Source organism: Salvia hispanica, chromosome 3 (assembly GCF_029641045.1).
Source record: "Salvia hispanica isolate PSC_SH4W2 chromosome 3, Shi_PSC_v1, whole genome shotgun sequence".
Classification (NCBI taxonomy): Eukaryota; Viridiplantae; Streptophyta; class Magnoliopsida; order Lamiales; family Lamiaceae; genus Salvia; species Salvia hispanica.
In genome coordinates this window covers 30010845-30131870 of record NC_142694.1, presented here as the reverse complement: position 1 = coordinate 30131870, position 121026 = coordinate 30010845, and the positions used below count along the sequence as shown (strand labels likewise).

At 34.8% G+C, this 121026-nt stretch overlaps 14 protein-coding genes and 2 pseudogenes across 20 annotated transcripts; 9 read left to right on the top strand and 7 right to left on the bottom strand.

The window, feature by feature from the left end:
* The first annotated feature begins 8210 nt into the window (after positions 1 to 8210).
* On the top strand, positions 8211 to 9059 carry LOC125209570 (fatty acid desaturase 4, chloroplastic). The gene has a single exon (XM_048109166.2). It carries the CDS (start codon positions 8332 to 8334, stop codon positions 8902 to 8904), a length of 573 nt encoding a protein of 190 aa, XP_047965123.2. The 5' UTR covers positions 8211 to 8331; the 3' UTR covers positions 8905 to 9059.
* Positions 9060 to 18048: 8989 nt separating this feature from the next.
* Positions 18049 to 20844, top strand: LOC125214188 (uncharacterized). The gene is made up of 7 exons (XM_048115096.2): positions 18049 to 18472; positions 18835 to 18975; positions 19055 to 19420; positions 19560 to 19805; positions 19985 to 20077; positions 20201 to 20401; positions 20491 to 20844. The coding sequence occupies exons 1-7, from the start codon at positions 18164 to 18166 to the stop codon at positions 20704 to 20706; spliced, it is 1572 nt and encodes a 523-aa protein (XP_047971053.1). The 5' UTR covers positions 18049 to 18163; the 3' UTR covers positions 20707 to 20844.
* A 40-nt stretch (positions 20845 to 20884) lies between these two features.
* On the bottom strand, positions 20885 to 23345 carry LOC125214189 (protein FATTY ACID EXPORT 5-like). Of its 2 annotated transcripts, XM_048115098.2 has the most exons (4): positions 23198 to 23345; positions 22857 to 23093; positions 21758 to 21845; positions 20885 to 21205 (listed from the first exon to the last, which is right to left on the bottom strand). In XM_048115098.2, exons 2-4 carry the CDS (start codon positions 23053 to 23055, stop codon positions 21133 to 21135), a joined length of 360 nt encoding a protein of 119 aa, XP_047971055.1. In that variant the 5' UTR covers positions 23056 to 23093; positions 23198 to 23345; the 3' UTR covers positions 20885 to 21132. The 2 variants fall into 2 exon arrangements, with proteins under 2 accessions (XP_047971055.1, XP_047971054.1); XM_048115097.2 differs by having other exon boundaries at positions 22857 to 23324.
* Positions 23346 to 23992: 647 nt separating this feature from the next.
* On the bottom strand, positions 23993 to 26619 carry LOC125216601 (purple acid phosphatase 18-like). The gene is made up of 5 exons (XM_048118352.2): positions 26356 to 26619; positions 25228 to 25896; positions 24935 to 25123; positions 24766 to 24854; positions 23993 to 24385 (listed from the first exon to the last, which is right to left on the bottom strand). Exons 1-5 carry the CDS (start codon positions 26482 to 26484, stop codon positions 24163 to 24165), a joined length of 1299 nt encoding a protein of 432 aa, XP_047974309.1. The 5' UTR covers positions 26485 to 26619; the 3' UTR covers positions 23993 to 24162.
* Positions 26620 to 27795: 1176 nt separating this feature from the next.
* LOC125216602 (polyadenylate-binding protein RBP45-like) lies at positions 27796 to 31972 on the bottom strand. Of its 2 annotated transcripts, XM_048118353.2 has the most exons (7): positions 31612 to 31971; positions 30889 to 31360; positions 29113 to 29168; positions 28900 to 29030; positions 28725 to 28821; positions 28499 to 28648; positions 27796 to 28140 (listed from the first exon to the last, which is right to left on the bottom strand). In XM_048118353.2, exons 1-7 carry the CDS (start codon positions 31891 to 31893, stop codon positions 28138 to 28140), a joined length of 1191 nt encoding a protein of 396 aa, XP_047974310.1. In that variant the 5' UTR covers positions 31894 to 31971; the 3' UTR covers positions 27796 to 28137. The 2 variants fall into 2 exon arrangements, with proteins under 2 accessions (XP_047974310.1, XP_088924498.1); XM_089068372.1 differs by lacking the exon at positions 27796 to 28140 and having other exon boundaries at positions 28460 to 28648; positions 31612 to 31972.
* Positions 31973 to 39516: 7544 nt separating this feature from the next.
* LOC125217042 (P-loop containing nucleoside triphosphate hydrolases superfamily protein) lies at positions 39517 to 43911 on the top strand. Its single transcript, XM_048118866.2, has 2 exons — positions 39517 to 39745; positions 42192 to 43911. Exons 1-2 carry the CDS (start codon positions 39715 to 39717, stop codon positions 43724 to 43726), a joined length of 1566 nt encoding a protein of 521 aa, XP_047974823.1. The 5' UTR covers positions 39517 to 39714; the 3' UTR covers positions 43727 to 43911.
* An 877-nt stretch (positions 43912 to 44788) lies between these two features.
* LOC125208955 (uncharacterized) lies at positions 44789 to 47768 on the bottom strand. The gene is made up of 3 exons (XM_048108499.2): positions 47607 to 47768; positions 45225 to 46304; positions 44789 to 45139 (listed from the first exon to the last, which is right to left on the bottom strand). The coding sequence occupies exons 2-3, from the start codon at positions 46245 to 46247 to the stop codon at positions 45020 to 45022; spliced, it is 1143 nt and encodes a 380-aa protein (XP_047964456.1). The 5' UTR covers positions 46248 to 46304; positions 47607 to 47768; the 3' UTR covers positions 44789 to 45019.
* Positions 47769 to 59515: 11747 nt separating this feature from the next.
* On the top strand, positions 59516 to 62830 carry LOC125212925 (uncharacterized). 3 transcript variants are annotated; one of them, XM_048113225.2, is made up of 3 exons: positions 59516 to 60045; positions 60466 to 60591; positions 60740 to 62830. In XM_048113225.2, exons 1-3 carry the CDS (start codon positions 59713 to 59715, stop codon positions 62345 to 62347), a joined length of 2067 nt encoding a protein of 688 aa, XP_047969182.1. In that variant the 5' UTR covers positions 59516 to 59712; the 3' UTR covers positions 62348 to 62830. The 3 variants fall into 3 exon arrangements, with proteins under 3 accessions (XP_047969182.1, XP_047969181.1, XP_047969183.1); XM_048113224.2 differs by having other exon boundaries at positions 59517 to 60057; positions 60740 to 62664; XM_048113226.2 differs by having other exon boundaries at positions 59518 to 60057; positions 60791 to 62664.
* A 195-nt stretch (positions 62831 to 63025) lies between these two features.
* On the bottom strand, positions 63026 to 65323 carry LOC125212926 (reactive Intermediate Deaminase A, chloroplastic-like). Of its 2 annotated transcripts, none has more exons than XM_048113228.2 (6): positions 65094 to 65323; positions 64790 to 64881; positions 64469 to 64513; positions 63738 to 63811; positions 63566 to 63615; positions 63026 to 63355 (listed from the first exon to the last, which is right to left on the bottom strand). In XM_048113228.2, exons 1-6 carry the CDS (start codon positions 65272 to 65274, stop codon positions 63258 to 63260), a joined length of 540 nt encoding a protein of 179 aa, XP_047969185.1. In that variant the 5' UTR covers positions 65275 to 65323; the 3' UTR covers positions 63026 to 63257. The 2 variants fall into 2 exon arrangements, with proteins under 2 accessions (XP_047969185.1, XP_047969184.1); XM_048113227.2 differs by having other exon boundaries at positions 64790 to 64905; positions 65094 to 65321.
* An 8225-nt stretch (positions 65324 to 73548) lies between these two features.
* On the top strand, positions 73549 to 76410 carry LOC125209571 (NEP1-interacting protein-like 1). The gene is made up of 5 exons (XM_048109167.2): positions 73549 to 73657; positions 73740 to 73891; positions 75076 to 75159; positions 75617 to 75781; positions 76285 to 76410. The coding sequence occupies exons 1-5, from the start codon at positions 73549 to 73551 to the stop codon at positions 76408 to 76410; spliced, it is 636 nt and encodes a 211-aa protein (XP_047965124.2).
* A 208-nt stretch (positions 76411 to 76618) lies between these two features.
* On the bottom strand, positions 76619 to 81767 carry LOC125211477 (NADH:ubiquinone oxidoreductase, 17.2kDa subunit). Of its 2 annotated transcripts, XM_048111293.2 has the most exons (10): positions 81650 to 81767; positions 81441 to 81571; positions 80935 to 80991; positions 80430 to 80482; positions 79670 to 79721; positions 78897 to 78953; positions 78736 to 78795; positions 77165 to 77186; positions 77034 to 77078; positions 76619 to 76936 (listed from the first exon to the last, which is right to left on the bottom strand). In XM_048111293.2, the coding sequence occupies exons 2-10, from the start codon at positions 81550 to 81552 to the stop codon at positions 76873 to 76875; spliced, it is 522 nt and encodes a 173-aa protein (XP_047967250.1). In that variant the 5' UTR covers positions 81553 to 81571; positions 81650 to 81767; the 3' UTR covers positions 76619 to 76872. The 2 variants fall into 2 exon arrangements, with proteins under 2 accessions (XP_047967250.1, XP_088923310.1); XM_089067184.1 differs by having other exon boundaries at positions 81441 to 81766.
* Positions 81768 to 86309: 4542 nt separating this feature from the next.
* LOC125209574 (DNA (cytosine-5)-methyltransferase DRM2 pseudogene) lies at positions 86310 to 87804 on the top strand (annotated as a pseudogene).
* A 6893-nt stretch (positions 87805 to 94697) lies between these two features.
* Positions 94698 to 99631, top strand: LOC125215767 (putative beta-1,3-galactosyltransferase 2). Its single transcript, XM_089068845.1, has 11 exons — positions 94698 to 95020; positions 95981 to 96077; positions 96216 to 96280; positions 96578 to 96789; positions 96889 to 96952; positions 97070 to 97142; positions 97296 to 97416; positions 98387 to 98474; positions 98592 to 98717; positions 98790 to 98899; positions 99029 to 99631. The coding sequence occupies exons 1-11, from the start codon at positions 94908 to 94910 to the stop codon at positions 99175 to 99177; spliced, it is 1218 nt and encodes a 405-aa protein (XP_088924971.1). The 5' UTR covers positions 94698 to 94907; the 3' UTR covers positions 99178 to 99631.
* Positions 99632 to 104972: 5341 nt separating this feature from the next.
* On the top strand, positions 104973 to 106484 carry LOC125211709 (CASP-like protein 2D1). Its single transcript, XM_048111613.2, has 3 exons — positions 104973 to 105252; positions 105331 to 105442; positions 106161 to 106484. The coding sequence occupies exons 1-3, from the start codon at positions 105104 to 105106 to the stop codon at positions 106422 to 106424; spliced, it is 525 nt and encodes a 174-aa protein (XP_047967570.1). The 5' UTR covers positions 104973 to 105103; the 3' UTR covers positions 106425 to 106484.
* Positions 106485 to 108783: 2299 nt separating this feature from the next.
* On the top strand, positions 108784 to 110600 carry LOC125216872 (autophagy-related protein 8C-like). Its single transcript, XM_048118650.2, has 6 exons — positions 108784 to 108866; positions 108989 to 109053; positions 109693 to 109748; positions 109848 to 109900; positions 110122 to 110240; positions 110331 to 110600. Exons 2-6 carry the CDS (start codon positions 109017 to 109019, stop codon positions 110423 to 110425), a joined length of 360 nt encoding a protein of 119 aa, XP_047974607.1. The 5' UTR covers positions 108784 to 108866; positions 108989 to 109016; the 3' UTR covers positions 110426 to 110600.
* A 424-nt stretch (positions 110601 to 111024) lies between these two features.
* LOC125209575 (uncharacterized) overlaps positions 111025 to 121026 on the bottom strand; it is a 10213-nt pseudogene continuing 211 nt past the window's right edge.

The window sequence follows — 121026 nt, the reverse complement described above, 5'->3', positions numbered from 1 at the left end:
TCTCTCACTCATCTTCCTCCTTGTCGTAAATCTGTCCATGAGGTACGTTCGGATGCACTCTAGCATCGCGTACAATGGCTTCTCTCGAGCGAACAGTAACACCTTGTTATAGCATTTGGAAATGTTATTAACAAGGATGTCACACTTTGCATCGAACCCAAAGAATGCTTGACATAATGACAAAAGTGAAGAAGAGAAAGAGTGGGATGACAACAATGATAAAGCTGGGAACTTGAGATTCGGGTCAATTGCAATGAAGACTTTATTGACCTAATCCGTCATCAAGGAGTGTTGCATGGAAAGAGACTGAGATTGAAGAAGAATGACAAAATTCGGTGTGTCGCGCACTGTAGAGGGGTGATTAGGAGCAAGAAGAATCCTACATCTCCATGGTCCGTGCAGATTGCTTATAGGGATACCCTTGGTTTTTGGCAGGTTTCCAGCCTCCGCAGTCAACACAAATGTGACGGGCCGTCATTTAAGCATGGATGTGCAAAGTCCCGATATCTAAGCAAAAAATACAAAGAAGATATCTAGATATTCCCTGGTATGACTGTGGGGCAGTTCATCGAGAAGGTCCACTCTAATATGAAGATAACCATTTCTTCAGCAAAAGCAAAGCGGGCTATGCAGCAAGCACAAAAGCTTATTGAGGTGGACTTGGTGTGCCAATACAAGAGGCTGCACGACTACAGGGCTGAGATTTTAAGGAGCAACCCGGGAAGCACTGTTGTGTTATCGACTTACCGTCTAAGTGATGGCACTGACAAGTTCAAAGCCATCTACATTGCCTACGCAACATGCAAGACATCGTTCAAACTTCATTGTCATCGCTTGGTAGGACTAGATGGGTGCCATCTTAAAGGTCAAGGCAATGGAATCCTTCTGACATCCATCGGGCTCGACCCGAATGATCAATTTTTTCCTATCGCCCATGCTGTCGTACGCATTAAAAACACAGAGACTTGGACATGGTTTCTAGGGCTTTTGGTGATGGATTTGGAAATCACCGACTCAAGCAGATGGACGTTCATCTCGGATAAATAGGTGACATAAAATCTCTTTTTCTTTTGCAATCATATTAGTTCCTGGATCTGATTTCTTTGTGATGGTGAACTGATGTGTTTTATTTTCTAATCAAATGTGTCTAATATGATTGCATTTCTGAATGTTATAACAAGGTGTTACTGTTTGTTCAAGAGAAGCCATTGTACGCGATGCTAGAGTGCATCCGAATGTACCTCATGGACAGATTTACGACAAGGAGGAAGATGTGTGGGAGAATGGAGGATTCCTTTGGCCCGAAAATCCGTAAGAAGCTCGAGAAGGCGAAGGCCAAGATAGGTGAATGCATGGTCAGGGAGGCTGGGGAGTGGATCTACCAAGTGAACACAGCTCGGGATGAGCAGTTCGTGGTTGACCTGCGGAAACGAAGTTGCAGATGCCGGCGATAGATGTTGATAGGATTACCTTGTCCACATGCGATTGCCGCGATAGGGACGACGACAGAGAACGTCGACAACTTCGTACCACCCGAGATATTCCAAGGAAACCTTCCAACAGGTGTATGCACCCATCATCTATCCTGTGCAAGGTCCACAACTATGGACGAGGACTGCTCAGCCGGATGTCGTACCACCCGAGCTGACCAAGCTGCCGAGACGCCCAAAGGGAGCGAGACAGAAGACCGTGCAAGAAGCCAAAGAAATTAACAAAAAGAAAGCTCGGGCAGCCTAAATTGTGCAAGTTAGAGAAGATGTTGAGGGACGCATGACTATGTCTCGGAAAGGGTTAATGTCGGACTACAAATGCCGACTTTGTGTTGTCGTCGCCCACAACAAAAGAAGCTTTCCCGAGCATTAGCCAACAGCAGGTACCAGCAACCCGGGATCCACGACATGTCTAGTTAGAATTTGCAACATATTTCCCAACCTTTAATATAGATTTGTCAGCCTATATTTCATTGTCTAATTGTTTTTTACAAAAGCAAGGAAGAAGCACAAACGAGCCGATGAAAAGCAAAAATGTGTATTGTGTCGCCAACCCGGTCACAATAGGGCACGATGTCCAAGTGCCATAGCTGACATGTTTGTCGATCTAGCCTCATCCTCGGTGTTGGGTGACAACCAAGGCAGACTGTGAAGAAGACATAAACTTTAGCGTAGTTCTAGTTTTTTGGGTACGGACAGTGCCCATTGGTCCTGAACATTCGTGAATTGTGTAACTTTTTGGTTTTGGTAGTGCCCATTGGTTTGTGGGGATCATAAACTGTTAGCTTATTGTGTTTTGGTTTGGGCAGTGCATATTGGTCCTGAACATATTCATGATTGTGTAACTTTTTGGTGTAGGCAGTGCCTTTTGATTTGTGGGAATTCATAGTCTTTTGTGGAAATTCATGAATCGTATGGTGCATTTCATTTTGACAGTCTTGTACATTTCATTTATGATTATGGTTGTACATTAATATCATTGAATCATTTAGACAACATGAATTTGGTTGATGGTATTTATGATTTGTACCACCATATTCAAGCTATTGAAACCATTGAATTGTTTGTGTTTCATTTATGATTCATTTCTTTGGTTTCTGTCCCATTTATGAATGGTTGTTGTCCCCATTTAATTCCAAAGGAATTCAACTATTTATAGCACAAACATATTTAGAATGAAGCACAACAATCACACCCATCTCTAGTTCCCATTCGAAATGCATAACTCCAATAATCTTTCGAAGGCAGACGTTAAAAAGATAATAGAAAAGTTTAGAAAACCGGGCGACATCGACCGGCGTTTGAGTAAACATTTGGAAACCGTCGTGGCATGGACTACAGTAATGAAGCCTGAACTTAGACGAGAGAAAGGGAAGGTCGATCATCAACTCCAAATCGAGATCAATCTATTGGAGGAGATTTGTGATGCATCTATTCAATGATAAGTTTTTTTTTTTTTTTGTAAATTGTAGCTTCCATTTCAAAGAAAGCACATTTCAAATTTCAGAGTACATAGCATTTCAGATTTCTGCCAAAATCCATATATTACTTCACTCCACATTCATGTCAAAGACTGCCAAATACATACCTTACCGCCAAAAAATCCATACATTACTTCACTCCACATTCAAAATACATACCTTACTGTCAAGAAATTCAAACAGTGCTAAATCCATTGATGCCAAATAAAGCTTTTACATCATGATTCGACTCCACATTAATGCCAAAATACAAGCCAACATCACAATAACAAAGAAACTAAATCCATACTTCACAACACTAGCTAATTTCTGTATGGCTCGATTATTGTCATCGATCGATGCCAAAATCAAACCTAAACTGTCCCCATCCGTCTCGGCCAGCTCGGCAATGATTCCACACCATCGTCTTCTCCAATTGGTTCGATTGGTGAGCACCACTTGAAAAAAGTGCACTCTTTTTTCCCACAAACAAAGTAGAGCTTCCCCCTTGTAGGTTTGCCATGGCTTTTGACGATATGAAGGGAAGCAAGTTGACTGCAATTGCTACACTCGTACCGGAATCGAAGGTCATGTTGACCGCTGCCACTCTTGCCAGACCCTTTGCTAAAAATCGAACGCTCCATAACTAGGGTTTGGGAGGAAGAAGATGAAAGATGAGAGGAAGGAAGAAGATGAAATGAAAGGAAGAAAACGCGATGTGAGGAAGCCCTAATCTATTATTTAAATCTAATTTTAAATGAGTATTTACTAAAGTAATTAGGGAGTAAAAATCAGAATTAAAAGTTTATTTTAGTTAAAATCGGAATTAAATCTTTTGACCATTAGTTTTAATGGAAATGTTGACGGATGACCAATTGTGATCCGAATTGAATGATGGGGTTTGGTGCCCCTTGCACATCGGAAGACTTGTACAAAACAAATAAATCAGACGTAGGATCTATTTGACCGATTATGCGATTAATCAATTCACATGTTAAACAGATAATTGCATGCTAGAAAGCAAATAATTCATGCTCAAAGAAAGTAAATCCTAAAACATGAATTCTACGATTTAGATTTAACGATTTGATTCTCCAAAGAATCGTCGATTACCCGCGCCTTCTCCACGATGATCTTCAATACTAGACCACGGATCTTATCTCTGGTTCCCGAACTGTATCTCGATATCAGGGTGCGCTGATCTCATCAAAATACTAGGACTCGAATAAAGAAGACATAAGAAATCCTTCTCCAATTAGGAGAGAAATTCGAACTCCTCTAGGTAGAGGGAGACGAAAAATATGAGTAATAATGAATGATTTTTGTCTCCTTTATTCTTCTATTTATATTAAGTTCCTTTTGGGCCCAGACAGGGATCTATGGAAGGTTTTGGATTTGGGCTCCCCCAATTAGCTTTTTACTAATTAAATTGAACCCACAATTTAATATAAGCTTATATTGGAATATTACGAGCAGCCACTACAGAAGTAATATTGAACTCTCCCCATCCAAATCCGAAATTACAAGTAATACGGGTTTCCACTTTGTTTATTATTTATTTCCCGCGCTTAAGATATAAATGTCCATTAATTAATTAATGTCTGCTATGGACTTAATTAATTAATATCTTATTAATTCCAAGAGTGGACTTAGCAAGAAACATTTATTTATTATTCATAGAGTAATAAAACTCTATCTGGCCAGTTTTTCGAATAATAAAACCTTGTTCGAGCTCCTCTTGAGGACATTATCAAACGAGACTCACCTCGCGCACGATATAACATAATAGCAATCCTAGCACCGCTAAATATTAATCACCACTACCCAATATATCAGGATTATTGGGTTGCGAAAAACCCGCACCATTTGATAAGTCAAAGTAGTGTATAATCAATACCGTATGCTCAATGCTAACATATGTTGATTAAGAAATAGTATTTTATCAAGACCTAGTCTTTCAGTAGATAGCATAAAGACACGTCTTGCTGTTAGATCCGTTCAGTGCTATACCACACCAATGTCATCTTATTTCAGTAAGGCTTAGAAATATGCGGACTGACATTGCAACCTTTCACGATAGGTAGCCAAAGCCTGTCTAGGTTGTGAAATTCTTCTTTTTCTTTTGCAAAGCATTGCATAGATCTGACCGTGTTACCTTAAAGTGGACGACGCCCACAACCGGTCTACTAAGCAAAAGACTTAGACTTTGTTTACTTATTATGCATTTAAATGTTTGTAAAACATCTTATAAATGCACAAGCAAACACAATGTAATAATAATAGTGATTCTATCCGTGCGAGACTGCTCGAATAATATTGAATCGGGTTAAAAGTGGATTGTAGAGTTTTGCGTATACAAGCAAGATTCTATTCGCGCGAAACTTGCTCGAAACATGTTTTTCAGTATACCAAACCTAACAATGTGCAGGACCAAAAAAAAAAAAAGATAAAGTTTAGGACCAAAAACGTAAAATGGTCATATGTTTAGGACCAATTTTGGTCTTTACTCATGAATAATGTATATGGGTAATGAGTTGGATACAACTTTTTCGTAAATGAAAATGCCCATGGTACAAATAAAAATAAAAAATGTACATATTTTTATGGGACGAACGGAGTATAATTTCCTAGTTGTTTTCCTATTCCCAATTTCCGCTTCTAGTTGAGAAGGGCCAAAAGTCAAGGAAGATGCAGCTTTTAAGAACTCGCCATCCATTATGCTATCTTCACCCAAATGTAATCTAATGATGATTTTTCTAAAGACTAGGGATGTCAATGTAGCCCGTAACCCGTGGGCTGACCCGAATAGCCGGCCAAATTTATAGGGTTAGGGCCGGAAATTTCTAGCCCGATAAAATCAAAACCCGATTAGCTCGCACCCGATTAACCCGCAACCCGTTAGGACCAGACCCAAAAACCCGATGGGTTGACCCGAAAACCCGATAGAATTTCTATTATTCTATTTTTTTACTCCTAATTCGACACTTCATTAATTAATTTTAAAATAACTTTGAATTTTATAATTAAATGTACAAATTTTTATATATTGAATTTTTATTAAATAATAATTGATAAATAAATTAAAAACTTCAAATTAACTACAAAAATATTTAAATTTCTAAAACATGCATTAAAATTCCACGAAATATCCACGAAATATCTCAAATATTAGTATTTGATCATGTTTATGATTGAGTTTAAGCATATATCTCAAATATATCATAATTAAATGTTCTACATTGTACTCCCTCCGTCCCAGATAATTCGACCCAGTATTCCATTTCGGGCCGTCCCACATAATTTGTCTCACTTCTCTTTTATCATTTTTGGTAGTGGACCCCATATTCCACGAACTCATTCCTAGCCACATTTTATTATAAAACTAATACTTTAAAAGTAAGACCCACATCCCACCAACTTTTTCAACTCACTTTCCATTAGATTTCTTAAAACCCGTGCCGGGTCAAAGTGTCCCAAATTATCTGGGACGGAGGGAATATGAATATTAGTAATTTTAATCATTAATTATTGGATTGATCGCATGTTAATATTATCGGTAGCAACCCGATTAACCCGTTGGGCTAGCCCGAAACCCGTTGAACTTTTATAATCCGAAAGAAATCACAACCCGATTAGCCCGCACCCGATTGACCCGCAACCCGAGTAGGGTTGACCCGAAACCCGACGAGCCGGACCGATTGACATACCTACTAAAAACATTCAACTTTTCACGAGTTATGTCTTTCTGCCCTTCACCCTTAGTTACCTTTTTCTAATGGACTTGTGGTAGAAACCATTTGAGTATCTAAGTTGTAGGGCTCTTTTGAATATTTCATCTCTTCAAGATTTTCCCTCAATTTTTGGACAATCATTGTTGGATATTCCCTCTTCTCTGGCATAAGCCAAGAATTCACGCCACTTCTCTTGTGGTTAAAAGATTTACCACGAGTTTATGAAATGTCGCGTTTAAGGAGGCCAAAATGAGACGTTTTGCTAAGCCATTATCCTTACCCCACTTGACATATGCATCTTGAACAACATCAGATGAGTGATCCTCGGGAAAAGGAGGCGTGGGTTTCGTGAACATTAGGTTTTCAGCAATGAGAACCATATTCAATCATTCTATTTCAGTCATCATAATTAAAGGAGGGTTGATGTTTTGTGGCTTCGCGTTAAGGCTGAATTATTCCAAAGTTCATATTGTAGTTTTATACGTTAAGGACATTTGTCTTAGCCATTAGTTGAGCTAAAACTAGTTATTGAACTAACAGTCTAGTTTGAACCTCGGATCATTGGCCATCATTTTGTATCATAAGAAAATGTAATAGCTCATCGGGTATGACTGAGTTATCTCTATGATCGGATAGTTTAGTCCCTTTAGTAAGCTCTAGTTCTATTGTATTATGTTACTTAATTACTTCTCCTCTACTCGCTAGCTTTCCCTCAGATATGTCGGACTATCAGTTCTACGCATTTTAATATATATTTAACTAATAGTACATTAATAAAAAAAAGAGAATTTTTTTTCGTTAGGCGAGAGTGAACAATGGAGTTTGATCAATTGACATTTCTATTGCAAGAGATGACGGTCTAAACACACTTTGGTTTCCCAAAGTGACAGAGAAAAATTTCGTCCAAATATGCCCAAAACGTTAAGTCTTTATAATTTATTCCTTACAAAACTAAACATTATGCGTTTAGATTAAACAAAAAAAAAAGAATTACTAAAATATAGCCGTCTAGAAAACCTATTACAAAGGATTGCTACCCAAAAAGGAATAAGGATTATTTAAGTGAGTCAACATTAGCCCAATTATTATAAGAATACAATTCAACTTAAAAACTGAATTTGTATACAAACAACATTCATATAGTTAGATAATTGATTTGGATATCTATACGAACACTTTTACGGGTACAGAAACGCAATCGGCCATTATATTAAATACAATTAACTAGTATTTTTCTCCATACGTGCCAACTGTTTTTGACCTTAACAAATTTGCAAAACCACATATATATTGCATAAAATGAAAACACGATGACGTGAACCAAATAAGCACTTATTATATTTTGCTTTGCTTCTCCGATCACATTTATTCCATATAATACTACGTGGTCTTGCCATCTCTCTAATTTACACTGTCATTACTTTTTCATCACAAAACCTCAATCTTTTGTTCATCTTTCCACGGCTTCTCCTTATAAATTCCATCTCCAAACCATCAATTCTCATCTCTCTCTTTAACATGGAGCAAACCCTAAATCAACACAATATCTTGGCTCAACATGCATGCTTCGCCGCTGGCTGCGCCGCCGTGCTATTCTCCATAGGAAAATCCCTACTACTGACCGTCGCCGCACAGGCATGGCTGGGGTCCATGCTTGCCACGGTGGCGGCCTACTTGTTAGCGGACTTGGGCACCGGCATCTACCATTGGGCCATTGACAACTATGGAGGCCCACAAACTCCGATATTCGGCCCACAAATCGTGGGCTTCCAAGGCCACCACCACCGGCCCATGGAAATCACTAAAATGGACGTTGTCTACAACGTCCATATCACTGCGGCCGCTGTCGCGGCCGTGGCCACCCCAATATATTGGCTATGCAGCGACCCGGTTTTGCTGTCGTTTATTGGGGCGTTTGGAGGGTTTGTGATGTTCAGCCAGCAGTTCCACGCGTGGTCCCACACACCAAAGGGGAGGCTGCCGCGGGTGGTAGCGGCGCTCCAGGACGCCGGGTTTATCTTGAGGCGGGCCGAGCACGCTGCGCACCACCGCCCTCCGTTCAGCACCAATTACTGCATTGTTAGCGGCGTGTGGAATAGGGCTCTGGATAGGTCCAACTTCTTTGTGGCGCTTGAGGTGGCGGTGGCGGCGCTTTTCGGCCACGAGCCGCGGTCGTGGAGCGAAGCCCGCACGGATTGGTGGGAGAAATCAGGGATCAATTAGTTATATAATTGTTTGCTCGTAAATGATTTGATTAATTAATTCATTGTGAATAATAATATTGTGGGATAATATTATTAGTACTTGCTACATGGAAATTTCATGATTGTATAATTCTAAAATATGTTACTACTACTTTATATATATGCTTTCAAATGCAAAATGCTCTACTAGTTGCAAAATATAAATCCGCATGAGCCACGAGAACACTATGAAATCGGCCGCCTGCCACTCTTTTAATTTGTAGGCGTCATATTTGGGAGGTTCCTTCTCCCCTTTGAGATGGTCGATCTTTTCCTGGCTCCTCACGGCTTCTAGCATTAGTCGTGACCAAACAGTGAAGTTTTTTCTGTCAAGCTTAAATCCGATTTAAACTCGTTGGATTTGGCCATATTTTTTTATGATATTTGATGCTCACTTGATCTTGGCTTTGATTTCAAGCTCAGGATAGTACGGTAGGGGTTGTTTGTTGCCATATTTTGGCCGAAAGGTTGAGCAGGGTTTTGAACGATGATGAGATTGCTCTGAAATCTTGAGAAGAAAATTGTTTGATTTTATGATTCAGGTCGAAAAGATTAGGTCTAGGATTGAATTGCCGTGATACCATGTTAAATATTGAGTCTGATCAAAGTGATTATTTCATTGATAGGTTTCTTCTTTATAATGAAGGAATGAGAATGTACATAGGAAAAAATAATTATACAAAAATAGATATAAAAAATAATGTCTAGATAATATTCTTCCAAGAACATATTATTTTCATATGATTTTCTTCCTTGTTACATTTCCTAAAACTCCCAACTCCTCCTAGTCGAGGAATGAGGATATAGCGTTAAGAATTTGTAATCGTGATAAATGCAATTTTTTTAATTAAAACAAACTATGATGAATACACATAATCGCAAAGCCCATAAAAAATGTGGTCCAATTGATTGCAGATTCCACTTTTGGGTAATGGGCTGCTGCTCTCTTTCATCAACGGCCCCGCCAAAATTAGTGATATTGAGAATAGATTAACTATAATGCATTTACATCTTGGTTTTTACAATTGTGTTTTATCTTATAACTAGTTTAGCCCTCCCGTCCATAATTATATTCCCTCCGGTCCATGTAAAATTAACTCAAATTAATACAGTATATAACTATACTAATAAAAAAAAATAAGATTTATACTAGTAGTAATTGATTCTTATAACAATTCCAGAGATAGAAAAAGTAGTAATATATTCTTAAATTAATAATCACACTAAACAAGAAATGACATTATTAACTGTGAATTAAATAATAAAAAAAAAAAGATATAAACGTGGTCTCTGTTCCCTAGATCATACAGTAATTATAGTTCCTCTATTCCTTCTTACCCTTCTCTCCTCCCTCTCACCAACATCTTCTTCATAAAACCCAAATACATCATAGGTGAATCTGGGAGGATAGCAACGGCCAAGTCTTTCGCTATGCTTGGCCTATGCTATCTCTGTCCCTAACTTTATCAATTTATGCATTAAAATATGTGTCAATTCTAACTGATATATATCAATGAGACAGATGAAATATAATATTCTCTACGTTCCATGTTAATTTAGTCATTTTTCTATTTTAGGAACTTCCAATAAAATAGTCAATTCTATTTTTAGCAAAAAGTAATCCTCTCACCCACTTTATTATCTCTCTATTTCTCTTACTTTATTCTCCATCCACTTAACACAATATTCTTAAACTGTACCGAAAAAAAATATCTCTATTAAAAATGAACGAAGGGATACATATTCATAAAAATCAAATAAATATGTCTATTACATATCAAATGGAAGATTTTTATAGTTATTTAGAAAAATTAGTCATTGAAATGACAAATTAGTTATCAAACAACGTAGATAAATAGACAATAATGCATTTGGATCCATCCCACAAAGCCAGCCTTAATCAAATTGCAAGTTAATTGAGTTATAATTTTATCTAACCAATTTTTTTTTAATCCTAAGTTTCTAAATTGAACTGGCTATTCGGATATCTCGCGGACTAGTCTTACGTCCCTACGACACACATTACTATTGCTGGAATATATGAATATCATATCTAATTAACTGCTCATATTAATTTCAGGCACACATTTCTAGCGCATGAGCTATGGTATTCGGAACAAGAATTCTAATTAACAGCTTATACTATTTATAGGCCACATTAATTGTAACAGCCTGTATGAATTATGATAACAGCTTCAACCATATTTTAAAATCCCAACCCCAAAGAAGTAATAAAATAATTTTAGTAGTATCTTAAAATTCATCTCATTTGTTTTTTTAATGGTAAATGTTTATTTTTTGGGTTTACTTAATTAAATATTAATTTTATTGATAAATTCACTAAATAAATTTGATAAATAAAATTAATTTTTAATTTAATTTAATTAATTATATAATTTAACTAAATCATCTCATTTGCTTAATATACTATGAAATTTAATATTATAGTTGAGCTAACATTAATTATTGCATAATGTAGAAATCATAAAAATAAAAGACACAATACAAATATGTAATATAAAAAACAGAAAACAAATAGTTAAATTACAACACTATGTTTATGTAATTCTGAAATGTTTAATGTACCTTAATTTAAGTTTAAATGTTATTGTGGTAGGGAGTGGTTAAATTATACTCCCTCCGTCTAAAATAAAAATAGTTCCATTTGGGAACAACATGAGTTTTAATGAGAAATTAGTAAAGCAAAAGAGATGTGAGAAAAAAAAAAGATAAAGTAAGAGAGATATAAAGAAAAAATAGGTAAAGTATGGGAGAGGGGATAAAAAATGAATAAAGTACAAGAGAGAAACTTTTTATTTATAGAAATGAGACTATTTTTTTGCGGAATCTTAAAATGGCAAAATGAGACTATTTTTCGTCGACGGGGGGAGTATCTTAAAATTAGGAAGAAGTTATCTATTGAACAAAACATATAAGTTGTTGACATCCATATCAAATGCCATTTAATATCAATTGCTACATAAAACATACTCCTCCGTCTTTCGTTATTTGAGTCATTTCTTTTTTGTACTCGTTTTCGGAAGAAGATACTCTGCAATAAATAGTTAAAGTGAATAGTGATAAAGTAAGAGAGATAATAATGTAGAGGAAAGTTATTGTCAATATTCTTTTACTTATTTTATTCTTTCTCTCCACTCTAATTATTTATCATAATTTTTTTAAAATGAGTGTAAAAAAAATACTCAGATGATAGAGGGAATACTAGTTAGGGCAATTAATATGGTTTATGCTGCAAACTAATACAACAAACTAACAAAATCCAATCTTTGGTACTATTTCGGCCACCTCGTATTTTCGCCAACACATACACCAATCTTTGTATTTTCTTGAAAAATGCATTTCTTTCTTAGAAGCAACGCCAACGTGTATCCTAAATCAGCACATTTCCATTTTGAATTTCAGTGTCTCTCTCATATTGTACATATAAAGAAAGATACAACACACAATTGGCTTTAAGTGCGCATCAAAATAATGTTAAGTTTTGGACGACGTGTAGGGTACACACTGACAAGTTATCCTTTCTTTGAATTGAGGAATATAACCTACTTTTGATACACACATCTTTCGAACAAACTATGTAGGATTGGATCAAATAAAGTACTTTAAAATGATATAGTATTAAATACGTATAAAGTAGTTCTTGATGCTAAATATCTATCGTAAATTCGTCACTTTGTCAAATGAAAACCCATGATCCTTAGTTTAAAATATAAAAGTTATATTTTTTATTGATCATTTATAACTATAAAATAAGTTTTTAATGAATCTGGGTTATAATACTTGAATAAAATGGTTGAAGCTATATTTCAAAAAATAACCGTAACAAAAGAACTGCTGGAAATTTTTTATTTCGTGATTTGGTACGGACGCGATAATAGGATTTAAGTTATCGATTTTTTATATACCCTCCATTTCAGTCTAAGTGACTTATTTTTTTAAATATTTTGTGTAAATAATACACAAGACTACTACTACATTTATCCATTTCCTTGAAAATGCTCAAAGTTGATCAAAACAAAACGAGACTTAAACTAAATATTTTACATCTTCTCCTCATAAAAGATAAATATGGTAGATTCACTATTTTATAAAAATGTATACTTATCTTTTTATAAAGGTAAATGTGAAATATGTACTCCATATATTATTTTTTACCACTTTTTCTTGGAGATATTGTAAAAGCATTTTCAAGGGAAAGATAAATTAAGAATGTATATTTCTCATTTAACTTCTCAAAAAGATAATTACACCTTCTTAAAAAAATAATGGAATTTAAGGACAGAAGGTAAATTAAAAGGACCATTTTCATTGGAGTATGAAATTCTATGTAAAAAGGTAAATATAGTAGTCATTTCTACTTATCTCTCCATTTACCTTTCCCTTGGAGATTCTCTAAGATGAACAAAAGAAAACGAGATTTAAAATAAATATTTACATCTTCTCCGCAAAAGGTAAATATTGTACTGTAGTTTTTTTTGTAGGGATATTGGTCCTTAAAACCACAAACTTTGGTCAAATTCTGGTTGTTTCCACAAACATTAAAATTGATCTAAAATATCATAAACTTTACATTTTGTTTGTTATTTCCCAACCTGACCTAAATAAAATATTTTATGCTAAAACTTATTCTTTGTGGGCAACCCTAAAACATATATTTTAGATCACTTTTCAAGTCCGTACCATGTAAAAAAGTCATGTAGAAAGTCACGTTGATTTAGTAGTATCAAGTAGGAAAAATGTCATGTATGTTAGTCGGATATAATGATTGACCCGCCGTGGAAAATAACAAACAAAATGTAAATTTATGATATTTTAGAATAATAAAATTCGTGAAAATACCAAAATTTTGCCAAAGTTCGTGATTTTAGGGACAAATATTACATTTTTATTTTTCAATTTAGCTTCCCCTTGAATTTACCACTTTTTGAGATGGTCTATATATTCAGAAATTTTGATTCAAGGGTGCAATAGTTGCAGATATTTAGAGCTTTAAAATTTGACACTTTTATTAATGGTGAATATTTTATATAGATAGCTTGTGAATTGTGAATATCTTATATAGTTGTTAGTTGTAAATACCTAATATTTGTTAGTTGTAAATACCTAATATGAGTATAAATATAGAAATACACAATAAATAAAATTTTTGAAAGAGAAAAAAAATATTTGGAAAAATTTACAATATAAGAAAAATAAAAAAGGAAAAATATAATGCAAAAGATAAAATATTTGGAAGTGGTAAATATTTAGAAATTCTATATGAATATAGATATAATACAACTCACATAATTTATTTGCTAAAGATTTGATTTTTAATAAATAAACAGGGAAGTAACAAAAAGAAAAACAAACTTGTGTCTGTTGAGATTTGAACTTAAGTCTCTACCTTAAATAAACTACCACACAACCACTGCACCACAACCACCATATTGATATTGTTGTCTCAATATATGATTAAGGAGTCAATGTTTGAGTATATGTCTTTTCTAATATTTCATTTATCTCATATAAATAGGTTAATTGAAGATGACATGAATTTTAATATATTATTAATAAAATAAAATAAAATGAGAGAAAAGTAATTAAAACAATAAAACAAATGATAGGACGTGTAAATGAAAAAGTAAAAGAGAAGAATGAAGGATAAGTGGTTAAAAGTTTAAGCCACAACACCCCCTCGTGCTGTGCCACAAAATGCAGAAGTTTTCTAATTAAACGGCAATAAACATTTAGTATTCAATTCATTCGACCACCCCTACCCCCACCCCTATCCGGCTATCCCTACAGTGTACCCCCTACCCCAAGTTTTCTATTAATCCATTTACAATTTGTTACATATATAAACGCATGAATATCTAAGAATCAAACTCGACCGGTCCATCTTTATTAACAAAACGATGGTATATTAATGTTGAAAATATGCCTAACGATGAAGTAAACGTGCAATTATACATAATAAGTGCTGACGTGTTTTATCATGTGCTCAATCATCTCTTTTTCATACAGTATAATTGAATCTTGATTTCATTCTAATTGCTTAAAATAAAATATACATGCATCATCACTAAGACGTGTTCGCTTCAACACAAAAACTCTCCACCTTCGATATCTATAGAGAATGATTAAATGGATATATGCGCGCGAACGGTGTGAATACCTGAGCAAAGAAATCATCTATTTATTTTAAATAATGAGTAATTAAACTACAAAAGTGGTATATATAGGAAGCATACTTGAGATACTTCGTGAAAATAAATTACATATTAGCTATCTGAACAATATTCATTTGAGATACTTTTTATTATTTTTGGACATTTTTTACTATTTCTTTAGTTTTTTACATTAAAGGATATTTAATTAATATATTTAAAGTATTTGTTTCTCTCTTTATTTTACAAAAACGCGAGATTATAACCCTCAATTTATATGTTGTGCATAAAAAATGAAAACTAGATTAAGGTTATTTGGCAATTGCAGCCCACAACAAAACATATGTAACACCCCCACTTGGCTCCTTACCAATTAGATATATACTTGTATCTATTGCATTATTATTTATCGTTATAGAAAAAATTATTATTATAATTTAAAAGTAACAATATATATTTTGATACTTTATATATATTTTTAAATCAAATAAATATTTCCTATAAAAAATAGGATAAAATATTATCTATAATATAAAACAACCATAAAAATGTCATAAATTCGATAAATATAATTTAAATAAATATCAAGTAATTAGGAAAGTTTTAATATATTAAAAATGAATTAACATCGCTTTGAGAAAATATAAATATGTATTGATTTATTTGCTTCAAATTTAATTTTTAACGACATAAAACAAAATTTATTAATTTACACAATTCTATAACTATATTTACGAAAATTATAATATACTGATAAAATTTAACAAATAACATTATATAAATTATATTTTATTTACTTACTAGAAATTTAGTCCTTAAAAAAATTACGAAAAAGGAAAATAATAAATACTCTCTCCGTTCCAATTAAGTTAAATCAAAACTTTTGAGCACGAAGATTAAGAATTATATTGAAAAGTATAAGAGATGAATATAGTAGGAAAGATGTAAAGAGAGTAAGTAAATGATGCAATAAAGCAAGAGTGATTGGATGTTTTATATTTTATAGAAAAAATAAATGACTCGGCTTAATTAAGACATCCTAAAAGCAAATACGACTCGACTTAAACTGAATGGAGGGATATTTAATCCATAGTGATATGTTGTCTCATTCTTATTGCACTAAACTACTACTGCAAGGTAAAACATAGTACTACTATATAATTATCAAAGACTCAACCTCAACACTTTATAGCTAAATTTATAATACTTGATTTTTAAAATTTGATTAATGCAAATTAAAAATTAAATAGTTAAATAAAGAATAAAATTAAAACTAATAGGTAACATAAATATATTATTTTGTTTATTGAAAATAATTGGAAAATAAATATATATACAATTATGCATTTATAATGACCTTATACATATTTATCTTCTCTTTATATAAATAAGTATTTTTGACTAAACATGGAAAATACCTACTACAATTGCGTAAATAGGCCCTCGTGTCATTATAATGTGATTAATGAAAGTTATTTGATCAAGGGGAATTGGCACCTAAAATTTTACGAAATTAAAAAAAATTAAGAACTTTAACCTTGACATATAATATGAATATCACAAAATTAAATAGTTATTGAATTTTTTCAGTAGTAACGGAATCCGACTACTTTAAAATGACATGGATAACCAGATATTTGTTATATTGACTTTATAATCTAATCACTCTTATTTTTCAGTAGTAATGTAATGTTTTCGTCGGAGTGGTGTATCTAATGTGATGTGATGATAAATGAGATGTAGTAAAATTCTATCGTTGGTGAAAAAACCAACAACTGTTTATGTTATTATTTTTATGGTATATTTCTATAAATAAGTGAGCAAATCAGGATATATAACATCAAAGACAGGTAAAATAGAACTAATTAAGAAATGTAAAATCATTATTATTTTTCATCGATATTCTTATAATTTTTTTAAATAGATATAGTTTAAATTTAGTCCCTATACTTTGCTATTTGTACATTTTCGATGCATGTATTTAAAAAAAATATTCGCGAGTAGTGATAGAGCTTGGATTTTCGACATTGAGGGGTGGTACTCCCTCCGTTCCAATTAAGTTGAATTAAAATTTTTGGGCACGGATTAAGAAATTTGGTTGAAAAGTAGAAGAGAGAAATAAAATAGGAAAGATAAAAGAGAGAGTAAAGTAGATAATCGAATAAAGTAAAAGTGATTGAATATTTTATATTTTTATCAAAAAAAGAATATGACTCAACTTAGTTGAGACGAAGAGAGTTTTTTTTTTTTTTTATTGATACCGACAAAAGTAGATATGGTATGAGCATTAGAAATTTAGAATAGTCCCTAGAATTAGAGATAAATAATGAGGAACAAATATTAAAAAAATGAGTATTAGAAAACAGAAATGCATATGGTTATTACATATTATCTTAAAGTTTTTTTCAAAGTGGGCATCATCAACAGTCTATATATGTTCATATTGTTCATTACACAGATTTCTATTGTTATGTTCATATTCAAAATAATTTATAAGGCTTGTTACATCCAAACAACAGATGAAATTTTCATTATTATCTGATAAAGTAAGAAAGAAGAAGTGATATGAAAGATTTTATTTTCATTGGCAGATAATTGCCCATCCTATTATGAAATAGAAAAAGGGATCAAATGAAAGATTCTAATTTTATTATTAGCGATAAGTGTTTAGATTAAGGGTTGTATTTACATTATTAGTGGATAATTATCCATCCTAGTGTGAGAAAGAAGAATAGATTCAATTTTAATTAGCGGATAAATGCCCATTTTAGTGGGAGAAAGAGAGAATCCATAAAAAGGGGAGAGAGAATAAAGGATGATTATTTCAAATAGACTAAAATACTTTCTCCAATCCGTCGTAACTTGTAAAATTTGCATTTTTGTTTAATTTGAATTGCAAAAAATAAGAATTTAAATCATAAAATCGAATTATATACATAACAGACAATTTGCATTTGCAGAGGTTTCTTCACACTTGATCAACCTCTCTATAAATTGAAGAGAAATCCCACAAACAAGAATTCGTATTCATCAAACAAGATTCTACCAACTCTCCGCCATTTCTAAGCCATGAACAAAATCGCCACAATTCTGATTCTGATTCTCTCGGCGATTTTCACAATTTCCTCAGTTGAAGCCTTGCAAGCGCCGTTTCACCCCGCCGATGTATTGCCGTTGCTCCCTCGCCAGGTCTCGAAGCCTATTCTCAACGCCCTCAACAGCGCCGCCGACCTGATGCCGTCTTTCGTCGGAGCCGCCACCTCCGCCAACGCCTCCGATTTGCAATGGAAAGGAGCTTGCTTCTACGACTCCACTGCTTGGCTGGAGTTCCACAACCGTAACAACACTCGATTTGGGGGCGGCACTCTTCACCTCAAGGTCATTCTCTTCTCTTCTCCCCTAATTTGATCATTTCTTTTGTTTTAAAAATGATACCAAAATAGATGAATTTTTGAAATGTTGGTTTCCCTATTGGCATAGTGTTTTAGATTGTTTCTATTATTACTATTGAGTTTCAATAAATTTGGCTATTGATTAAAGTGTGTGTTGGTGTTAAGGGATGATTTCCCTTAACAAGATTCCGGAGCCAGCGATCAGTACAGAATTGAAATAAATATATGAAAATAAAATAAGGATAATTGTATTTCTCGATTTTGAGACATGCTCGAATCAATTGGATAATTTGAATAGGAGAGTGATGCTATGTGTAGTTTACCGTGCTCATCTGAATCAATTTTCAGTTGAACAAGCCGCATAGCTTGACATGTATGGATCTCTACGTGTTTGCAACGCCCTTTCGTGTAACGTGGGATTACTACATGTTGGCCCGCGAGCATACTCTTGAGTTCAAAGAGTGGGAATCCGAAGCTGAATATGAATACGTGAGTTGAAACTCTTTACATATTTTGCAGCTGATATTTCTCCATATCACAATTGTAACTCAACTTCTGTGACAATCAGGTTAAAACTAGGGGGGTTTCGATTTTTCTGATGCAAGCAGGGATGCTAGGGACTTTCCAGGCTCTGTGGGAGGTGTTCCCTTTGTTCACGAATACCGAATGGGGCGAAAACTCTAACATAGCGTTTCTTAAGAAACACATGGGTGCTTCCTTTGTGGAACGTCCCCAACCGTGGGTCACCAACATCACTGTTGATGAGATACAATCCGGAGATTTCCTTGCAATATCCAAAATCCGAGGGCGATGGGGCGGTTTTGAGACTTTAGAGAAGTGGGTGACCGGAGCTTATGCTGGTCACTCTGCTGTCTGCTTAAGAGACTCCAAAGGGAAGCTATGGGTTGCAGAATCAGGCCATGAAAATGAAAAGGTGATTTCACTCTTTTCTGTACATTCAGTCACAGGCACAGCCAATTCGGAAATACTATAACGCATTAACATGTTCGTTACGAGAGTTACAATTATTGTGGATCGCATGAGTACCATTTTGATTCGAGGCTGTTTTGTAGGGAGAAGATGTCATAGCTATTTTACCATGGGATGAATGGTGGGAGTTTGAGTTAACAAAGGACGAGTCAAATCCACACATAGCATTGCTCCCTTTGCATCCTGAAGTCCGGGCCAGGTTTGACGTAGATGCTGCATGGAAGTATGCTAAGAGCATGTCGGGGAGACCATATGGTTACCATAACCTGATATTTAGCTGGATCGACACTACTAGCGATAACTATCCAACACCCCTCGATGCTCATCTGGTACTGTATTTCTTTTTTCTTTTTTCTTTTTTCTAGTTCTTAAATCTTAAAACTGTGTCACTTTTTATATTTCTTCTCCTGTTATCGGTCTGCCATGTTCGTTGCAAGCATGAAGCATGCATGGCCACAATGTCTTTCGATTTTCTGTTCTTCTGTTTTAATTTGTGGGTTGTTTACAGGTGGCTTCTGTTATGACTGTTTGGAACCAAATGCAGCCTGCTTATGCTGCTAAAATGTGGAACGAAGCATTGAACAAACGACTTGGAACGCAGGTTTCGTTTACTGTCTCATCGACCTATTACTTACCAGATTTCTTATAAACATGTGGTTGTTGCTGAAGAAACACAAACAATATGATGTTTAGAAAAGTGATATAATTAGTTTCAATCCTGCAGAACTTTACTCTTAGTGAAATTCTTGTTGAAGTGGAGAAGCGCAAGTCATCGTTCGGTCAACTGTTGGCCATCCCTGAGCAAGATAATTGGGTCTACGAAGATGGGAGGTCGACATCATGCGTCGCTTTTGTGTTTGAGATGTACAAGGAAGCAGGGGTGTTTGGCAAACTTGCAAGCTCTACGCAGGCCACTGAGTTCACGGTGAGTAAAGCAAGTCATGTCGAAAGTATAAACTAGCAATTATCTGTATGAATGTAACTCTCAGAATCAACTGGTGTGGAATATTTCAGATAAAGGATGCCTACTCCCTCAAGATCTTCGAAAGCAATTCAAGCCGTTTACCAACGTGGTGCAACAATGGGGACTCTGTGAAACTTCCCTTCTGCCAGATTAGAGGGAAATATCGGATGGAACTACCCGGCTACAACACCATGGATCCGTATCCACACATGAACGAAAGGTGTCCATCGTTGCCCCCTAATTATGACAGACCATCGGGTTGCTGAGGAGTCGTTGTGTTTTCGGGTTACTCTTGCACTACTTCTTGTGTCCTAATGCATAACCACATTGTCTATGTATATGTATGTATGTATGTACATGAAATATACAAGTGTTATTGAGAAATCTTGAGTTTGTTATTGCAATCTGGTTGTCCTTGGAAATGAATATTGAATGGTGACAAGATAGTAGAACTCTTTAGATTTATATAAAAGTTGACAAATACATACTTATTCTGATAAAATTATGAATCAATCACACATACAATACATTTGACATACTAGAACAAGAAAATGAAGTAACATGACATGTCGGCTAATCTTTGAGATGTGTAGTAACATAAATTTGTTAACATCTAAGGAATAAGTTGGAACAGTAACCTTTCTGCATTGTAACTCTAATCGGCAAGGCAGCATGGTGTTTTCTTGTCTCCATTATTCGGTCTTTGGTGGAAAATGATTTCCTCCAGTCGCAATCTTGTACAGGTAGAATACAGCCATCACGACACTGCACACATCACACAAAGCATCCATAACATAAAAATGACAGAAACCACAAAAAACCAACATTAGCAGTTATAGTGCTCACATAACACTCCTCACTCTATATGAACAATAATAAACAAACCTTCTCCGTCGAGATTAGAAGGAGAAGAATGCTATTAATAAATCAATAAGCTCACTTTTCAAAATTTTAACTCGAGGGGGGTAAAGAAAACTTAACTGAGGTTAGTACAGTTACAAATGATGGATATGTAATGTTTTAGTTTAACAAGAATTTCAATGTAGAATAGCTTTATGTTTTGATGTTTTTTTAATGCCTACGGTAAGGAAGACAGAATGCCACAGATATAAGCAAGTGACCTACAACAAATATACAGCCAACAAATATCTTAATTAAAGATTTAAGCAAGATAAAACAATCATAAGGAGTTGCCCTCCCATAAATACATGTAGTTTCAGCAAACTCAGAACCGATGCAACTAGTTAGGAATGAACCCGTTTTGGAACATTTTGATCAGAAATTATCACGTTATGGAATGTCTCAACTGATTCTTACCTGATCCCAGCAACGATACCAGCTGGCATGATTTTTTGGGTTTGCATGTAACGTTGACCCATGATGTATGATAGTGTAGCAGCAATAGCTGTTGGAGACAAAGGCAGGCCAAGTAATTAATCATCCATAGGGGGAAAAAGTAATTATTACTCCCTCCGTCCCTTAAAAATAAGAACTATATCCATTTTAGTCCGTCCATTAAAATTATGCACTTTCAAGGAAACGTTTTTCTCTCCAATGAGGTGGGACTCATTCTCCACTAACAATACTTCAATCACTTTTTCTTTCTATCTATCTCTTACTCTCATGCCCTTTCAAAAGTTCTTATTTTTAAGGACGGAGGGAGCATTAGAAAAGGATGACCGAATCTACGAGTCTAAAGATATCAAGTGGCGATTACAGCATAAAGAACATAACTAATAAGGATCATCTTTGGTACTACATTCTAACTGAAAAAGAAGTGAAAACAGAAAACAAGATAAAAAAACTGGCATGTCATAATATGAAGTTGACAAGTTAACAATGAAGGAATCCACTGTTGAAATCATTATGATGAATTAGCATCTTCTAAATCGACATCTATACAAGAACTAGATTGGGTACCAATCATACCCTCATGAACACATGTTTAGAGTTTAGACGTTTAGACTTCTAGATTCGTTCATACAGAATAGTCTCCCATCTTTCTTACCGATCCATTCTGATTCACAAGATATATCACAGATGCATATTACATCCATAGAAATGCATGAACATGAAAATTCAAGTCTTGTGGTGCAAAATCATCTCTTGATCAATTCAAGCAAAGTGATTCATAACATGAGTCTATCTTATAATTTCTTTAACCGAGTTATAAATTCATTCCAATTACAATTAATCCACTAATAATTGTTTAATCCAGTTATGAATTTGATCTAATCCAGAAAAGTCATACACAATCAATTCATAAAGTCTCTAGCTTGCCCATCCTATCTCTAAAAATCACCACATTGAACTATTAAACACAGATCCAAATTAAGAGATCAACAAAAGAATTAAATTCTTAACCACGAAAAGGGCATAGACAACAATCCATCAAATTCATAACAGCAAAACATACCCGTTTCAAGAATCAAAGCAAGGTAAGAATTTTTGCGCTTGTGAAATGCTTGGAGACTGAGATAACCGGCGAGGACGAGCAGCAATCCAGTGCCGACGCCGCCGCCGAGAGAGGCGACGCTGCCTTTCTTGAGGAAGCCGATCGCGCCGCCGCAAACCAAGAGGAGCCCATATGGGATCGTGAAGCAAAAGTCATGCATTTTTAGAGCTGGATCCTCGGCAAGATTGGATTTTTATTCTGGGAAATCAAGGAAACAATTCAGCGCTGTAGAATTGAGGGGTTTTGCGTGGAGAATTTTGACGAGGAATTGATAAAGAGGAATTGTTCAGGTAAAGAACTACCAACTCCGTTGACTGTGTATAATCTTTTTTTTATTTCTATTTTGATCGAAGTGGGTATGTTGTGTTGTCGTTGAATTAGTTGCCTTTTCCGATTAGGGGTGAATTCCAAGCAATGGAATAACCTTCAAAGTGATTCTCGGAGGTGGATGGATTGTCTTAAAAAATATAAAATCATTAGTATTTGGTGAACTTTTAATATTTTTCATAGAGTTTTAGCCAAAGTAATCCCATTCTTTGAATAATGATCTTAAAAATTACAAGGATCATAATTAATGCAAATATCCTAAGATAAGTCATTCTATTTCTAGGAGACTAAATTATCAAATTTTCAGTTACAGTCATTCCACAAATGATTGTTGCGTTGCCGCGAATTTCTGATGCGTTTTCTAGAGGGATTTGTTAGTATAGGTTTCGAATTAGACTCTTGGAATTTGTACTAAAACTTCCTCCGTCCATCTTTTTAAGAACTATTTTAACTTAATATGAATTTTAAAAAATTATTTGACTTTGTGTAGAAAAGTAAATAAAAAAAGAATATGGATTGTGAGACTATTTATTATTTTTATACAGAACTGTGAGTGTAAAAAGTTAGTGAAATAACCAAAGTATCAAAATAATTCTTTTAAACAATGGACAAAGAGGAGTACTATATTATGATCATTCCCTCTTAAAATTAAGAGTAATATCATTAAACCAAAATGCACGTCAATGTTTTAAAATCAGATCGTGAATGAATCGCTAAAGCTATTGATTCATGGTTCAACTTGTATAACTGATCGAGCCATCTAACCGGACTATAGAAAATATAAAATACTTATATAATCATCAGATAGTATGTTCCACAAGCTCAAATTCCTAAATTTCGCATAAAGGAGATCATAGATATATACTAGTAGTGGTATATATGATAATTGGGCTCCACGCCTTATACAATTGCTCAAGTATTTACAGTGACAGGCTCAATCCTATGGCTCCAACAGCATTTTCCTCAGCTCGTGGTCAGCGTTCTCGTTGAGACACCCCGACCCAAATAGAGAAGTTAGCCACACTTGATCCGACCTCACTGCTTCATCGTCATCATTCCTGTGCCAGCTCCAATACGCATGACTCGAGTTCACTATCCTCAGCTCACCATGACCAAAGCTTGCTTCACGGAAAATGGACCACTCCGGTTGGGGATCCATGTACCTGCGTATTATATCATCAGTGATCATGTGATGATCCCTTTTGTGTACCATTTCACATTTGGGGAAGATGTGGTCGAAACCAAAAAAACGCAACCATACACATAGAACAAGCTTCAGACTAAACCACAATATGCAAGCCTGTGTTTAAGTTTAAGAATAATATCAACTAACACATACACAAACAGTTCTATATAATAGTCTTCCTCAACAGCTGCAATGACATAAATATTATAGCAAAAACTAGTGTACATCTAGATGCACGGTGCATCCACTCCAAATATAGGCTTTAGCAATCCTCAATTAGGGTTTATTGATCACAATTAGAACTTATTAGGAAGATACACCAAAGTGTTCCTCAGATTTAGTTAGGGGTGATCTTACTTGTTTGCTAAACCTTCCCTGTTTCCACCATCACCAATCGTTATGTGGACAGCACCGCAGGGATCTGATCTTCCGTTGTACACACGGTTCTGTTTTTGCCATAGCCAAAGCGATATATGAGAGCTCAGTAAGTAACAGAAAGGAAACAAGGTTTACAATGAAATCTCACCGTGCGCTCATAGGCATGTACATGGCCAGCCAACACCAGATCCACACCAGCAGCACGAAGCAACGGTTCCATGGCTGCCTTCATGTCATCGCCCTCACCCTGATGAGCCTCATTACTGTTGTACCAAGGGACATGAAAAAGCACAAGAAGCCACGGTGTTCTTTTCCGGTCTACCTTCGAAAGGTCACCCTGCAAAAACAACAATCAACAAGATGGACACCCGAACAAGACTCAACAGACGATAAAACTGATTGCATATACTAGATACAAGAAAACAAGCCTCTCGAACTAACCTTCAGCCAAGAATATTGATCAGAGAACTTGTCATAGTCTGTATACGAGCCAAGCATGACGACATGAGCTCCAGCCACTTCAAATGAATAAAACAGGTTCGAAGCAGATCCACTCTCTTGATAGGGCATTTTCCATCTCGAGTTGTATGATTTGAAACTATCCTCCAACATCGGTATGTACTCCTTCTCGTGATTTCCCTGAGTCACCATCCACGGTCTTGCGCTAGCAAGCGGCTGCACCAGTTCCCCAAATGTATCCCACCTGCGCTGCATATAATCCGCATATGAAAGGTCTCCAGGAATCATATGCACGTCGTATTTGCACTGGTTTATGTGATCCAGAGTCGACTTGGTCCACTCGGTCTGACCTAAATCACCCGCCACAGCAAACGTGACCGGGAACCAGGATGGCGGAGTTTTGAGCTGAAATTCTGGACCTTCCCCTCCACATCGGTAGTAATACAGACTGTTGTGTTCCAACGGACCAATGACCGTGTGGTGTATCTTTCCAGAGCTATAGAGAAAATAACTATAGCTAGTGCTCTCACCTTTAGAGGTGAAGCTATAATTTTTCGAAGATGTTCCATACTCAACCACCGAAGGAGAATGCTTAGAGGTAGTGGTCCACGAAACACGCATATGCTTCTCCCCGGCTAAGGAGATATGAACCTAAAGAGCCATTCAGGAAACATCAATACAAGTGTTCCGATACGAAAGCAAGGAAACGCACGGAACCGGTTCCCAATGCATTGCCAAAAAACAGGGATTCCTCACTAATACATTGCAGGAAACATGGCCTAATCCATTTAGCCCTAATTAGTATGCTGACAAAAAGATGAGCTCTAGACTCAAATACACTGAATTTTAATAAAAAATCTACTCAATCCGTTAAGAGCAGAGCAAGAAAAATGCAATCTTGAGATTGAATTCTGATTGTCAACCAAGGAAAAGGTAGTGTGTGTAAATACTAAATAGACCAATAGCAGTAAAGAACCTACTCTCTTATCTCTTACATTAATTATCCAGAAATCCATTTTATCTTGGAACACAAAATCAAATACAGCATCGAAAACCCAAGAAGAGAAATTCATGGATTGAAAATTGAGGTGAATGAGAAGAGAAATGAACCTGCTGAGGCTCGGAAGAGCTTTTTTTGGTCCATGGAAATGAGAGAGTTGCGCGCGGCGGAGGCCTGACATAATCAGCTGTGGCGGCGCAAGAGAGTAGCGTAATCAGCAAAACTACATTCAATTCCATGATAGAATTATCCTTGTCCTTGTGAGTGAATCTGCGATCATCTACAGAGAAGGTTTTGTGAACATAGGATACTACTTTTTCCAAGTTTGGCCTAATGTGAGTTACTATTTGTTTTGACTTGTCGAGCTATTAGAGGAATCACTCATCAAAGAGAAGAGCAGATTATACGTGTAATTAATAATCAGGTCTACCAATTTCATTCATTTTTCCGTTTTAACTTTAAATGATGAAGTTAGTATCTTCGCATTTACGTTTTTCTCTTTATTCATCTATCGATTTTCGATTATAGTGGTTTCAATTTTCAAATCTAAATATACTCACGTTTGTCACAAGTGTTCTCTCGTGTTTTTCTTCTAATATTAGAAAAACAAAATTATTTTCCAATTTAGGAATAACTGTCACTTGTGGTATCAGAAAGTTTTGTCGGAAATATGAAGATCATGTCCACTTAAAATTATAGAATCAATTTTGAAGAGGTATATTTATTTCTACATAGAAAAGATAAATGAATACTCCTTCCATTTTCAAAAAATAAAAAACTTTGAAAACAGCACGGATTCTAATACAAAATTGATAAAATAAAAGAAATGATCAGAAAAAATGAGTAAATTAGGAGAGGGGGAGAGAAAAGTAATAGAGTGTATACTAATGGGCTGCGGAATCCATTTTCCAAAACATAGAGTTTGTATTTTCAGAAAACGAATAGAGCATTATTTTTATTTACCTTTTTCAGTTTCTTATTCCCTTGAAATTCACTATTAATTAAAAATAATAATATTTGTCATTTTAAGAAATTTTATTTTTACAAAATACATATTTATCATTTTAAGGAGGAGATGGGAATTATACTTCACAATTTCTCTACCTTTATAGAGATGGTTTTAGTTCGAAAATTTTACTTTTTCCAAACAAGCATTTCTTGTTCTTTTCATGGATAAATAAATTTAAAATTTATATTTAAAGCACGCTTTACAAAGAATCAGGCATTAACCTCTCTCTATCATTTGATCAACTCACACAAATATTTCTAGTCGTTCAGCAACAGAAAAAGCCATGTGTTTTCATGATTAAATTCATATACGTGGCCACTTATATGTTAAACAGATGCGCATTAACATTATATTCCCATTTCGGCCCATTAAAAAATAAAATAAATATCATGTACATGGATTAAAGGAATAAAACACAAATACATTAAAAGACACAGCTTATAAATTTATCAAAAGCACCCCAAAAAAAAAAACAAAGGAGATTGTGATTTTATAATGGCAATTAGATCATGATATGTAAACAAAATCGGAGCTGAATAACTGAATAATAATCACCCAAATGTTAGTTTAACGAATAACATTACAAGAATTTGCAGCAGCATGTTCATGTCAGCAATTTAGCAGAAACAAAACATCACATCACATCTCAAAACTAAGGCATGCAATCCATATGCAACCAATTCATCCCAACATAAGCAAAGAGCTACAATTATACATGTAGTTTACTAAGAAAACCACCAAACCAGAGGTGGGAGAAAAGACGTAAAACAAAACCGAAATACAGTAGCACAATATATTATTAGATATAAGTCCGATCCGACTTGGCAATATCATATAATAAGACACACTCAGCAAGGCAAAAGCTCCAACTGTTCTCCAGCAATCACTGCAACAATGAAAAATGCAAATATCAAATATTATACAATCAAAAATCTATAGAGCTGGTTGTCAACAGTTCATGATCAGTTTTGCTGGCATTAAAATGAAGCAAACCAGCTAATACTCAAGTTAAATGTATTCTATATGAACCCAAGTAACTAGAAAGAGATTCAAATATGGGTTGCGAAGTAGGAAAAAAGTTCTTCAAGGGAAGTAGGAAAAATGTTCTTCAGTCAAGAGAAAGACATAATATCCCATATATCATACAAGAATTGTTATGGCAAGCAAATAAGTCAGCCATATAAAGTTGATATTGAAAGTAGGTAAATCTGATAGTAGCTTTACAACACATAGGGAATCAATACCTGTTGTGGTTGTTGATAGTTTGCATATCCAGGATAGCCTCCGTAATACATGTTTGGGTCTTGTGGTGGCGCAAATCCACCTTGCACCTCATGCCCCTGTGTATATCCGTAGTAAGCTCCCCCACCCCACTGATTTTGATCTTGCTGAGTCTGAAAAAATTAACAACAAAATCAGAAACCCTATTCAAATAAAGAAGCAGTAAGTCAACATTTTTAGATGCTTGACCTGCTTGTTTGAAGGACTGCGTCCCCATGAAAGACGGATATTCTGCCCTCCTAGTAGAGTACCATTTAAGTTTGATAAAGCTAGCTCAGCACATGACCTGGCACAAAACATTTACAAGAAGCAGATCAGTAGGAAGTTGGACCATGATAGATAACTGCAGGAAGTATCATGATACCTATCAGAAAACTGAACAAATCCACAACGCTTTCCAACTGGTATTTTTACATGTACCACGTCACCATACTGGGAGAATACTTGTCTCAAATGGTCATCGGTCACGTTGGGATCTAGACCACCAACAAATATCTACATTTTCAAGGTGACAAGTGAGTTGAAGGTCGTAAGAAAAACATCATGTAAACAGGGGGGGGGGGGGGAGGTTACGCACTGTTGTATTATTGGGATCACTTTCGCCCTGGGATCCTTGAGGATTTTGATATGAAGCTGCAAGGATAAACAATTGTAAAGATTGGAGCCATAAAATGCTATATAAAATAATCACTGTCAATAATAAGAGATAAATCAATCAAAGCACAGAATAATGGCACACATTGATTGATCCTTCTTAAGATTTTTTCTGAATTGATCCTTCCATCGCTTACTTTCTAAGTAAATTCTGATACCAGAATAATAATATTTACCTCCTTTCTGCTCCAAGCATCTTACATAAAGGTTCAAATATTGTCACTTCACATTAACAAACTAGACAAAACAACTTATATTATGAGAGTTAATATAATTTGTATCCCATAGTTCTGTTTATGCAATTTTCCAGCAGAAATGTAAATACCAATCAGGTTCTAATCACTCTTAAGTCCAACTGACTCTAAGGTAAAAAATTTACCATGAAGGCATGCATATAAGGTATCTTGAGCCTTTATTAAAAATGTTACATCTAGATTCTGAGTCAAAGGTTGCACCCTAATATACACAATTTTCATAACTCCTCCATAGTCCATACCACCTATAACTTTACTATCAACAACATGAAAAGCACGTCAGAATTTAGTTTCCTCCAACAGTCATTACTATACTAGGCTGTCAGGTCTACTGAAACTGAAAGGTATAAATATAATATCAAATGTGTTATGACCAACTTGAAAGTCAAGATGCAAATGTAAAGAAAATCAAAGCATTATAAAGTTTCCATAATTTCAAAAGTCAAAACTCAAAACATTACTTAAGCTAGAGTCAACAATACATATCCATATAAACAAGGGATTTCAGGTAAAACTATAGCAATCAAAACAAAGGCACAAATAAGATCAAATCCAACATAGAGCTCTGTGACTGCACAATTACAGTTGAAGCCAGGTCAGAAAAAGATGAAGTAGGAGTGTCTGAATTACAGCTCCAAATACATCAAAGTCTCCAAGTCATCTAACAGCTATATAGCAGTTGAACAAACAGCTTCTGATAGTATGTTAACAGAAGAGAATCTTATTATTTGACTTAACCAGCATTGAATCCATTCACAATAAGCTGGTAAGAGTAAATGGCCTATAAATATGGTGTTCTGTATATACATCGACATCTTTATTTCTCATTAAACTTAAACTACAAAAGGAGGAAAAATAGGTATACTAAAAAATTAAAAGGAAGGAAGGCACGGACATTGTTGACTGAAAAAGAGGGACTGTATTAAAAGGTAAGCTATGTGCGAGAAATGGTACCCAATTGACTGCTACTTAAAGGGAAAACTTTTGAAAGTAAAGAAATCTGTAGCAAACGAAATGCCACAATCGAATGAAGGAAGCTTATGACATAAACAAATTCAACTGACCTAAACAGAGGCCACGCATTATACGGGAATCATTTCAGCTGAAACCAGTCCCAGGCCCCCGTAAATGAGAGCCTCTCTTTTCCCTGCTTCGAGACAACATGAGTTTTATAAGTCTTTTTGTGTTTTATATAATTATATTATTCCAAGGCTAGTAAAGTACTGGAAGGAAATGCTAGCGAATCTTTGTTTTTATAACTACAAGACCGTTCAAATCTAAAACTCCATAATAGAACTCTACAAGAAAAAACTGGCAAATTGAATTATCTATAGTTCACAAACAACCTGTATAATTGCATACATATACAAGAGATATAGCAAATATTGTTAAGCCAATTTTGACAAAAAAAATAATTGATGATGGGAAAAAAGTTATCTGCATACCGTTCTGAGTTGGTGCATTCATAGGTTTTTTGTTAGCAGCAGGACCAATCCTCATGGGCCTAGTTGAACAGAGAACACCATTCATTTCACTCATAGCACGCTGTTGCTCTCTCTCATCCCCAAACTTAACAAATCCATAACCCTTTGAGCGTCCAGTTAACCTATCTATAACAACTTTAGCACCCTTAACAGATTGGTACACAGCCTTGAATGTTTCCTGCAGGACATAATCTGTCACATCACCCGCCAGATCTCCCACAAAAATTGTGTACTCGGGAGAGTCATCTGCACGCTTATCTCCCGCACCAAGACTAGCCCAGTTCAGTCGGAAGCTCTGTTCAGAATTAGGCATCAGCGCACCGTTATATCCTTGCAGGATAGTTTCAGCAGCAGTATGAGTCCTAAATTCCAGGAAGCCATACCCCTCAGATTGCCCTGTTTGCTTGTTGCGAATCACCTTAGCGGATACTAGCTGCAAACAACAGGCAATTAGATGAGATTTACAAGGATTTAAAAATCATTCATGCCTGAAAAACATGATTGCCTTTGATTCGCAACAAAAATTAAGTGCATCCCCCAACCATATATACACACATAAAAACAAAAAGGGGAAGCAAAAACGCAAAAGTAGTACTCCATCTACCTTTTGCTAGAAAAAAGTATCTAACGAAAAAATCCTAGCAACAACGAATCGATAGGATCTGAAAAAAAGTAAAAGTCTACCTCGCCAGTGCTGTAGAAGCACGAAGAGAGATAGGCCTCGTCCATCCAGTACTGAAGGTCACCAATCCATAGAGATCGAACCTCATCGGCGGCGCCACCAGCAGCGGAGTTGGTTGGCGGCGCACCGTAGTGTTGTTGTTGTTGCTGCTGCTGGTGCTGAGGCCAGAAGTGAGGCGGCTGCGGTTGCGGCTGCTGCGGCATCGTCATCCACTGCTGCTGAGGGGGCTGCTGCTGATCCATCCCCATAGGTGGTGGTGCCATTCCTCCTGGCTGCTGCATCATTCTCGGCTGGAGCTAAACCCTAATTCAAACCTCGGGAAATTTGGGGATTTGAAAGGAGGTCTTCAACTACGATACGGATAAATAAATACGATAGGGTTTCGTGTTTTATGAAGGAATTAATCGGTGATTTAACTGAAGTCGTCGTTCTATATCCCAACGCTTTCATGATAATAAACTTTTCTTATCCTTTTCTTTTTCGCACGGTATAAAATTTCAATAATTATGTGTACTTCGTTGGTTTTATAAGGATAAAAATTCTTTCATTTATTTCCTAAAAATAAAAACTCTTTCTTTTTTAGTTGTATCCTAAAAGTTGAAACACTCCAATTTAGGCAAAAATTCTTCCTATAAGATTGAATCTATTTTCTACTAATATATTTTAGCTTTCTATTTTTCTCTTACTTTACTAATTTTACATTAAAATTTATGTTGTTTCAAAAGTTCTTATTTTTAGGAATAATAAGGTCCAAAAATAGTCCTAAATATATGATGATTTTATGATTTTGATCGTAAACTTGAATTATTGCATCTCACACATTTGAACTCGGGTCGAACTCAATCCAAAATGGACAGCGACGTAAAAAACAAACAGTCAACGGCTGATAAGCTGGTTTTGACCCAATTAAATATTTTGATTATATTTTTTAATTATTTCGAAAATAAAAATTACTCCCTCCACCCCTCTGTAGCCGAGCCGTATTCCTTTTTTGTTGTCCCACTGTAACTGAATCATTTCCTATTTTGGCAAAAAAACACCAACTTTTCTTCTTTCTTACTTTAGTCTCCCTTACTTTATTATCTATTCATCTCTCTACCTTTCCCCCCTACTTTATTCTCGCTTAACTTAACTCATTTTTAACACAATTTCTTAAATCTCGTGCCGAAAAGAAATGTCTCTGCTACAGAGGGATGGAGGGAGTATTACTCTTAAAAAAGAAAGAAATATACTTAGACTAAAGAATGAAGAAGGATTTGTGATTGTCCGCTCCAAACCCGCGGAACGATCTGAGGGCGTCGAGAAAGGCACCACAAGTGTAGAATCCACAGTCGGAGCCGCATTGGCCATCCCACTAAAGAAAGCATCTGTCACAACCTCCTAAACTTTGACTTCATTGGTGGTGCACGGTCCAAGCTAGCAGCCTGACCCACAGTAAGTTGCATCGGTTCCACAGAAGCCATATTGGCTGCGGCACTAGTTGGCTGCACAACCACGGTTCTGGGCAGAAGCTCAGTTTGAGGCGGCAAGGGCGTGGTGGGCGAAAATAATGAACACATGCTTCATTTTTGTTTAAAGAAATATGGTGGGTTGATGTGGATGAACAAGAGAATGGTTGATTGATATTTATAATGTTTCATCAGAATTTAAATTCGATTTTGTAGAAAATCAAGTAGTAATTGATTAAGAATAATAATTTTTATTTTTGAAATAATTAAAAATGTAATCAAAATGCTTAATTGAGAGTCAAAATTAGCTTAACAGATACCGTTTTTTTTTTTCACGGTGCTGTCCATTTTAGACTCACTCCGGGCAGAGTTCAAATGTGTGATATGCAATAATTCAAACGTAACGTCTAAGACCAAATCGTAAAATATTTATATATTTAGGACCACACTTGGACCTTACTCTTTTAGGAAACGAAGGGAGTAATATTTTTATGTTGTTTATAACAACATGATTATTAACTTTTGTATCCTATATGATTGGAGATATCATATTAGTAAAATAGTAGTAAATGCAAAAACCTGCAATCTTGACCTATTTCTCATCCATCAAAAATAAGATCTAATCATCCTAATTTGGTCTCTAGTTCGGCACTAGGAAGTGGATTTGTGAATAATGAGACATTGTGTATACATATTCAAATTCCTAGATATCTATTCAAATTAGGGCTGACAAATCGTGCGGTCGCTATCGGGTCAATCTAATATCGACCCAATCTTATCGGGTCCCAACCCAACCCAAATCATCGTGTTCTTATCGGGTTCAACCCAAACAGATTCGTGTCGGATTCCTGCGGATTCGTGTCATCCAAACAAATATCGGCCGTGTCGAATTTGTGTGGATTTCGTGTCATCCAAAAAATATTGGTCATCTTTTAATGATAGTAAGTTACTAAGCAATATACACGTTATACGATAATGACCGACATATGATATTAAATAATTAAAATTTTTAATTACACGATAAAATAAGGTATTACAAAATTAAAATAATTAATTTAAATAATAATTAAATCCAAATAATAAAATTAAAGTATATTAAAATTAAATCTAACAAATAAAGTTAAAATAATTAAAATAATTATTTTTTAATAAAATTTAAGCATGCAGTAATATTTTTTTATCATAAAAAATAATTAATAATAGTATTAATCATATTTTTACTAACAAAATTAAAATTATAATATTTTTTAAGTAATAAAAATAATTAAAATTAAATTTTAATACATTATTTTAATTAATAAAAATAATCAGAATAAAAATAAATTTCTTAACGGACAACCCAACCCGACCCGCATCCGACCCAACCCAAAATTTTTGGGTTCTTATTGGGTCGACCCTATAAGGACCCAAATCTTAAACGTGCGTGTTCGTGTTAGGTTAAATTCGTGCAGATTCGTGTCGGATTATCGTGTCGAATCAAAAATTGCCAGCCCTAATTTAAATAATTACAAAGAAGGAAATATTAAAGAGATATATTTAAACTAAAGGTGAATTGTTAATAATATTTATTAGTATTATTATTATGGTGCAAAAGTTGAAACTTGTAGATTATAATTAAAGCTAAAAAATCAACAAATATTACTAGAAATAAAAGAGCCAATACATTTATACAAAACGACAGCGTCTTCTGTGTTTTGCAAAACTCATTGCCCCGCATAATCTCTGTTTTCTTCCTTCCAAATTTCCTGCCTGAAGTCGCAAACACACAGTGTCAGTCGCCGTTTCCCTCAACAATATCGTTCCTGCTCTACACCGTATTTCGACGCGGCTCGCCACTACCGGTATGTTTCTTCTAACTATGTTACTTCATTTTTCTCTTGATCATCGTGAAGATTTTAGTTGCTATTTTTGTCCTATTTGAATTCTTGACCTAAATAGAAGAGCACTAGTTTAAAATTGGAGAAAAATAATGAAATTCGAAACTTTATAAGTGCAATCTCCTTTTAATGCAGTATAAATTTATTGTCGTGGCACAGATTGTGTAATACCCTGAGAAATCGATTTTTAAGTAAAAATGCACGTTCATACTATTCGGTTATTTTCAAGTCAGACGTCTTCAACAAACATGGACTAGATATGTGCCATATTATTGTTAAACTTGCTCTATGTTGGGCTTATTCGGTGAAAGGGGCTGCTCTTCATGAACTCAAGCCAGAGTTCTACACTCATGGATTGTGGTCCGATGAAATAACTTATCCAACATCTACCCAAGTGTATGACGACGAACATTTTAATGAAAGAGTTGTTAAGCAAGTATGTCTATCAGTTTATATCTAAATTAGTAAGAATTTTTTTTTTATAGAAATTTTTTTCTAACAAATTTTAAATGTTTTCAGTTGTTTACACACCATTGTTTACACACCACGAGGAAATTATCTTATGAATGTTTCCAAACTTGAAAGCTCCAAAAGATCCTTAAGCCGCATATGTACATTTTAGGAAGGAATACATGAAGCACGGTGTCATAAATCGTTTCGATGGGCCCATGTATTTATAGTACACCCTAGCTTTAAGGGAGGCAATACATAAATGTAAGTCTGTAAACTTTTTTGGATTCATATTTTTCTTTATATGTGCATTTATACCAATTAAAATTCTATTATGTTTAAGAGATAAGGTTGGAGTACCGATGAAGATATCTCAAATGGCGTCATGGATAAGTCGTTCAATGAAGGGATGCACGTTGTTTGGTAAAAAAAATTGGTCTACAAGTTGATGTGGAGATACATGTTGGCAATGAAAAGATACTGAATGCGAATGTAACACCCTTCGCTCGGTTAGTTTTAACCGAATAAGTGTGTCACATTCTGGTTCGATCTATCAACAAAAACCTACTTATTTCACTGGCAAAACTTTTTTTTTTCCAAACATTCAACGCACCACACTATTATATAGATAGTTAAACCTGTCTAAGGTACTACTATACATAACAAAAGTAACATTAGCCTGTTTTGATATATATATACAACCCCACCACCAAAAATAAGGTTATAATTTTATATTTGCAACCTAACTATTTATAATTGAAAAAAATAATGCTTTAAAATTTCTTAAAGCACGGATTTTTATTAACATAATAATAGATATGTAAATTAGCCTGTTTTGATATATATATATATATACAACCCCACCACCAAAAAGAAGGTTATAATTTATATTATGTTAATAAAAATTGGAGAAAAATAATGAAATTCGGAACTTTAGTTTTTATTAACATAATAATAGATATATGAATTAGAAACTTCAATTTCACTACAAAATATATTTAAATTTCTAAAACATGCTTTAAAATTTCTTAATGTTTATGTCTTATTTTGCATAAATCTCAAATATTAGTATTTGATCATGTTTATGTTTGAGTTTAAGTATATATCTCAAATTTATCATAATTAAATATTTTACATTTTATAAATATAACTAATTTTCACCATTATTTATTGGATTAATTTTATCGGTAGCAACCTGATTAGCCCGCTGGGCTAGCCCGAAACCCGAGCTTTTAGGGTTAGGGTTGAACTTTTATAACCCGAAAAAATCACAGCCCGATTGACCCGTATCCCGAATAGGGTTGGCCCGAAACCCGATGGGCTGGCCCGATTGACATCCCTATCTAGCGGTGTGTAGTGGTATTTATAGTACCTTTGGATCTTACGGATCCAATCTGGGGTATTCTCTCCGTCGAAACGTGGTGGTTCAAGGCGTGGTAGGGCTTGGGGCTTGATACCCAGCGGTGCCTGCGTGACCAACGGTGGAAACGACCAACACCATTGAGGCGCCGCGACTGGCTGCTGGTCGGCGGCCGAGTATGCCACGGCAGATGTGGAGGTGAGTGCTCGTCAAGGCTGTCCGGAACCTCCTCGGTCAGTGTATGCTGTCCAAACTTGGCTAGAAATTCGCCGTGAGCAGCGACTAGACGATGTAAGTCCATGAGCATCTCACTGATTAGTTGTGATTCCATAGTTTTTCGAGAATCTTGAGAAAGTGGGGCGTTAGATGATTGGAGTATGGCTTCAGATTATGAGGATTTTGGCGTGAGATTTTTTGAGAGAATTTGGAAGTTTAGTGATGGAGAAAGAGTAAATCAATGGAAGCACCAGTTGATGGACCCTTGATATATCGAACTAGAGCACCAACGATTTGTAGTGACACGAAGAACAAGATAAACCCCAGTTGAGGTGCTAGGGGGCGATTTCCGCCAGAACCGGGGAATGAGAATAAGTTTATACTTTATTTCTCAATGAATTAAAATATTATAGAACTCTATTATTTATAAAATTCTAAACCCTAAAACATATCTTGCTATACAAGCAAAATAAATAAATAAAAAAGCTTACAAAAGATATGCAAAATCTAATCAAATACTATTAAAAGATACGTTGGAGATTGAGAGAGATTTGGGCACGATCTTGAGCATGATTTAGATGCTCGAGGGCCCTATCAGAAACCTACATGGGGAAAGTTGTACTTTGTTTCTGAGATAATAGAATGTAGGTTTTAAATTGGTGTCAGCCGATCGATGAAGATAGCATCGTGACTTCATCACAGTCAGTGCTTCGATATCAAAGTGAGTCTTGTTTTCGTCAATCAAGGAGAATAATAGAGCAATAGAGAAATGAGTAAAGGTTGTAATGTATGATGTTTGTATTTTTGTTGTTATAGTGTTTCTTTGTATGTTAAAGTTGCGTATTGTTATTAAATGATATACGAACGATTTGGATTGCAAATGTGAAATTACGAGAAGTATTTTACATATTTGTACATATTATTCATGGATTTTTGAAGCAAGAATTTCAACATTCATTCTTTTGCACACCAACTATTTGAACAATATTCCCAAATGAAATTTAATTATCTCGCTTCATCATGGTCATGCATCTTTTCTTCCAAAATTTTAACAAATTGTTAGAGCATCCACAATAGCGGACTTAAACCGTTAGCCGATCACTAGTCTGCTATTGCGCGGACACCGATCGACTAGCCGATCACTAGTCCGCTATTGCACGGACACCGATCGACTAGCCGAATTTTTTATTTGTATTTTTTTTATTTATACTCTATATTTACAACTCATTGCACTTCATTTTTTTAATATTTGATAAACATCAACAATTAAAATGAATTAATCGTATTTGTCAATTTATTTGCTTGGCTAGGGCGTCGGCGAATCTTAGTGCTAGCCCATTACTGGGCTGTGGGAAGTCCTAATGACGTGGCAAGGGTGGCAAGCTGTGGGAAGTCCTAGTGACATGGTAGATGGTGTTTTTGGTTAGTCCTAGTGCTAGGCTATTGGCTAGTCCGTGCTATTGTGGATGATCTTATATCAATTCAGTAAAAAGTGACTTAGTTACGTTTAATTGTTAGTTTTTGACGAATCCATCAAAAAATGACAAAAATCGAATCAAATTGATAAACGAAGATACCAAATATAACATTCTATACTATATTTATAAAACGGTCATATGCTTACGACTAATTTTGTACTTTAGTCAATAAAACAATAAGGAGTGTTTGGTTTATATGTTTGCATTTCTTAAGAAAATGTTTTGAGCATGAAATTGTAAATTTTAATCTTAAAGTTATACTAACAGCATCTCTTGTTTGGTTTTACATTTTTCATTTCTTGTTTTTTAATATTTGCTGTTTGGTATCCATGATGCTACAAAGTGAGATAGGGAAATGACATTTTTACCCACTTATTTTTTGTATTTATAATAATATCCTCCAATGACCTAATACATTCTAATTAGAACATTTCACCCTATTTTCTCACAAAAGCCGACCCACCTTGTAAATTAAGCAGTTGACCTCTTCATCACAACAACGCACCACGTTTTATCAGAAGGAGGTAAGCTCGATACAGATTTTTACTCGCAAATACTCAATAATGTTGTCGTATTAATGTTTGATTTGTTCGTACTTCTTTTTCCCGAACGGCTTGTTGTATTTGGTTTCTAAAACCATAAACTTAGGTTAAAGTTTGATATTTCTCACGAACTTTAAAATTGATATTGAATACCATAAACTTTGCACCTTGTTTGGTATTTTTCACGGCATGTCTATCACCATATTTGACTAACTTACTAGGCTTTTTTTTTTATCACAATTAAATCAATATGGTTTTCTACATGCTCTTTTTTATCCTATTTGTTATGAATTTAAAAAGTGGTTTAAAATATTAAAATGTATCGCAACTGCCCACGTAAAATAAGATTTTAATGAAAATATCTTATTTAGGTCAGTTTAAAAAATACCGACTAAATGACAAAGTTTGTGATATTTTAGATCAATTTTAAAGCTCGTGAAAAATATCAAATTTTGGCAAAAATTATGTGATTTTTGGGACTAATTTCCCAACAATAGAAATTGAAATACAATTGATAAAAAGAAGCTCTCAATCTCTTTAACACATACACGCTTCGCGATTCACACACGCAGCCCTTTCTCCAGCGACCACCGCGCCTCCGGCAGCTCATTTCCGGCGCCGTCTTTCCCGTTTTCCGGTGACATTAGGCTAGTTTCGCCTTCTCTTGTGTAAAGCCTTCAATCTTCCGATTCCAAATTTGAGCTTCAAGGCCACTGAAAATCGAGTAAATCTCAATGACTACTGATCACAATCAAGCCCCATCAGGTTCTCATCCCCTTTTCACTTTTCTGCAAATCAAATTTTCTTCCGAATTCGACCTTTTTTTAATTATTACTGTAAATTATCTAGATTGAAAGGAAGTCTATGTCGCAATATTGGGATTGAACCCACGGGTTATTTACTTGTCTATAACTCCATGGATGCAGTATACCTCCTCCATTAAACCTAGCATAGCAAGTTAAGTTATGTCCCACTATCGTCTAACGATTGAGCTGCATATTTTAAATGGACAAATTTTAGGAATGAGTTATTAGCAGACTTTGCCTTTTTCCTGGCCTCTTGGGGAAAACGAAATTAGAGAGTTCAATAGCAGATTAGCCATGTCAAAATGAGTAAAATTGAAGCTATCTAGCAGAGTGAGGATCTTTAGATAGACATGTATGTGGTAGATGTCAATCAGCTAGTTGAAAAGGGATATTAATGAGATTGCATAAGCAAATGAGGGATATACATATAAGATATTATCGACTGCTTTTCTCAAAACCAAACCTCTTAAAATTTATCTGTTATATCAATGTCATTGTTCTGATTTTAACATGTAATTAAGACCCCCCTACACCTTCCTACTCCTACTGTTAAAAACATAAATCTTTGTTTCAAAATTAGGCAGCTAGGCACTAGGAAAAGCTTAACCACTTCCCCTTTGGCCTTATGTGGTCCATGCTTCATAATTCTAGGAAAAGCCAGATCTCCATTATGAAACTATCTAGGATGAAAAGAATTGAACATTGATTAGGATTTAATGCACTGGTTGTTTACTTGTCTATAATCTCGTGAGTTGCTTTGTTGCAAATGTTATCTTTCACCATATACTTCTGGCCTTTGAAATGATTGTTCCGAATGTTCTAATTTATTTATTTTAATACATTTCTGCTGTTTTAGTGTTGAGAAAAAAATCTGAACTAGTTTGTTTGTGACTGGGAAATACGTTTGTCTTATTTATGATTGACAGAATATTTAAGCTTCCTGAAAATCTTGATGGTGTGATGACATTAGTTTGCCAAATTATTAGGCATGGATTAATTTCAACTTTGGCCCATATGGTTTTGATATCATGAACATGTTTCCATCCATATCTGCATTCTGCCTTCTCACGGCCACGTCTTTGATCGACTAATTCATCAATGACAATGCCTGAGTTGTTGGCAATTGGCTCCAACTTCCCTTTATAAGGTTTCTCCATCATCTTGTGACAATTTCCATTATGTGTGCAAAGATGTTGTCTCCCAAGCAACATGTTGAATTTTGTTACTGATTATCAGATGGATACTCGCCTTCTTGAGCGAGTTTGACATTTTTACTTGTGAGAAATTACAACCTATATAAGTGATTTTCTTATTGGGGAGAATAATTTAAGTCTAAAATACAATTCTTATTTTTTTCTAACTTCGTGCATCAATTCCATTGATGCACTATACCTCCTCCATTGAACCTACCGTAGCAAGTTAAGCATGTCCCACTATCGTGTAACAATTGATTTGCATATTTAATATTTTCAACCAAAAATATAGTAGTAATGAGTTATTAGCAAGACTTTACCTTTTTCGCAGCCTCGGGCAAAAAATATTAGAGAGTTCAATAGCGGACTAGCCATGTCAAAATGAGTAAATTTAAGCTATCTAGCTGAGTAAGGATCTTTAGATAGACGTGTATGTGGTATATGGCAGTCAGCTAGTTGAAAAAGGATATTAATGAGATTGTACAAGCAAAGGAGGGATAAACGTGTAGGATATGTATCGACTCTTTTTCTCAAAACCAAACCTCTCATTTATATCTGTGTTATTGTTCTGATATTTACTCGTAATGAGGACCCCCTACACCTTCCTATTGATAAAACATAAATCTTTGTTTCAAAAATTGTGCGGCTAGGCTTCCCCGAAGTCATAATGATGAACCCGCCATGATGGTTTTATAGTCATAAGTCACTATTTTAAAAATATATTCTGGTAGTTCTTGCCTTTCCAATTTTATGTTTACGCTTAATAGTGTTTTCATTGTAAACAAAAAATATTTCTGCATCCCTTCCTACTTTTTATGCACGATACCAAAGTTATTCTGTTCAACTTTTGAATGCCAAGCGCTGACATATTTCCCACTGTGATTTAGACAGCCTATAGTGTAAAAGTAAGTTACTTTTTGTTTATGACATGTGATCCTTTTAGATCTGCTTCATCAAGATAATTTCCTCAAGGAGCAAAACAGTAGAAGGATTCTTATAAATGCTTCTTGATTTATGCTCTCAAGTCTCAACTTGAATAGCCAATATTATTTTGCAAAAAGTCATAATCTAAAGATGCTCATCGCTGATATATAAATCATGTAGCCTTCATATCTCGGCTTCTTTACGTTTTTCTTTTGGGTTTGTGAGCATCAGGTGCTTAGTGAATCCTGAGTTTATTGGCGCATACTAATCGCGTCAGTCCTCGTGCAGATGATGAAGTCAAAAAAAGATGTTGGGATCAAAGAGAAGCCTTGCCTGGAGAACCAATTTGTGCTGTATGCGGCCGCTATGGTGAGTACATTTGTGATGAGACCGATGATGATATTTGCAGTCTCGAGTGTAAGCAGTCTCTTCTCAGTCGGTTATCAAAATCAAAGGCTTCACGTGAGCAACCATCCCCGGAAAAACTTCTAGCAATGGATGAATGCTACTATGTTCGAGATGGAAATAATGAATCTGAGCCTCGATGTCTAAGCAATAGGCAGACTGAGTTGCTCAGGAGAAAGCTTGAAATATCCGTACAGGGAGATAATACCCCAGACCTTGTTCTGTCATTTGCTTCGTGTAATCTTCCTCATAAGCTCCTTCTAAATCTAGAAGCAGCAGGATATGAAATGCTGACTCCTGTCCAAATGCAGGCAATTCCATCTGCACTATTAGGCCAGAGTTTGCTCGTCTCAGCTGAGACTGGCTCTGGGAAAACTTGTTCCTTCCTCGTCCCAGTTATCTCTCATTGTACAAAGGTAAATAACAACCCACAAAGGCCATTAGCAATGGTCCTCACACCAACGAGAGAGCTCTGTATACAGGTGGAGGAACAGGCAAAGTTACTTGGTCAAGGTTTACCTTTCAAAACTGCCCTGATCGTCGGTGGTGATGCCATGGCGGGACAAGTTCATCGAATCCAGCAGGGTGTTTCTATGATTGTCGGGACCCCAGGGAGGCTTGTTGATCTTCTCACCAAGCATGAATTTGAATTGGATTCTATATCAATTCTAGTGATCGATGAAGTGGATTGCATGATCGAGAGGGGATTCCGTGAGCAAGTCTTGCAGATTTTCTTGGCTTTGTCCAGGCCCCAAGTGTTGATGTACTCTGCGACAATCTCAAAAGAAGTTGAGAGGGTGGCTGGTTCGATGGTGAAAGATCTTGCTGTTATATCAGTTGGCAAGCCCAGCAAACCTAGCAAGGCTGTCAAGCAGCTGGTGATATGGGTAGAGTCAAACAAGAAGAAGCAAAAGCTTTTCGATATACTCACAAGCAAACAGCATTTCAAGCCGCCGGTCGTGGTGTTTGTGGGTTCCAGGCTCGGGGCTGATCTCCTCTCTGAAGCCATAACAATAAAAACTGGGGTGAAAGCTGTATCAATACATGGAGAGAAAAAAATGAAGGAGAGGAGAGATATATTGAGGTCATTCTTGGTTGGCGAGCTCAGTGTGATTGTGGCCACAGGAGTATTGGGGCGGGGGATCGACCTGCTGTCTGTGCGGCTGGTGATCGTGTTTGACATGCCGAATTCCATGAAAGAATACGTGCACCAGATCGGGAGGGCGTCGAGGATGGGAGAGGATGGTGCAGCTATGGTGTTTGTGAATGAGGAGAACAAGAAACTGTTTCCTGAGTTGGTGGAGCTCTTAACACTGAGTGGCGCTTCGATTCCTCGCGAGCTAGCCATTGCGAATTCACGATGCTCAGTCTCAACCAGCAAGTCTCACAAGAAAAGAAAGTATGCTCACTCAAGGTAGCTTTTTCCTTTCTGCACAAGACATGAATCACTCCTTTTTTCTTCGATGAGAATTGAGCGATACATTTTTTGATAGGTTTATGTTTGAGGATTGTATATGTCATGTTTATAGGAGATGACAGGAATCATGGTTTTATTAATTGCATCTTTTTGCTTTAGTGTATGCAAATGATGTTTAATTGACTACGATGTTTCGAAGTGACCCAATACATTGTTTAATTTTATTTGATTAACTATTTAATCAAGATCAATATATAAATTAATTACTAATACACGCAATGTTGAATGAGTTGAATGAGATTACCGAAGAGCGTATGCACAATACTTAATTAGTCAAACTTTATTGATTTTGGATTTTTATCAGATAGATCTGAAAAGAATCTAATAATTTTAGGTTGAGTTAGGTTCGGATACCCATAAGAAATAGTAGTATTATTCTTTTTAAAAAATTATACTTTTTTTATTTAAATCGTAATAATTGTGTTAAATCATATTTTAATTTGTGTAATATCGGTTTTAATCGTTTAGTCATTATCATGTTGTGTCAACTCAAATTATACTCTTTTTTATACTTTTTTATTATGTAATATCGGTTATAATCATTTTAATTCGAGTCATTATCATGTTGTGTCAACTCAAATTGTATCATATCATTAGCGGCGGGGTTGAAAATTTTTGATACGACACGATCTGACACTAACACGCAAAAAGTTAATGAGTTTGGATCCTTATTGAGTTGATCGAGTATGAATCCGACAATTTCAAGTTGGATTCGGGTTAAGCCCCATTAGATTGGATCGATATCGGATTAGTCCAATAATACCCAACCCACACAATTTAAGACCAAGCTAATGCATGATTTTAACAATAAAAAGGACGTGTTTTACAACCCTTTATAGTTGGAAGACGAATTTGGCTAGTAGTATTTTCTAATTTTAAAAAGTTCAAACTTTGGATATAAAATCCTGCATCAAAACCAAAACACAAACAAATTCATCTTGGCACAAAGAATGTGAGATGGAGGGGAAAAGTGTGCATTCCACCAAATAAGGATGAAAGCTCATGAGAGAAAAACAAGGAACTTTTGGAAAATAAGGATACAAAGTTACAAATGGTCATGAAAGGCCTTGCATCTACAACAAAACATAAACATATCCCTAAATTTCATCACTGTAAAATTCATCTCCTGCTCTACACTTTTGGGATGTTGGCCACCGCAGTTGCTTGAGAGCTCCAGCACAACTATGCTATACAAGTAAGCAAATCAGGTGCAAATAAATGTTAAGCATATCGATCATGGAGCAGCACTGGCTTCCAGTTTCGGGTCATTGTCTGCACGGGCGTCATTATTTGAACCGGAAGGTGGATGTTCAGCAATTTGTGTCTGGGTATCTTTCATATTCTCCTGGACAGCCTAACACAGACATCAAGTTTAACATGGGGTAACATACTAGTTTTTATTTTAAATCATGTTAACAGAACTTTCTGCTTTCTCTTACCTGTAAGAGCTCGGTCATTCTGCCAGTTCCATAGTTGAAGAACGGTTTTGTTACAGAAGCACTCTGCACTGACTCAGTTGAGAAAGGCTGAGTGTCTTGCTTCGACACTACGCCTGCATCTTCTGCTGGTGATTTAGTTGCTTCCTTACCACTATCAGTTTGAGTATCCGAAGATTCTGAAGAGCCCGAAATGTCATTCTCAGTTGATTCAGTTGGATTTTCCTTCTCTCCTAGTCTGACCTCAGAAGTGCCTCCTTCATTGAATGGATTGGTGTCATTCTGCTCAGCCCCTTGGGAGATTTGATGACTCGTGTGGGGTTGTTGTGCACCTAGAAATAACTGGCTAACAGGTATAGATTTATCCGGAGGTAACATGGATAAGGGTTCGGCCATATGGACATCTTTATCTCCGAATGACAACACATGAGAGGTCTTGGATGCATCTGAAGGCATTTGGTTTGAAGTTGGCAATCCATTTTGAAAACTAGTGGGTTGAAGCACAACAGGAACAACAGTGCCTCTCACACTCACTGTTGGGACAGACGGAGCTGCTAGTGGCGTTCCGCTCTTGCGTTTTGAAGGCCCCGGTGCTCCAGCTTGGATAGCAAGTTTCTGGCGACGGGACCAGCCACGGTTTTCAGAAGGGAGCTGGACGTCATTTCTCCTGATCATTTGAAGATGAGGAGCAACATCGTTTTCAGCTGTAACCGGAACATAATTTCCTGGTTTAAAAACAACACCCCTCAACTTTGTAGTGGAGTTTCCAATTTGAACAGTAAGCAAATAACCAGCATCAAATGTGGCCTCAACAACACCACTTACTGCCTGGCCTACCATGCTATTGACACCATCAGCTCGGTCAGCTCGCTGGGGATGATATTCTTTTGCTCCTTCATAACCAGGTGGTGCATGAGCAGCTTGTGCACGCTTTAGGCTCGGATCTTTGCGAGGACGACCACGTCTACGCTTTAACGGAAGTATAGAAAGGCCACTTGAGCTCTCGCCTTGATTGTAATGATTCATCCTAAAAAATATAATGAAGTTTCACCTGCTAGCCAACTCTCTTATGTTCCTTCACTCCTGCCAGACACAACAAAATACTTATTAAAGGAGTACCTACCTAGGTTAAATTTTCTTATACTACAAGATTTGTATGCACAGAAGGTTGGTGGTAAAGTTAACACAAAGAAACCGGGTTGACTCAACTATTCTTGAACAGCAGAATAAGTAACAAAACACAAAAGCAAGAGGTTACCTTTAAGCGAAAATTTCAGGAACCGATGATTAATTAATTCTAATTCCAGAATTTTAAATATTTTCAGCCAAAATACGTTACGAAAAAACTTAAGGTTACAAAATTTAAAGCAGGTAACCTTAATGAGCCAGTAATTTGTGAAATTAACAAGGTAAATTCTTCCAATTAACTTTATATTGCTAGTTTGTATAATTATATATTTTAAATTGAAGGTCAAAATGCTAAAAAATGCTCTACCCTTTCAAGTTTTTTGAACAAAAACAACAGGGCAATAAATAATTTACAACCAAATTTCAGCACCTAAATTCTTCCAAATGAGTCCTTCAAAATTCAAAGTATACGGCCAGTGGGCCATTTTGTCCCTTAATTTAAAACTTACTTATTTGAAAGGATAGCATAAGCATTAGGCATTGTATTACTAACCTAATCAAGCATTGTGTTTCCATCTTGAAGAAGCAAAATTAAACATCTAATAAAGGCCCTATCATTCAAAGGTGATAACAAATCACCAAACCTGTAACTGATAAAATATAGGTACTAGCATATATTTATTTACATACATATATAGAAAGAGTAAATAAGCAAAATGACAGAAAAGTACACACTGAACTTGCCAATGTACCATGTCGAATAGAAAGTTCAAATTTGAACATCAGACTGGAGGGTTAAATTTAGATCAAATTGAATTATTAATTTGGATGGTGGCTCTGAGCTTTATGAGGTGGAAACAGGCAGTGGAGGGATGATAACGAACGAGTTGTAGCAGCCGGCGGAGGTTCGGTGGAAATTGTAAAGCTATCTGAGGTTAACCTAGCAGCTAGAGGCGGAGGCGGAGGTTTGGATGGGTGGGGGAGAAGAGGAGTTTAAAATCAGATTTAGATTTAGGGTTTTTTTCAAAACAAAAATTGGCTAAGCAATTTCGGGCTAGCATTTCCAAATCTAGCTCAGGCCAAGCCATGGCGAAGAAAAACAACCAAACACAGAAAATTTAGCAAAAACAGTAAACGAAGCACAGTATGAGCAATCAACAGATTCCGGAAAAGAAGAGTTTAACTATAAAACACTCGGTTCTCCCATTACTAGTAGTATAAGCAGAAACAAATAGGTCAATTCAAAATCGGACTAACCTCAGAAATACACTCTCAACTCGAATTCGAGTTCACCGAAGCCGCATAAATTATCGCTGGATTTGGTTGTATAAACCGGCGGGAAGAAGCTAGGGTTTTTGCAGAGGAATAATGGAATCTAAATCTGAAGCAGACGCGCCTTGTTTTTTGTTGAAATTTAAATAACGCAGTTTACAAAAATAAACACGTATTAAAATAAAATTTTAAGCTTAATAAACCAATTTTTTGGAATTTGATATATTAATCACGAAAACTAAATAAATTGTACGCATTTCCAATTCTACAACACCAGATCCGGACCCGTGTGTGTGCTCTAAATCAATTAAGCAAATCCTAGAAATTCCACAAAACTATTGAAGAATTAGGTTAGGCTTGATAATTTTCAATGCTACAAAGACACGCACGAAATTAATAAAGCTTCAGGTAAAATTTTATTGATTTGTGTCTTTATGGAGTCCACCGCTTAAGAACCTGATAATTTCGAGTTAGAGTTTGGTTCTTCAGTTGGGATAAGTTATTAAACAATACAGAGTATTATTATTTTAATTATATTTATTCTTTAAAAAATTATACACTTAGTTTTATTAGTTAGAATGCACTACAAAATGGCCCATGATCTATGAGTTTATTCTCGTCAATAGTCCATGGACTTTAAAAATATTTTCAGTAGTCCATGAACTAGGGGTTTATTTCAAAATCGGTCATTTTGCAATGTTTTCTCCCGAAAATATCCTTTTGGGCTACTGGACAATTTCGTCTGTTCACATTTCTAACTTTTTCAATCTGATATTATTGCAATGATATACTAAATCTGATATTATTTCAAAATTATCTTTTTCTTCCCTTTACCATTCTTCATTTTGTTTCAATTTTTAAAATATCAGATTTATTTTTATAAAATTATATTTTAAATTTAGGTTTTTAAATACCAATAAATTATTTTTAATTAAAATTATTAATTTATTTATTGTTTGCGTCACACTAAACAAATAAAATACAATCAAAACTACATAAATATTAAGGCTCTCCATGGACAAAAATGTGTATGAAGGGTTTAGATATTTTGCCTCTTGGGGGGTAAATTCTTTATATTATGTGATGTGGTTTTGATGGTTTTATATAGTTAGTTGATGAAATTGTTGATTACGCAATTAATCATATTTTATATAGATAATTGGTTGTAGTTTTGATTTTCGATTTTATATGACTGTTGACATAGCACTCCTCGTTCATATAAATAAATGTCTAACTTTGATTTGAATAAATTTTATGTAATTTTGAAAAAATGAAGAGAAAAATTAGTAAAATATAAATTTTATTTTTAATAATTTTTTTGGAGAATAAGGTACTAGTTGAAATATAAAGTCAATCTACTAAAAATAAGTAAAAGAAGATATTTATAGGTGGATATTCTTAAATGACAATATTAGATATTTAATGGTGAACGAATACAGTGTAATTTTCATTCCGAGATTTTCTAGTTATATTAGTCAAGAGTGTTTTCTTTGTTTCTTTATTTTCTAAATGTCTCTCGACTTCCGATTGAGGTTGCTTAGGATTATGGAAATTTCACTCAAACTAAATTTAAATTTTAATTAAAATAATTTATTGATATTAAAAAATCTAAAGTTTAAATTTAATTTATAAAATTAAATCTGATATTTAGAAAATGAAACAAAATGAAGGATGGCAAAGGGAAGAAGAAGATAATTTTGAAATAATATCAGATTTAGTGTACATTGAAATAATATTAAATTGAAAAAGTTAAAAATGTGAAAAGATGAAATTGCCCAGCAGCTCAAAAGGGCATTTCCGGGAGAAAACAGTGCAATATGACCGATTTTGAAATAAACCCTTAGTTAAGGGACTACCGGAAATATTTTTAAAGTCCATGGACTATTGACGAGATAAACTCATAGTTCAGGGATCATTTTTGTAATTCACTCTATTAGTTAAGTTTGTGCAAATAGAGTTTTAATATATAATTTTAATATAAAGTTTTAATGGTATAATCGCGTCGTGTCAACCCAAATTATATTGTGTCATTAAACGATCATGAGCAAGTCGTATTCGGATTTGAAGGTAGGCCGGGTCATGTTAAAATCCACAACTAAGACCAATCCTACACTATTTGATCTTAAAATATCAATAAAATGGTAAAATAGTCAATCTATTATAACAACATTGCTTCGTGAGAATTACAAATAGTGTATAATAAATATCAACATAGTGTATTATAAATATGAACAGTGACATGAGAATTTCAACACAATTATCCGAAAATATCAACACAGTTTTTGTTGATATTATACATGTATTATATTGAAATTTTTTGGTGCATTTATTGATGTAAAATTTGTTTATCAACATATACGAAAATTGAATTAAAAAATATAAAATTTCATCATCCCATCATCGTCGGAACATATGCAATTTGATATGTTTTTCATGAAAAATAATTTAAATCAAGAATATTATATAGATTTAAAAGTTTTAAGATAATTATGAGAATATAGAAAGTGATTAGTTTTAACTACCATATATAAGAATTTACATTAATACCCTTTATGTTTATGTAATGATTTTTTTAATTTAAAATATAATCCACTTGATATTATTTTACTCATTAGATCTCTTAATCTAATGGATAAATTTAGTCTTAATTTGAGATTTCAAATTAGTTAGATATTGATCACAACCCGTCGTAGTAGGTCAGATTCATATTTGGGTTGAAAATTTTCTTAACAGACCAGATTCAGGTTAGACCTTATTATATTGCGTCGTTATTAGTTTAACCCGATAAAGACTCAATTTGCAAGATTTGCAAGTCATACGAAGAATGAGATGAAAATGCCACGTTTGTCAAACTATTTTTGCCATATTCTCCATCCAAATTATCCAGTTTTTCCCAATGTTGTCATAACATGGAGTTAAAAATCGAATGGTTAAGCAATACGAGTAGATCTATAGATGGAATGAGGCTTTTGGGATAAGGGGAACCAAGATAATGTTGTGATGTATAGTAGTTCAATACTTAAATGGTTATCTAATGAGGTAGTAAAAAAGATGTGGGCTAATAAGGATGCTTGGTTGGATGGATGGACGAGCCTAAAGAGATATGTGGATGTTGGTAATTATGAAACTACAAAAATGATTAAGTGGTTGGCACGAGACAGACAGATTTATATATACATGTGGATCTATATCCACTTACTAACACGAAGTTGCACTTTATCGAATCACCAAAACCATTTCTAGGAAACTCAAAATCACGAGAAAATTTGTATTTACACTTTGTCTCTGAATTAACTGATTTGTGTACAAAGAATGAATGAAAAAACTGAACTAATTTGGTCAATGAAAAAGCAGTTGGAAAATCTTCAACTCGATCAAGAAATAGTTGTAACTGAATTTGTTGGGGTAATGTTTCCCTAATGTTTTTTGCACGAAAAGTTTCAAGTTTATGTATATCATACAAAAAGTTTCAGTAATATTTCAAGTTAATACATTCCTTGTTGTTTATTGTTTTAACTTTTTGAATGATAATGTATTAACTTGGAACACTAATAGACATTTTTGTATAATTTATGTAAACTTAAAATCTTTTGTACTAAATCATTAATGATGCATCTTTTGCTCTAGAATGCCTAGATATATTAAATTGTTTTATCTTTAGTATATATCCGACTTCTTTTAGGATATTTCATGACCATCATGCAATTTCAATATTATAATTTTCATACCTTGAATCATGCAGATTTGAGTATTCCCAACAGTACATATCATTTGCTTTCATTGCAATTTCATGCGAGCACATCTGGAAGCTGCAGCTAGAATCCATGATCTATGTGTCTTCAACATTCCTTTCCACCAGAATTATGCTACTTCTGCATACTCAGTTACACTTACATATGCAAAACTATGTTTAGCCTCCTCACTTTTTTTCTCTTTCTAAGCATAACAATTCTTTTCCAAGTGTCCAGGATTCTTGCATAAGTGGCATTTTCTGATTTCGTTCAGATATGATAATCGATTTAATTTGACACCCAAACGATGAATCACCTTGGAACACGACGAAAGCCTTGTAACTGTGGAGGAATGACGCCACAATGGGTATGAAGGAACCGTTCATAAGTAGTGAGATGGAAAGATTGATGCCACAAACGAGTGTGAAAGTTCATTCGTTAAGTTGGATAAAAGTCTCAATGAATTGAAAATTCAAGAGAGATAAAACTCATTATAATAATAATCTTCAAAGGTGTGTCTTTGTAGCCCAACAATGAGGCCTTTATACAGGCAAAGAAAAGGAAAAAATAAAAACATAAAGAAAAGTAACTAGAAAAGAAACCTTAATATGTAGAAGGAAGGAATATCAAAGCCAATTAATCCTTCACGTCCAAACTCTCCTCAGATAAATTTTTGAACCCAAGATTCAACTTTTGTAGTCCATTTTCTAATATAATATACTCCACTTCATTATGAGTGATATTGTATCTCTCCCATATAGCATGACATCTTTTAGGTGATCTAGAGACCATTGTAGTGCATTGAGGAGTATAATATCCTTTTCACATTGATTTTCTCAAGATTGCCAACTATCCTGCAGAATGCCAATTCCCTCATTATTAATCTTGTAGGACTAGAGACTTTGCTTTTGCTAGAGATCTTATCATGTAAAGATTCTCAATCATCAACTAAATTCCCACTGCGGTTGTTTCTTTTGATACCTTGCGCTAACAAAAGGATGATAGCGATATGCGTTTTCTTCATTTGTTCATGTGTCATTTTCCTCCACATCCCTTATCTCGGTGTCTGTCTGCAAAACGGCAGCCAATTCTTGTTAGACCAACATAGCCTTCATCTTGATCTGCCAAAGGCCCAAGTCATTCTTTTTCAAAGAATGTTTCTGCCTCAAATATTGCGGTAACCATCTCTGGCCTCCTTCTCACAAACTCACAAAGATATACACGATTCGATCAAGATGATTAAATCCAAAGACAATCATAGGAATCACTGTATTCAATCACCAAAACAAAATGTAGAGATACATCTCTAAAGATCTTATCTAGATAAACTCTAAAGCACAAGAAGAATTCTATCTACGCTTGATCTTTATTAACTGATCTGTTTACAAAGAATGAATAGAAAATTAAAGTGATTTGATCAATGAAAGATCAAATATACAGATCAGGAAACACAATATGAATATCCTCTGCAACAACTCCAACAACTTGATCAAGAAGTAGTTACTGAAATAACTAACTCATTTGTTTGCTATCAAATCTTCAACATCAATGCTATTCTTCACACTCACCCTTTACAAAAACAAATTGATATTCAACTTAATATGTTCACTTACAATACATTGACTAATGGATATTGTTTGCAAGCAAAATCGGACAATGCCGAACACATTTTCCCATTACTAGTGAATTCCAAAACCATGACAAATATCAATTTATAGTACTACTCTCCGTCTCATTATGTGTAATACATTTCTTTTGGATACATGTTTTTAGATAGTGTGCTTATTTGTTAAATGAAGAGAATAAAGTAGGAATGAAAAAAAAGTAGATAGAAAAAGTAGGAGAGAAGATAAAGTAAGAGAGATAGAGTGTTGTTTATAATGGGACGGCCCAAAAGAGAAACACGACACACTTATAAGGGGACGGATCGAGGGAGTAATTAATTGGGATATACTAATAATTTTCTTAAAAAGTTTAGAGCATCAAACAAAGAAGGATATAAAGTTAAAAGCTGGAGTGAGCGACAATTTTTACTGCTAAGCAATAAGCGGTAATTTCTAACTCTAGCAACTTTATATAATTTCCTCATTCTTCTCTGAGAAACTTTCTCTTATATCATTTTCTCTATTCTTCTCCCAGACACCATTGCTTATACTCCCACCGTCCCATAAAAATATAGCATGAGAATTAAGACAAAATTGATAAAGTAAAAGAGAGGAGGAAAATAATATGGTAAAGTAAGAGAGATGATGAGAATTATAGATAAAATAGTGTCAGGGATAGTGAGACCTACATTATTAAATTGATATAACTTTTCAAAAATGGAATGCGTCGTGGACCTTTGGGCACCCGCTATGCGTCAGGGTTTATCGTGGATCTTTTGGCACCTGCTATGCGTCGGGTCCATCGTGAACCTTTTGACACATGGCACGGGTTACGGGACACAGTGCACTAAGCACGGGTCACAAGACATGGTGCACGGAGCGTGGCTCGCGGCTCGCGGTGAGACAGCGTGCGCGTGTGGGCTCTACCGCCCATCTTAGTCCACGATAATTATTATACGTAATAATTCATTTTATTAAATACTTCATGCTTAATAAGGTTCTCTCCACCAATGTGGGATCCTTGGTTTGATCTCAGAGCTCCTTTGTAGCACACAATTGTGACAAACTTTAATTCATAATTTCTCACTCATCGGGAACCAGTTTAGAGAAACTGTGCAAAACTAAAATTAACGAAAAAATAAAAAAATGAAAAGAAAAAAGATAAAATGTACATAAATTGTACATATGCATACTATTTTTAGATTTAATTAAATTGAATTAAAAATTAGTTTTATTATTTATTGTATTATAAGTAGCAAATAAAAAGAAGTGATATAAAAATTTTATGACTTCTAGCAAGATTCGAATTAATTATATTAGTAATAAATATTTTTTTTTTCAAATAAATTTTTTTCAAATTGTTACAAAACGATTAATATGAAATTTGTTTTAAATTAATTAATATTTATAAATCGATTTTCAATATAAAATATTTAAAAAAATTCGATTATGTACGTATTGTACAGTTATCACTATCCGAAATGAAAATGGTACATAAAATAAGATACTCCTACAAAAATTGTGATAATCCGTATAGTGTCGTAGCTGTTTTGTTGGCCAAATGTTTTCATCGACAAATCCGGAGGAACATGTATGTATAGGGAGTAATGAATTTCCTAATTTCATAGAGTGCATGTGCATAACTTATCTTAAAAAGTGTAATTATTCGCAGCTTGATATGCTAGGTTGCATGTGCTACATATATCTATGTAAGTTTCATCTAATTCTTGGATGCAATAAAATACTTATTATATTTTCATCAAATTCTTGGATCCTTTCTGTCTGCATTATTCCTATTCACATCTCTGCCACTGCTCTTTATAAAATGCGTATACGTTTTCAAATATATAAGTTAGATATTTCTGATCCCTTTCATTTCGATGATTGATTAATGATATAATAAAAATTCTTCAGATTTATTTTGGTGAAATATTAATTATACTATTCACAATTTCAAATTATTTTACTTTTAAAATTTAAAATATCAAACAATTACTATATTTTAAAAAATTCATTGTTTATTCAAAAATTATAAATTACAAACCCCAAAAATTAAATTTTTTTTACAAACCCTATAAATTAAAAATTACAATTCCTAAAAATTCAAAAATTACAAAATTGAAAAACCGTTGAACAATTTTTTAGAAAATTCATAGGAATAATGTGGAGTAGAAGGAATGAAAATGTTGTGGAGTTTAAATAGGTAAAATCATAAAAAAAATCGATTTGCAGAGAATCAAAATAGTGGGCGGTTGTAACTAAATCGACGGTTAACAGCCGGTTCAGAATCTAAACTGGCGTCCGGCAGTTTAACCAGAACCATGATCTCGGTTCCCGCGATCTGGTTATTAATATAATATACTCCCTCCGTGCCGAGGTAGTTGAGTTATATTCCTTTTGAGTTGTCCTAAGATAGCTGAGTCGTTTCCTCTTTTGGCAAAAACTTTATACTCTCTCAAACTTTACTCTCTCTTCAATTCTTTTACATTATTCTTTCTCTACTTTACTCTCTCCACTCAATCTTTCACACATCATTTTTTAAATCTTTTGCCTAAAAAACATGTCTCAACTACCTTGGAACGAAATGAGTATATTTTTTTTAATCTAAACTAACTAACAATCGTGTTTAATTATATATATTTGATATAATATTATGGGGCGCATTATGGTCAATAAGTGAAATTCTGTTAAAAATCAAAACAAATTTCAGCCCTTGGATGGTTGTGATAAGCTACATTATTAGCCCAAGATGCTACATTATACTAAAACAGTACATTATTAGATATGTTACATTATTTGATTAATAATCTACATTACTAGATGACACGTGTCATTAATCTAACAGTTACATTACAAGATCAAATTACTGTGATTTGCTTTAATTTTTTACAGAATTTCACTTATTGATCTGATCACGTCCCATAATATTATTTCATCACATATACTTTTTTTGAATTGATTTGAACTCTATCTATTTTAATATAAAATATTAAAAAAAAATTATCCATACTAATTAATACTTTATGTATTTTCTAATAAAAAATTAATTAAATTTAATCATTCACTAAATTTAAATATTTAAATATATTACTCCATGGTCATCTTCCATTGCTTATAGCATCATAATCCAAAATTAAGACCAAATCTACACTCTTAGATTTTAAAATGAGTGGTTGAGATTGAACCTTACGAATTTCAATAAACAGTAGACAAAATATCAACAAAAGAGTAATATCGTCATTATGTTATCATATGATAATTTTCGTGAGTGTTTTTTTATATTAACATTGTGTATTACAAATATCAACAATATGACATAAGAATATCAACACTAGTACAAGAAAATATCAACACATGTTTATTGAGATTTTTACATGGTTTTATTGAAATTTTATATGCATTATATTGAAATTTTTTGATGTATTTGTTGATAAAAATCTGGTTATCAACATTTACGAAAATTAAAATAAAAAATATCAAATTTCATCATCCGAACGTCGTCGGAACGTATGCAATTGAGATCTCGTTGGAATCCTTATAAAATTATCTTTAATTTGATATATTTTTTGCAAAAAAATAATTTAAATCAAGAGAGTTACGTAAATTTAAAGTTTTAAGATGATTTTAATGAGAGGGGATGGACATTAATACCTCTTATTTTTATTTAATAATTTTCTTAATTAAAAATATTATCCATATGACATTATTTCAACCACTAGATCTCTTAATTTAATGATTAAGATTTGTCTTATTTTGGAATTACTAATTAATTAGCAATGATCACTCTCCTTTTACTCCATATTTAAGTACATAACTAATTATAGATAAGATTGAATATTTTTTGTGATATTTTGTTAATTACTACTCCATTCTGTCATTACTAAATTTAATATATTTTATGTATTATACGTGAATTATAGTATATACTATTTACAAAACTAGTCCAACCGGCTAAACTATGAACACATATTAGTATTACCGGTTAGCTTATCGATCTGGTTTTTAAAAGATTGGCTGAAAATAACTAAATTGGAGTATTAGAGTGAATATTAATGAGTTTATTTTAATTTTAATTTTTGAAATATTTACAATAAATTATTTTAATTTATACAGGTTCAGAATCTTTGATGATTGGAAAAATGACGTGGTATGATACTTATGTACCGAATGAATATTTTGTGTATTACTAATGGTACGATGGCTTTTTGAGATGTGAAATGGACCTTTTTTTACGATGAAAGTGCTAAAGTATTTTGACTTGAAAATCATACTCCATAATAAAAATCACATTGGGTACGACCATTATTTATGTACAATGAAAGTGCTAATTATTTTGACCAGAAAAATCATACTTTTTCTATTCCATAATAGGAATTACATTTAGTATGGACATAAATTTTAGAGTGAACTACAAAAATGGTCCCTGGACTATGGGTTTATCTCGCCCATAGTCCCTGGACTTTAAAAATATCGCCAATAGTCCCTGGACTAAGGGTTTATCTCGAAATTGGTCATTTTGGTTTTTTTTTTGGTACGAAAATGCCCTTTGATATTATTTTGGGGAGTTTGGGCAATTTGGTCTTTTTACATTTTTAACATTTTAAATCTGATATTATTTTAGTTATGTACTAACTTTGATATTATTTCAAAATTATCATTCTTCTTTCATTTTGTTATCCTTCACTGAATTTTTTTTTATTTCAATATTAGATTTAATTTTATAAAATTAAATTTAATATTTAGATTTTTAAATATCAATAAATTTTTTAATGAAAACTATTAATTCATGGACACTATAAATATTGATTAAAACTATTAATTTTTGTTATTTAATATAATATTCAATTGAATTGAAGAAGTACAGAAAAATAATATTAATCATGATGGAAAAATAAGAGTTATTCTATTTAGCCTCCGTTCGGTTGTTATAATTGCTTGTGATTAAATATTATGAAGTTGACTAAAAATTTGATCCTACTTAAAATTTTATATAGGAGTATTTTTGTTGAAATTTTCTAGTAAATTTTGATTGTTTTCAAATTAATAAACAAAAATTATATTAGTCTTACATTAGATGCATATTTATTTCAGAATAAATTGTGTTATATAATCTATTTATGATTAAAGCTATTTAAATATTGATTAAAACTAAGGCGTTGTCATACCTTATTGATTACATAGTACTATACACTATCAAATATTGATTATAACTATTAATTTTTGCTATTTAATAACTTTTATAATTAAAAAAATTTATTGATATTTAAAAAATAAAATTTAAAATTTTGTAAAATTAAATCTAATATTGAAATTAAAAAAACAAATTCAGTGAAGGATAACAAAATGGAAGAAGAATGATAATTTTGAAATAATATCAAAGTTAGTACATAACTAAAATAATATCAGATTTAAAATGTTAAAAGTGTAAAAAGACCAAATTGCCCAAACCCCCCAAAATAATATCAAAGGGTATTTTCGTACCAAAAAAAGCCAAAAGGACCAATTTCGAGATAAACCCTTAGTCCAGGGACTACTGGCGATATTTTTAAAGTCCAGGGACTATGAGCGAGATAAACCCATAGTCCAGGGACCATTTGTGTAGTTCACTCTAAATTTTAAGAAATGTAAAAATATTGGATTGGAAAAGTTAGTGGAATATGTTGTCCATTTTTTTAATTTATAGTAAAAATAAAATATAATTTATTGTAGGATAAATCAAAATAATAAAATATGACTATTATTATGAGATGGAAGAATGAGCAACTATTTTTTGAAAGTAGTCCTAAGGCTAAAACATAAGTAATTAGTCAAATACAACTATACGTCGTTACTAAAACACGAGGGAAAATCATGGTTTAGAGATTTACAGAATCATCACTGTATTAAAAGCGAAATTAAAATAATTGGAGTACACATCTCCATGATTGGTCTGCGGCGTAGTAACAAATTAAATGTTTATCAATTTTGTTTGGAAATAAAATGAAATCAAAATGATTCGGTATACTACTACAATATATGTTCATTATACATATAACATTGGATTCCAATTCAGCAAATACGAATAATATAGTAATTCAATTTGGCCGTTAATGGCCGACCCACATGCTAAACACACACATATAGATGCTTGGCATAATTTCTTTATTTTTTTCCATTTAGTCAGAAATAATTAACACAGATTCTAAATTCTCATACTCTAGTTTATTCTTCAAAAGGTATTCCCAATTTCTTTTGTCACCTAAAAGAGCCATAAAATTATCGATCTAGTGAAGAAATTCAATTCAAACGAAGTAATAATTCAATCTGGTCCAGACATAATGATTCAATATTGAAGTTTCACTTAAAAAAATTCAATAAAAACAGTAGAAAAAGGACTATAACTATGTCAATAATGTTAGCAAAAGTATAAAATAAATATATAAATAATCAAAACACATTATATAATAATCCAAATATCAGTCAGTTGGTGGCCCCTCCGCAGTAGTAGTAATATTCAATTTCATAATTCGAAAAAATAAATGGAAGCTATACGACGTCGTGAAGGCCAATTCGCAAATGCAATCCAACATTTGATGTGTGCAGTAATTGTAAGCAGAAACCGTTGACCGTACATATATCTATTCACTCTCCCTCTTCTCTTCCTCTCCCACCACCAAAAATCACAACCTCCGCCGCCGGGAAACGCTCCAAGATCCGCCATTTCGAGCTTCTACCTGCAAAAGGAGCGATTTTGTGTAAAATGGGGGAAATTAGAAGATGAAGGTAACGATAGAGACAGGTGCCAGCCACCAAATCCAGCCCCCTCCAAACCCTTCAGATCTTCCCGGGTTCCAACCGCGCAAGCCGCCGCGCCGCAAGGCCCACTCCGGGGTCCGTTTGAGGAGGGAATCGGGAGCTCCGAATACGAAGCGGAGCAGCCGACCCGAGACCCCTTTGCTTAGGTGGAAGTTCGATGAGAATAATGTAGCTGCGGAGGAGAAGGCCGGGGAAGCCTCCCGGAACGGCCGCCGGAGGAATAGGCCTGGGGTGTCCTCTAGGAAGCTCGCCGCCGGCTTGTGGCGGCTGCGGCTGGCGGAGCTGCAGGATAATGTAGGGCTTCAGGTTGTTTTCCATTCTTATTAATCATCAATAGTTGTCTAATTAGGTTTTTATTTCTGCATTATGTGAAAATTGAGGCTGTCAGTTTTCATAAATCTTGACATAAGTTGCGTGTTTGTGATTTGAATGATGGATTGGTGGGGATGAGCTCCAAATTAGACAGAAGAGAGAGGGCACATTTGGGTGTAATTAAGTATTTTTTTTTTTTTTTCTTTTTTCATTTAGTTGAATTTACTGGTCTGCTTGTGATACTGGAGCTCTTGAGCCATCTTCGTTATCCTTTTATTTCATCTTTAAAGACTGCTGCTTTGATGGTTATGGCGTTGTTTAAGATCTTATGTTGTTATGTATTGATTAGGGCTATTGCTAGTTTTTGCATTTCAAGGGATTGACTTTGCTTGTTACCTGCAGTCTGGAGGTGGCCATTTCGGAGCCTCTATCCATTGTCATCACGCTGACAGAGTGCATCGTTCTCCTGCTGAGGATCCCGACTCTCCACAGTCTGTCTCTGGTCCAAAACACTCCCTTCTCTACAAGGTTTACCTTTTTATTGCTGTTTATTTTTGGGTTATTGTTTCTACTATTTGGTTTGAGTGTCGAACTATTGAATTATTTGTTAACTCGCTTGTATTCTTTTGCCTTCTTCGATCGAGTGATTTTCAATGTGGCTTCTTTCTTCTTGCAGACTTTGAATACATTTTATTCTAAAATTGAAAACCCTCTTTACACCCTGCAGTTTGAACCTTCTTTTCAATTTCCGAATTATGCGATGGAGGGTGCGACAAAGTGGGATCCTGATGGTTGGAAAGCATCAGAGGAAGTGAAGAATATATTCAGCCAAACAAAGCCTAGCGATGAGCACCGAGCAAGTTCTGCTAAAGTAATATCTGCCCTCAAGGAAGAGCTGGAGCAGGCTAGATCAAGAATCAACGAGCTTGAAACTGATCGCAGATCTTCAAAGAAGAAACTAGAACAATTCTTGCGGAAACTCAGTGAGGAAAGAACTGCATGGCGGAGCAGAGAACACGAAAAAGTTCGTGCTATTATAGATGACATGAAAGCTGATGTTACCAGGGAAAAGAAGAACCGGCAAAGGCTGGAGATTGTCAATTCTAAGCTGGTCAACGAGTTAGCTGATGCCAAGCTATCGGCCAAGCGTTACTTGCATGAATATGAGAAGGAAAGGAAGGCCAGAGTACTGATAGAGGAGGTTTGCGATGAGCTAGCTAAAGAGATTGGAGAAGACAAGGCTGAAGTGGAAGCATTAAAGAGAGAGTCGATGAAACTTCGGGAGGAAGTGGATGAAGAGAGGAAGATGTTGCAAATGGCCGAGGTTTGGCGTGAGGAACGAGTTCAAATGAAATTGGTTGATGCCAAGGTGATGCTCGAAGAGAAGTACTCCCAGATGAACAGGCTTATAGCAGATCTTGAGCCGTTCCTGAACTCTAGATCAGATTCGCAGGAGACGAAGAAGGCAGATTTTTTACGGCAGGCAGCCGCCTCTCTTAACATACAAGACGTTCGTGATTTAACGTACGAGCCCCCGAACTCTGACGACATTTTCTCCGTCTTTGAAGATGTCAATTTCGGCGAATCCAATGAGAGAGAGGTCGAGCCAAGCGTTGGCTACACCCCTGCGAGTCATGCCTCCAAGATGCACACAGTGAGTCCTGAAATAAAGATGCTCAACAAAGACGGCGCTCACAGGAATTCCAATGTATATATGAACCAGAGTGGCGAGCTAGAAGAGGACGCGAGTGAGTGGGAAACCGTGAGCCACCCCGAGGATCGGGGGTCAAGTTACTCACCAGATGGAAGCGATCCTTCTGTCAACAAGAATTTCCGGGCCAGCAACGTCTCAATGAATGGGATGGAATGGGACAAAGATGGAGGGCAGGAAACGCCAATAATGGAAATCACTGAAGTGGACTCAGCAAGACTGAGGCAGTTGAAGAGGGTCTCTTCAATATCTAAACTATGGAGGTCGTGCCCGAGCAACGGTGACAATTACAAGATCATATCAGTAGATGGAAGGCTCTCGAATGGTAGGCTTTCTAATGCAGGTATCATGTCACCTGATCACGGCTCAGCAAAAGCTTGCCTTAGCCCCCAAGATTTATCGGGGCAGTGGAGCTCCCCCGACTCAGGAAACCCACACGGGAATCGTGCTATGAAAGGGTGCATTGAATGGCCACGCACCGGGCAGAGGAATAGTTTGAAGGCGAGACTGCTTGAGGCGAGAATGGAGAGCCAAAAGGTCCAGTTGCGCCAGGTTTTGAAGCACAAGATTTGAAACTCCTATAAATGGTAAGGTTAGTTAACTTGTCTTCTGCCAGCTCGACCACGGGCATCGCCACCGGGGCCTCGGATCATGCGTTAAATTGATCTTGGTTGTCGGCATTCGCAAAGCTAAGGTATGGATTATTATGAGGTATTCTGTGTTAGGTGATAGCAATTTTGCGGATGAGCAGCCTAAAAAATGGCATTATTTATAAGTTATGATGTAATATGTTGAATTTATTGATATAGAGAGGGAGGGAAACATTGTATCTGTAATTTGGCTTCAGACAGTCCGCTCTGCTCTGCTCAGTTAGTTGCTTCTTTTCCCAAGCCTTGTGTTGTCTACTACTATTGGAATGGAATCTTTTTCATGTCCAAAAACTGCTCTCTTGTTATAAGCATCATGGGACATGGAGGAAGAGGGAAATAACATCATGTGCTACTGATATAACTGTAATCTTGTTTTTAAATTTTTAAATCATTCAACAATGTCCAATTTACTCTTTTGTAGTAGTATATTAGTTTGAAGTAGAGACCTATAAAGTTATCTAATGTCACAATTCAAAATAGATGGTGGGTCTTCTTTGGGTTGTCGTCTCTTGCAGTTAATTTTGTCAATGAACAAGGTGAATAAATGGATCATGAATTTTGCAGGCATGAAGTTTGAATCTTGAATAAATACAAGGATAAATTTGCAACAAATTGAAATATTTGTGTATTATTGAAATTTTTAAGAAATTAAGTCTAATTTTCTGTGTTTCAAATTACTCTTTTTTTCTCAGCAGCTACTTTTTGGTGCTGAAAATAGAAACATACAGAAGCAATCATGAATTGACCGCAGGGATTTCAAGAGAATTCTCCAAATTAAATTTTTAGAATTCATGGAGAAAGCTTATAATGCAGAACTAGATCCCTATTCCAGCTTATTGCAATGTGGCAATGCACTCGATCTCGATTTTCGCATCCAATGGTAAGGCAGCAACCTGGTATGTAGAACGGGCTGGAGCTGGTGCTGGAAAGTCTGCAGCAGTATAAATCATTAGTAATACGCCGACTGACTTCCACAATAAAAACATACAACTATTAGATGTTCTATAATATAAGAAGGTTTCACAACTAATAAAAATTTTCCAAGAGAAGAAAGAACTATATACAAAGATTCAAGAACATGAGAAATGGAACTATTTGTAGTAATATAAACTATTGAGTTGACTTCATTAAAAAAACTCACATTTAGCATAAATTTCATTGACTTTCTTGAAATCTTTCAGATCAGCCAACCTAGACAAGCAAGAGACATAATGTTAATTGGAATAACAAAAAAAGAGAAAAGAAAGTTGGTCATAGTGTGTGTGTGAAAGAAAAATAGGATGGCTTTTCCCGAATGAAACAGAAGTACCCACATGATTGTTGTCTTGACAACTGAGGCATAGCTCGCACCACTTGCCTTAAGTATCTCACCCATATTCTTAAGAACCTAGTATAGCACATTAGCTCAAATATTATCAGCAAGCCTCATTCACCGAAAAGAACATCATACATATATAAAACATCTGCAAGTATCCAGGATAGCGTTGCAAGTAATTTCTTCTTTCAAAGGCGTCGCTTCCAAGTGAAAAATTAGGAAGGAAGAGAATAGAATAACAGAGTTACCTCTTCCCTATGATCTCACATCATATTAGCCTCTTAAAGTTTCTCAAGAAGTCAAGATACATATTACATAGGCCGGCTTGTTAATCAAGAATTATCTTTTTCTCAAGTACAAAGTTATACAAACGACGCTTAATTTTCAAATGTGGCACTCCAGGCTATGTTGTGCTGAACATTGATCCATGAATATACCTTTAGATTGACAGATTGAATTGAATCATAGCATAATTATGATGGTTGACTCAAGGAAACTTGACGCATTGTTTATACATATAAACTTCAATTGAATTGAACTACATTGTTCTCATTATGCCTAAAAAATTTATAATGGCAAATCGTACCGTCATCAGATAGCCCTACTAGTGAGAGATCTAGCCACAAACGAAGTCATGTGTTTAGGCCTCCACAAAGTACACATTTTATTTGAAAACAGAATCTTAAAAAACTGCAGTGCACAAAGGTTCATATGTAACGGCATGCATACCTGCTCAGTTTGATCTTCCACGCTATCCGAGACAAACTTTCCAGTCTGCAAATTAAACAAAGAAAATTCCTTGTAACCACCTTGACACATATTTACGGACTTCATTTCAAATAGAACTTTTCCAACATATACATATTAACATACATATATAGGATTGTGATTCGGGATCTGCTAGAGACCATTCAGAAATGCTTCTCCATATACAATAATGCTTCTTTTAGAACATTACTTTTACACATCACAATGATCAAATATCAATCAATAAAGCACATTGGTTACTAATTCATATATATGTATGTATGTATGTATCCGATTACAAACCTGAGGATCAAGTCCAAGAACCCCAGACATGAAAAGCATATTATTTGCTTTGATGGCTTGACTATACGGCCCCAATGCTGCCGGAGCATTTTCTGTGGTTACAGCTTCCTTCAAAACTAGTTTCAATAGCACATTAAAATCGAAATTCATACTTCCCCAATTTCAGAAGTTCACAACAGAAGGTACAATCCGTGGTGCACAAGGTACAATTCGGAAACGCAAGCAGTGAAGCAGAGCAAACAAACAAAAATCACCCCGTCGTAGAAACAACAGGAGATAAGATTAAAATGAGAATGCCTCTCACCTGGATTAGCATCAGTGGAGATGCCTAAGGAAGCGAAAGGCGGCGAGGGGCCGGAGCGGCGGAAGTTAGCGGCAGCCAAGGAAACACAGCCGATTCCGGCGGCTAAGGGCGCCCGAGAGCGTAGAGAGGAGACATCGATCGCCGGCATGTGGAAGGTCCTCGCGGCGGCGCACCACGCCATCACTCTTTTCTCAGTTCCGATTAATTTGGTTTCTCAGTCGCTGTTGGGTGAAATTATTTGTCTTATTGGTCATAGAATTTGGGCCTATTTCTGACAAATAAAAGCCCAGATGGTGAAATTGTTAGGCCCATCTCTAAATATGCCAAAATAATCGAGAGGGCCCCTGTTGTAGGACGTAAAATGAAATAAACAGAAAATGGAAAATTATTCGGAAATTCGCTGTGAAGAAGAGAATATTGGATGATTCATTCAAATTGCAATCAAAATCTTGACCCGTAGGGAATAGCATTACAATGAACACCACATATTCCTAATAAAGTTATTTCATGAAAATTCGGGTATTGGTGATTACGGTCAGGGAAAAATTACTGAAATATTGATATACCAAACTTATCGTATCGAAAAAATACTAAGCATGATATGATATTTTGTCGAAAGATGTTGGTGCGGTAATAGTATGAATTGTCATATAGCACTGTAAAGCGTCAAACTGAAATTTTGGTATATACACATGGCAAATACCGTGTATATACTAACATCTATAATCTATAGGGATGTCAATACAGCCCGCAACCCATAGACTGGCCCGAATAGCCCGCCAAATTTATAGAGTTAGGGTCGAAAATTTCTAGCCCGATAAAAATAAAACCCAATAAGCCCGCACCCGATTAACCCGCAACCCATTAGGGCCAGATCCGATAACCCGATGGGCTGGCCCGATAACCCGGTAAAATTTATATTTTTCAATTTTTACCCCTAATTCGACACTTCCTTGACTAATTTTATGACGTACTCCCTCCGTCCCGGATAATTCAGGTCACTTTGACCGGGCACGGGTTTTAAGAATTGTAATGAAAAGTGGGTTGAAAAAGTTAGTGAAACGTGGGTCCTACCTTTATATATTAGTTTTATGATAAAATGTGAGTAGGAATGAGTTAGTGGAATTTGGGGTCCATTACCAAAAATGATAAAAGTGGAATGAGACAAATTATGTGGGACAGACCGAAATGGAAAACTGGGACGAATTATCCAGGACGAAGGGAATAGATAACTAAAAAAAGATAACTTTCAATTTTATGGTAAATATATAAATTAATCTCAAATATTAGTAGTATTTTGTGATTGAGTTTAAGCATATATATCAAATATATCATAATTAAATATTTTATATTTTATAAATATAACTAATTTTCATCATGATTTATTGGATTGTTCGAGCTTTAACCTTATCGGTAGCAACCCGATTAACCCGTCGGGCTAGCCCGAAACCCGAGCTTTTAGGGTTAGGGCCGAACCTTTACAACGCAAAAGAAATCACAATCCGGCAAGCCCGCAGCCGATTGACCCGCAATCCGAGTAGGGTTGGCCCGAAACCCGATGGGCCGGCCCGATTGACATCACTAATAATCTATATACCATAAAACGATATATACATACATGAATACCAAATATAATTTTATATATATATATATATATATATATATATATATATATATATATATATATATATATATATATATATATATAGGGATGTGATCATATAATAATCCATATTTATGTTGATAACCTAATAACATAGGAGTATCATTTTATGGACGAAATACTAAATCATTTTTGCTAAAAATGATGTTTATACTCAATAAAATGATATTATTTCAACATGTAGAAAATGTTATTTGTAATTAATAAAATTATATTCTATTTGTATAGAATGATTATGTTCTATAAAATGATATTTTGTGTATAAAAATGATATTCTTCTTGTGTAAAATAATATTTTAGCAAAAATGATATATTTCTTCCTTAAAATGATAGGTTATTAGGATATCACCCTAGCTATGAACTATCATTCTAACACACCCTTATATATATAATAAGTACTATAATAATATATACTTAATAGTTTGCAATATATCCTACCAAAATTTGGTGTGCCGTAATATTTTGGCATACCAAATTTCGGTATAACATACCAAAAAATGGTATGGTAAAATTGCTTATGTACCGAATTGTGATTTACCAAAATTTTTGATAAGATAAAATATGATTTTTATCCCTATCATTTTTCGATACAGTATACGATTACACAATACACCGACTCATCCCTCTTTCTCACTGGTTATGGATGGTCTTAATATTTAATTATCAGTGAACTACGAGCATGGATGAATCAATTACGAATAAGCAATCGAAATTAAATTACTAGTAAGAGTCTTTAATGCTGGCTGTCTAGAGCAACCAAATTTGATGTCCGGATATTATCTTATGCATGAAATTACACTATATTTTTAATGTTTTTTTTTTCATGTATATATCTACCTTGGTGAGGCAAAGAATGTATAATAATATATCTCCATTCTTGTAAACCTTTTTATACTTTCTAATTATATATCTCCATTCTTGTAAACCTTTTTATACTTTCTAATGTCCTATCCCTTTGTAATACTACCTCCGTACCCAAATTTTGACATACTTTGACCAGACACAGATTTCAAGAAATGTAATGAAAAGTGAGTTGAAAAAGTTGGTGGGATGTGGGTCCTACTTTTAAAGTATTACCTCCGTCCACCAATATTTGTCCCATTTTTCCATTTCCGTCCGTCCCCCAAAATTTGTCTCATTTCACTTTTACCATTTTTGGTAGTGGACCCCATATTCCACTAACTCATTCCTATTCACATTTTATTATAAAACTAATATATAAAAGTAGGACCCACAATCCACTAACTTTTTCAACTCACTTTCCATTACATTTCTTAAAACCCGTGCCGGGTCAAAGTAGGACAAATTTTGGTGGACGGAGGTAGTATTAGTTTTATAATAAAATGTGAGTAGGAATGAGTTAGTGGAATATGAGGTCCACTACCAAAAATGGTAAAAAGTGAAGTGTGTCAAATTTTCAGGAACAGACCGAAATAGTAAACTGTGTCAAAATTTGGGGGACGGAGGTAGTACTAGCTAATAACAAGTTGCATTTCTCCCTCCGTCCGTTATTAGGAGTCCTATTTGTGGGCGGCACGGGTTTTAAGAAACGTTAAGAAAAATAGGTGGAAGAAAGTTAGTGGAATAATGGTCTCACTTGTATATATTAGTTTTAAATAAAATGTGAGTGAAATGAGTTAGTAGAAGGTGGGATCCTATTACCGTTTATGGTAAAAGTGAACCGAAACTTCTATTCGGACTAAAATGTAAAAATGAGACTCCTATTTGCGGACGAGGGAGTATATATTAGGTTAAGATCTAAAGTCAAATATGTATCTTGAGCAAATAATAATCAATCCTAGATCGATGAAAGTATCCAATTTAATGATGGATGATTCTAGTATGATATAGTAGAAATTTGGCCAATATATCGATTGTCAACTCCAATTTGTTCACCAATAATATGAATGAAAAGAAAATCTATTGGAATCAAGTTAGGTGAAATAGGGAAAAATATGATAACGTCGTTAGTCAGTTTTTTGGTATTAAAATTTACAAAATACCTCATCGCCATTACCACAAATTAAAATAAAAAACTTGGATTTGGGGAATAAAAGAGAGAAATGCAACTTGTTATTTATTTTTTTCATCTGTAGAACCTACCCCCATAAGAATCAATAATTACGACAAAAATTTCAAATTAATATAGAAGGTGCAAGAAATGAAGAAATCTTTCTTCTTTATGATCCATGCTTCTCGACGTGATTGTCATTGTCAAAATGCTATTTGTGTCTCTTGTAAGTAAACAATATGATTTTGAATAAATCCACATTAAATGCGTTATACATAAAGCGAATGATTTTGTTACCAGAATGTTGTTGTCATAAACTATATAAGAAAAAAGTAGCGATAAATTAACAAAATTGTATATACAAAATTGGGTTATTAAAGGATTGGAACTATTATTTCTTAATTGATTTTTGTTGACTACAAATATGATACAAATATGATAGGACTAAAATGAAATGAAATATGAATAATTATGTTCATTCTACTAAAAATATGTATTTATACAAATATGGAGTATTTTTTACCAAATACTTTGGATCATTTTGTATATACATAAATGAGTGTGTGCGTGTATATGTTTGGTGTGTGTATATGTGTGCTCATATTATGTGTGTGTTGGTGGGTGTATATGTGTGCTGGTGTGCGTGTGCGTGCATATATATGTGTATGTGTGTGTGCGCGCATTGTGCTGGTGTGTGTGTATATGTGTTGATGTATGTGTATGTATGTGTGTGTGCGCGCGCGCGTGCATTGTGCTGGTGTGTGTGCATGTGTTGATGTATGTGTATGTATATGTGTGCTGGTGTGTGTGCATAATGTATGTATATGTGTTGCTATTGAGTGTGTGCGCTTAGTGTTTTGACACTTTTTTCAATTATTAAAAATTTAAAATTTTTATTATTATAAAATTACTAAATTACAAAATTGTTGAGATGTTATTGAAATGATATATAACAAAAATAATATAATATGTTATGTATTTTGTTAATCTCTAAAATAAAAGGAAATGAAAATTGAATGGAATGACCATTCTTTGGCCAAATGAATGGAATGACCATTCTTTGACCATTCTCATATGGAATGAAATAGTGACTCTAAAAGGAATGATGATTCCTAAGTAAAAAATATAATATGAAGCAAAGGAATGAAATGAAAATAGAATTACCACATAACCCCTAAAAATTTAGATACCAAACTAATCCATATTTTTTGGTAGAAAATATAGATAAAACAAAAATGGTAAGAACATATTTTTAGTTAAAACAGAGGAATTATTTATCCCATCAAATGACCCTAATAAAGTTCGAGCTTGTCACGCTTTATTTTATAAAAATATCCTTGAGATATGTAGACTATTGCACATGAGTGTTCTAAGTGTGTGCTATAAAAGTTATAGTCGCAGATTTTCTTGAATAAAAAAAATTAAACGCATAAAAAAACAGATCATGTTTGTGTAAAATCTAGTCTAAATAGAGCAGTTTGCTTTGCTATTCTCATAGCCTTAAACTCGATTTCAACTATGTAGATTATTTAAAAGAAGCTTCATGGTTATTGTCACCTTTCTTGAAAACCATTTTGTCCAATGAAATTGCAGATAGTGATAAAGGCAAGGAAGATGTTCTACTCTTACATGCAAAGTCAACACTCAACTATGTAAAACATATTAAAATGGACATTAATTATTTTTATGACGCTTCATTGAGCATTCTAGTAATTTGTAGACTATGCATCGTACGTAATAAATTCCCTATGGCTAAGGCAACTTCTTTTAATTATGGCTCTAAAATATAAAATTGAACTGTATAAGAGTATTTCTTCAAGATGGTGTGATTTCTTTAAAAAAAGTGAGTTTCTGCACTTTGATACTGCTATGTATTAATTAGTTATAGATAGAGCTGGGGAAAAATACCGAAATACCGAAATACTGGCCTTATCGTATCGAAAAAATAACGAAAATACCGAATTTTCGGTATACCGTGACTTTCGGTACGGTATGATACCTTACCGAAAGATTCCGGTAAGGTAACGGTATGAATTTTCAAATACCGTGGTATACCGCTGCATACCGAAATTCGGTATATACCGTAAATTAAGGTATATACCGTAAACTAAGGTATATACCACAAAATTATAAACATAATTATATATAAAATATATTTTATATATTTTTAAATTATAAAATCTATCATAAAATATAAATATAATTATGAATACATTATATTTAATTTATTTTTAAAATTATAAAATATAAATAATATTCTAGAAACTTTAATTTTTTATTTTAATTGATGTTGAAAGTCAGGTATACTGTAAAAGTAAGGTATACCGAAAATGAGATACGGTATTGGTATGGAAATTCGTCATACCGAAAATAAGGTATATCGAAGTTCGGTATACCGAAAACTTTGGTAAGGTAAAGGTATGACTTTTTCGCATACCGTATTTACGGTAAGGTATACGGTATGGTGGTTTCGGTAAGGTATACGTACCTACCCACCCCTAGTTATAGATAGTTAATTTGGTTACATTTGACTTTCCTTCCCTAATAAACAGTTATACATAACTACTAATTTTCCTTTTATCTAAAATAAAGATATATTAGTACATATTTAAATTAAAGTTATGGCAAAGTGACATAGAGGCATTATAACATAAAGACATTATGTCTTTAAATCACTACTTAAAGAAATATCCCTCTCTTGTTAATGGAAGAAGAAATTATGCAACTAATGAATGTTACCTACCAAATAGAATAGAAATTGATTCGACCGAATAGAGGCATTATAACATAAAGACATTATGTCTTTAAATCACTACTTAAAGAAATATCCCTCTCTTGTTAATGGAAGAAGAAATTATGCAACTAATGAATGTTACCTACCAAATAGAATAGAAATTGATTCAACCGAATTGATTAGGAATTAAGCAATTGATTGATGTAGTAAATCATATTTTAAATATGTAAAGGCTGATTATGGAAAAGTTAATCTTTCCTATATGATCATAGAAGGTTAATTCTGTAATACATTAAATTAATTAATAATTATAATTTTTTTTATACATAAAATACCTAAAATATCCAATTTTGTATCAATTTTTATTAATTTATCACTACCAAATTATTTGCTAACATCATGACAACAGAAATTAATTGGCAACTAATGCAAACACCCAATCCCAACTCATTAATTAGAAACGACTTGTTTAAAAATAGTAGTATCATTAATTAATTATTAACTTAGCTATTATTTGGTGATCATAATTAATTATCATAGGATAATCCATTTAAAATTAAGTTGTGATATTATTTTAATTAGAAAAGTAATTGTAACTAATTATCACACTATTTTTATTTAAAATTAAGTGAGGAGATTCATTCTCATAAATCAAATACAATACATATTTAATTACAAATATAATCTTGCAAAAAGATAAATCCCTTTAGGATTAAAGTTTGAGTTTTTTTTTTAAAATAAAATAAGTAATCGTTTTAAAGGTAAATTAAGCTCTCGCAACTTATTGGCCATCAATTACAATTAATGCACAATACATACCCACAGACCACATTCGTCACTGATTTATAAATGGAAGATAAGTAACATACTAATAACTCTCCAAAAGTATTTGCCTAAAATCCCTAAATTTGATGCTGACATTGAATAATACTCTAGTATTGTACTCCCTCTCTCCCGTTCCAATTAAATTGAGACACTTTATTATAGATACATATATTAAGAAATTGTATTGAATAAATTAAATGATAGTAATAAAATAAAATAATATAGGAGAGAAAGAAAAAGTAGAAGAGATAAGAGCGCGTAGAGTTGGTGATGGATTAAGTAGTGATTAGATGTTTTGCTTTTTATATAAAAAAAATGACTCAACTTTGTAATTGGGACGTCCCAAAAAGAAATATGACTCAACTTAGTCGGGACGAAGAGAGTATAATTATGAGTCCACGTAGGCAATTTGTGTCCTCCATCTAGCTTCAAATTTTGGAATTATCTCCTTATTTTATTATATGAATATACCTAGAAAAGAGAGGAACCATAAAAATAAATAAAATAAGTTGACGATACCTAGATATCATATCAATATATCATGCACCATATATTCACGACTTCTAAAATAGTTTGATTTAACACATTTCGAAATAAATCTAGATACATGATGCAACATTCAAATTATAAAACAAAAAACTCATATTTCGTCCTCAAAAAATAGATTAATTTTACTCCATTATTTTGTATCATCCCACAAAATTAGACCAAATCTATGTTTTTAACCATTACACACGACACTAATAATGAGGACCATAAAATCCACTAACACTATTTCCACTATTTTCCCCCCTATTTCTTACTCTACTTTTTAAAGTTTTTTCATCTCTCTTACTCTAACAATTGCACAATTAAAACCGTGTCATTTACAAGTTTATCTATTTTTTTTATGGAGGAGTATAACTTCTGCGTGTAATGTGATGCAACAGTTAAACAACATCATTTTAGTATAATGCAAATAATTTTATCCAATGTGATTAATAACGACTATGAATTAATTTAAATGCGTATACTACTATTTTAATTAAAATAATGTTTTAGTAGTACTAGTAAATACGAGAATAGGTCTAAAAAATTTGTAACATTTGATGTACTTATAAGATAGTTAGCAATTAAAACATGTGAATAAGCCTTGGAACCAACTTTATAAATTCTCCGTCCTTCCCATCATACAAATTTCAACCACTTCCATTCTCCATTCTTCCCAGCATACCTTCATTTAATGCCTAATTTTGAAGAAATGTTGATGATGAGCTACATCATAAATGGAGTTTTGTTAAAGCTCATCCACAAATTATATGTAGCTCTTTTTACTTGTATCTTTGCTTTAGGTTCGTCTTTTATCGTTTTGCTCTTCAACGATGCCTATGATATATGTTTCTCACATTAAACAAAATCTAAAACTAATTGCAGGCGGAGCTGCAGTGGGGGCGATTACCGGTGCAATAGAAGGGCATAGGACGGAAACCGGCCTCTCGCGTGGCTTCATTATCGGAGCTTTGGTGGGGGCCGTCACCGGCGTCCAATTGATGGACCTTGTCCTAAATGGAGACCCTTTACCTAAGGTTAGAAAATCATAATTTGGAAATCCTAATTTAAATGTCAATTCTTCAGATTCATTTTTAGTTGTGTTCCACAAAATATTTGTTATTTGACAACAATCATTTATAGATTACAACATGTCATTGTAAGGTGAATATATTTGGGATGTACTAGTGTGCAATAGATGAGAAAGGAGAGTGGAAATGGACCTTAGAGAATTTTGCACCAATTAAAACATGTTATCCAAAGTTGTGGAGCAATAATTAATAGAGATATTGATATCTAAAATTATAAATTTCGACTGAAATTTGGTATTTTCCAAAAATTTTATGGTCGGTCCCAAAAATCATCTATTTAGGATTTGTAGTGAATTTTCCAAGAATCATTTTTTTTACTTATGGTAAATTCACGATAAGGAATAATAAGTTTATAATTTTCGTACCAAATTTTAACTTCATGAAAATACTAAATTGGGACAAAATTAACTTTACTATGTCTCCTAATTAAATTATTTGGTACACATACTAAGCTTTATTTGACAATTCATACTAATTAGAAGCATGAATATGCTCACTGAATAAAAAAAATTATAGTAGTAAAACTTGTAAAATATTTGATCACACACATTTGAGAAATGATAAAGAAAAATTGAATCAAAACTAATGGTTTATAATATCACAAACTTTGACTTAATTTGATAATTTACATTAATTCAAAATTTGAGAAAAAATTCATAAACTTATTGCATGTAAGAAAAAATTGATTTTGTGGTAAATTTACTACAAGATCTAAGTTCATGATTCTTACTACCAACATCAAAATACATGGTTAATACTAAATTTCGACCAATATTTTTGATTTTATGTAGACTAATACCCCCAATTATTATAACTTCATTTATGGCTAATCTTCAAATTTGGAACAAATCTTTTTACACCAACTTGCTCAATTCTTACCGAATTTGGGTAAACACTATTCACTTACCAAATCTGTAGAAACTCCGCTTTATATAGTTCTAAACTATTGAAAAAAAATAACATTTCTAATTTGTTTACCCTCATTGAGTGTGATTAGTGAATCTAGTTGACATTTTATATCAAAAAATGTAGCTAGGTTGAATTAGACTTCCAATAAAAGACTAGCTGACCGATGTGCCTTGTTTGGTTTGCTTAGTTTGAAAAGGCTAAAGATTGTTAATTATTTACAGATGGCATTAATACGAAGTGTGATCAATGGAAATGTATTTAGGGAATGGGTCTGCCCTGAACTCCTAAAAGCCTACCACTGGCAGGTAATGCATTTCTCCCAATCTAGTCTACATTTCCATTTTGTTTCTTCGAGGGATATTAGTCTTAAAAACCCTAAATTTTGACCGATATCTGATTTTTTTTCACGAACTTGAAATATAAAATTTTCTACATACTTTGATTTGTGTAGCTAGCGTAAAACCGCATAGCCTGGATTATAAATGAAACGACATCGCTCCGCCGCCCTAGTTCTTGAATGCGATGCTGAATAAATACGTGTCTAATATGATAAAATGTGCCTCACAAATCAGTGAGATTTGAAGAAAGCCAATCACGAGAAATTGGCAACAGTATTTAAGTTTGTGATATTTAAGACCACTTTCAAAGTTATGAAAAATATCAAACTTCATCCAAAATTACATGGTTTTCAAGAGCAATATCCCTTTCTGTAGTGAGCAAATGTGCATATTTGCCTTTTTCAAATTTGGGATTTTGATACAGATGAGCGCTGTGGAGACAAGCACAAGCATTGATGAATTTTCAGACATCTTTGATGTTGATACATCAAGTGGACTATCACAAGATTGTATCAAACAAATACTACCAATTTTCAACTTCAATGATACCACTTGTTATTCAGATAATAGGTGCACAGTTTGCTTACAGGTAAACTAATTTCAATTTCATATTAGAGGGAACATTATTTTTGGTCCGCAAACATTACCAAGGTATGAATTTTGGTCCGTAACATTTGACAATATCTTATGAGTCCATTAATTTTGATGTAATATCATTTGATTTATCTCTGATAATTATTTTTGCCCCTTTCTTCCTTTTTTTCTCTCTTCTTCCCCATTTTTTCCTTCTCTTTCAATAAAGGGCAAAAAATATTAAAAGAGATAAATTAAATATAAATATTTTAATAAAAAAGAGAGAATAAATAGACTGAAATGCCCTTCACGGGCCTGAGGGTTTTTTCATGCAAAAAAGTTTGAATTAGTGAGAAGGTAGCTCAAATGATATTATATCGGAGTTAATAGGCCTTAGAAGATCTTTTCAAATGTTACGGACCAACATTCATAAGTTCGTGGATTAAAAAAAAATGTTCCCTCTTCATTTTATATATTACAATCTTGTACTTATAAAATAAACAATGTAAATGTTAGTAGAAAATAAAGAATGGACAAGTGGGGAGGTGGCTTCCAAAGTGTAAGCATACATTCCACGTTGAGTGCATAGATGGATGGCTAATGAGGCAACCCAGATGCCCAATATGCAGGACCCATGTTTCCTAATCCTAATCCTAATCCTCCATTAATACATATTATCTTCTCTATTCCTATAGATTTTGCTACCTATACTATTGTGCATATCGCATATACTCTTATTTTTGTACCATAATGTATGTCTAATCGATACAAATGATCAAGAGGTAGCAATCATAGTTCATATCTTATGTAACTTAAAAATGTAAGCAGATATATGTTATTGTGACACTTCATGTATAGTCATGTGAATGGGAAGACCTTATTTGCGGCAGCAAAGAAAGGAACTGAATTTTCTAACACGAAACTGGATAAAATTGAATAGATCGTCAGTACTATAACCTCTACGATGGCAATCAAAAGTTTTTGATACATTCTCCCACAATTGTAGTGACTGTAGATGCGAAAATGTGACTCACATTGGTGATGGCAATCAAAAGTTTTTGATACATTCTCCCACAATTGTAGTGACTGTAGATGCGAAAATGTGACTCACATTGGTGGTTGCCATGTTCCCGGTCGGAATGATTCGCCAGATCCGGTAGGCTCTGACGACCTGAAACCCAACTCAGCCAAGTTAACATGGAGAAACTACCTTACCATCTTTTTTAATTACAATCTAGTTAAGGATGTCTTAAAATCAAATAACTTACTCCGGCTCTTCTTTCTTCTCGCCTGATCCTTCGAAGGCCTTATTGCTGCAATTACAATGTGTGATTGATGTTATTCAAGACCACGATAATAAGACTTGAAAGTTTTAATTAACTTAGGTTTGAATACTAACCTCTTGGCATCAATTTTGGTACCTGTCAAGGAAATAACACCACCATTAAACACAAAATCATACTACAAAATGCAGTGGGAATCAGGAAATGACACTCGTGTATAGGAAATAGTAAACACAGGTCCGCTTGGCCTCCTTGAATAATATAAGACTATAAGTACTGTGTAATGATAAAAAGGAAACTCCGAGAAAACTCATGCTCATTACGTTAAGTAATGGGTGAGTTCTGCATTTTAATGCTGCTATACTAAAATGGAGCTGATAATTTGCTAAAGAACACATCAAGTGAGATATGAATCCATTGGAGACGTTGACTAGTAATCTTGCTTTATCTTATGATAACGATTAATGAATGAGGAATTGATGGCATTATTGACAATTAATATCATTAAATTAAGAATAAATTAGTGACCGATTTGTGTCCTGAATTAATTAGAATTTGATTTGAATCAATTGGAGCAAGTATTGTGAGATTCTTGTCTTGTGAATTCCTATGTATTCTATAGGAGGATTTGAAGATTGAATCCAAGAGTGATCAATTTGTTGGCGGTGTAAACCGTAGGCCTTGGTGAGAGGATTAGTTTGGCCAATTCGGAAGGTTGTTTCTTTCACTATTTCAAGTCAATTTATATCCATTCAAGTTCTTATTCAAAGGTATTCTCTTCATCCTTTCACTTAAAGCTCTGCCACTGCCTTCTCTAATCCATCGAGTCGTTGTTCAATGTTGTGGGGGTTTTACCATGATCGGATCCATGTTCACCGCATCAATTGATATGGAGTGAAAGAAATGAAGAGAATATCTTTGAATAAGAACTTGAATGCATATAAATTAACTTGAAATAGTGCAAAAGAAACAATCATCCGAAGTGGCCCTACTAATCCTCTCACCGAGGCGTATGGTTTACACTGCCAACAAATTGATCACTCTTGGATAAATTCTTCACAATCCTCCTATAGAATATATAGGAGTTTATAAGACAGGAATCCCACAATATTTACCCTAATTCATTCAAATCAAATACTAATTTATTCCTAATTAATTCAATTCATGACACAAATCAGTCACTAATTTATTCTTCTTAAGTTAAAGATATTAAAGGATAATAATTGTCAACAATCTGTCAATAATGCCATGAATTCCTCATTCATTAATCCATATCAGTTGGGCAAATCATATCTCCTATATAGTGAATCTTAATATTCTTCCCTAAGCAGAGGCATTGGCAGCAATAACTTGATAGAAAGGATAAACATACAGTATAATACTTGCATTCAACATTCTAAATAATAACAGAAATTAACAGTAAGCACTACAAAAATTAAGTATAACATGTGAAAGCATGTAACCTGATCATTTGAACTTAATGCTCCTCTAGGCAAAAGAAGAAGCTACTGACACATACTGGTGAAGGAATTACTATGATTTAGTTACATATCGCATGATGTTATTTATTAGTATATCAAAGATAAATATTTTCATATTAGAAACTCTAATTTGCTGCCATTACGATATGATACAGATATGTAACCAGGAAAGCATCAACTAATTCAAAGTAGAGAGCATTTCATACCTTCTGAATCAGTAGGAAACTGTTGGATAAAACTTTTCAAGTCAGGACCAGCAGTTTTTCCTATTACCATACACATTCAAACAAGTAGGCTCATAAATCATAAAACTCTTATGGCAGCTTTTTCTCATTCATATTTGAGTATAAGTAGGTGGACAACTCACCAATTTTGGGGGCTTTTCCTTCCCTAGCTTTCCTTTCCTCTTCTTCCTTTTTGAGGACTGGTATCAAACACAAACAACTAAGGGTTTATTCTAAATAGTAGTAGTAGAAAATAACCAACATAATAACACTCTTCTGTCCCATTGAAAATGAAACGTTTTCCTTTTTGGGTTGTCATATTAAAAATGAAACGTTTCCTAAAATGGAATCAACACCTTCTCTACTTTTTCATCTCTCTTACTTTACTCTCTCTTCATTATCTCACAAAACATCAGTAGACAAAATCTTGTGCCAAAAACCAAATGTTTCATATTTATTGGCGGAGGGAGTATGAAACAACAATGAGTACTCTCTTACTGAATCCTCAACAGTAATATTTGTACATAGAATTATAGGACATATGTTCTCTATTCTAGTGGAAGGTAGAAATAATACGATACAATCCCAGTACACTATGGTAGCATGTTGATTGCTAATCTGGACGTACTCAACAATGAAGAGAAAGTAAGAACAATGGGAAAAAAATCAAAGTGTACCAAGGACAAATTAGGTTTTTATAAGCCAAAACTTTTATGAGACGGTAATAAGGAATACTCCAAGGATGATCTCTTGTAGTAGTTCTCGTTGTACATATTTGAGAAACCAGAGTCATTATTAAGCATTCAAGTAGGAGGAATCTAATCGAAAGTAAAGATTATGATCAAATATGAAAACTAACACTTACGAGCAACATTCATTTTAAAGATTATGATCAAATATGAATACTAATACTTACGAGCAACATTCATTTTAACTTGTTCCCTCCTAGCCTCCAGCAGAGCCATTTCCTGTAAAGTAAGCCAAACAATTAGTATCATTTTTCTCAGACCAATTGCATTTGTTGGCATAGATATTTGCAAAATGTAAGATACAAATGTAAGCCTGTTCAAGTTCACTGATGCAGTGATGTTTAATGTGCACAAAACTGCTACAGCTATTGTTACTCATCAGACAAAAAAAAGGGGAAAATAACTTGAATCTTACTTCTATCTCCACATGTTTGACAGATTGAGTAGGGCATAAAGGTCAGTAATTTTATACGTATCTTTAAACCCATATGACCTAAATTCTGGATGTTTAAATCACAACTAAGCCAATAGGAAATAAGGGTCTAAAAAGAATGAATAAGTAAATGACCATCGCTTAAGATATCAGTGAAATGTATTTTCATCAAGAATTGATGCTGACTCATCAAGAATTATCAAAGTTGACCACCTTAAGTATGTAGCCGTGCAGGATAGGGTATTTTGAAATAAAGCAATTAGAAGAATACAACAAAGTTCAGATTTACTCCCTACATCAACAATCTATCAAATGCAACACAACTGAGTTGGAATACACTTCCCTAAAAAAGTTATGAAGGGCTTGCATTAAGTAGATAAATAAAAGTATTTTCGGCCGGCCTATACTGGAATGTAGGAATTCAAATAACATCAAATATTGTTGCACATGGGATGCCACATCCTCTACAGAAGAATGATGAATGTCTGTCATACCTCTGGTGTTGGAGCTATTTTACGCTGCCCATTCAGCCAACATATCCATTCAACTACAACAAAACTATTGAAACATAAATAATTACCAATTACAAAGAAAGATATGCCATGTGAATGAGAAACACCAATAAATAAAACATAGTCCTGTTTTGTGCATGAATCAACTCTTGTTGCAAGAATTGGTGGTATCTAATTTTCACTAATGTATGACGGAATTCTGATTTAACACGTGTGCCACCACAACTTCCTCATTCTCTAATCTCTATAGGGTTCAAAGAAAACCAAAGGATAAAAAATAACTCTGGCACTGAAAAACATATTGAAAATTAATTAGAATCCTAAATCAGTAAAGCGCCAAAATAAGTGGTTCTGCCATTTGAAACATAATGAGTGCCGCAAACCAAAAGAGCCTTAAACTTAACCAATGATTTATAATAAGCATAACCAGGAACCAGTGAGCATTTTAATAACTCAAATGCGTTAAATTAAGGAATATGAAACATACCCGGAATGGACGTGGGATCCTGGTCTCCTTTAAACTTTACCCACCTTTTCTCCTTCACTGATGAATACAAAGTATGAACAAGCAAAAATTTGCATTAAAGCAAATACTCAAATAGCTCAAAATCTGTTGTTTACGCACCAAAATTTCACAAGCTGAGCAAGAGTCTAGAATGCTTAGAAAAAGATTTTAAATGACAATAAGGCTTGGAACAAGTGAATGAAATGCTACTACAATTATCTGGGTATAGGAAGATATAAATACAAGGAATCAATGTAAACCGAGTTATCATCCAAGTTAGAAACATCAAATAAGAAAAAACATGAAATATTCAAAGATACAAAAACTAAAAGCTGCGCAGCATCTAATCCAGAACAGCTAAAACAAACAAAAAACTACAACATGATAATTGAAACACACTGAAACAAAACAAAAAAAGAAGCATGATCTTAATATTATCAGGCAAATTGATGTAAGCAGAATCCAGTAAAAAAGATGGGAGCACTCACTTATACCGTCGATTTCCTCAATCCTGGTGAAGTATTTATTGCCGGTTTTGTCCATTCCGACGAATGATCGATTGCTGAACAGGCCTACGACCCTCGTCCACAGCCGCGACATTTTGAGCCCTTTTATTTCACTTCAAAATGCTTCCACGTTAGTTTGATCAATGAGAAAGCGCGCCAAAAAGGAAGGGTAACGTAAAATGATAGAGAACTTAAGCAGAAGAGACTCGTGTTAATTGATCGGCAGCAACCAAATGGAGAGTTTCTCAGACAAAATGCAGTCTGCTTCGAATTAGGGCAATATCATGGAAAGACGAAGAGTTCACCTCAATATTTGAAATTAGAATATAAAAATATGATATTTTTTTTAAATTGTTAATTAAAATTGAAATCAATGGTGGCCCTGCCACCATTTGGGCATGCCCAACAAACTTGACCCTACTCATGAAAACTTGGCCACCACAATGGTAGCCCTTCGGGTCACCATTTTTTTTATATTTGAACAATTAAAATTATTTTCATACATTTTTGTTATATTTTAATATTACTAGAATAAAAATTATATGCCTATAATAATTTAAAAAATGCATACTTTAAATGTGTTCAAATTTGAAACCAAATTTTCGTCGTATTATAGATAGGATAAAATTATACAACGAAATCTTTTTAAATACAATTAAAAAAAATGATGCACACCGCCCGTCTGCGACCCTTCGCCCCACCCCAACTTCGACCTCAGTCGAATAATGAGGTCGTAGAAGAATCTCTTGGTCTCCGGATCAGTTGACTTCTCGTACAAGGCCAAATTCTCCGAAAGTTGCTTCATCATCTGGACCTCTAGGGTATGAGTCAAAGCCACCCTCGGTGTTGAGGGCACTGTTGTAGAGGTCGCAGCGGAGAATTGAGAGCCGGTTCTAGATTCTCGGATTGCGGCACGCTGGCCCTGCGGACGTGGGCGCCGAGAGAGTCTGGAGGGGGGCTCCTCCTCCGAAGCATCATCGTTCAGATCGAAGGCGCGTGAGTCACTATTACTGTTGTAGTTGCCGGCGACGCCCAGTCTAGTCCGCTTCGGTCCAGAGACAAGATCTTTGTCGATCAGGGTCCTGAATTTCGGACAGTCTCGCAAAACGAGGTATTCGTCCCGGTAGGTAAACTTCGGCCACGAGTCAGTATTGTACAACTGATACGACAACGCTCGTACGTCGGCTTCGGTGCGGCCGCTCTCAGCAAGGCGGAGTTGGGTCTCGTATATGCCACTGAACCTCTTCAACGCTTTAGTAATCCTTCCGAACTTCTTCCGGATTTGGCTAGCTGTACGCTCGACACTCCCATCTGGTTTGAATTCGTTGTACACGTCGAGAATGCGATTCCAAAAGCAAACGTCGGTATGATCCGTACCGATTATAGAATCGGTCGTGACCGCTGACCGGGCTCTCGCTACAGCAAGGGATTCTTCATTGCTGTAGTATGTCGACCGCCGGCCTCCACTGCCGCCGCCACCGCGTCCGCCTCCACCGCGTCGCCCACCACTTCGGCCGCCACCTCTTCCGGTCCCCTGCTCTCCTTGGCGGCTGGCGCCTCGACCACCCCCGCCGCTTCGCCCCCCACCATTGCCGCCGCTTCGCCCCCCACCATTGCCGCTATTTCGCCCACCTCCGCCGCCGTTTCGCCCCCCAACGCCTTGACTTCGCCCGCGACGGCCTTGAGTACCGGACATCGGGGTCTCTGGTGGTGTTCCCATCAACTGTTCCAACGTGAATCTATCAGATTCAGACAGAGGGGATTGAGTGTATTGGAATTGGGAGGATTGGAATTGCTGAGAAGGGTTGTTGATCGCGTCCATATTGGGCCGGTAGTCGTTGAACCCCGATTGGGGACGACCCACGTTCCTTTGCGGCTGAGAGGAGGACTGACATCGGAGTTGGGGCGTCTGTTGTCACGGCGGCGGCGATTGTGGACTCCACAGGTGGGTTGGAGGGGGGGGTCGGACTCGATCTCCACGGTTGGGAAGACGAAAAATTGCCAAATCCCGATTCTCCATAGCCGGGAGAATCATCTCCACCTTGCATTTTGTAGACTTTGAAAATGGTAGAGATTGAAATTAGGGTTTAGAATTGAAAAAGATAAAAAAAATGCGAGGAATAGAGTATTTATAAAAACAATTTTCGAAATAAATAAAATAAAATAAAATAAAATCTGACCAAGGGCCACGGCTCTCGGCCCTTGCAGTGGCGGGCCGAGCCGCGTGCCCAAGAGCCTCGGCCTGGCCGAGAGCTCGGCCATCGCTTGTCACCCCCAGGCACTGTCATCCTCTCGGCTCAGTAGTGGGGGGCCGCGCCCTGCCCAAGCCCGGGCCAAGGGCCGCGACCCTCCCACTGTGGACGCTCTCACAAGAGCAATGCCCTAGCCACATCTCAGTCTAAATTTCCTGCTGCAATATCATCATGCATTTTCCGCAGCCTAGTCATGCCCTAGCCTTCCCGCCCAGCCTATCCCTCTCATTTAAAATATTTTATCAAATTAATAACAAAAACGAAATTAATTGAAGTTTATTAAATATTAAAGAAATGAAGTGTAATAAGTTGTATATATAAAATGGAAATAACTAAATAAAAGAAAATGAAAAATCGTGTCAGCTCGGCGGTCAGTGTGCTAAGGTGGTGATGAATTTAGATCAACGACACTGCTAACCTATCCTGTTGGAGTTGCTTCCGAACTGGACTTGGCATCAGTAACCAACTTATTTGGTCGTTTCTCTCAATTTCACTCTCCCCATGACCGCTAAGGTGGTGATGATAAAACTACATCAGGCCAAAAATGTTAGGGAGCGTGGGACATCAATTTTTTTCACTAAGTTATATATCATGAAGATGATAGTCATCTTATCCTTCATCTCAAGCCAAAAGTGTTAGGGAGCGTGGGACTAATTGCACCAAATTTTTTCACTAAGTTATATATCATCTTCACTAATATAATAGTCATCTTCTCCTTCATCACATGATTCAAATCCAACAAGTTAATATCTTCAGTCTCTCCATCTTCATCTTTATCCAAAATAATATAAGTAGACTTGGAGTGTGAAGCATTTTCTCATGAATTTGTGTTGCTTTTAGTATTGTAAGATGGTTCCAACTAGAGGTGGGTAAACAGTTCTTCTCAGTTATTCGGTTAACCAAGAACCGAAACGAAACCGGTTGTACCGATAACCGAAACCGGTTGTACCGATAACCGAAATTCACGGTGTTCGGATCGGTACCAGTTTAGCATTTTTCTCAAAGTCAGTTATCGGTTATAACCAAAATTAAATTCAATTTTAATTTCAATTATATTTTTAATTAATAAATTTCTATAATACTTTTATACTTTTTAAACTTTCATATTTATATTACATTGATTTTGCACTGCTTTATATGGCGTCACAATAGAAAATGTAATTTACTTCCAAATTTTGTCAAAGTCTATTTTAATTTGTGTCACTATCTCTCAAAATCAACAAAATGCCTAAACATTATTTTAAAAATAAGATTTCTTAAAGTCAATAAAGTACCTAAACATTATTTTTAAAATAGGATATCCCTTTACTTAATTATCATAGAAAAGTTTTTAGATCAATTAAAGTTTAAACTTTTGAAGTGCTAAACAAATTTATGTATTACTAGGAAAAAGGATCAGTGGTGTCCCTGTGTCCTGTATGTTGAATCATTCTGGACGACAAGATCATCATCCCCTCATCCTACCTATTAACCATTCATTACTATCATCAATGTCACTTAGTAGTGTGTGATCAGTGGTATAGGATCCTCAAAAACTATGTCTTCACAAACACTAAGTTATTCAATCGTTCTTGTGTCAAACGATTCCTCTTTTTACTATGAATTTGTAAATGAAAAGGTAAAAATAACATGTACTATCAACTTCTTCACAAATATAAGCACATATATCATTTGCAAATTTGTCTAAATTTCAAGTCTTACATGTCGGAAAATACTCCAATTCCTCTCATAACCAGTTGCACTTAGGCTCAAGATTCGAATTGCAAATGTTTGCAAATTTGGTGCCTTAGATCCATAATGTTTCCACCATTCAGATGAAAAAAACAAGATATATAAATATTTAGCATATCAATCAAATAAATAGTTCAATGAAAAATATGATAATATTTACCAGGTGCCATTTGACTTCTATGTCGAATAGCTAAAGGAGTTCTGAAACAGGAGTCAACGTCCCGATACAAAGTCATTTCCTTTTTCATGATCTGATCTTGCATACTTATGTCCGAAACCAGCTTTAGAATACACTCGTGTTGGCCTTCTACAACCTTTGAACAAGTCAAAATACCGTGCACATCTGAATAAAAGACTGTAATGACCTGTAACATGCAATGGTTTGTATGGTTTGTTATTTGATCCATCTAGGGTCAACTATCAAATGCTCTCTTAAACTTAAAAATTGTGTTCCTTTCCATTGAATGACTTGGAAATGGTCTATTTACAACAATCCACAGCCTCATAATATACCCCATTGCGGGGCTCTTTATCATGTTTTCATGTTCATTTGTGATTTTATTCTTTCCCAAATCTCTGCTCTCAATTCTCCCACTCTCGGTTTTACAGAGTGATTTCTGTCGTTTGGATTTCTATTTGAAAAAGAGGAGTTAAGAGCTGGCGTAGGGCGTTCGGGATTGAAGCTATAGGGTGAGCTCACAGCTGAAGTCCTTAGGGATTTATGTCGTTTGGATTTTTGTTTAAAGAGAGGGGTCCAGTCGTCCAGAGTTGGGAGTTCAGAAGTGAAGTGGTTCAGTGAGCTCACAACTGAATTCCTTGTTGAGAGTCTTTGTTGACAAAATTTGGGGAGAATGTCGCCCGTTCCAACATGATTGGTCATTTTGTTGGAATAGGGTTTGCAGAGAAATTGGTCTTAAAAGCCATTAATGAAAATGGAAAAGGAAATCTTGACTCAATACTCAATTTGATCTTAACATTCTCGAAATGGACAGCTGGTCCGAAGATGAACTAGAAGACTGTTTGAAGGGAAATGATGGTTATAAATCAGAGAAGCACAAGATGTTGTTGTCGTTAGCAACATCTGGATCGTTGTTAGAGAGAGAAAGAAATTGTTGGACTTAGCAAACATGGGATATGCTCTGGAAGATGCGGAACTTACTTTGGAAAGATGGCCAGAAGCCCCGGTTGATGATTTGATTGAGATCATAGGTGTTGCTCAAACGGCTAGAGAGGAGGACTGCTACTTGCCTGAAGATGATCTAAAGCCAAAGCAAATTCTTAGTGGAGGCAACAAAAGCAAGAAGAGGAAACATTTTGAGATAAAGAAGAATGTGATTGAGGAGTCGATTCGCTTGCCCAATCCAATGATTGGATTTGACATTCACTCCATGCAGCCGCCAGAGCGTGTTCATCGTTCTCTGCCACTAGAAGCAAGAGGCCCCCCATACTTCTACTATGAGAATGTTGCCCTTACACCCAAGGGGGTCTGGGACACCATCTCGCGCTTCCTCTATGACATCGAGCCAGAGTTCATCGGCTCGAAGTTCTTCTCGGCCTACACAAGAAAGAGGGGCTACATCCACAATCTGCCCATCGAGAACCGGTTTCCCCTCGTACCTCTCCCACCCCTTACCATCCAACAGGATTTTCCTTTATCAAGAAGGTGGTGGCCTTCGTGGGATCCAAGAGACAAGATGAACTGCATCCAGACTGCTATAGCGAGTGCGAAGCTGACAGAGAGGATCCGCACTGCGCTGGAGAGGAGTGGAGAGGGTGACCCACTGGAAGCCATCCAGCGTTATGTCATGGAGCAGTGTCGAAAGTGGGACTTGGTGTGGGTGGGGCAGAACAAAGTTGCCCCTCTGGAGCAAGATGAGGTGGAGATGCTCTTGGGGTTCCCAAAGAACCACACGAGGGGCGGTGGGATCAGCCGAACAGACAGATACAAGTCCTTGGGAAATTTTTTCCAGGTCGACACTGTTCCCTCACGACGTCAATGTGTTGTCCCTCTTCTCCGGGATAGGTGAAGCAGAGGTGGCGCTCCACCGGCTCGGGATCAAACTGAAGAACGTCGTCTCCATCGAGAAATCCAAGGCGAACAGGGACATAGTGAGGAGTTGGTGGGAGAAACCAACCAGGCGGGTAGCCTGATAGATTTTGACGACGTGACATCGTTTGACGCTGCCAGAGTCGAGCAGATCATCGGTACCATCAGAAATTTCAATTTGGTGGTCGGAGGAAGCCCCTGCAACAATCTGGCAGGAAGCAACCGAGTCAGCAGAGATGGCCTTGAGGGTAAGGAGTCCTCTCTTTTTTATGATTATTTTCATATATTAGATTTAGTCAAATTTTATAGGCAGTAAGAGGTCGACTTCGATGTAAAATTAATTGGAATCGGATGAATTTGCACCTTGTTATTACTACAATTTGTTTTCTTTTTTTGATTAATGTGGTAAACAAAATTAATTATAAATAAATAAATAAATAAAAATATACCTCATTGCGGGCTTGCGCTCAACATTAACCATTCTCAACAACTCAACAAGAGAAGCCAATTTGAGTGCATAGACAATATGTCTCCAATACGCATCATCAACCGTAGTAGTTGCATGTTTGCCAAATGCCTCTTTGTACCACTGACTATGGATAAACCTCAAAATGATGAAGGAAGTAGTAAATCTAGTAATTGTCGGCCTAAGTAACTCTCTCTTGTTTGCATGTCTCATCATGTTCAACAAGCCCATCTTACTGTAAATATAACCAATCAAAGCTATTGAATTTTTTTATCACACCATTGATAAGCAGTATTTTACCAACATCTTCAAGCATCAAATCGATGCAATGTGCTGCACATTGAGACCATAACAAAGAGGGTATCTTTACTTGAAACATCATTCAAACTTTCTTGTAATTGGAGGCATTATCCGTTACAATTTGAATCACACTCTTCTCTCTAACATAATCAACCATCTCTTCGAGCATTGTCAATAGAACATTTGCATCTTTTACAATGCTAGATCGACAGACTTGATGAAAATAGAACCTTTTGGTGAATTACTAAGAAGTTGATAATTTCTTTATGAGAAACAAAATCACGCCACCCATCAGATATAATTGAACACCCTTAATTTGCCTAATCATCTCTATGACTTTTTACGATATCATTTACACAATCAACTTCTTTCTTCAACAAGGCACTCTCAGTTCATGATTACTTGGTGGCTTCATACTTGGACCCAACCGACCCAACGACGACCATGTGTCTCGATCAACCCATCCATGTTGGGGAAGTAATGGTCTCGACCCTGGCGATCCAAACGAAATTTTGACAACACTGCCTGAGGCTGCAAAATTTCATTATGTCTTTCACGTGTCCCTCATTCGGCAATATGTCATCGTATCTCCTTCCCCATCGGTCACTACTCTTTCTTTGGAATTCATCGATGGTCGCCCTCGATCAGTCTCTATCACAACAGTTTGTCAACGCACCATATTGAATCACAGTAATTTCCTAACTCCAATGGTTAGTTGTTGATCAGATGGATCCTTAGATGATGCTTCGTGGGAGCTAGTCCATCTTCTACAACACCATTTTCCTCACTTGCACCTCGCCGATGAGGTGTTTTCTGATCCGAGTGGTAATACTATAACTCTGTCCACACAACAACCCACAATAGCTCATTAGCCATCTTAATCCATTACTGATTCGACAGTTGTCACAACCCACTCTACCACTCATTGCCCCACTTACATTACTCACAAATCCCCCCAACATACCCAGAGGATTACTTCTGAAATAGTGCTTGTTAGTTTAGAAACATAAATAGTGGGTAATTTTCTTCATGAATAGTTGGTGGTTTTCTTTACGTTATTTATGGTAATGAATAAGGAAATGGTTCCCACTGTGAAAAAATGCACAGCATGGGATGTTGTACTCATCCATACCACACATAATGTTAATAAATGAAAATAATTTAAGTGTATAAAAATTAATGGAGGGTATAGATGAACACATCATCCCCTGCTGTGCATTTTGCCACAGCAGGGGATCCTTGCCCAATAAATAATAGTACTATAGGTTGTTATGTGTTTACTATAAACTAAGGGCCATTTGGTAGCTATGTTTCGCCTAGATAAGAGATTAATCTGGGTTTATTTGTGTGTTTGGTAGTTATGTTACCAAACATAGTAGCCCATGTTTTGTATCCGGCCCGCACAAAGCCCATTGCAATTCTTATGTTTTAATCATATTTGTAACTACCCAAAATCTTATGTTCATTATCATGGAAGCCTAGTTAATTCATTAAAATACTTTTACCCATCAAAATTTCTAACCCGTCAATTTTACTTAGTTGTTGTATTGAAAGACGTTATTATCCTATTAAATCATGTTATCATTTTTGTTGATGTCAATTTGTTGTTCTCACTTTATTTACATGATATTATATTATACTTATAATTACGTAATACTTGAAGGCAATTGCTTTTGTTTTAAACAAAAATATACGATTTTGTTTAATCCACAAACGCTTTAAACTTCAAAAAATATGAACGTATAAAATTTGGCACTTGATAAAATATTTTCATATTGAATTTGTCCATAATAATTAGTGATTATTCATAAAATTTGTTCAAAATTATCAATACTCACAAAAATAGAATACTAAAATAAGTATACGTTTTTTGATAAGGAGTTTAGTTTGAAATTATGCTAATTTTTGTAAGGAGTTTAGCTTGAAAAGATGCTAATTTTAAACAAAAATATACTATGATTTTATAGGAATTATTAGAGAAAAATGAGGATAGTTTAGTCATTAACTTAAATTAATAAGGATAATTTTGGCAATTATAATTTTAATCCTTGCTTGTGACTTATTGTACCAAACACTACAATAGATAACTCACAATTATCTTACTCTACCAAACATCCAATATATGTAAATTAACTTATCGAAACTATGATTACTATCATAATGGTATCATGTCTAGTCGAAATATGACATAGCTACCAAACGAGCCCTAAGAGTCGTAACTTTCATGGAAAATCTTAGAAAATTTCTCAATCAAGCGTTTATTATTTTCTTCTTGATTCCTTCCATAATTTGGTCATCACGATGCTTTAATTGGAGCAAGTAGTTTTAAAACTTTTCAATTATTCAAATTCTGTATTTTAGTTACTTGGTATATGCATTTTATTATGCTACTTGTATTAGGGATTATTCTGACCTTTACTTTTCTTCTCATGTTATACATATGGCTTTGATGTGAAACAATAAAGCAAACTTTTTTATTATTGCTAAATTTTCAGAAGCAATTATCTTAGCAATTCAATGCTAATATACATGATTATGTCAGTTACCAGGTTGATTGTGCTAAGTTTTATATTCCTATAACATTATTGTATCTTGCTCATAGCCTATATACTTTGACATTATCTAAAAACAGTATATTCTGGAATTGGGACCATAATTATAGTTACAAAGTTTTGTGCCTCCATTTTCTGATACGTGCGTTTTTCTTCCCGTTTGGTTATATTTCATTATTTGATACTTTATTTCTTACAGTTTTTTAAATTCTTCTAGTACATAGTACATATATATAATTGTTGTTTATGTATAATTCCAGATTTTTAAAGTCAAATGTTTCAGGTGGTGTCGTAAGAACAGTTGCTCTTTTGACAGACTTAAGAGGCCATATCTGAAGAAACAAGCAATGCACTTCTGGATAGATAGGGTTTTACTAGTTCTAGTACCTTTTGTGTATTTTACATAGAAGATGAACAACACTTTTAGTATTGTTTAGTATGTAGGTTAAAAATACATTACATTTTGACAGTAGATACTTTGAACTTTTGTTGTTTAAATGTGACGTTATATTTTAATTTGTTGTTTATGAAATTTTGTTGGATGAATAATTATAGTTTTATGAATTTTATATATCTTGGAAGTGAAAGTAGAATATTATATATACTCTATATATATATATATATATACACATATAGAGTTGTGATCAATGTCGAACCAATTTTAAAGACCAAACTAGAGACCAAATCTGGGCCATTAGATCTAGGATTTTTGATGAGATGTGCTGCTGTGAAAAATTTTTCTGCTTCATTACTAGCCCATTTTACTTCATTGTATAGGTTTATTACTTCATTCTGTACGTAATACATTGAAACTACAACATGTTTTTACTTGCTTCCAGTAGGTTTTGAAATGATTCAACATATGCTTCATTCAAATTCATTGACGTGAGTTTTTGCTTGATTAACATTTAAATATGCAATTTATTCAAGTAAGTTTATTACTTCATTCAGAAACGTTATTACTTCATTGGATAAGATTTTTACTTCATTCCAGTAGGACTTCAAATGCTTCTACACATACTTCATTCCAATAATTTATTATATTATTCCATGTGTTTATTAAACCATATTAGCGCCATGGCGGTGGTGATAGATATCGTAGAGAGAAAGAACGGACGCGACGGCGAAACCACATTTACGTACTGGAATGAAGTAAAAACCTACTAGAATGAAGTAATATATTCTGGGCGAAAATGATTTATAAATTTCTGTATCTTATCCATAAAAAACCAGATCTGAAAGCCCTAATTTAGTAGGGTTCGGTGGTTCGGTCTTTAAGAATGAATTTGTGGATAATGGGACTCTATATATATATATATATAGAGGAGTGTTATATTGCTAACTCAATGCTTAATTGCTAACTACAACTCAATAATAGTCATTAGATATTCAAATTAAAGGCCTAGATCATCAACCACAAAATGTCAATACGATCAACAAAAAACGTCAATAAGGCTATAGGATTAATTCCAATAAAAATCAATAGGGGTATTAATGTCAAGTTAGTTATAACTAACTTTTAAAAGAAATTCCAAAACTTTAAATTCATATAACATATATCAAATTAAAGATAATTTTATACGGATTCCAACGATATACTACATGCATATGTTCCGACGTCAAAATTTGAAAAAAAAAAAATCTAGAATTTTCGTATTTTCGTACACAGGTTAATGTCAATGCAGCTAAGATAATATGTCAATATAAAGCATATACAATGTCAATCCTAAATTTGTATTGACATTCTCAAAGCATTGTGTTTATATTTTCGAAGCACTATATTGACATTTTCATCCAAAACCCTAATTTGGCGTTCTTTTTATCCTTTTCGATTTAATTAATAAAAACGAAAATTACACGTGGCAAATTATAGACCACACGTTTTTTAAAATCATGTGGCCTTAAATTAGTTGTAGTTAGCAATTAAATAATGAGTTAGCAATTGATCACTCCCCTATATATATATATATGGATGTATTAAAATTATAATTTTAAGTATTTGAAGGATTAAAAATATAATTTATTAATATTTGAAGGATGTAAATATAAATTATAGAAATTTGTAGACTAGATTGTAAATTATATAAAATGCAGGATGAAATTGCAATAATATATATTTATGGGGGGTATTCTTTAAATTTTCGCCCAAGTATATTGGTGTAGTTTAATAGAACATGTTGTGGCAATTTCTAGTGCCATTAGATGTGATTCTTCATCACATTTTTTGAGTGTAGCAATGATTGATCTTTACTTACACATAATCTATTACTACATGCATTGGGGCTGACATTTGTTTCAAGTGCCATTATAGATTAATGTTAACATAATACTGGTGGCATTTTGAAATGCCATAAAAAGCCATTTTTTAGTAGTGACTTTATTTTGTTTCCTTCTCTTTTTTAAGTTATTCTTATCCCTATAAAATGGACCTTTTCTTCCTAGCAATCATAGAAGAAATTTTCAGTTAATCAAATCCTATAATTTAGTTAAGTATTATTCTCTTTTTTAATTTTTTTTCTACTATAATGATTTATTTTTATTTTTTCAAAATAAATGAACTAATTTTTTTTCTCAGAAGTGAAGAATATGATCTGTCTTTATTACGACGGAAGGGAACGAGTATTATTTTTTTCTTTTTAGCAATACGCTGTTCTTATCCCTATAAAATAATAGACCTTTTATCCCTAGCAATTAAAGAAGAGTCATAAATCATCAATTATAGAAGAGTCCAAATATCTAATCTACTAGTACGTTTCAACGTCATGAGGGCAAGTGTCCGGTTGATAATAAACAATGCTCTTTTTATTTTATTTTTCGTGTTTATTTAATTTTTTGTCTTAACTTTGGAAAAAACGAAACCAGATTCAATAATTTCTATTGTAGTATAAAATTTATAAAATCGTGAAACACTTAATATTTGTTATAGTTTAAAAATTTATACCCTAGTCACAGTATACCACTATATCCACTCTAATTGAGTATAATTAGGACAAACAGTGCTAATTGATTATCAACCCATGGCCTCTTGCTTCAGGTTCATTGCTAAACTAAACGAAATTAATTATAACATGATTAGTAATATGTTTCAACGAAATTATTTATAATCATTGATTACGAGAACAGCGTTAATTCACTGATGCGAGCCTATATCCATGGGAATATGTTTTAATGCTAATTTATTTATCCTAATAATTCGCAAAACTTTGAAAATGATCCTACCTTAATTTTTTTTCAAAATCGGCAACACTTCTTTAATGTGTACTCCATTCCACATAAATATGATATCAACCATGTTTTCTTTTTAGGATACTTTCCAAAATAACTCCATTTTAGTAGAGTAGGAATAAACTGCATATATTTTGTTTGCATATTTTCTAAATTTTTTTATTTTTCTTCAAATTTTATAATTTATGAAATAAGGAGCAACAATAAAATCGGAAGCAATGGTGCAAGTTCACCGACAAGTCAACTAACTGTAGGTTGGAAGTTGGTATGGTTATGAAACTTAATTTCTTCATATATTGTTAAACTTGGGAGTTCAGACTATCAAATCAAGCTGCTGCTGTTACTAATACTTTCTCCGAAAAATAGAAATTACGAGGACGATACGAGTTTTAATATAAAATTGACAAAGTACGAGAGATGTAGAAAAATATAGCAATTGAAATATTATTAGTAGAGAATGCAACCCGTTCATAAAGGAAATTTTTTTTTTAAAAATGAACAGAATGTATTTTTGTTGGACGAACTAAAATGAAAAATAAAACTAATTTTATAGGACATGTAAATATAAAAACAGCCACAAAAGTAAAAAAAAAAAAAAAAAAAAAAAAAGAAACAGGGGACAGTTGTAGACTTGCACAAATTCAACGCTTTCCTCTTCTTCTTTCATTTCAATTACCAGTCTCATTCAAACTCAGGTGCAAGAACGACTGGAGACTTTTACTTTAGATAAAAAAAAAATTATTTTGGAGTTGAAATTGGTTAGCCAAGTGCAATACTCAGCTTTTTACAACCGTTTCTTGATTTCCATAGCAGGGGTGTTGGAGATGAATCTGTGGTTTGATTAGGTTATTTGGGAATAATTGAAATATAAAGAAAATGTCTTTGAAGAGCAGAGGGGGTGAGTCATCTTCGAAGAGGGGTGTTTCAAGAAATCTCACTCTTTTTCTCTGCATTGGATGCTTTTTTGCTGGGATGCTCTTCACCGACAGGTTACCTCTTCCGATTTTTTATTTTGTTTAGTTTAAGTTGATCAAGTTAGTATTTATTTTTTCAATAAAAACAATGCTAGTTGTAATGGGTACAGGGAAATATGATAGCTAGCCACATTTTATAGTTAAAAGCATTGATGAGATTCCAACTCTTGGCATTGGCTGAGTGAGTTCCTTTTTTATTGTGTGGATTTGCAAATGAGATGTGTAATGGTTCCATGTGGTAGAGTTAAGATATGATATTATGAACCCATGCTAACTGTGGAGGTGTTGATGAGTCGTGTTTTTCGGCCTGTTTGGGAAGTGTTGAATTCGAGCTTAGTGTTAGAATTGAAGAGAGCTTGTGGTCTGCAACCATAGATGAATGTCCGGATGGCTTGATTATGTTATTTCTCTAGATTTATTATTCACAGAGAGCATCTGCTTATGTAGAGGAAGTAGAATCATGAATATCACTAAAGGATCGCATGTCGAAAAAATTGACAATATCACAATAATCACTAATATATATATATATATTGTGGCCTTGTACTAAATTAAAGAATGAATTCTTGATTCTCAACATGCTCAGGTATTTTCGTTTCACAGACCTAGGAATAGATATAATTATAGTCCAAAAGAATTCACCATGTTGGATCATTCAGAGATATGGTACAGCCTTCACTTTTGCACTTTTGCACCATGTTGAGTTTTTTATTAGATTTAAGATGTTCTCGTTCTAAAGGAAAGCTGACCAATAACCATGTCATTTGGTGACCTGATAATAGACTAAGACATATGACACACCTAACTTTGGATCATGTACCTCACTTTAAAATTTGGGGAATTACTATAGTCTCTCTTGATCCGACTTGTAAATAACATCTGCCTAGCATTAAACTAACAGAAGTTTCTCCCATATTTCACTCTTTTTTTCTTTCTTTTCTCCATTTCTAATTGTTTTGAGTTTATTCGTAACAGAATGTGGGCAGTTCCAGAAACTAAAGACTTATCCCATTCTACTGGTGGGCCAGATGAAAAGCATAACTTAGTTTCAGATGGTTGTGATCCAAAAGTTGTGAGTACTTTTACCATTCGGTTGAAGGGAACATTAGACCAAGTATTAGTGCTACAAGCACATTACATGTTGTGTCTTTCCTTAAATGTGCAAAGAACAATTGTTCATTGGTTAAAGATGCTATTTTTATTTTATCAGAAGGATGGAACGGGTGAGTCCAGGGATGTTTTTGCAAAAGTTTCAAAGACACCTCATGCTACGGAGTAAGTTCTTCCAGTCCTACGACGTGCATGGACGACACTGCTAGAGAGTTCAAGGGGCTTAAGCCCATACCAAACCATTTCCTCTTTTATAATATCTTTAAATTTATTCATGTTTTACGTAAATTGTTATTATAAAGCCCCTATCAATTATCAAACCACCTAAAGAATATGTTCTCAAATAGATTTAGAAGACATAGCCCCTCTTAATCTTTTTTTCTTCTTCTGCCCCTGACGACATGCTTTATATTCTCATAAGTGACATATATTGGGTCACTCATGGCCGTATACAAACTGCAGGGCTCTGGATAAAACAATTTCAGATTTGGAGATGGAGTTAGCTTCCACTAGGACCCTCCAGGATTCCTTACTCGGAAATTCTCTCTTATCTGAAGAGCTGAAGAATCCTGGGTTAGCCAAAAAGAGAAAATACTTGATGGTAGTTGGCATTAACACTGCTTTTAGCAGTCGAAAGAGAAGAGATTCATTGCGCGCTACATGGATGCTACAAGGTTTTTTATTATTTGATTTCTTTCATTATGTTGTTCTCTTTCAAATTCTCTTATTTGACTAGGCCCTGTGAAGTTACTCTTTTTCATTGTGCAATTCAGGTGATAAACGCAGAAAGCTTGAGGAAGAAAAGGGCATTATCATCCGATTTGTGATTGGTCACAGGTCAAGCACATGTCTCGATATCCTATTAACTTGAATATAGTTGCAACATTCATAGTTTAATGTGTGTACAGCTTAAACTGACTCATGTCTATATGGTTCCTTTGTTTTCATGACCAGTGCCACATCAGGTGGTATTCTTGATAGAGCCATTGAAGCAGAAGATAAAAAACACGGAGATTTTCTGAGACTGGTATTGCCATTTTGTATTCATGCTTAATGTCTTCAAGTACCATCACACATTGGCTTTGGCTCATGTGGGTCTTGTCATAAATAATGCTTCAAATACTTGGCTCTATACTGCTGGTTCTAACTGCTAGCTTTTTTGCTTGAAAAATATGTGTAGGAACATGTTGAGGGTTACCTTGAGCTATCAGCCAAGACAAAGACCTATTTTATCACTGCTCTCACGCTTTGGGATGCCGACTTTTATGTAAAAGTTGATGATGATGTACATGTAAACATAGGTAAGCTGCAGTTTTCTTTCCCTTCTCTCGCAATTTGTTAATACTGATCTTTATGTGAAAGTTAACCTGTTGATATACATGTAAACATAGGTAAAGTGTCAAGTATCATTCCTAGTTTAGTTTCTACTCATTGAGATATCATCATGTTTGTTAGAACTGATGGATCAAACTAACTTCACATTGGTATGATATTACTCTTATTTGGATAGCCCGCATGGCCTTGCTTATGGATCTCTCCAAAATGCCTAATTATAATCAATGAATACGCAAATTCTTTCTTATATATCAATGATTTGTTCCTTCTTTAACTGTTAAGGAATAGATATCCTAATGATTCCTTATGGAATAGATAGAGGACCACACGATGCTCTCCTCAAACAAAGGCCTGTCTATTTATCTTGCTGTACTGCCTCATCTTATGTAATACAGCATTTTCCTATGGTGAATCACCACTCACTTTGTTAGCCCTGTCTAATGAGCTTCATTTACTGACAATATCTTATTGTAACACTTGATATCTTTCGACTGTTTCTCTCATCTTTTGTGGAGTTTGCCTACGTTCTTCATTTTAAGGCTCATTGTCCTTTTAAATCTGGCTCCAGGTTTAACACTATATCTAATATACCGCCTATTGGAACTGATTAATAGCAAAAACTGGAAATTGGTACCATTATCTATTATAGGTTTGAGCCCCTTGGGTTTTGCTTTTGAATTTCAAGAAAAGGCGTTATACGGAGCACATCCATGATATATCCTGTGTTTATGTCAATTCATGTAATTTGGCCTACTTTTATATAATAGCTAGCTTTCTTCTTTATCGTTCTATTGTAACACATCAACAGAAAGGAAGGCAATGTGAAGGGGCTTTTTATTACTTTGAAGTTTGAAATACTTGTAAAGTAGTACACTGTAACTCATTCCGTACACTGTTGTTTCCTTGTGTTTATGGAAATATGGAATGAATCTGCAGGGTCACTCGGAGCAACTCTTGCCAGGCATCGTTCGAAGCCAAGGGTTTATATCGGATGCATGAAATCTGGGCCTGTCCTAGCTCAAAAGTAAGAAGGCAACTGGACTGATCAGCTTGTAACAGTCTGTATATATATATTAGTAATATTACATAGTATTTAGTTTAGAGTTGGTTAGTTGCATCATATTTGGCATTTTGTTGACAGGGGAGCAAGATATTATGAACCTGAATATTGGAAATTTGGTGAGCAAGGAAACAAGTATTTCCGCCATGCGACAGGGCAAATATATGCTATTTCCAGGGATTTAGCAACTTATATATCAACAAACAGGTTAGTTAGCTTTTATTGTTCTCTTCACCTCTCCTTTGGTATAAAATTTATAACATAGTCTCATTTTGGTAGGCACGTATTGCACAAGTACACAAATGAAGATGTCTCGTTAGGATCTTGGTTCATTGGATTGGATGTGGAACACATTGATGACCGAAGATTATGTTGTGGAACACCACCTGGTATGTGTATTTTAATCGCGCTCTTTATTAGATATGGGGGTCCAAATAAGAAAATGAAAAATGCATTGAAAGCTGAACTATATAAGAAGTAATGCGATGCAGTCTTGATTATATCGAAACCTGTTTCAGATTGCGAGTGGAAGGCCCAGGCTGGCAACATCTGTGTTGCTTCATTCGACTGGAGCTGCAGCGGAATTTGCAATTCTGCTGATAGGATTAAGGAGGTGCATCAGAGATGTGGAGAAGGCGAGACAGCCCTGTGGGATGCCGCTTTCTGACGCGTGTAGAGTTGCACGTGACAGAGAATTCAAGGTGAGAATCATCCACAGAATGCGGCTCTGCAACGTCATGATGCATCGTGTTTATCATCCACAGAATGCAGCTCTCACTATGTAAATGCAATATATATAGAGGGAGAGAGGGATAGAGAAACAGGAAGATGCTGCAAGAGACATTGTTCCCATTTTAGGCAAGGAGATGGATCATTGTAGCAAACATACTTGAGAGTTAGAAGCAAAGCTTGAGTAAAGTGTTGGTGGGAGTTTTGAGCCCACTTTCATTACTAGTGTAAGTGTTTTCCATTTTAACATCATTTCAGCTGCAGTAGTTATGCTATGTTCATTATATTTTTGTAGTTGTGAAAATTCTTGATCTGACAATGGTGGCAGCTTATTGTGCATTCCTTTCTAATGTGGTTAATGAAACTATGCCTGGTGGTTTGTGGATGTCCAATTTTGAACTGTCACTTCTGAATAGATTCCCCATTTACATCTTAATTTTTTTTTTTTTCCAATATACTCATCACGAAAAGAGAGAACTTATTTTTTTTTGGAAAATTGCTTACAAATTTGACTTCTAGTTGGATAGCAATTTATTAGGTTTTGCTTATTTACATCCTTTTTGGGTTTACTTTTGATTGAGTTTATACTGATCCTTCCAGTATTTTCTCTAATTAACATACCAAGACAAATTTGCAAAATAGAATGGAAGATAAATGAACAATATCTTAATTGTACCAAGAGAAGATTTTTTAAAGTTAATGAGATTATTTTTAATGGTTTCAAGACATGCCTAGCCCAATGATGTACTATTTATTAGTGTTAACATAATACTCTTTCTGTTTTATAAGAATATGCACTCTTTCCTTTTTAGTCCGTCCCACAAGAATATGCGTTTTTTAATTTTGATAGTTTTTTCTCTCTAATAAGATTAGACTCATTCTCCACTAACAATACTCTATTGGGTAATTCTATATGACCACATTATGGCTGGCCATAATAGGACATTTTGGTCAATATACATAACAAACAAAAAATAAATTAGTAAGTCTATTTAATGTTTACATGTCTTTACGAAATAACCCTTTACTAATAAAATTAATGTTAAACTCTTCCATGGAGTTCGAGTAATGGGAATTGGTGTCTGGAGAATGGGTCTGATTAATGGTTGGAGTGGGGATTTGGCGGTATAATTTTAATCTTTTATTTAGTCTAATTTATTTATTTTTAGGCACTTTTATAGTACCGTTAAAAATAAAAATAATTCATAAATTAAGTTATAATATTTGTATAATATTATATTTTAGTATTATCAATTATTTTAATATATATACTTTCTCTGTCTCAGGCTATTCGCACTGTTATAATTCTTACATTATTTAAAATTGAAATACTACAAATAATTTGGGACGAATTGAAATGGAAAAGTGTGAGTAGAATGAGACGGAGGTGGTATAATATAGTATAGTATAGTATCTTATGCATTGATATGATTAGTATTTATTTATATACTAGGGGTTAACATTTATATGTTAGTAATTAGTATGAATATTATAGTATAATTTGTTTATTATATTATTATAAATATTTTAAAATATACTATAAATTTTTGTTTATATATATGAATTAGATATTAATCAAAATTTGCTCTTAAATTTAAGAACAAAATTAACATTGAAAATCCACATCTAAATTAGTATCAGTTCAGACTCTAAATGAGTTAAATAATCTAATTACTATTATTATAACCGCATAAATCGCATAAATGACACAACTTTAAGTTTTCAAATTATTACTAACATCATTATCTTTTTATAAATAATTGAATTATAGTGTAATATGTCTCAATGTACTGCAAAAATAGATATTTGCATATATTTTTTTGTTTACATTATTATGTTATATTGTAACGAGGTCTGCTCATTATGTCGATTCCAGTTAATCGCTTATAGATTTTGGCTGACCTTATTATCGAAATCAAACCCGAATCTTTATCGGTTCCTCCACTAACTTATCTGTTGATAACTGACCGACTAGTGTAGGAATCAAAATATCCACAATCAAGTAGTAATATTCAATAACTAATACTTAAATCCAATAATTAATATATTATCAAATAATCCATGCCTATAAACCTAAAAAACCGAAATTTGTATAATTGTTAATTTCAATATATTACACTAACATTGGAGAATCAATTCAAATAATATTGTATTAATTGAGTTTGTTTATGAAAATAAAGATTCTTTGTTTTGTAGAACTTTATTGTATCATTTGTAATTTTAAATGACAATTCATTTGATAAAATTGACTACAACCTCTGTTTAATGCTATTCACGCCTTTTTTTTCTTTTCCCAAACTACTAAAACTATTTATATTTGAAGTAAGAATTATAGTATTTACTTAATATATTAAAGTTAATTAAGTGTCCTCTTATTACACTTAAAATAATAATTTAATTACACTATTTACTCGATCTTTGATTTGCAACTCAAAAAGAAGACTGTAAGTAGCACCAGACGGACTACGGAGGAGTATTTATTTTCAAAAATATTTTTTTTCAAAATAACAATTTACATATTGCTATTGTTTTGAACTTAAGAATTTGATTTCCAAATATCTTAAAAGTTGACATAAATCAAGAGTGTGCACTAGCAAATAACTTACACAAGGTATAATTACTTATGTTTTCTATACATAGGGTTTTTGATTGATTTTATTTTTAATTTACTAGATAAGTTTCTCAAATGATGGTCAATGGTGACTCCGCCGTGGGAAGAGCCGCTTCTAAGGGTTCAAATTCAGTATAACTGAACAACTAAGAGTTTCTATTAATTTTTAGATGTAATATAAAAATTAAAAAATTTATAATTGATCACATATTCTATTAATGATTTAATTAATTTTGATTTGATTGATTTGTTGAGGATTTCAATGGATATTTTTTATTATGAATTGCACAATAGTTTGTGCCTTAATTTTTTTTGAACCATTTAAGATTTCAATTAATCTCCAACCATCAATTTTATATTTTATGAAATAAGAATATATTTTCTATATTTACTTTTAATATTGGAACAATCTTTTCTCAAAAAGTTTGATTTAGTATATAAAATAATTGTATAGTATAATGCTTACATTTATTTTGTTTATAAGTTATTTAAATATTAATTTTAAATATAATATACTTTAAACTATTTCATTTGTAAGTGAATCTATATAGATAATCAACAATTATAAATTTTAATATCATATAAAGATATATATATTCTGATTTAAAAATAGTTATATATATTAAACAATTAAATAACAAAATATAAAACAATAAATAAAAGTTTACAAAAAAACTGAATAGAAATCTGACTTAAGAAACGAAAATGAGGCATAGACAAAGTTGAATGTTTCCAAGATGATTTGATTACTCAAGTTTTTACATGTAATTATCTGTGGATAAAGGGTAAATCAGTCTTAGAAAATTATTACTTTTAAGATGAACTAATTCCAAGTAAATCAGTATTAAATATAACAACTTTTATTAATATTTTATTTTTATGGCTGGTCTGACCATTTGGCATCACTTTATTTTTATTTTTTTTCTCTATCCATATATTGTTTTACTAATTTTGCATTGAATTTGTGCCGAACCTAAAGTGCATATTCTTTGGGAAGGATGAAGTATATAATATTTAGCCGTCAAATACTATCGGAACAAACGTAGTTTTTAAGAATGATTTATTTAACTTGGAAATTGAAATAACAATTAAATAAACTACAAAATAAAGATTAAATCATGAAAAAAAGAGAGAATTTTAATTATTGATATCATGAACTCCGATTCTTTCAATTATTATTCTAGTAATTACTTAAACGATCACTGATATATTCTAAACCTCATTTTAGATGAGATTAAAGCATCATATGTTGTAACTCCAAACAGATTTTATGATCTCACGCGTCCTCTCAAATTAGTGTCACACATTTCGGTATTATTGATCTGTTGTGTTATCTATTTTGTCTAGTGCACTACTCCTCCTTCGATTCCATAGCACACCACTAATCATCCAAAACTTTTTCAGAAATCAGATGTATTATCTCACAAATAGATAAATAAATTCATGTCTTGATATCAGAAATAAATAATCAAAACAATCGTTTACTCTCAAATCTTAGAATTTTATTCTTTAGATACCCATATACAAATAGAAAAAACAATATTCATGAAATACAACATAAATAAACAAATATATAAAACATGTTGGGTGAATCTTGAATTCATTCAGTCTTTTTTATTTTCTTGCCTTGACCCACAACTGGTATGGATGTTGGATGTTGTGTCATGACTCTTTGAACTTATGAATTATGGTCTGGAATGAGATAGTTATATGGGTCTGAGTCTTCATATTCCAATTGGATGAGTATTGTTCTACTTCAAAGGAAAATTTAGCTTTTAATTTTGGTCATATTTGGATAACCCAATCCATCTTGGCGATTACTGAATTCGGCATACTGTTGTGTTGTGTTGTAAAATTTTGGCCACTGACTCTCATTGACGGGCGGGCCATTGGGTTGGACTGTTGAACTCGACGAACCCTAAATGGCATCCGTCCGTTAATTTGACTCCGATCTTCATATTTTTTTATCTTTGATATCTTTTTAATCCTTTATGCTACTCCTTCCGTCCACACTAATTGGCACCAATTTCTTTTTTTTTTTTTTTCCGTCCTCAAACATTGGCACCCTTATTTTTTCCTAGTATTTTTTATAATAGACTTTACATTCCACTAACTCATTCTACTCACATTTTACTGTAAAATTAGTACTCCCTCCGTCCCATATCAAGTGATAGATTTCTTTTTTACCGTTGTTTTGCGAAGATGATAATAAGTAGTTAAAGGGAAGAGAAAATAAAGTAAGAAAGAGAATAATATACAAGAAGAGAGTCGTATCTATATTATTCTCTTACTTTATTTTCTCTTCATTTAACTATTTATTATTATTTTTCTCAAACACGTGCCGAAAAGTAGTTACTTGAGATGAGACATGAAGAGTGTATAAATATAAGACTCACTTTTTAAATCTACTTTCTACTACATTTCTTAAAACCCGTGTCAAGTCAACCGATGCCAATTAATAAGGGATGAAGACTTAACAAACATGTTACATAACTAGTTAATAGGAATATAGACGAAAATATACATTATTAGCACGATATGCCGTCACAACATCTTAAGTTTAACCTCGTAAAATATGTGAATTTTGTGTTTATCACCTAGTACTTCTTAAAACATTTGAATTGTTATTTTTTTCTCTTTCTTTTTTATTCTTCTAATCGCAACTCCATTTAACCATATTCCTAGCAAACACAAACAATTGCTGTCTCTTCCTCTCTATTAAAATTTCCAGCCATGAGAGCTGTAGCGGTAACCGTTAAATCCATGTTTGTTTCCAACAAAATCAAATGAAAATAACAATGATAATACTAATGGCTGCATATCATAAAATGAGCTAAGCATGAGGTCCAAATCACATTCGAGGCTAAAACGAGTAGTATAGTATAATAATCCAAGCATTGTAGGTAGCACGCATGATTTAAATGATAAATTTGCAGTATCCAAATATTTCACCATAATTATTAGCCCCTAAACACTTATTCCACTAAATAAGATAACACGTGTCGCAGTCCCAATGACCCACACCTACCAGAAACAGGAGAACCGTTGGATCTAGCAAATATAGCAGTGGCTAAAATATTCTAAATATAAATACTGCTGTTTGTAAACAATAAAGCTACTCCGCATTATATTTCAGCAACACATCTGTCAATTTCCAGCCCAACCGATATCATATCATAATCACTTTCTCTCTCTAATATTTCTCCTCCTTATATTTGGAGCTCAGTTTCAGTGTAGCACAAATTTAAAGGAGATGAATGCATCCGACCTCAAACTGGTGGATTTCTCGCTGAGGCTGTTTGTTATCCCTTTCAACATTGCTTCCATTTGGATCGCCATCAACAACAGTCAGGATAACTCCGACTATGGTAAATTGGAGTTCCATGACTTCGTCGGCCTCAAGTAACAAACACCTCTCCCTCTCTTTCTCTCTGTGTTTTCTCTCTCTAGATTTTCATTATTAATGATTAATTGGTGCAGATATATGGTTTGCGTGAGTGCAATTGCTGCTGTGTATGCTTTGTTTGCTGCTGTTTCTTCATATCTCAGATGCTTGCTCACTAAAGCCTGGCTCTTCTTCGTTACTGATCAGGTTTTCTTTCCCCTCTTTTAATTGTAAATTTTGGTGTTCTGTTTTAATAATATTTGAGCTTAGTTGAGTAATGAGATATGAAATTGAGTTGATTTCATATGTAATTATTGCTTGAGCTGGGAATGATAGGCTTCAGATTGGCATTGTATACTTATTAGGTTTCAATGCTACTGCTTTTGGTATATACACTACTACTCTAGTAGTTGAGTCGAGTCGTGTTCCTATTTAGGTTATAGTCCAATTTTGTTTTCTTTTATGATAAAAACTAAATTATCTATTTTCTTCTAAGGAGGTGGGACTCGTCATGCACGAACAATACTTTAATTACTTTTTCTCTCTATCTTTTTCTTACTTTACAAATTATGCATTAAAATCTGTGGCGATCCAAATAATCATACTTTTCAGGGACGGAAAGAGTAAGTGTCAGAAAGTTTGTATGATAGTCAATCTTATTTAAGTGCACGGTGCATGATAAGTGTCGATTGGTTGAGGCAATAAATTCTCTCAACCAAGTCCAATTCAATTCCCATCTTCCTAATTGGGGAATCTTGAATTTATAGTTGGCAACTCATTAATATCTTCCAAAACATGTCCTATTTCATGGGAGTGCATTAATTGCTCTTGCTTAAATTTTCAACACCCCCTTCTATTTTATATCCATTACATACAATTACTCAAATCATATCATAAAAGCCATGAATTTTATGTGATGGAGCAGGTGCTGGCATACTTAATGGTGACATCAGTGGCAGCATTGGTGGAGTTTCTATACTTGGCCTACAATGGTGATCAAATGGTGTCATGGAGTTCAGGCTGTGTTTCTTATGGGAAATTCTGTAGCAGATTGAAGATAGCATTGATTCTTCATGTAATTGCTGTCTGCTGTTTCCTGGTTTTAGCACTCATTTCTGCTTATAGGCTGTTTAGAAGATTTGACCCACCTTATGTTCCTTCTAAAGACCCCCTACAAGATAGGACTTAATTAATTCACCTACTAATGTTGTTTACTCGGACTTCCCTATCTATCTATTTTTTTCCACTATTGTGTGACAGTGTATAAAATTTATTTTTTCTGTGTTGTTCAATTTTATTTTGTTTATTACTACATTAATATATGCACATGCGTTCTTTGATTAATGAGATTGTATTAACAGTGACGGAACTAAGATTTTTTAACAATAAATTCCAAGAGAGAAAAATCTTAGTTCCACTCTCAATATCTTGTTTCGTAGTTATCTTAATTTTTGTGTCTTATCTACTGTGGAAGGATTCTAAAGCTATGGACCACAGTATTGTGCTGGAGTAGATGACCCCCACCCGTGATTTGTTACTTTGTCCGCAACTTGTGATTTTTCTCAACTTTTATGCTCTAACTATGGAGTATATAAAATGACAAAAATGTGTAATCTACATTACAATTAAAAATTGTTTTGAAAACTGGATATGACTCAAAAGAGAAAAAAAGAGAAAGGAATATATGATAACATCATGTAGAATTGTAAAGTATAAAGAAATGAATAAAATCGTTATAAACAATCAAGTCAAGTTAGGGCACTTTCCGTAAGATGAGAGAGACCCCAATGGTACTTTCAATTCAGACAATCCGTCTCTGAAAATAAAACGGCTTTGTATTGTGAGTATCATCTGTTAGGGTATGTAGATATTAAATCATGCTTCGAGCAACTTATTTGTATATAATCTTATTTTTTAGTTTTAAATGAATTTTTTTTTTCCTGTCACATTGTATTTTTGTTTAGTGAATATTGTCTTTTCATTTGTCTATTGTGATAAAAGCTTACGCTTTTCTAACAAATTATTAGATGAATTAGGGACATGTCATGGAATCAAAAGGGAGTGGTACACTAGATAAAATAGATAACACAATAGATCAATAAGACCAAAAGATTTGAGACTAATTTGTGATGGCGTGTGAGAATTTGACAAATGCATACCATATAGACATAAAATCATGCGTGTTTTACTTTTTTTTGAGACTCCAAATTTAACAAATGCATACCATAACAACAAACTTGCATGATTTGAATTCATATTATGTAAGTTTGACAATTCTAGTATTGATTCAACTTATTTATATTCCATTCGTTCTATCAGTGTTAAAGCATTTTTCTTAAGCATAGAGAAAATATTTATATTCCATTAAGTAATAAATATTTAGTGAGTCAAGAAAAGTAACAGTAAAATAGGAATAAAATAAAATAAATAAATAATGAGAAAATAAGGTTTGAAAAAAGATAAATTCTGAGAGTAAAGTAATGGTTAGAATAAAATCAAAAGAGTTTAAGTATATTAGATTTTGCAAAAAAAATTACTCAAGCAATATAATAAACCTAAAGGAATATGATTGAATATTAGAAGGTGTGATCCGATTGTCATGACTTATTATTATTATTATATGATTATCCATTTACAATGGCGGATCCAAAAATAAAAAAATCATGGGGTCGGACAAACGAGACCATAAATATAACAATTCTTAAATATATTTTTTTAAATAAAAATACATTACAAATGAAATAGTATCTCTTATGTTAGCGAACATATACCTTTTATGGTATACCATCAAGATGTCGTTCAATCCATCATCTCATTTTATTTCGCAGCTTAAACTTAGATAAATTTTATTGCAGAAAACACTCTTTCAACTATTATTAGCTTGCTTGAATTATTATACACTACCCCACGATCTTTTAACAAGAACTAACAGAAATTCGGGATCTTCTCGAGAAAAATTCATTCATTAATCTAAACGGGAAGGTAATTAAAATCAATAATCAAAGGAAGTTAAATTAAATCTAGTATTAAATTATTGGATTATTTTAGTTGGAGAGGATGACTATGACTTACTCCCTTTGTCTCAAGGTAGTTGGAGCATTTCTTTTGGATACGAAATTTACCAATCTCAAGAGTCAAATATAACAGTGCATATTTAATCATGAAATATAATCTTAAATAACCCATATGAGTACAGGACCAAGGAAGTTTAAATTTACAGGACATAAATTCAGACAAAATTTTATTAAACTCTCAGCGCAATAGTCTCATAAATCCGATGTGAATCAAGTTCTTAAAATGACTACAAAGCATTTTCGCTTAAAAATCTAAAACCAGGTAATTTTTCAGTTTTTAAACATTTATGGCTAATTAATTATGAATTTTTAAATATGTTTGATGTTCTTTCAGATTTTGTGCATAATATCCTGATTTGAATCCATCTCTCACTCGAGAAATCTGAAAAATATACGAATAAATCTGATATCGAAACCTTGTAATATATCTCGATCTTTCCATCGCATTTTGACCTATTCTAATTTATTTTATTTAAAAAGAGATTACAAATTTGGTTATATAAATATGAGAGAGAAGTAGAAAGTGTTGCCTACACTCATTCTCTTGTCGCGTATACGTAGGGCTCAAGTCTTTATTTTTTTTGTTTTCCCTTTTATTTAAGGATTCAATTGAACAACCATCATCACTTCTCGAATTCGATCCCTAATTTTCTTCGAATTCTTTTCCTTTTGCTGTTAGGCTAATCAGATTGCTGTCGCCGGACGCCATGGCTAAAAGCTCATTCAAGTTGGAGCACCCTCTCGGTATGATCCCTTTTCTGATCGTTGACTCAACCCTAATTCCCTTTTTGATTGGTAGATTTTTATTTTTATGGCATTCAATTTCGATTTTAATTTTAGCTAACCGCTTCACTGATCCTGGATCGAGTTTTCATATGTGTGTTAATTGCTACGTTTAATCGATTGTAAAATCGGTATGATCTGTATCAAATAATTGGGGGTTTTGTATGTGATTTAGGGTAATCGACTGTTTCCTGCTTTGTTTATTTAATTCCTTGGTGTGAAATAGGGTAATCGACTGTTTCCTGCTTTGTTTATTTACTTGCTTGGTGTGAAATTTAAAAAATTTCATCTCGGTGAGTTTAATTTGATGTGGTTTGTAGTTAATAAGTCTTGATGCTGCAATTCAGTTTATCAAATGGTTAAGTGTGGCTGTATATGCCCCCTTATTTACATTTTGTTGAGTCTTCATGTGTTCTATTTACAAGGAAGAAATCTTACTGGTGAAGGGCCTGGTGTAGTTGTGTTTACCATTGTTTTTCTGTTTTGTATGCTTTAATGATAAAATATAACTATGATTTTTGCATCTATTCTTGCTCTCGCTTAAAATTTGTATTATATACATTGATTGTGGACATTATAGTAATGTTTTACATGGTGCAGAAAGGCGACAGGCTGAAGCTGCTCGTATTAGGGAGAAGTACCCTGACAGAATCCCGGTACTAAGTAGTCGATTTTTGTTTATTTGCACTTATGTTTGGATACTCAATCCGCTTGCCCCCCTTAATGTTGTATACTAAGTTTTGTTTCTCATTCAGGTCATTGTGGAGAAGGCTGAAAGAAGTGACATCCCTGATATTGACAAGAAAAAGTTAGTTACAATATTCCCATACCCGGGCCCTTCATAGTGTCTAGCGGGACTTATATGCTTATTTGTGTACTAGTAATTTCAGCATCACATCTCACATTTTTTGATAATGAAACTGTAATCTAGAAACTGGTACTAGCTGCAGCTAGTTTAGGCACTAAAAAACTTGTTTATTCCTGACTAGATTCCATCTTTTGCTGATGTTTTTCATTGAAAAAATGCAGATATCTTGTTCCTGCTGATCTGACTGTCGGGCAATTTGTGTATGTTGTCCGCAAAAGAATTAAGCTCAGTGCTGAGAAAGCCATCTTTATCTTTGTGAAGAATGTGCTTCCTCCTACTGGTAAAGGAAAAATTAGATGTCTTATTCAAGTATTCTTTTGCTTGTCCTTGTTTGTGTTGTCTTTTTTAATACATGCTTCCTTTTTAACAGCTGCGATGATGTCTGCTATCTATGAAGAAAACAAAGATGAGGATGGGTTCCTATACATGACTTACAGTGGGGAGAACACTTTTGGATTGCTCTGAGGTTGAAGCTCGGTGGAGGAGCCATGTATATAGTCTAATAACGTTTGTAAATATTTTCAGTTATCCATAAAGGAGTTATCCTTCTCGAAAGATTTTCTGTAACTTTTCTTAATTGGAAAATGGAAATACTTTGGTGGGCACTTCTAATTATATATAATCAGTTTCCTTATCAGTACCTATTTTGTTTAGTGCTTCTACTGTCTCTAATCTTGACTCTCTCCACTGTATGGATTCAGAATCATATTCTTTTCGAGGAAATGGAGAATGCTAGTGTTTCCTAATTTAGGCTTAATCCACCATACAATTTGATGGGTTTGTTTTCTGGTCTTTGAATCATGTATTCCTTAAATCACTCAACACTATATAATATTATACAGTCAACCTATCATCCATAGTAAGTGCCTGTTTCTGAAACTCCAGAAGCTTTTTCCTTACCTGAGAATTAGTACTCATAAGTTTCCCAGTAAAGATAGATCTAGGTTGAGTTTCAAGCATTACCATCTTCTATGATGCAAGTTAGCTATTGAATTTGAAGTTTTAGATGTTAATCACTGGAAAAACTCAAGCCAAGTTATTAGTCTGACTGTCTGAGTGGTGTGTTAACAAGTGAAGAAATATCTATCTAAAAATAAATTTTCATCTTCTTCCACCCACAAGTTATCTACCAATTCTTGTTTACAGGTTTCTTCTCCTATTGTGTGTTCTGATATGGGTCCTGTATAAAGGTTGATTGACAGAAGTGTGTTGGAGCTGAATATTTGCGAGAGGTTTGGAGAGAGTAATGGTGGCGTCCCAGGGACTCATGGACCACCATTGGCTGACTCACCAAATTGCTACATTCAACCAGATCCACTGCAGTGTTCTGCACCAAGATTACTTTCTAAAAATCTTGTATCCAGCCCATCTGAAAGTTCTTGTTCCAAGCTACACTGGAAATATTCGACACGATAGCTTAGTTGGCACTCCCTTCTCCTAGTTTATGTAGAATCGTTGTATTAGTTGGGCTGTAGACTGCACCTAAATGCATCACTATGACTCCTTGGAGACCTTTCACCAAATGAGCCCTGCAAAAGACACTCGTTCCACAAGTTGCAACTTGAAGCAATCACATTGCATTGGTTGTTATAGTGGTCCAGGAAGGTTTCTGAGTTGAAGCTTTCGTCAATTAAATCTTCTTCTTCTCTACTACCAAAAGCTCTCTAGTCTAAATATGTCGACATCTCTGACTGTATACATTCTCCACTCTCTTATTTCTCTGTTTTATGTAAAATTGTAGCACTTAGATCTTTTAAATGTTAGATGCCATCTTTTGTCCTGGTGGAGTTGGTGCGGTGAACAATGGTTTGGAGAAGGCGACCGAGGATCTCGAACAGAGCAAGATGTTGTTGAATGCGGAGGTCGATGAACTAAATGCTCAGTTTCGCCGCACTGACGAACAAGTGACGCGGTCAAACCTGAACGCAATGCTCGAGGAGATGCGCGCAGGATTCGCATTGCTCAAACTCAAGACCAAAGCCCGACCTGAGGACGACGCTGCCTCGGAAAAATTCGGAGTCCAATTCAGCACCTATGGGTGGCAAATCGATGTTGCCCATGCCTACGTTCGATGGCACAGAATCCCTCGCATGGCTAGCTAGGGCAGAGCAATATTTTTTTAATCTCGGAAACCCCTTCCAAGAACCGGGTCGGCGTCGCCATGGAGGCACTGGCGTGTGCAGTTTCATGGTACCAGTTATTGCGGAAATGAGTTCCCAATCTCTCATGGGAACGGTTTGCTTGGGAACTAATGAAACGTTTCAGGGGCAACGGGGCTTTGGATGAATATGAAGCCTTTGCCGCAGTATGACACACCGGCTCCCTCGCCAAATATGTGGCTGCATTCAAGGCGCGACTCGCGCAGGTCTCGGACATTTCGTGTCATCAAACTTGGGGTTCTTTATGGCTGCACTTCGACCTAAGGTCCGTCTCCAAATGAAGGCCGTCAAGACCACCACTTATGAGGATGCCATCGAACTAGAACTGAACATCGACATGCTGGCATCGGCTCACCCTACAGGCGCTGACCGCCTATCCACTCCCCCACTCCGGCGTTCACGCATGCAGGACAATCAGGGCGGTCCTTCTCGAAGGGATATTCCCAATCCCCCTCCCAATTCTCATCCACTGGCTCTTCTCGACTTTTGTCCAAACGCTTCCGGAACGTATCACCATAGGAATATAGGAAGCATATCGCGGCTAGTACCTGTGTCAAGTGCGGCCTATAGTTCGGGCCGACTCACAGATGCCCCCCAAGACTCTCAACGTCCTTATCTGCGAGGACGACGAGGGGTGTTGGATGACTTTGAGCTTAAGGAGTTCACGGTGTTGGACGACGGAGTTGAGCCACAACTCTCTGTGTTGTCCCTAAATGGGCTGGATACATCCCATACTATGGAAGTATGAAACTATTTGGAGAAATCGACTCACAACAGGTCAAGGTAATGGTAGCAAGCCATTGTTTTATTACAGAGCAATTCGCGCAGCAGCTCCGGCTGTCGATTACTCCCACGACGCCCTATTCAGTAATGATGGGCGATGGAAGTACGCGTCGTGCAGCAGGGATTTGCCGGGGGTTTCCCTTATTCTTGGAGAAGGAGAGGTTTGTGGTGTCTTGTTATGTATTTCCCCTCTGGGACATCGATGTCATTTTGGGTGTCTCGTGGCTTGCTTTTCTCGGCAACGTCATTGCAAACTGGCAACACTCATCCATGGATTTCTAGATCGACGGCTGCCCCGTGTCAATTGAGGGCGACCCGACTCTAACACGCCGCGCTTGCTCCACCTAGGACCTCCAACGCCTCGAGGAAGACGACCACTGCTGGTTCCTCCATTTGGTAGAGGGAGAGGTAGTATCAGAGCCCTTTGGGATCAGCTCGAACATGCAGCAAACGTCCCGATCCCAACTGTTGTATCTGATTGAGGAGTTTCCCGCGATCACACAGGCCCTCGCGGGTTTTCCACTCCGCCATCGCACGGACCACCAAACACCACTCCTACCATGTACCGACCTCGTCTCCATTCACCCTTACCGATATAATCATTTCCAGAAGGACGAAATGGAGAAGCTCGTGTGAGAGATGTTGGCTTCCGGGGTGATTTAGCCAAGCACTACTAGCCCTTTCTCTAGTCCAGTCCTCCTTGTCCGCAAGAAGCATGGCTCGTGGAGATTTTGCATGGACTACCTGGAGTTGTATAAAAAGAACGGTACCCGATAAATATCCTATTCCGGTGATACAAGAATTGCTCGATGAACTACATGGTGCCAAGTGGTTTAGCAAGATCGATTTGAAAGCCGACTATCACTAGATTAGGGTAGCGGTCGACGATGTACCCAAGACCGCGTTTCGAACGCATTCTAGTCATTATGAATTCCTGGTTATGTTGTTCGGCCTCACCAACGCCCCGACCACGTTTCAGAGCCTTATGAACAACATTTTCAGACTAGCGTTGCGCAAGTTTGTCTTGGTTTTCTTTGATGACATCCTTGTCTATAGCACATCTTGGGCAGATCATATGCGCCACCTTTGGCGAGTCTTTGAAGCCCTACAATCTCACGCCCTCGTCGTCAACTCAAAGAAGTGTCTTCTGGGTAGGGACGACGTCGAATATCTTGGGCACATTGTGTCCTTCGAGGTAGTTAAAATGGACCCAGCTAAGATCTCGGCAGTTCTCCGCTGGCCGACCCCGACGTCATTGAAGTGTGTTCGCGGGTTCCTCGGGTTTACGGGGTATTACCGCCGTTTCATTCGCAACTATGGCAAAATTGCAGCCCCGTTGAAAATAGCTTTAGCATCAACACCCCCCCTTTGTATGCCGGTTTCACGAAGGACTTCGTTATTGAGTGTGATGCCTCAGGCCGCGGTCTAGAAGCGGTATTAATGCAGGAACGCCAATTGGTGGCCTACTTCAGCAAAACCTTATCCTCTCGTTGGTTGGCAAAATCTTCATACGAGAAGGAACTCAAGGCCCTCGTGCTCGCAATCCATCACTGGCGTCCCTACTTGTTGGGCCACCTTTTGTGGTTCATACGGTTCAGCGCAGTTTGCTTCAACTCCTGGCTCACCCCTTAGCAACTCCGACACAAAAGAACTGGCCGACGAAATTATTGGGACATGATTTCACCATCGTCTACAAGGAGGGCAAGCTGAATAGGGCGGCTGACGCGCTCTCCCGTAGAGATGAGGAGGCGCTGGTATTATCGGCCATTTCTCTTCCGTCTTGGCCTGAGTGGTCAACTATTCAGTCAACACTTTTCACGGACCCAGCTCTATCCACAATTAAATCTGAGTTGGAAGTTGGACGACCAACTTCTCTACACTATGAGCTGGTGCACGACACCCTTTCCTACAAAGGGAGGATCGAGATTCCCCCCACTCCCCATGGATACCGAGGCTGCTTGTGGAATTCCATGTCACACGGCCAGAGGACATTCCGACGCTTACCGTACATATCGCCGGATTACGTCAAATGTTTAGTGCTCGGAATGATGAAGCAAGTCACCAACTTCGTCGCGGCTTGCGCGACATGCCAGAGGCACAAGACTGAAACCAAGTCTCCGGCTGGTCTTTTGCAGCCACTACCGATTCTGGACCGAGTTTGGAAAGGTATTAGTATGGACTCCGTTTCCGGTCTGCCTAGAGCTGGGGGTATTGACTGCATTTTTGTCGTCGTCGACCGTCTATCTAAGTACGGACATTTCATAGGCCTTCGAAACTCTTTCACCGCCCGGCAGGTGGAGGAACTGTCACAGTGTAGTGGTTCGCCTTCATGGCATTCCAAGGTCGATCGTGTCAGATCGCAACCCTATTTTTCTCAGCTCGTTATGGAAGAAGTTATTCTGTGCCACAGGAACTGCGCTGAAGATGTGTTCCGCCTATCATCCCGAAAGGGATGGGAAGACGGAGGTGTTGAACCGTTTCGTGCAGACATACCTACGGTGCTTTTCATTCGACCGGCCGAAACAATGGAATAAGTGGCTGGCTTGGGCCGTGTACTTCTATAACACCAGAACCCATTCTTCAGCTTCCGGCATGACTCCATTCAAAGTGGTTTAGAGTCGCCCTCCACCAACTTTGCAGGCCTTCCTTCTGGGGGAGATTCGAGCTCAGGCCGTCGTAGATACTCTTCGCTCTCACGATGAGGTTTTGGAACTGCTGCACTATCACCTCCGCTGAGCACAAGAGAGGATGACGGTATCAGCCAACAAGCGGCGTCGAGACTTCGACTTCAGTGTGGGCGACGTGGTCTATTTGAGATTCCGTCACACCGTCAGTCCACCCTTTTCACTTCACGTAACAGAAAGTTGGCCCTGTGCTTCTTTGGGCCGTTTCAGGTCGAGGCTTGCATTAGCGCCATGGCTTATCGCCTACAGCTTCCCGCCTCGTCCCGCATTCACCCTGTGTTCCACGTCTCCCTCCTCAAACGTGCCATAGGGGATGCCATAGCAGAGGCCACGTTGCCCGACGGGCTCATCAGCACTGACCCTCCTTTTTTGCCGGATTTGTTGTTGGCAAGACAAACTGAACATCGGCGTGGAGAGCTCGTGGACCAAGTCCTAATCAAATGGGACGGGCTGGGGACCGATGAAGCCACGTGGATGGATGTGATGGATGTCAAGGGACAGGTTCCTTTAGTTTCATTTCTTCAGCCTTGTCCGCAAGGCTTTTTCGACGGGCGGTGCAGTTGATACGGTCGACGAGTGGAGAGTACACAACCGAGGAAGTAGAGGAGTAGTTTGGTCGGGTGAGATAAATTAGGAAGCAGTCGCAATAGAGTAGTACATCGAGCAGATCATGGAAGAAATTTCAGTTCCTATTTTTTATCCTATTTTCATGTAATTCAATTATTCTTCTGTTTTATAGTCTATTAATACTTGTAAGTTGAGTGAGATAGAATGATCTCTTAGGCGATCATTTATTTTGACGACTGTTGTCGTAGGCCTTAGTGTGAGGAGTGTTATTTCCCTTTTCGGTTCCCAACAATAAAAGAGTGTTCTTTCCCTTTATTTATTGTTAAAAACAAGTGTGGTGGTGTGTGATTAAGCGTGAGTTTTTGCAGCAGCGAGAGCATATCTCGTGCTCAAGTTCCGGTTGGCCTTTCACTCCTATCATGAGTTTTTATGGAATGGAACTTGTGTTGGGAAAGAGATGAGTTTCTTCGGGAGCCTTGGCGAATGAACGAATGTTGGTTTGTTGAATTTGTGTTGAAAATATCCGCCTTGTTTGAAATTCCTCTTTGCCTCGACTTTTGCTCGAGGGACTTGACCCGCGCTTTAGCTTGTTTTAGTTCGTCAATTAATTCCGTATTGCTATGAGGTTGTAGTTGATACATGTAGGTATTTTCGGAGATGGATCAAACTGAATTGGAGAAGGTTCTGGCATTATGATTTCTTGTCTCGGCCTGTTAGTGGAATAGAGCGGGCCTAGGCTGGGCTTAATGGTTCAATCAGGCTCCAAATGGGTTGTTTTATAAACTAGGACTGGCCCGGGCCCAAAACCCCAGCCTAGGACTGGCTCAGGCCCAGGACTAGCCTAAGCCCGACCCAGGACAACTCATTTATGCGATTAGTAGTAGTAAATCTGTTCCATATGCCATTTCAAAATTTTAAGTTTTCCATTTTTTAAATAACTTTTAAATGCATACAATCAAACAAGATTAATTCCTCGCTACACCTGAGTTATTTGACATAATTGATGAATTCAATTAATCAACGTACATCAAGACTTATAATAAATTTTATTTCCACAATTATAATGGTTAGTTGACTAATTTTTTTCTTTCAAGATTAATTGATCTTATTTTTAGATTTAATCATAATTTGCATAATTTTAGAGATTACTTGTTAACTAATAGTATTTCCTATAATTAATCGTGTACTTATGTTATAACAAATTTGATTTGTATTATTATAGAGATTAGTTGTTATTTAGTTTTCTTTTATAAAAAATATTTCCATAATTATAGGGATGGATTAGTTAATTAAGCGTATGCCTTACATATAAATATATATAAACTAAGAGGGTCATATTCTAATGCTTATAGCACCCTAATCCAAAATCAAGATCAAATCTTCCCTCTTAGATTTTAAATTGAGTGGATGAGATTAAATCTTACGAATTTCAATAAATAGTAGACAAAATATCAACAAAAGGGTAATATCGTCATTATGTTATCATATGATAATTTTCGTAAATGTTTTTTTCTATTAACATAGTGTGTTATAAATATCAACAATATGACATAAGAATATCAACACTAGTACAAGAAAATATCAATACATATTTATTGAGATTTTTACATGGTTTTATTGAGATTTTTTTGATGTATTTGTTGATAAAAATCTGGTTATCAACATTTACGAAAACTAAAATAAAAATATCAAATTTCATCATCCGAACGTCGTCGGAACATATGCAATTGACATCTCGTTGGAATCCTTATAAAATTATCTTTAATTTTATATATTTTTTGCAAAAAAATAATTTATTTCGAGAGAGTTACGTAAATTTAAAGTTTTAAGATGATTTTAATGAGAGGAATTGACATTAATACCCTCTAATTTTATTTATTAATTTCTTAATTAAAAATATAATCTATGTGGCATTATTTCAACCACTAGATCTTCTAATCTAATGTATAAGATTTAGTCTTAGTTTGAGATTGTTAATTAGTTAGCAATTGATCACTCCCCTAAACTATGAAGATTGTAGGGATGTCAATCGGGCCAGCCCATCGGGTTTCGGGTCAACCCTATTCGGGTTGCGGGTTAATCGAGTTGTGATTTTTTTGCGTTATAAAAATTCAACCCTAACCCTAAAAGCTCGGGTTTCGGGCTAGCCCATCGGGTTAATCAGGTTGCTATCGATAAAATTAACATGCGATCAATCCAATAAATAATGGTGAAAATTAGTTATATTTATATAATATAAAATATTTAGTTACGATAAATTGGAAATATATGCTTGAACTCAAACATAAACATGATCAAATACTAATATTGAGATTTATGCAAAATAAAACATAAACATCAAGAAATTTTAAAGCATGTTTTAGAAATTTTAATATAATATTTAGTGAATTTGAACTTTCTAATTATTTATCTATTATTATGTAATAAAAATTTATATAATTAATATATAAAATTGAAAGTTATTTTTTTAGTAATCTATATTGTAAAATAACCAATGAAATGTCGAATTAGAGTCAAACAAATAGAACGATCGAAATTTTATCGGGTTTCCGGGCCAGCCAATTGGGTTTTCGGGTCTGGCTCTAACGGGTTGTGGGTTAATCGGGTGTGGGCTTATTGGGCTGTGATTTTTTCAGCCCTAACCCTATAATTTGACGGGCTATTCGGGCCGGCCCACGGGTTGCGGGCTACATTGACATCCCCAGAAAATTGTATATTGTTTAAATTATTCTCTGTAAGATGGAGCCAGAGACATTGGAGAATGTTCTATATAGCTGTAGGATGTCGAGCAATTTGTGGTATTATTGTTGCAATTGATGGAACATTCATATGAGATGCTTCTTAGCCTGGGTGCTCATTTTGAAAGTTTGATACGAAGCTTTGGATAGCGATGTTCTTTGTGATTATGTGGACCGTTTGGGACATAAGGAATAAAATCACAATTCAAGAGTTTCAACCCAATTGGGAGTTCGAGAAGAAACACTTATTCTGGAGTTTGGCATTTGGACTCGGGGTCGGTGCCCACAATTCCCCTTCTCACCGGAACAAATGAATGATGAGTGGATTGAAGTTAGGGGTTGGAGAGAACCAAAGAGTCAAGAGCTCTTGACAGGAGATTGACAGCAAGACAAAAAGAACCAAGATAATGACTAAAAGGTAAGTAGAGCCGACTTCACTCCTTTGGCTGACCTTGCTTTTCTGCTTGCTCATGTATTGGTAGACGGAGCTTTCTCTTGGTGGCTTAAGTCTTGGGCGCGTCTGTTGGGTGTTGTGCTCTCTCTGCTTGTTTCTCTCCTTTTTTTTCTTTGATTTAGGGCTTTTTGTCTCTATGGTACCTGATTTGGCTAGGAAGTTGGTTTGTTTCTGCTTCGGGTTTATTGTTTTGTGTTTCTTTTTGGACGTGCTGGTGGTTGAACAATGGCTCGCCGCAACCATAGACTTGAGCATGTTTCTCATTAAAAAAACGTATATCATCGTTGCACACGTTATTGGGAAGTTGTTGAACAATCATGTTACAACATGGCAAACGATACAAACTTTATTTCCATTAAACTATTAAAAATGTGTTCTACATAATGAAGAATGTGTTATCTTCACTAATCCCTTGATAAATAGGGCTAGAAAAATGATCACAGTAAATTTACATCGCCAGAAACATTGCTAACCTCAATATATTGCTTAAATAAATTATATAATAATTTGATCACCGTATGTATTTAGTCGATTAAATGACATATAATATTTCTTATTTCACACGCATGTCGAAATCCATTTCTTTTGGAATAGAAGGAAAACCTAATGTGTTATAATATTTATATTACTTATACTGCATATAACTATCAAAATGATTGTATTTATAAAAAGTATGTTACCTTCTTCAATATGAAATATGTAGCTGGCATCTAACCATGCATATTAAATTGTAGCAATTTAAATTATAGTCTAATAACGTTTGTAAATGTTTCCAGTTATCCATCAAGGTTATCTTTCTCGAAGGATTCTCTGTAACTCTTCTTAATTAGAAAATGTCAATACTGTGGTGACACTTTTAATTATATATAATCAGCTTCGTTATCAGTACCTTTTTTGCTTCTACTGGCTCTAATCATGATTCTCTCCATGGATTGAGAATCATATTCTTTGCGGTGAAATGAAGAATGCTAGTGTTTAATTATATAGGCTTAATCCACTATATAATTTGATGGATATCGATCTTTAAACAATTTTCTGGACTTTGAATCATGTATTCCTAATGCATCACTGTGACAAGTCCAGTAATAGACACTCGTTCCACAAGTTGCAGTTTGAATGCATTGGGTGTGATAGTCGTGGTACAGAAAGGTTTCTGAGTTGAAGATTTTGTTAGTTAAATCTTCTTCTTCTTCTTCTTCTTCTTCTTCTTCTTCTTCTTCTTCTTCTTCTTCTTCTTCTTCTTCTTCTTCTTCTTCTTCTTCTCCTCCTCCTCCTCCTCCTCTACCAAAACGCACTTTGATCTTTTAAATGTTGGATGCCATATATATTTTGTCCCGGTGGAGTTTTCATGGAATGGGATTTGTGCTGTGAAGAGATGAGCTTCTTCAGGAGCCTTGATGAATGAATGTTGGTGTTATGAACTTGTGTGGAAAATATCTTCGTTGATTTAAATTCCTCTTTGCCTCAACTTTTGCTTAGGAAAGATGGATCAAACTGAGATTGAAGGTGCATGCATTGTGTATTAATGGTTTTGCTTCTTGTCTTGTCTCTGTCATTTTTTCGATTTTATATCGTTGTCTGATCTACCTAGAAGCTGCATCTATCCTCAATTAGACCATTTTATCAAATTCTAACACCTACAAAATGAATAATCAAAGCAAAAGTGAGAAAAGGTAATGGA

Bases quoted from the DNA above. Each gene is read 5' to 3' on its own strand.
- LOC125216601 (XM_048118352.2), bottom strand. From the start codon at position 26,484: ATGGAATTGAATGTAGTTTTGCTGATTACGCTACTCTCTTGCGCCGCC. The intron at 25,897-26,355 runs GTTCATTTCTCT...ATGGCTCTTTAG, and splicing joins GCTCTTCCGAGCCTCAGCAG to GTTCATATCTCCTTAGCCGG. The intron at 25,124-25,227 runs GTTAGTTCGAGA...TTGTTTTTGCAG, and splicing joins ATCAATATTCTTGGCTGAAG to GGTGACCTTTCGAAGGTAGA.
- LOC125215767 (XM_089068845.1), top strand. From the start codon at position 94,908: ATGTCTTTGAAGAGCAGAGGGGGTGAGTCATCTTCGAAGAGGGGTGTT. The intron at 95,021-95,980 runs GTTACCTCTTCC...TATTCGTAACAG, and splicing joins GGGATGCTCTTCACCGACAG to AATGTGGGCAGTTCCAGAAA. The intron at 97,417-98,386 runs GTAAGCTGCAGT...ATGAATCTGCAG, and splicing joins TGATGTACATGTAAACATAG to GGTCACTCGGAGCAACTCTT.
- LOC125209570 (XM_048109166.2), top strand. From the start codon at position 8,332: ATGCTTGCCACGGTGGCGGCCTACTTGTTAGCGGACTTGGGCACCGGC.
- LOC125212925 (XM_048113224.2), top strand. From the start codon at position 59,713: ATGAAGGTAACGATAGAGACAGGTGCCAGCCACCAAATCCAGCCCCCT. The intron at 60,058-60,465 runs GTTGTTTTCCAT...TGTTACCTGCAG, and splicing joins AGGATAATGTAGGGCTTCAG to TCTGGAGGTGGCCATTTCGG. The intron at 60,592-60,739 runs GTTTACCTTTTT...TTCTTCTTGCAG, and splicing joins AACACTCCCTTCTCTACAAG to ACTTTGAATACATTTTATTC.
- LOC125212926 (XM_048113227.2), bottom strand. From the start codon at position 65,274: ATGGCGTGGTGCGCCGCCGCGAGGACCTTCCACATGCCGGCGATCGAT. The intron at 64,514-64,789 runs GTTTGTAATCGG...TTTAATTTGCAG, and splicing joins TTCTTGGACTTGATCCTCAG to ACTGGAAAGTTTGTCTCGGA. The intron at 63,616-63,737 runs GTGGGTACTTCT...TTGCTTGTCTAG, and splicing joins GTTGTCAAGACAACAATCAT to GTTGGCTGATCTGAAAGATT.
- LOC125217042 (XM_048118866.2), top strand. From the start codon at position 39,715: ATGACTACTGATCACAATCAAGCCCCATCAG. The intron at 39,746-42,191 runs GTTCTCATCCCC...GTCCTCGTGCAG, and splicing joins TCACAATCAAGCCCCATCAG to ATGATGAAGTCAAAAAAAGA.
- LOC125208955 (XM_048108499.2), bottom strand. From the start codon at position 46,247: ATGAATCATTACAATCAAGGCGAGAGCTCAAGTGGCCTTTCTATACTT. The intron at 45,140-45,224 runs GTAAGAGAAAGC...TGTCTGTGTTAG, and splicing joins GAATGACCGAGCTCTTACAG to GCTGTCCAGGAGAATATGAA.
- LOC125209571 (XM_048109167.2), top strand. From the start codon at position 73,549: ATGCCTAATTTTGAAGAAATGTTGATGATGAGCTACATCATAAATGGA. The intron at 75,160-75,616 runs GTAATGCATTTC...ATTTTGATACAG, and splicing joins TAAAAGCCTACCACTGGCAG to ATGAGCGCTGTGGAGACAAG. The intron at 75,782-76,284 runs GTAAACTAATTT...AAATGTTAGTAG, and splicing joins GGTGCACAGTTTGCTTACAG to AAAATAAAGAATGGACAAGT.
- LOC125214189 (XM_048115098.2), bottom strand. From the start codon at position 23,055: ATGCATGACTTTTGCTTCACGATCCCATATGGGCTCCTCTTGGTTTGC. The intron at 21,846-22,856 runs GTATGTTTTGCT...TGTCTCCAACAG, and splicing joins TGCTTTGATTCTTGAAACGG to CTATTGCTGCTACACTATCA. The intron at 21,206-21,757 runs GTAAGAATCAGT...TGATGTGTGCAG, and splicing joins GGTATCGTTGCTGGGATCAG to TGTCGTGATGGCTGTATTCT.
- LOC125216872 (XM_048118650.2), top strand. From the start codon at position 109,017: ATGGCTAAAAGCTCATTCAAGTTGGAGCACCCTCTCG. The intron at 109,749-109,847 runs GTACTAAGTAGT...TTTCTCATTCAG, and splicing joins AGTACCCTGACAGAATCCCG to GTCATTGTGGAGAAGGCTGA. The intron at 109,901-110,121 runs GTTAGTTACAAT...GAAAAAATGCAG, and splicing joins CCTGATATTGACAAGAAAAA to ATATCTTGTTCCTGCTGATC.
- LOC125214188 (XM_048115096.2), top strand. From the start codon at position 18,164: ATGAACAAAATCGCCACAATTCTGATTCTGATTCTCTCGGCGATTTTC. The intron at 18,473-18,834 runs GTCATTCTCTTC...ATCAATTTTCAG, and splicing joins GCGGCACTCTTCACCTCAAG to TTGAACAAGCCGCATAGCTT. The intron at 19,806-19,984 runs GTACTGTATTTC...GGTTGTTTACAG, and splicing joins CACCCCTCGATGCTCATCTG to GTGGCTTCTGTTATGACTGT.
- LOC125216602 (XM_089068372.1), bottom strand. From the start codon at position 31,893: ATGATGCAGCAGCCAGGAGGAATGGCACCACCACCTATGGGGATGGAT. The intron at 29,169-30,888 runs GTATGCAGATAA...TTATCCTTGCAG, and splicing joins GAATGCACCAACTCAGAACG to CTTCATATCAAAATCCTCAA. The intron at 28,649-28,724 runs GTCAAGCATCTA...TAATTTTTTCAG, and splicing joins GCAGTCCTTCAAACAAGCAG to ACTCAGCAAGATCAAAATCA.
- LOC125211477 (XM_048111293.2), bottom strand. From the start codon at position 81,552: ATGTCGCGGCTGTGGACGAGGGTCGTAGGCCTGTTCAGCAATCGATCA. The intron at 80,992-81,440 runs GTGAGTGCTCCC...TGTATTCATCAG, and splicing joins TGAGGAAATCGACGGTATAA to TGAAGGAGAAAAGGTGGGTA. The intron at 77,079-77,164 runs GTTAGTATTCAA...TTGTAATTGCAG, and splicing joins ACCAAAATTGATGCCAAGAG to CAATAAGGCCTTCGAAGGAT.
- LOC125211709 (XM_048111613.2), top strand. From the start codon at position 105,104: ATGAATGCATCCGACCTCAAACTGGTGGATTTCTCGCTGAGGCTGTTT. The intron at 105,253-105,330 runs GTAACAAACACC...TAATTGGTGCAG, and splicing joins CATGACTTCGTCGGCCTCAA to ATATATGGTTTGCGTGAGTG. The intron at 105,443-106,160 runs GTTTTCTTTCCC...GTGATGGAGCAG, and splicing joins TCTTCTTCGTTACTGATCAG to GTGCTGGCATACTTAATGGT.